General features: G+C 37.1%; 5 protein-coding genes across 20 annotated transcripts in view; 2 read left to right on the plus strand and 3 right to left on the minus strand.

The window, feature by feature from the left end:
* Nucleotides 1–29,779: 29,779 nt before the first annotated feature.
* On the plus strand, nt 29,780–114,042 carry LOC109066159 (potassium voltage-gated channel subfamily D member 3-like). 5 transcript variants are annotated; one of them, XM_042762372.1, is made up of 9 exons: nt 29,780–30,098; nt 30,243–30,306; nt 31,305–32,481; nt 98,268–98,436; nt 108,304–108,402; nt 110,397–110,432; nt 110,543–110,635; nt 112,260–112,498; nt 113,582–114,042. In XM_042762372.1, the coding sequence occupies exons 3-9, from the start codon at nt 31,379–31,381 to the stop codon at nt 113,784–113,786; spliced, it is 1,944 nt and encodes a 647-aa protein (XP_042618306.1). In that variant the 5' UTR covers nt 29,780–30,098; nt 30,243–30,306; nt 31,305–31,378; the 3' UTR covers nt 113,787–114,042. The 5 variants fall into 5 exon arrangements, with proteins under 5 accessions (XP_042618306.1, XP_042618304.1, XP_042618307.1 ...); XM_042762370.1 differs by having other exon boundaries at nt 29,780–30,306; XM_042762373.1 differs by having other exon boundaries at nt 29,780–30,306; nt 110,400–110,432.
* A 4,780-nt stretch (nt 114,043–118,822) lies between these two features.
* LOC109078557 (probable ATP-dependent RNA helicase DDX20) lies at nt 118,823–126,404 on the minus strand. Its single transcript, XM_042762375.1, has 11 exons — nt 126,165–126,404; nt 125,859–125,953; nt 125,510–125,678; nt 124,125–124,248; nt 123,892–124,034; nt 123,642–123,780; nt 123,402–123,460; nt 122,563–122,645; nt 122,359–122,464; nt 121,899–122,000; nt 118,823–120,015 (listed from the first exon to the last, which is right to left on the minus strand). Exons 1-11 carry the CDS (start codon nt 126,355–126,357, stop codon nt 118,913–118,915), a joined length of 2,316 nt encoding a protein of 771 aa, XP_042618309.1. The 5' UTR covers nt 126,358–126,404; the 3' UTR covers nt 118,823–118,912.
* A 434-nt stretch (nt 126,405–126,838) lies between these two features.
* On the plus strand, nt 126,839–130,003 carry LOC122145998 (PAK4-inhibitor INKA2-like). Its single transcript, XM_042763035.1, has 3 exons — nt 126,839–126,845; nt 128,031–128,116; nt 128,217–130,003. The coding sequence occupies exons 1-3, from the start codon at nt 126,839–126,841 to the stop codon at nt 129,126–129,128; spliced, it is 1,005 nt and encodes a 334-aa protein (XP_042618969.1). The 3' UTR covers nt 129,129–130,003.
* Nucleotides 130,004–130,421: 418 nt separating this feature from the next.
* On the minus strand, nt 130,422–137,494 carry LOC109095097 (ras-related protein Rap-1b-like). 2 transcript variants are annotated; one of them, XM_042762386.1, is made up of 8 exons: nt 137,362–137,494; nt 134,081–134,158; nt 133,876–133,944; nt 133,709–133,765; nt 133,476–133,616; nt 132,220–132,363; nt 132,004–132,123; nt 130,422–131,485 (listed from the first exon to the last, which is right to left on the minus strand). In XM_042762386.1, exons 2-7 carry the CDS (start codon nt 134,135–134,137, stop codon nt 132,037–132,039), a joined length of 555 nt encoding a protein of 184 aa, XP_042618320.1. In that variant the 5' UTR covers nt 134,138–134,158; nt 137,362–137,494; the 3' UTR covers nt 130,422–131,485; nt 132,004–132,036. The 2 variants fall into 2 exon arrangements, with proteins under 2 accessions (XP_042618320.1, XP_042618321.1); XM_042762387.1 differs by having other exon boundaries at nt 134,081–134,161; nt 137,362–137,455.
* Nucleotides 137,495–137,648: 154 nt separating this feature from the next.
* The window catches only part of LOC109095098 (leiomodin-1-like), a 12,196-nt gene continuing 5,665 nt past the window's right edge, over nt 137,649–144,179 (minus strand). For 2 of the 11 annotated variants that reach the window (XM_042762385.1, XM_042762379.1), the window contains exons 2-7: nt 143,559–143,891; nt 143,376–143,450; nt 143,155–143,250; nt 142,927–143,031; nt 142,659–142,714; nt 140,947–141,565 (exon numbers count right to left, since the gene is read on the minus strand). In XM_042762385.1, the coding sequence (XP_042618319.1) occupies nt 141,416–141,565; nt 142,659–142,714; nt 142,927–143,031; nt 143,155–143,250; nt 143,376–143,450; nt 143,559–143,874 (798 nt within the window). In that variant the 5' untranslated portion in view covers nt 143,875–143,891 and the 3' untranslated portion in view covers nt 140,947–141,415. Of the gene's footprint in view, nt 138,204–138,406; nt 138,439–138,621; nt 138,833–138,994; nt 139,151–139,268; nt 139,596–140,946; nt 141,566–142,658; nt 142,715–142,926; nt 143,032–143,154; nt 143,251–143,375; nt 143,451–143,558; nt 143,892–144,179 lie in introns of those variants that run through there. The other 9 variants (XM_042762382.1, XM_042762380.1, XM_042762384.1 and 6 more) reach the window with 9 other exon arrangements.

The following is a 144,179-nucleotide window of genomic DNA, read 5'->3' on the forward strand; positions in this document are numbered from 1 at the left end:
AGAGCTGCAAGAAACATAAAACTACAACATCTAGACTGGACCCACCATTCACATGGCCGTCTCCCCAGACACTAAGTATAGTCGAATGTAATGACCCTGTCACTGTACTATACAATTAGCCGTGATTTAAAGGTCTTTTAGGACACCGAAACACTCTCAACATTATGGCCTCAAACTCATCATTGCAGAAGTAAATCAAAATGTAATTTGGTAACTGTGTTCCAGGCATCAGAGTTCAGGGTTGATCATGGATCGTCTAAGCAGAACTGAACAAATGTGGTAATGTTCTTTGAAACAAGACGTGTAACATATGTAACAAGATGTCACGTTTAAGCACACGCATGGGATTTTTTTTTTTTTTTCAATATCTGTATAAATGGCAAATGAGGTACATGTTGTCAGTGTACTGAAATCTCAGCTTACAGCCGACTGTTTCTGTGAATTTATATGAGATCTGTGACCTGAGTTTGGATGTGTTTTGAGAAGGTGTAACAAAACAACAACTTCTCCATTATTCATAACACTCTTATTCCTCTCCTTCTCTCTGTCATTCCATTCGTCCTTCTCCCTCTATCGTTCCATCTCTCTCTCTCTCTCTCTCTCTCTCTCTCTCTCTCTCTCTCTCTCTCTCTCTCTCTCTCCTCTCATCTCTCTCTCTCTCTCTCTCTCTCTCTCTCTCTCTCTCTCTCTCTCGCGCACTAAGGCTGTTCACCTGTATTAATAAATGGTCCAACACCCCTGCACTGCCTGTCAACATGGCCATGTTGTGGAGAGAGAGAGAGGGGAAGAGAGCATGGGAGAGGGAGGTGTCAGAACGGCATGAATAATGGTAATCTGTCTCTGTCTGTCCAGCATGCTGCCACTGCCATGTTTTACTGTCGAACCCTGCACCGGCCAATCAGCATCAACTTAATTCACACCCACAAGCACATAACTTACCGTACACATGTGCACACTGATGCTAACAGAACATCACTTACAAGTATATTGAAAATCTGGGATTTAAAATATTGATAGAGAGATTGACAGAGAGACAGATGAAATGTAGTTAGTTTGACACAAGTCCATATTGAAAATCTGGGATTTAAAATATTGATAGAGAGATTGACAGAGTGACAGATGAAATGTAGTTAGTTTGACACAAATTGATGTATACTTTGATAAACAGTTAGACAGACAGTTAGACAGTTAAAAAGATATGTAGTTTGACAAATGCATAACAGAGACAGACAGACAGACAGCGTTGCATCAGCTACTAGTTCTGCTTATTCACCCCTCGTGTTTCTTATATGCTGCCCCAATAACCCCAGCCCTCGATCAAATTCATCATGTTGACTGAAGTTATTGCTCTTGTTAGCCTATTAGTGCACTAATCTAATCAGAGAGCAGGACCATCACACAGTGAGATGTCCTAATCAGACATTTTCCCACCAATTTCCCACAGCTCGTTAAGTTAATGATCTTTTCACAAAGAGACAAATTGTCATAATTGATTTTCTCAAAGTCAAGGCAAAGACTGCAGGACCTCAGGAGCTCTGCTGCCCATCTCTCTGTTCTTCAACACAGAGATCAAGACCATAAGAATCACCACAAACTCATCTCATGCTGAAGAACAAAAATGTTAAAGTGACTTGTTGGTCCTTGGTGGTTTATGCTGGTCTCCCAGTCTGGAGACCAGTAATCCAGACCAATCTGGCCAGCCTAGGAGGCAAGCTAAGACCAGAAAACCAGCTTAGACTTCCCAGCCAGTGGAGTCACTTGGCCTTAAAACATGTCAGACTGACAACTAAATCAGTGAATCTCTTAAATTGCATGAGGTGCAAACCAGTGTTAAGAGTTGAGGAGTCATTACTGGATCTTCATGTTTTCTGTGAATAAAAGAACAAAGGAAACGCATGAAAGCGTGGAAGTGCTATCAAATTAAAATTATTTTAAGCAGGCAGAGTCCACAGTAGCCATTTAATTTCACTTCTGTGTAGAGAAATGTCAGACAGCAAACGCATTCTTGAGAAAATAATGAGATTAGAAATCAATTGTGGAACATTTTCTTACAAAAATATAAAAATGTGGTAGTTCTTTCTGTTGCCTTATTGTAGAATTAATTTACACAAATAATGTTCAGATTAGACTTTCAGACTTGGTTCAATTAGAAGAACACAGTCTGGAATGTTTATTTTTATACTGATATGAATATTTTAAAACTTTCACTGAAAGCAAGAAAAGGCAAGTATGAACTGTAAAAGGTTTGTTGTCAGACAGCATTCATAAAAGCATGTTCAATGAAACATCGATCCCTTTAAAACTTTCACAGACATTCTTCATCAAAATGTCTAAGAGATTGAAAAACTGATTAAAATAGCGTACCGTTTACAATGCCAAGGTCATGGATTCAATTTGCAAGGAATGCATGATATGATAAAAGATATACCTTGAATGCACTTTAAGTTGCTTTGGACGTAAATGGGAAATTTTGCTGGCTCTGGGCTGATAATAAAAATTGACTAATAAAAACTGACATACTCTACTTTATTTCTTCCATTTCCTTCACTATTCATGCCCGTGTTTCTGCTTTGGCATTTCATTTCAGCAGGTTTAGAGTCACACTGATTATTCAGACTCACAATGGGTGAATTACTGCAAACCACAGCAGATCTGTGACACCTTCTCAATTCGAATAGTACTGTATATACTCTATCTCTTCATTAAACAGAACAATACAGGAACCAGGAAGACGATGTGGTCATACTAGTTTCTGCTGAAAACAACCGCAGACACAATATAGGAGCTAGGAGATGAATATAGCAGGGACGAGAAAGAAAGAGGAAGGGAAACATGAATAATGCAATGGTTAGGACTGTACTGTACATGTGCACATAATTCCAAAGCACACGTATCCATGAGAGGAGTGAGGCAAAGGAAATTCAGAAATGAGCGAGAAAAAGTATAAGTTGGAATGTTATGGGAAGTTCTGCATTATTTCCGATTGGTTCTTGAATACCACTCTCATTATTTATGTTGACATTTTTCAGTTTCTATAAATAAACAACAGTATTTTTACTCATTCCAGCTAGTGTGTTACCTGAAACTTACATTACCAACCTGATCTCATCGACTCATCCATCCATCCAACCCTCTCTTCTTCCTCTGAAAGTTAAACTGAAACAGTTGGTAAAATATTTTAATGGTTTTGAAAGAAGTCTCTTATACGCTCACCATTTTATTTTATATATTTTTTTATGTAATATATTACTGTGATGACAAGGCTGAATTTTCAACTATTCAGTGTCACATGATTCTTCAGAAGACATGTTGATTTCATGCTCAAGAAACATTTCTTATCATTATCAAAGTCGAAAACAGTTGTGCTACTTCATGTGGAAACTGTGATACCATGAGTATGCTTGGATACACAAGCTCAAAAGAATATTTATTTGAAATATAGATTTTTTTTAACATAACATTCCTACATTACATTCAAGATACATATTTTAGTAGCATATAAATTTTGCAGAAAGCAAACCCATGACCTTTGGCATTGCCATCAGAGTGCTTTACATTTGAGCTACATGAATGCAAAATTTTCTGTTTGGGAGTACAAATATTTCATGCAGTAATATAAGTTCATAAAAGGTGCATGCATATCAAAATTCCTTTTAAAGCAGTTTTAGATGGAGTACAGCATGTTACACCACAAGACATTTCAACGCCTCAAAAGTATTTCATGTCAGCTATCTATTTACAGTGACAAATCATACTTGATACGAAGTGAAATACAGCCCCAGTATATGGAGCATAAATCAGTCATGATTTTAAAACGAGAACTGCCTTGAACTGACTTTGTGTCACCAAACCAAAAAGACAAACCTTAACAAAAGAGCCTCTTACTAAATGATAAGCCTATTCTGGACTTCCTCTGCAGAATTCACTTACAAAGATAACATTGTTCCATGTTTAACCATTTACAGAATGTGAATGATTAAGCACGAACGTGAGTGTTCGAGCATGTGTGCGTGAAACTAAAGTGAAGGATGGTGAGCAAGACACAAAGCTTATTCAAGGTCACATCTGAAACTGTGTAATGGCTTAGCGATGTGTTTCCATTGCTCAGTCAGAGAGAACAACACACTGACACACTCTCTCACACACACACACACACACACTCACACGCACACAAAAGGCTGACTACAGGAATGCTTAAGTGTATTAATATTGAATGGGTGTCTTTAATTAGAGAACAGAGCTTCACTGCTGTGGTCCAGGCAGAACTTGATTAGACAAGAACGAAGGTACCAAAGGGGTTTGAATTTGTGTGCGTGCGTATTTGTGTTCACGTGTAATTGCCATGTGAAAATTATGCTGCACATAACCCTAGTTAGCACTCAGCCTATTTTATGGATCATTGGTGCTCTGCCCCTAACAAGACCTCATTGTAAGGCAATAACAACACTTACTCTATTCTTCTTCCTCTACGTCTCTTGCAATCCCTTGGCTTAGTGTTTACTTTGGCATCTAGGGCCAGCTGTCACAGTTATCGGCTGCCATTGTTGTTCTCTCGTGATATCTTGTGCCTCGTTGTTAAAGGAGAGCTGTGTTTCAATCTTGGCCTGTGATCAGATGAATAACAATAAAGTTGATTTGATTTGGCATTAATCTACATTACTTTGGTGACGCATAATTAGACCCTTATGGATCAACAATATGGACACACTCCAGCAACGCTCTCCAAAATTTGTGTAAATAAAATCTTGATTGCCAGATTGAGGGTTAGATTAGACTGGAATTATGCCATGGTCCCAGCATGAGAAATCAATGAACCCAAAGGATCACTTTCATAGCTCAGGAGGCTTAATGGAGTTCCCAGTCTGAAATATAAATTTGGTCTTCAATGTTTCTCCTAAAACTTCATTAGGAGAAATAAACTAGAAACAAATGAGACATAAAATCATAGTAAAAACCCAAATAATTTGGTTTTAAGGGACAACTAAAACTAAAAGGAAAATTATTAAAAATCATTTTCATTATTTGAAATGAAGCCAAAATTAAATAAAATATAAATAATAGATAAAAACCTAAACTTAAAAAATTAGAACTATTGTAAAAATAAAGTGCTAAAATTACTAAAACTCAAATAAAACTGAAATAAAAAATAAATTAAAGCTTAACAGAATAAAAAAAAAAACTATTAACAATGAAGAGCACAAAAGTGAAATACTGAAACATTAAAATGAAAATTGAAAAACAAAAAAGGTAATTTAATAAATAATTAAATAACACTGAGCATAGTTTAAGATCTCTTATAAGAGATGTGTGTAATTACTGAGATCTACTCAGGAGAAAAATCCAAGAAGCAGGAGAGTTCATGCCGTCTAAGAAAAATAGATTACATTTTTTTTTAGATATTATTTGTCATTTTTTTCTTTCCTATATAAAATTACATGTGCCAAAGAATTTCATTGGTCACCAGTAATAAATCAGCACGAAAAGAGAGCAGAATAGTGCAGACACCTTGGATTCTTTCATCCCTCTGCTTTTTTCTGGCTTTTGCATGTGCAGTCACTGCCCTGTGACCATTTTTGTTAGTGATGGATGATATATTTGATATATGTTTAGTTGGTGCATAGGACAGAGACAATGGATAGGTAATTTGGAAATGATTAAACCTTATTAAATCGTCAAAGTTGGTCATCCAGCACTTTGGTGGGGAAGAGTCAACATGCTCTCATTAAGCAGAAAACCAACCAACCTCCCAACAGAATAAAGCACTGAAACACAATATACTGCTGTCAGTTATACATGACCATACATGATGAAACATAACAATGTTTAATCTGTGTATGCTTTTATGTATATCTTTGCCTCAAGCAAAGATGTCTCCAATAGACTGAACTCTCAGGATATGCTAATTAATCCAAGCACCCCAGGTATATGTAAATCCACAGAGAGTATAACTATCTATCTAAACTTTACTGCTAAAATGCATTTACTGTACTGTATGTCAAGCCAGAAAAGCAGGTTTGACCACCTTAAGCTAGTTTTTGCAGGTCAGAGATGGTCTACAGTTTCATGTACCAAAACACAACTTCCAACTTAAGTTGAATTTTCCCCATTTCTGTTTTCTTGACTTTGTAAAGTACTATTAAGCTTCAAGAGGTATTATATAAATTGAAGAGTCACTGCTTTATCACCATTGTGCACCACTGAGACATCTTAACCCTAGGTTGATTTATTGGACTGCACCTGCAGTTAACGTACTGGGAAGGCATTCTGAATGAATAGCACTCTCTAAATGACAAGTAATCAAGCTAATTGTTTGACACTGACTTCTATTCACATTTTATAGAAGACAGTAGAAGCTGTCAGCATGAGGGTACAAAAGGACATTCATTAGTAAGGATAGATAAAAACACAGGGGTGGTTATTATTGATGTCATCAGAAATATTATTATTAAATGATTGATTAACTACATTAGGTTGCTTTTTTAGTGGTAATAAACATGCATTCACATCATCATGTAAATGTGTACCAGAGTATAGCATAGGAGGGATGCTTGAAAGAAAACCTGTATGAATAATTAATGCATGGCTTTTTAGCATCTTATTAAAATATATTTAAAGTATTAAAAGCATATCCCTCAAGAATAGTCTAATTTATTGTTTTATTAAATTATGCTTAGTGTTATCTGTGACATCTCTACATTTGTTTGTTTATATGCAGAATTAAAAAGTTCATTATGGTTCCTTTGGTAAAATATGCTAAACAAACAAAATATTATTATAATAGTAATATTTATATTATAATATATTTATGAAAATATTTTGTTTATTATTTATTTTTATTATTACAACTATGAATCTTTGATTACATTGCCATATTAACAACCAATCAGTAAAAAAAAAATTAATAAAAAAAAATAAAAAAATGGTTTGGCCCCTTCCATACTTTGGGATTTTGTGCATTTTCGTTCTACAATCTCTGTAAGATCTACTAGATTGGATAGTCATCTACTAGTGATTGTGTTGTTCCTTTTCCTCATTCTGTCTTTGGATCATCGTCTTTCTCAGTAAAAGCTATTGTTCATTAGAACACTCTACCAGAAGACATAAGGATGTGCACATCTATTGACATTTTTAAACTAAAAATAAATCTTATTTAAAATCAGCTCAACTCTGTAAATACTGACATGGTTGTGGTCTAACTGGGTGCTATCTTTACTGTTCTTTTTTAGACTCTGATAGGATGTGTATACGTATTACTTTACTGTATGTGTTTGTTGTCTTATGTTTTTATGTTTACCTATGATTATAATTTCCTGCCAAAGGACCGTGGATGAAAACTAGTCATTGGCTAAATTCGTTGCAATGCATGAAATGGAAACATTTATGTTAAAATAAAATAAATAAAAAAACAGGTCAATGTAAGTCTAGTGTACCTAAAGTAAATATATCCCAGTAATGGTGCCCTGTTCAAGATTCAGACCCGATGGGGTTCAGTGAGGGAATCACTCAGCAACTGTTTGAAAAAGTGAGTCTGATTCAAGTGGATAACTCATGAGTGATTACAAAGCTCTGTTGTGGATTTTGATTGACTCATTAAAAAGAATCACTTCATTAGAGTCATTTGTTGACAAATCTGACACTGCGGCTTGTGCTGTGTTCGTTGAAGAGTTGTTATGTGCATGAAACACTCGCACACATGGACAGTATAAAATTTTGAAGGAACTGCATATACTGTAGATTCACACAAACTTTTCCCAAATGTCACCAATTTGTAATAACTGCACCCTGATGCTTTGCCACCTCAAGTAAACTCATTTCTGAGAGGATGAGATTACCTGCTTTGGATGATGGATGAGAGATATATACAATAGATTGTTTTATTTTTTTATTTTTTTATTCCTATCTCCATGCTCACTGGGACTGTTTATGTCTAGGTAGACTGTGCGATTTCAGATGGAATCTGAAGCAAAACAATGGCTCAAGATGTGAAGATGTTAAAGTCAATTTGGAGGACAAACAGCATTAGTTATTTATTTAGTCTGTCACAAGGGGCTCTGATGAATAGTAGTTTGAACCCCAGTACATCTTTATTCCCAAAGCAAACTATAAAAACCACAAGCACTAAGGAACCAAGACTCACCTAAAACATGTACAGCATATTAAAAAAGAAGATCTGACAACACGCTAAAGAAACGAGAGGGTATTTAAACACTTGGACTTGTAAGTAAGCAAGATACATGTGGATACAGCTAAAACAGAGGGAAGAAGAAACAATCAACAAGTCCATGCATGAGCCAGAGAACTTCAAAAATAAAAGCATAAAACCCAAAGGCACATGAAAACGTCAGTTCAGAGCTAAAGATCCCCATTTGTCACTCTAGGGGTATTCCCAGATGGTTACAATTCATGTTTCCATGCATACAAAGAAGAGCTTGACTTCTGGAAAAGTTCTAGAGGTTTCTAACCTCTTACTTTTTACATATTCAGATTTTTAACTTCTTATTTCAGTGAAGCTCAATGGCTATTTCCATAACATTGTTTCTTCTCATGCTCCATCTGACTTATGTCTTTAGTAAATTTTTTGTATTTAAAATTCAGTACACTAAAATTCAGTCCTACGTAGCAGTGGATTTTTTGGTCTTTTCATACAAATACACAGCAAGATTCATTCCCTACTTATCTTTATATTCTTTACCTTTCTTCCACCCTGCATATTTTTATTTTTCATGTCTTTTCTTCTCACAGCTTTCCCAAACTCCTCTATGCAAGGCATGTTCTACCAGTCTGTGTTTTAGTTTTCCAGTCCATCCTAAATACAGTTTCCTTTGTCCACTCTATCTTGGGAATATGGCCAAGGGCAATCATTAATAATTCAAGTGGACTTCAAATGTTTTCAACTCAGCATAAAGGTTGAGTGCTGGAACCAGTAGTGTCTTTCTTGTTGCTATTTCAATCAGGCCACCTGAGATTCAGCACACCTGTGTGAGCCAGCCCTGTTGGTTCAGGTTGAATTTTAGTTTAGATTTGGGTTCTGGTTAGATTTTTTTTTCTCTTTCTCTCTCTCTGTTTGGTTTCTCTTCAAAATATAATATTACAGAAATATTACAGAAAAATCCAATAGCCACCAGCAATTTTCTGATGGAGCTATAATTACAGTTTTACTGCTTAATGAACTGTTAAAATCAACCCCTCACAGCTGTTCAAATATTTTTAGAAAATGCAGTATATTGACAAAACATGAAAAACACCACAGCCTCATATTGCTCCTTGTATCCTAATTTAAAAAATAAATCAAATTTTTGCTGGCACAAGTACTTTGAAAGACCCTGATTCTGTTAAATCTGTGCTCAACGCCACCATGCCAGCTTTCTACACAGCACCTGTGGGGACATGTTTTCAGTAATCACTGGTTCTTAACTACTCTGTATGGTGACTAGCACACATCTCTGAACTGAGACTCACAAAGCCCCATGCAGGGTCGGCCACATTAATGAATGGTTGCTTAGATACAGTCAAGTGCACTGATTCTATACACCAAGCTCAGCAGCCCTGCCGGGGAACACAACTAGACAGGATCCAGTCAAAGTGCTCTCAGCCCCTGACTCTTCCTGCTTAACCCACACATGGCCTACACGCACCGGCCCTGCGCCAAAACCACAGGAGACACCATGAGAGCAAAAGAGACAAAGCGAGGGTGTGCATTGTTTGAGCTTGTGTGCATCTGTACATGTGCTGTGCCTAAATGTTATAAAATAGACCATACCACAAGATATTTTGTTTTCTCTGACTATATAGGGGTCCAAAGGTCTGAGACCGCTCGTGAAAATGCTTTTATTTTGTATTTTTGTTTTTGGATACAAAATATTTCATTAGAAATTATATTAACGGCACAACCCCCTTTGAGTACAAACCATTAAAAAAATTAGAATTACAAAATATATATAACATTTTTATATATATATATATATATATATATATATATATATAAAATTGTAATACTTATAATTTAATTCATATATATGATAACACAATGTGATGAAAAATGCTAAATAATAAAAAAATCTAATAAAAGTGAAAACACTATTATTATTGTTATTAAAAACATTATTGTTATCATTATTATTACTATTAATAATGTTAATAATATTAGTAGTAGGAGTACCGTAAAATTGTGGGTCACTTTGCGGGGAAGTCGTGGGCTAGTGGTTAGAGAGTTTGACTCCTAACCCTAAGGTTGTGGGTTCGAGTCTTGGGCTGGCAATACCACGACTGAGGTGCCCTTGAGCAAGGCACCGAACCCCCAACTGCTCCATGACCACTGCTCTTGTGTGTGTGCACGGTGTGTGTGTGCTCACTGCTGTGTGTGTGCACTTTGGATGGGTTAAATGCAGAGCACGAATTCTGAGCTTGGGTCATCATACTTGGCTGTACGTCACTTTCACTTTCACTATACAACATTGCTCTCTTGTTTACACTCCAATCCAATCTCCTTAATTGTCTTATTTTGTTTTCCACAGAAGAAAGCCATATGTATTTGAAACAACATGAGGGTCCCAAAATTAATTTTTGGTGAACTGTTCCTTTAAGTACATATATAAATATAAAAAAAAATGTCAATCAAACTACTTATCATGCTATCTTTAATATTTAACACTATCAGAGTCTTATCTCATTTTCCTAAGTCTAAGCTTGCACTGACATCTTCTATTGTATCAGCAAATGATACTTGGTGATCCTGGCACAGACTGACTAGCTCGGTGCTAATGAACAACCTGTTTGGCACAATCTTTAACACACTACGACAGCCGTGGAGAAATCAGTCCCACAGCAGACAGGAGCCAAAGCCAGTCAAGAAACTCTGATCTTCCTTGGTAAAAGAAGTGCTTGAAATAAAGCAACCCAATCAATCCTCTGCCTGGGAGAAATGGGCTTGTCCCCTGGGTGGCAGAAAGGACTGGTGGCCTGTTGACATTCTCCGTTTGACTGATTCATCAGCTGTGGGGTGAAATCAGAACAGAACTGACAACGAGTCTGAGTCTCTACTAACGACGGCAGTTTAGGTAGAACGTTTCACCGGCAGCCTACTTCTCACCGTTAATGGGCTCTAATGGGGGAGGGAGAAGCGGTGGGTATTGATTCTGTTACTGAGTAACATCTTACTCTGTAGGATGATAAAGGCTTATAGAGTTACATGAATCTCCAGTCAGACACATGTGATCGATATTTCTTTCGTGGCGTTACATCTCTCTTGCAGGAAGCACTCTGTGTAGTGACAGTTAGTTTGTCTCTGATGACAGGAAGTTCAATTCAGGATGAAGACCCATTACAGATCTTGTGTATATATAGCAAAGATTTTCAAATTATTGAGCATGTGACATCATCCTGCTAGTTGAATTCTTTGATAACTTTTCACAATGTCAGAATTTAAAAATTGAACATAATAATGATCTGTTTTTGCTCAAGGGGTTTGTTTTAGCTGCACAACACGGTAACAAACATGTCTGCAATTTAGTTTTTTGCCTGCTTTAACTGATAATCTGCTTCATTATAGTTTTTCAAAATTGCTAAGACACTAAAAGTGGTACTTGAGGCCCAGTCAGTGAAACCATTTATTCATATACCTAATCTTTAGACCAAGTCTGCAAACCTACAAGCACATTACATGCTTTAAACTATGTTTAGTTTGCTATTGTAAAACAAAGCTTTTGCAAAACTCTAAACAAAGTTCCCTATCTGTTGGTCACCACAAATTATGTTAATACATTAGGGGTCTTACTTGGGAGTCCCTATCATGTCTGAGTTTAAAGGGGTCATATATTTCTACAAAACCCCTCCTTCGAAAAGCACAGTGTGCTCTAATTGGCCAGCTGGCCCAGTGCGTTGTGATTGCCTGAACATCTCAAGCATGTGTCATGTGTCAGACTTACCATAATCGTGAGCTTTAGCTTCCAAAGCAATTATAAGAACAGATAATAATGTCGTCAGTTTTACTATATCACAACAGGGGTGTCCTGCTTCAGCTCTACTTGAACGTCCAGTGTAAAGCAGAAAACATAGTAAATCATGTTTGTCATGTCAATTCCAGTCCTCGCGCCCCCCTGCTCTGCACATTTTGTATGTTTCTCTTATCGCTTCAGACATTTGTTCTATTTGAATATACATAAGTGCCTTGCAAAGTGGACATCACAGGATATTCCGCCATGATTCCAGTTTTGAGCAAACGTATACGTTCCATTCAAAGTGCATTGAAGTGTGCGAGACATAAATTTAAATTTTATTTATTTACAAAGGTATATGATGTCACACTTGTCCGTGTGTGAAGACGTTGCAAAGCACAAATCTGTGAATGAATGTTCCAAAGTGAGGTAAACTGGGCAGATTGTCCTAGCAAAGTTGGAATTGCCCCATTTTTTTTAAATAGGGTTCAGGAAACTTTCCTCCATAAAATGTGCTGCACATACTCGAACGTTTGGGTTGTACTGTTCTGGGACAGTGTCGTAAATAAATGTTAACCACTGACTCCTAATTGTGTCCACTTTCGGAAGGCCAAGAAAAGTGCTTTTGCTTTCACATAGAAACACAAAGCGTCTCCATGACATGGGGGTAACATTATTGCTTTACCTGAAACCACTTCTTCTTTCTTTGCATCCATTTGGGTGGTATTATGCAAGAATTTTCAACTTAGTGACATATGTGAGGGAGAATTCAATCAACGCATTTTCAGCCAGTCTGGATCAGCCTTCTCTTTTAGATAGAAAAATTCCTTTTGTGAGAGACTTTGAGCTTTGTAACTTTGCAGATCTTGTACATGCACAATCAGCTACAAAACACACTAAAGTATAAAGGAAAACATGAAAACCCATCATTTTGACCCCTAAAGAGAAACGTTGACAGACGTTGACAAAGTCCGCTTTCTTGACGCTCCCATATCCCAGGTTGGCCTGTTTGGCGACACTGTCGAGGGTTTTGCCAAGCAGTTCTCAGCAGACCAGAAGCAGACTGAGACCATCAAACACATCTTGCCCCGATGTGAAAGTCCTCCTGCCAGGACAGGACAGGCTGGGGCACTACATGCAAGGACAGGCTGGGGCACTACATGCAATAGGCAGGCAGCCTTGAGGTCCTAGACAGTGCCTCAGCTGCTTTGGCACATCAACTAGCTCCCTCCTTCCAGGCGAGCTTATGTCTTCAAATGGAGTCTGTTCGCTGACTGGTGTTCTTCTCGCCAAGAAGACCCCCGAAGATGCCTGATCAGAGTTGGGCTTTCTTTCCTGCAAGGAATAAGGGTTACACATATAACCAAGACTTTCCCTATCTGTCGGTCATTACGAGTTATGTTGTGACAACATAACACCACAACCCCTGAACCCTGTTACAACTTGTGGCATTGCAAATTCTGACAAGCCGTGGCATGTCCAGGCAAATGTAAATGCAGAAGTCATAACCTTCCCAGTGCCCCAGAGCAAACTCGTTGACCTTGGTGCCGAGAGGGGCCAATGATAAGTACATCGCTGCTGGAGAAGGCCATGCTGCTGTTCTGTCTACAGAATTTTCTTTAACAGAAGGAATGTCAACTTCTGTGAAGTGTGTTCACAAGAGTTCTAACAGTTCAGACATTGCATGAATCAGAGGTAAAGAAACGATATAAATACTGCTCAGTTTCTTGCACAGACCGATTGTTTTATGTCTTTATACATCAATGTATTGTCACAAGCTGCAAGGTTTAATTTGGATGTTTCTGTGCATGTTTTTTTCTCTCTCTTAAGGCTGGGACACACCAAGCCGACTTCAAAGAACTAACGGCGATGAAAGCTGACGGTGTTCTCGCCTTGCGTCGGCAGCGTCGGACCAAAAAGCTGCACTGGAACACACTGCACAGACTACAGCCGACGGCTAACTAACACGTGCGTTCTGCGCATGCGTGAGAGAAATGAGCTGTTCATATCAGCAGCTATTGTTAGTATACGTATATTCGTCATTCAAAAGGAGAAACCGAAACAAAGATATACAAGATAAAAGCAGTTATACGAAATGTAAACAAAGCAGCACTTGCTTACCATTTTGAAAATCAGTAACGTTGATAACTTTAATTATTTTAAGCAGCTCATATTGTTATGAAAACATTTACGTATTAAAATGATTGGGAAAGATCACGTAACATTTAAACAGCCTTCTGTCTGTACCGCTTTCATTCACATGCTTGTTTTCATCACTTTTGCTTTAATTCTCGGGCACTGACTCGTTCGCAGCACTGAACATCCAATCAGAGCTCTCACTCTTGCCGACAGCCCCGATGTCCCCGACGTCCCTGACGCCGATTCAACATGCCGCTGACGTGGAACACACCAAATAAACTAGTCCGACCATCGCTCGCCGTCGGCCCGACAATGGCAAACAGACAATTGTCGGCTTGGTGTGTCCCTGGCTATAGATTCTGCAACCATTGCCAAGCACTGTACTGCTGAGAGACTGCAACGCCTGAAGCTAAAAAATAATTTGTGTTCTACTGAAGAAACAAAGTCACCTACATCTTGGATGCCCTGGGGGTAAGCAGATAAACATCAATTTTCATTTTTGGGTGAACTATCGCATTAAGTATTCCTTTAAAACGTCCCCTTGAGCTTCATGGAAGAAAGTCATACAGGTTTGGAACAGGTGAGTAAATGACAAATACATTTTTTTGAGTGAATTTTCTAATATTTCCCTTTAGCTATTTTAGCTATGCAACTGGGCTTATTAATCAGTTAGTGTGGTGTTGCAGATTCAGGTGTTTGAAAAGTGCCATTGATGCACTTTGTTGAAGCCTGTTCACTCCAAGAATGAAAACTATAAAAATGTCTGCCACTTTAAATGCTTAAGCTCTTTAAAGTTGGGTGGATTCTGACTGGATGATATCAATCCTCTGTGTCATTATCATTATCATGATTGTGGTGTGAACTTCTCTATTCTTATAGAATTAGAATGATTTTTCAAACTTTATAGTTATTATCGTCCTTGGTTTTAACAGGCCTTTAGAACATTAGCGGTAATTGTCATAATATTACATAAACATACCGACAGAAAATTACAAAGACGTGATCAAAACATAATAGTATTCAGGACAAGAAATGATTTTAACAGGTCTAACTTGCTTTGTCAGGTTGCCATGGTGAAGTGTCTGTCTTGGCTGCTCTGAAGAAAAGAATTGTCCCACGGATTCATCAATCAGCAGTTCGAGTGACCGTCCATTGGTCCTGCAGCCCTCAAGAAGTCTCACTGACAGAGAGCAGCTGTTCCCTCAAGCCCTATCATGACACCATCAGTGAAATGCAGTGGAATGGTGTGACATGAAAATAATGAGTCAGGGATGAGCAGTATAAACATCAGTCTGAGGACACACTTTTTACCCTTCATTTTATCTCAATAACACCAGCAATGTGTTATGAATGTCCATCATTAGGAGAGAGTCTGTTTGACCTGACATGACCTGAATGACATTCCTGCCATATTCCTGTCATTTGTTTTTCTTCTTTTTTTTATACGTTATTTTTTTAAAAGTTTTTTTATTCGTTTTTATTTATATTTATATTTATATTTATATTTATATTTATATTTATATTTATATTTATATTTATATTTATATTTATATTATTTTTTTTTTTGCAATGAAATGCAACAAATGTGCAACCGGCAAAGAAAACAATGTCATGTCTGCTACTGCTCATTTTGCTTTAGAGAGGCAGTCATTGGCTACTGCATTTGAATAGATAATAAGTAGCTCTGTGCAAGATGTGGGAGGTGGAATATTAATAAATATTATTTAGAGTTAATATGGGTTATAGTTCTGTTACTTGCTCTGTTTGGTGGTTTTATGTAAAAAATACAGGGTTTCATTTAAAGTTACCCATTTGGAGATTAATGATCCTTTGAAATACCTGTGAGCCCGTTTAGGGCAGCTGCAGTTATAAATGTTACTGCCACATTAAAAGAGTAAATATTATGTGTGCCAGGGAACTTTATATTAATGAGTTTGGAAATCAGAATTATGATGACTATATGCATTAAAGTGATTTTTGTAGTAATAAAGCATTCCTACAAAGTATTTTCAGGTAACTCTTTTCTCTTTTTCACATAGTAAGGCGGGAAACTCGAAAGCAACAATGCAAATTATTCACATTCGCTGTGTAATTGACATTTTATTGAAATATTTTATTATTCCTGAGCTACCATGGGAAATGTAGTTTGGTTGCACAAGTCTGCATCCTCATAACTAAATGAGTATTTTCTGGCACGTTTTTACATTAAAAGTACATCAAATGCACAAAATTAAACTGTACTGTTGACATTAATTACTACTTTTTATATAAACATATTATGATCAGTAGCATTCCGACATGACTTGAATGCACCAATGAGTTTTTTGCACATTTCTTTATTATAAAAAATCTAAATGGTGGACCATTACTTTATTGACATCCTAAATAAGAATAATGTTATTTATTGAAATCATATGAAATATACAATACTATTCAACTGTTCACTATAGATTTTGTTTGTTTGTTTGTTTGTTTGTTTTTTTCAATTTTTTCAAAATTAAAATAAATATATATTACATTTACAATATATTAAATAAATGGAATAGTTTTAATGTATTACATTTTAAAATACATTAAAATAGAAAAACATACAAAACAGTAGTATATTAAAAAACAATATATTATTATAGGAAATAGTTTTAAATAATATTTCACAATATTACTGTTTTTACTGTACTTTTTACTAAATAAATGCAGCCTTTGTGGGCATAAAAGATTTCTTTCAAAAACATTTGAACATTTTCTGACCCATAAGTTTTAAACGGTAGTGTAAGCAGTCTATCTACTTTCGATAAACTTAAAATACTTTCAATGAGCATGTAAGGAGCTACTGGACCAGTGGCGGCTGTAGAGACCAGGCCTCACCTCCCTGTGCCCTGACAGATATGTAACAGCCCCTATACTCACTACACAATGCTCTTACACCTCATCTCTCAGAAAGAAAGAAGCAGACAGACACACACACACACACACACTTTCCTCTCCTCTAGAGAGTATGTAACTAGGTCATTCTATCCCATATGCGAGTACATCCTGAACTCTGTCAGGTAGCACAACTCTCTCTCTCTCTCTCTCTCTCTCTCTCTCTCTCTCTCTCTCTCTCTCTCTCTCTCTCTCTCTCTCTCTCTCTCTCTCTCTCTTTCTCTCTCTCTCTCAAAGCTGAAACAAAAGTCAAATCTAATCAGTCCGACCACAAATCAGTCAACTATAATGCCACTATTTATTCACTGTACATTTTTTGGACAGCAAATCTCACTGGGAACACATTTTTAACAAAAGATAAACACACTTGACACAAACCTAACATCCATTACACAAAAAGTCTACTGTGACGGATTCTCTGATTTATGGATGCTAAAATGCTAAAATGATAGATTTTGTTAAAACAACAAGACCTATGAGCATGAGGGAGTTTGAGACCCATTTATCACAGTGGAATTGTGTTTATTTAGCTAAATGTGAGCTGATTGTCTAAATCATATAGTGGATGTTATTCATCAAAGAATAAACATCAATTTTAAACTAAATCTTCTTCTTTTTTTCTGCTTTTCATGAGCATAGCAATCTAATGCCTACTGTGCGGTTCTGTTGAAAAATAATGCAAACCTTTTAATAGGTATCTTAAAGGAGTCATATGATGCTGCTAAAAAGAACATTATTTTGTGTATTTGGTGTAATGAAATGTCTTTATGCGGTTTAAAGTTAAAAAAAATAAATTTATTTCCACATAGCCTACTGTACATTATTGTTTCTCCTCTATGCCCCGCCTTCTGAAACGCATCGATTTTTACAAGGTTCATCGCTCTCAAAAGTGAGGTGTGCTGTGACTGGCCAGCTAACCAGCGCGTTGTGATTGGCCGAATGCCTCAAGCATGTGACGGAAATGTTACGCCTCTTAACATATTGTGATGCCTTGTCCGGCCGGGGCGATGAGACATAAACATAAAACCCATTATAAATGTGATATAAAAATAATTTCTAGTCGTGTCTTCATTTGGAAGGCAAAAACAAAGTAGTTTCACTTTCTCAATGAAACAGCATCACACACCGCAGCCTTGAGTGAGCAGAGGCCGGAGGCCTAGAGTGAGCCGCAGTCTAGAGTGAACCGCGGCCTTGAGTGAGCAGAGGGCGGAGGCCTAGAGTGAGCCGCAGTCTAGAGTGAGCCGCAGTTGGCTTGAGTGAGCAGAGGCCGGAGGCCTAGAGTGAGCCGCAGTCTAGAGTGAGCCGCGGTTAGCTTGAGTGAGCAGAGGCGGGCAGCTTGAGGCAGATTCTACGAAGGAGCGTACCTTGTGCATGCGGCAACCACATGTGACGACCCTGGGTTGGACTCTGCTTTGTCCACGGTGAAAGCCCATTCTGCAATCCACAGTGCAAAGTTGATGTATTTCCTCAGCGACCAGCACAGATCAGCCCAAGGCATGACAAAGCGGATATCGTCCTCTTTTGGAAGGCCAAACAAAGTAGTTTCGCTTTCACAGTGAAAAACACAGATTATATACGACATGGCAGTGGCAGCAACAACAATACTACAACGAGAAGGTACGCCTTCTTTCTTTGCATGAACATCTGGGCGGCATTATGCAAATCTTCCCACATACTGAGGTAGATATGTGGGGGAGTGTTAGAACAAGCCGTTTCAGGGGGGAGTCTCAACTTTTATAAAGAATATCTCTTTGGATTTGAGACTTTAGTCTTTGCAACTTTACAGCTCTTCTTTATTCACCAAGAGCTTGTAACACTCCAAAGAGAAAGGAACATTTAAAATCGCATCATATGACCCCTTTAAATGTTCCAGTATGTTTCATAGACTATTAGATTCTTTTGATCTATGGCTTACAATTTATTTTAAATGGTCCATAGTTTTACTTTTTATCAGGAAGTTATAGCCATTAGTATACAAACTAAAGAATTCACCACCATCGCTACACGTTGGGTATTTCAGAGGGTCACACAGAACTGCAGAATAACACCTAAATGTCTGTCTTGAATTGCTTGATGTTGATGGTTATTATTTCATTGAGTTAGCGGAATGCTTTGAATCCCAAAAACAAAATTACTGCACTTTGAAACATCGCCACATATACAAAGTTATTAAATGCCACCTGGATCATTCAGACAGCCGTTAGAATAATAATGAGACAAAACAAACTCATCACAACTGCAATGCATTGTGCATGGAGTATCCTGTTATGAAGATGTCTGGGTCTGTCAGTCACTGATGGGAAGTTAATATTGGATGGAGAAATCAGTCCATCCAGTACCTATGACTTTATCCAACTGATCTTAATGTTTTTAGAATTAAACTTTATTTAAAAGATTTTACTTTCTATAAAAGTATGAACTACTTTATCAGTCAGGGGGCATAGGGCAAGTAGAAGAGTGTGTACACCAGGTTTTTTGGCAAAGGGAATTATATGTTGATAATTTAGAGTTTTTTTTCATGCCAAATATGACACAGCAGGCTTTAACAAAAAAACAAAGATCTAGCCTAAACCCAAATGAATTGTTGCTGCAAGACCTAAAGCTAGTAGTTCATGCAAAACGTCTCTAGGTTACCCAGAGGGAACTAGACGCTGCGTCGAAAACACATTGGGAATGCCCCTGTGTGGCCAGGCTCTGAATTACATGTGAAATCAGTCCAAAGGAATGGAGAAACATCACAGGCGGGATGACGTATGACCAGAGAGCTTAAACGCGCATCCAAAACAAGCAGAGTTAGCCTTCAGGAACTCGGAGCCCACCATCCTGCTCGGAGCCCACCAGAGTGGGAAACACCCCTTTGAATAGAGGCAGATGCAACCCAAACTGAATCTTGTAGCCTCTTTCTACAGTGTGCAGGATCCAATGAGACACATTTGACAGAAGCTTCCATGCTGCCAGATGATGTACTAAGGCTAAGTTCACACTACAGGATTTTAAGCCCGATTTAAGCCCGAATTGCAAGTTAATGAGCTCGCTGACAGGTTGGGCTGTGGTGGCGCTGTTGGGTGATCGGCGCTCACCGATCTTTATGTGTGAACTTCTCAGTGATGCATCAAAGAGGCTCGCTGACACGTTACCGATGCCTCGCAGACGCCAAACGAATATCTAGCATGTCACCTGACTCGACATCACGTGGTGTTAAGTGTTTCAACAAGCTACAGTACAGCCATTGAGAGAGTAAAGCATGGGTTTAGGTCAGCTGAAGAAAAACATGGCTTTAAGAAATGTTTGGAAACAAGAAATGGAGCAAATTTTTTTCAGAACAGATCATCACGCAAACAGCTTGCAGCACTAATTTCTTTCCGATGTCCATTTTCAAATAAACAACTCCTGTTTCACTTCTTGATTTGTGTCATTACGGTTCATCTTCTCACTTGTGTTTTCATGACAAAACGTGTTTTGGTGATTGTGTAGAGTTGTTGGGTGACAGAGTTGTTGTCAGCTTTTGCGTAGTGTCGAGTAGTGTGAACACCACAACAACTTCAATAGAGACAATCAAGTCATGTAGCCTGAACAGCACAGCGATCTGCTGACGTTTAAAGTCCTGTAGTGTGAACTTAGCCTAAGGGAACCAGTCTCTCGAGACTGGCCTCCAGTGTATTTAGAGCTGCTGCCTCAATGCCCTGAAGCCTCCCCTATTTCATTGGGTCCTGGCCTGAGCAGGCTCTGGTTGTGTCAGTCTAAGTCTTCCAAGTTGAAGACGGGTCTAAGGACCTCTTTTTCAATAGGAGACTTCAGCCAAAAAGTCCTGATGCCCATGGCTCAGGATGTCTGAGGGCAGGCCCCTCTGGGGAAGAGCGGTGTACACCTCATCACACAGGGGCCCGTCTCTCCTCAGTGCCCTCAGGAGATTGTTCCGTTAACCCTGCCACCCCTGATGCTTCAGGGCACAGCGAGTTTATCTCTCAGCTTCCGTCCGGAAATGTAGAAGTCCTGAAAGGCTCGCTACCTCCAAGGAGGTCTTTAGAGCAGCTATATCGGTATATAGCTGCTCTATAGACCTCCTTGGAGGTCCAAATCCAGAGAGAGAGTGTTAGATTCATATGGATCCCTGCGATCCCAATTGCTGCCGTGGCTCAGCAACAGTGGGACAGGAATCGCAGAGACTGCAAACACAGACACGCTCCTCGAAGTGTACCCGACGGGAGCGAAGCATTCACGGCGGGAGCATGATGCACAATCAGCCCTTTCAAGAAGTGCTCCCCTCCCAAACAACAACACAACGATCGCATGCATTCACACCCGTAATGTTTAGCATGGGCAGAGAAGAACATATTATCTAAAGTGCTGTCTGTTCAGCTCACCATATAGAGGTGATTGTGCACTGTTAATACAAACAACAATAAATAAGACTGACACATTTCACACAGAGTGCTTGCTGAAAACACAGAAGATAACGCTGTTTGTTTCGGATGCGCTTTTAAGCTCTCTGGTCTCTACGTCACCCCGTCCGTGACATTTCTCCATTCCTTTGGACTATTTTCATATGAGATTCAGAGCGTGGGCACACAGGGGCGTTCCCAAAGTATTTTTGATGCAGCTCGAGTTCCTGAAGGGGAACAGTCCAAATATATGAACCTGAAGAAATGCTGTAAAAATGGCCCAAAATATCTTTATGTGGACTTGGAGGACTGAAAATTGAAATATCCCAAAGGTATTCAGTGGAGCTTTGTGAATGAATATGCTTTGTAATGTTTTCCTTTCTGCCTGGTGTGTGCTGATAAATGTTTATTTGCATCTCAGCTTGTTAGGGCAGGTTTTTTTTTTTTTTTAGATGCTATAAATAAATCATTGTGTATGAGTCATGATCATTAATAGTGGCAGGTCAGTGATGACATGTGAATTAATAGGCATTTAGATATGCTGTAAATGTTCTCCAGGGTCAATAACTGCGCAACATGTTTTACAGTGTGCTCCTTGTGTCAGTGAATGTTTAATACTCAATTATGGTCTTCTGGCTCTGCCAATGGAGGCTGTTTTATGATCAGTGACAAAGCTGTGTCCAAGCTTCATTTGAATATGCCCTATAAAGCACATCAAGAGCGTGTGAAGCTACATCATAATGACACAGCATGCAGCTCCTCTTCACTCAGTGAGCAATGACACTTTCAGTTCAAAGAGCCCTCACACTGCTCTTCACTGATGCCTAGAACCATGACACTCCCACTTTGACCAACCACTTCCATGGGCCTCATCACACTTTCACCTCAAATAGCCCCTGCAACAAGACTAAGCACTTTGCTGTCCTCACACCCCAATGGTGGAATCAACTTTCTGTACATGTGTGAACAGCAAAAGTCACCCTTTCAAAACTTGTGACTGGCTAAAAATATTTTAAAAACAGAATTTTGGTATTTTTGCTTGTGAAATATCTAATCCTCCTTTAAACCAGATACACTGACTTGTTTTCAGAAAATATATACCTTAGAATATATCAAGAACAGAATATTTGAAGGAATAGTTAAAATTAGTTGGACATCCAAGGTGTAGATAAATTTGTTTCTTCATCTATGTCACTTGCTCACCAATGGATCCTATGCAGTGAATGGGTGCCATCAGAATAAGAGTCCAAACAACTGATAAAAACATCACAATAATCCACAAGTAAGCAATATGATTCCATTACATCAATTAACATCAAATAACAATTGCATGTTTGTAATGAACAAATTCATCATCAGGATGTTTTAACCGGTCTTCTATAATATTTATTTCTCCACTGAAAAAGCTGTTTTGTCTAAATCAGGGGACAAATGTGTCCAGATCAAGTGAAAGCAGTCCAAAACAGTTCTAAACAAACATGACAATGAATTTTGATGTGAGAGGACAACAGGGGATGGATTTTTTCACTGGAGGAAGAGTTATTATGGATTATAGACATAAAAAGCGACGGTTTAAAATTAAAACATCTTACAAACATGCCGATTTTTGCTTCACAATCTATTATTTGAGTGACTGGAGTTGTGTGGATTACTTGTGGATTGTTGTGATGCTTTTATCAGCTGTTTGAACTCCCATTCTAGTTTGGACTCTAATTGGTGAGCAAGTGATGTAATGCTAAATTTCTCCAAATCTGTTCCAATGTGAAAAAAAATTATTAATTTTTTTATGGTGTGATGAGGACAAAGGTTGTTCAGATTTTTTTGATTATTATTACATTTAATGAAATTTATTTTTAATTTTAAAAATCATTTGTCATTTTATTTAAGAATTACAGAGTCTAATGCCGCGTTCCAGGAAACCCATAACCCGTGTTTTTCCAACCTTCTACCCGTGAAAGTGCACCGGAACTGCAGTCAAACCCGTGACTTCCCACCCGTGAACTCGTACTAGATTGATGTACTCCCAGTTCCGAGCTCTGACGTCACATAGCCCGCAAAACAACTATGGCAGCCCCTATGGATAATATTTCCTATGGATGCGGTGTGTTTATGAAAGTGGTACACAGTGAGAAATAGACTTTAGGACAATATAACGTTGCAATAAAATTAATAATCTAGCTACAATTCCTTGTGCCCAGGCAGTTTGCCGTGACTTGCCTGGAACGCTACAAAGTCGTGAGTCGTGGTTTGAAGTTGTAACTTACGGGCTCAAAAACCTGCCTGGAACGCAGCATAAATTGCATTCCACTGATATTTTGGGTCTGTTTGTGTCATTACCTGATTGCTGTGTTTTTATTACGTTGCTTCAGGAATATATTGCAGCAGTTCAGAATTCATATATCTGGGGACTGTTGCTAAAAGTTAATGCTCTGTCATTTTGGAAATATGCCCTACACCAAACCCAACCCTAAACCTACCCGATAGTGTTAACAAATGCAAAAGTCATATAAAAACACATTTGTTGATGCAACCATGCCATTTGAACTTCCTTATATGCAGATTTGAACTGTTTTGTCAAACCGTAGTTACACAGGATTTGAACCAGAGCTCCTCACATCTTAAGTAATTCTCCGTACTCCGTGAGCTACCGAACAAACCTACCGTCTTTGAAAACCCATAGATATGAAGCTGGATATGTGCGATGCAAACATTTAAAAGCATCAGTTTTCAAATCTCCCAGCATGTTAAAATTGTTTTAAAGTCATAACTTAATATTCTTCAAGTAATTGTGCGAAAATTACACTTTATCATTTGAAACTCTGTAAATCTGTGTGAAAAGGAGTTTTCCTGCCTCTAGTGTTCATTTATTTTGGGAACTGCAGTGATATGTACTTATTGGTACATACTGTGTTTCGTGTCTCACGAAAAAGTGCCCCCCAGGTAAGTTTTTGCCATGAGACCAGCGAAAAAGTGCCCCAGGTATGTTCTTGTCATAAGACCAGGTAGATTTTTTTTGTCATGGATACTTTATATGCTTGTTTCTTATGGCATGCATTTCACTGAATTGCACTGGAATTTCTTATTTGGTCCTGTGCTGAATTCATCTAATGTGATCAGCATAAGATGAATTCATCTTATGTCATCAGCAAATCGGAGTAGTTTACATGTCTGATGTTTTAGGAGAGGTAGGTGTTGTGCCCAATTTTGACCCCCTGCCAAATTATGAGCCCCCTTGTTGAAGACACTACCTGATTGCCTAATCCTAACCTCTCCCCCACACCTAGTCCTTAACCTACCAATACTAGGGGGTAGTAATCTGATGGGGGTAATAATTGGGCACAACACCGGCGGTGCTGCAATGTTTATGGAGCTTTGAGGCTCATGAAGTTGAGGTAATGTCGGGTCAGCTTATTGCCAGTGTGACAGGACAAAATTTTCCATTTCGTATGACAAGAGTAATATGTGTGTTTACAGAGGGCCAGCTCTGCCTTTGCTCTCTCCCCTTATAGAGTAAGATAGCCAGCAAAGGGTCCCAGGCATACTGTTATGCTGTTCAATAGGTTAACGCACCGTATATATGTAAACATGCGCGTGTGTGGTCTGGAAAGGGGGGCGCCACCCACAATGTGCACCTGGGTGCCATAACAGCTCTTTTGCGCTGATGTACCTCAACACGTGTAAGTGGAGAAACACACACACCGTCGATCGCACACTTGGACCTTGAATACAGTAACCTTTAACAGATTCACTTCAGCTGCGGCTCCTATAGTCTTCTTGCAGCTTATTTATTCAGCCTAACGGTGGGGATCATCACTGTACTTCAGTCATCAGAGAGATGCACAGCACATAACGCTTCTATTAATATAGCTGCATATGTTCAAAGGTTTATGTCCCCAGATCTCTGCCGAGAAATACGGATTACAGACTGGAGGTCACACTGAGGTTATTCTGACTTATTCAGTGTGGAAACACATATTAAAAAAAAGATACAATGTGTCACAACAATGTCAAGGCTAACATGACCATTTACATGAATATATGAAATCATTTATCGCCACCAATGGTGTCCATTCAAGAAATGTCACAAAATTCTTATTTTTTATGTTTTTAATGTTTCAAAATAAATCTTTTTCAAATGAATGCTGTTCTTTAGAACTTTCTATTAATCAAAGAATTCTGGGGAAAAAAAATACCAATTATCAATTATTTAAAAATTGATAATAAGAATTTTTTTCTAGAGCACCAAATCAACATACTAGAATGATTTGTGAAGGATCATGCAACACTGAAGACTGGAGTAATGGCTCCTGAAAATTGAGCTTTGCCATCACAGGAATAAATTACATTTTAAAACATATTAAAATAGAAAACAGATATTTAAAATGGTAATGATATTACACAATATTATTGTTTTTATTGTACCTTGTCATCAAATAAGTGCATTATTGGGACTGGAAGCATAAGTGAGTTCTTTCAAAAACATTTAAAAAATCTTACTGACCAAAAACATTTGAACATTGTACATTTGTGTCCCAGGATACAGTGATTCTGACCACAGGGTCATTTCTCTGTTAAGACGTAAAACTAAAACTAAGACTAAAGACAGAAATTACAACTTAATTGTATTTGATTTAAATAAAACTAAAAAGTGTTGATAGTTTTTCTATGCTAGAAAAGTCCGAACTTTGGCAAATAAGCACAGATGTCTCATTAAACAGAAAGGAACATACTTAATGAGCCTGTTTTTCAGTACCCGCAGTATCGACTGTTTTAGTGAATCATTGTAATAATGGCTACTTTAATGATATTAATAATCTTGCTGAAGGATATCCAGTATGATATCAACTGAGAGGAAAATATTTCTGGTTTTCTGTCGATAAAGGCTATGGGGGAACATAAGACAAAAAAAAGCTTGAGAAACACTTCCATAATGCATATCTGTGAGAGGAAAATAAGTTATAATGCCTAAATGTTTTTATTCAACTGAACTAAGCAAGCTTTATGGAAATTTGAGGGTCTAGTGCTTGAAAATTGACATATAAGCCTACTGTAAAAGGCATGGCATTTCAAAACAGATTTAGCCATTTTAATGGATATCTGCTCCACTCCTCACTTTCAGAACACACACACACACACACACACACACACACATTTGTTTTTACCATAGAAGAAAGTTTCAATTGATTTAGACTATTTTTATACTGAGCTAATGATATTTTCTATCCTTTAACTCTACCCCATGCACACATATTTTTAGGTTGTAATTAACACATTATTTAGTACCTTTATTTAAGTTATAGTTCAGCCAAAAATTAAAAAATTCATCATTTAATCACCCTTATGTCATTCCATACCCATGACTTTGATTCATCTTTGAAACACAAACTAAGATATTTTTATTGAAACCTGAAAGGTTTCTGTTCCTCCATTGAAAGTAACCAAAACTTAACAGATCCAAAAAGGTTATAAAGGCATCAAAAAATGAATCCATATGATTTGAGCACTTCAATAAAAGTCTTGTGAAGAGATATGATTGCTTTATACAGTACACACACAGACATATATATACATACAGTACATACATACATAATGTACACATTTTCTATCCTTGTAGAGACATTTGTTTTTTTCACCAAATTATAAGAAAACTTGACCCACACACATGCACTAGTGCACTAATTTATCAGCAATTTCTCACTGCACTTGAAGTTACTATTTGTGTCTTACTTTGGCCACTGGGATGTAAAAATCAGAATTTATGAATTTGTGACTCAGGACTAAATGCACATCAGCATGAATCAGCTGAACTGCACTCCATTGCACTGATGTGTCACTCTCAGCAGAGTACTAAAAGTGACCGATCTGTCTACGACAGGCCCCTGGTGTGTTCACAGCGAGGTTAGAGGAGACAACTGAACCAAGTTTGCTCACTTTACTTCCTTAAAACCTCCTGCTGGAGACTGGACTCTCAGAAAGAGCCTGACCATACATCTTCAGAGAAAGCTAAAACATCAGTCACACCCAAGCAGCACCCATCATCTAACCTTACATTTACTGTTTACATTAAAACGTTAAATTATATTACTGCAGTCATTTACACAGCCTGTAATTATGTGAATTACTGCAGTCTGGTTTTGCTCCCTGTCAGATCGATGAAAAGGCTGTAGTTAAATTGATTAATGGTTTCCTTCTAACCGCAGACAGTGGACATGTTTCCGTGCCTGTGATTGTAAATTTAAGCACATTGTTGGATACTATTGATCAGTCTATTCTCTTTGACAGGATATTTTAGAGAGGCCTTCAGGCAAAACTCTTTCCTGACTCTGACAGTGCCTTCTTGTGTCTGTCCGAAACAAGTTACACTTGACTACGGGCTTTATAATTACTTCAGGAACAAATAAGTGTATGACAAAAGAATTTTGTGGAGTTGAGTTGTATTTCTTAGCCATGCGGTGTTAAAGGTAGGTAAGTGCTCTTATAAAAAGCACCGCTGTTCATTCAACTGAAAAAGTAAGCAGTTAGGGTGTGTTTTTACACTGTCGCCACTGATCTGAGTTTATTGGTATTCTTCAGAACCTTCAGGCCCACTTTGAGAGCTGAGAGTCCCAGCAGAGTTAATTAGGCTTTATATTGCTTACTGAAGCAGCGAATCTGTGGTTACACATATCAGAACCCGCTCCACACTCAACAACACGCTTCCATCACAAGGCACGCCAGCACACTAAATCCATCAAGGATTTCCAAAGCCGATAACTGCTGAGAATTCATCCAATGGACCACTTTTGAAGGACGTTACAGGAGGAAAAAATAGGGATATAAATAATTCACACGTACACAATATGAAGAGAACAGAAATTAAATTCCAGTGGCCTGATTTTGGGACTGGAGAACAGCAGTGCATATGGTTTTGTGTTTGCTCATTAATTTGCAGGACTGGTTAAGATTTTGGTCCAAAAACACAAATTAATTGCTATGAAATGACAGCAGATTCATATTTATAAATGCATGAATGCCCACAGCATTATTCTTCAGGTTGCAAGCAAAATAATCACTGGATTTTCCAAGGTTTGTCAAGACAGTGACATCAAATCTTTGATAATCAGTGTTTTATTTGAGGCACTTAACAGCAATTACACTAGATATAATGGTTTGTTTTATGAATTGCTTCCTTATTTTTGTACTGTTTCATAGTGTAAACACATTTTTTTTTTTTTTGTTTGGGTAGATGGATGATTTATTTAATTTTTTTTTTATTATCATATTATTATTATAGTTGTTATAATAGCCCCGTATCTAACATGTATAAGCAAAATGAACTGTGATTGATTGCTTTACACATCAGTCAAACAGCTCTTTCTGTCTAAGTGGGCGGTTCTTGGCTAAAATAAGCTATCGACCCGACCTTTTGCAGTCTAGTCAAAGGTCTGGCTACGTGAGACCGCCATACTAACTCTTACATGAACATTACCATTATTACATTTAAAGTTGTAGCTCTAACATGATTTGGCCAATTTACGAGCCCTTCAAATGAGTACTTTAAATGTAAGCTGTTTTTTATATTCGGTTTCATTATATTGGAAAATACACATTACTCTCAAATAGCCAAACCTACACACACAGACACACACACACACACACACACACACACACACACACACACACACACACACACACACAGGTATTCCTAACATTATGGGGACATTCCATAGGCATAATGTTTTTTTTGTTGTTGTTGTTATTGTTGTTGTTGTTTTATTTTTTTTATTTTTTTAGTACTGTATTTTCTATCCACTTACCCTAACCCTGCCCATAAACCTACCCCTCACACAAAACTTTCTGCATTTTTAGATTTTCAAAAATACTTAATTCTGTATGATTTATAAGCTTGTTTCCTCATGGGGACCAAAAAATATCCCCACAAGGTCAAGATTTACTGATATTACTGTACTCGTGGGGACATTTGGTTCCCATAACGAGGGAATACCAGGAACACACACACATATCATTTTAAGATTTTGTTGCATCAGTGTCTTGCATCACACAAAATGTTAAAACATATCAACATTGATAAACGTGTGATTCATGACGAAAAACAAACAAACAAAACAAAACAAAAAATAATCCTGATAATGTAGCCTACTTCTGATACATTTGCTTTAATACCTTTTGATTTAAGCTTTATTTAAATTTAGCATTGCGAATCAATGTGAGCATGAGAAGTACAGGACGTTTTGAATGTCATATTTGAATATGAATGGATAAAACCTGCGTTGCGAATGACTTTGCAAATCAATTAACTCGTCCCCTTTTCCATATTGGTTTTAGGTAACAAAGCTGCGGCAAGTAGGGTAAGCCCACTTATAAAGTGAGATGAATTCAGCGCGCTGTCAAACTGGTACTGGCGCGAAAGCGAGTATATACTGCCTCTGTGCGTCTCGCGCTCTCTCTGCTCCACGAACACTGATCGCGCGCGCAGCGCTTAACTAGAGAGCGCGAGACCTGGCAGCGGAGAGACCTCGGGGAGGGAGAAAGGGAGTGTGCTGGTGTATGAAGAGGAGAGAGAGAGAGAAAGAGAACGACAGAGAGAGGTTGGGAAAAGACTACCACCTCTATCCATCAGCTGAGCATCCTGCGGGAAGTCACTTCGAGCGCGCGAGCGGTCGATGCGGCATTTCTGTCCGTCCGAGCAAATGGATCATTAAACGCGCAGGATGTGACTGAGGTACCCAAATAAAACAACTAAACTATTATTTTCCGCGGCTCCAATCACGCTTGTTATTCCTTTATTATTTGATTTTTTTCACTTGGGTTTTTGTTTTCTCTTTTCATCATTAACATGCGGATGTTTCGGCGAACACTTGCGAAGTGATGTCAGGAGGAAATATCATAAATGTTGCTGAATGAATGAAAAGTTCAAAGATTTTTCATAAGTAAGTAACAAAAAAACTCAGCTGTTGAAAACGAGTTTTCTGTGTTTTAATTGGACCATTATTAATAATAACACTTATAATAATAATAAAAATTATTATTATTGTTGTTGTTGTATTCATCCGCTTTGTTCATATTATACAGTATTCATTAAGGCGCAGCTTTGGATAACCGCAGTTGAAGTGTTAACAATGCAGGTCTTGATGTGCGTAAAGTATGAACAACAGCACGGTCAGTGTTTAGCGACCGATATTTCGTGGCGTTTTATTGTTTTGCATTGAGCTCAACAGGTTCGCATCTGTTTCAAACTGCAGTTGGCGAAGGCTTCTGTGTCTCGAGCACACACTGTCTCTGACCCTTTGCAGTTTTTCTTACATGAGCTGAGAATTAATAGTTTTAAAATTAGCTTTCTTTACGAATTGACATGATGTATGTGCTCTACTATGTATATTTGCTGTCACTGTAAAAAAAGATGTGGTAAAAAAAATAGGTCTGGTAAAACAGATGTTATTATTCAATTGTCTTTAAAACTATACCATTAGTGAAGTGGCACAGTATGTATGCAGTATTTTTGTGTCAGAATATATGCATTGTTTTATCTGTACTCTTTAATGCAAAGTATGGGCTATAAATGATGTCTGGTAAAAACTGACAACTTTTTTGTTTTGCTATTTTGTACTTTGCTTTGAGTGAGAAAGAATGATTCTAACTAACAGGCTTAAGGTTTGAGGTCTGATACAGACTACCATTTTTTCCCTGTCCTTGTCTCATGTTTTCCTTTTTCCATACTTCTTTTTACTGTACTCTATGCTGCCCTTTTACCTCTGCCTCTCTAATCTGCTGGCATCCTGTTCGCTCTTGCCGTCTTTTCACTCCCATTTCACATTTGTCTCACTCTCTCCCACTGGAACTCTCTCCTCTTCCTGTCCTCCCACATTTGCCAACCTTTCACTCTCTCCTATCTTCCTATCTTCCCATCTTCCTGTCTCTCTCTATGTAGATGGGGTCTAATCTAATGTCAAGCTGGTTGTGAAGGTGTTTGATCTGGTCCCCTCAACCCCAGCTGGAGTCCCCATGGCTGCTGGAGTGGCAGCCTGGCTCCCCTTTGCTCGGGCGGCGGCCATAGGATGGATGCCCGTGGCCAACCTGCCCATGCCTGTCGCACCGACCAATAAGAACAAGCATCAGGATGAGATTATTATCCTCAATGTCAGCGGCCGACGCTTCCAGACCTGGCGCAACACGCTAGACCGTTACCCTGATACGCTCCTGGGGAGCTCTGAAAAAGAATTCTTCTTCAATGAGGAAACTAGGGAGTATTTCTTTGACCGAGATCCAGATGTGTTCAGAAGTATTCTTAATTTCTATCGTACAGGGAAGCTGCACTACCCACGCTACGAGTGCATCTCTGCCTATGATGAGGAGCTGTCATTCTTTGGAATCATTCCTGAGATCATCAGTGACTGCTGTTATGAAGAGTACAAGGACCGGAAGAGAGAGAACATAGAGCGTCTTATGGATGACCTTGAGGACAAAAAAGACAGCAAACTCCCCAACATGACTTTCCGTGAGACCATGTGGAGGGCCTTCGAGAACCCGCACACTAGCACCATGGCGCTGGTTTTCTACTACGTAACCGGATTCTTCATCGCCATATCTGTCACCACCAATGTGATTGAGACGGTTCCTTGCAGTTCTATGCCGAATCAGAGAGACGTCCCCTGCGGGGAGCGCTACACCGAGGCATTTTTCTGCATGGACACGGCTTGTGTAATGATCTTTACGGTGGAGTATCTGATGCGACTGTTTGCGGCACCCAGTAGGTACCGCTTCATGAGAAGTGTGATGAGCATTATCGATGTGGTGGCCATCTTACCATATTACATTGGGCTCGTCATGACCAACAACGAGGACGTAAGCGGAGCCTTCGTCACGCTACGGGTGTTCCGTGTCTTCCGGATCTTTAAATTTTCCCGCCACTCCCAGGGTCTCCGGATCCTTGGCTATACGCTGAAGAGTTGCGCATCTGAACTTGGGTTCCTCCTCTTCTCCCTCACCATGGCCATCATCATCTTTGCCACAGTCATGTTCTATGCTGAGAAAGGATCCTCGTCCACCAAGTTCACCAGCATCCCGGCCTCCTTCTGGTACACCATTGTAACCATGACAACGCTGGGGTGAGTCATTGTGTCTCAGAATGACTTTCTCTCTGTATATTTTTACACTTTTTAAACCTGAATGCACATCAAGCCACACCCCTCATGCATTTCAAAGGGTAAGTCTTAAAGGGATAGTTCACCCATCACTTTCAGAAAATATGTGCAAAAATGGTACCTTCAGGGGTACTTAAGCTTGTCACTGGGGCAGTACCCTTAAAGGGACAACTTTGTACCTTATGTACCCCTAGAGAGTTCATAGTAGTATATTTGGGTATATATAACTATTCTTAAGGGCACTATATGCAACTTGTAAGGGTAGATAAGGTAAAAAGTTGTCCATTTATAAGGGTGTTGCCAGTGACAAGCTGTTGTGCCCCTAATGGTACAATTCTTGCACAACCTTTTCTGACAACCTTTTCTGACAGTTCTGCCATTAGTTACTCACCCTCATGTCGTTCCAAATCTGTATGACTGTGTAACACAAAATAAGATATTTTTAAGAATGTTTTTGTTCATACAATGAAAATTAATAGGGTCCAGTGCTGACTTTCATTATATGAACAAAAACAGTTCTTCATGTTATGCAGAATAAAGTAAGAACATCATGTGTGTGAGTAAATGATGACAGACGTTTCCTTTCTTGGGTGAACCATCAATTTAAGTAAACCCATGTACAAGGCCTTTTAAACCAAAGACCAACTTAAACAAACAATACTGTTTACAGTATAACATTACACCTCATCGAAAGAGATGCTGTTTCCCTGCAGCTTGTGGATTTTCTTTCTTTTCTGAGTTAACTGCTATTAGCATCTAACCCTAATGACCATGCTTGCTGACTGCAGTCATGCCTGCCTGAAGCAGCAGTAGGTTTGGATTTAACTCACTGCCCCAGGCTAGACTTTATTCATCCCTATTATGCACCAATTAATATTTAAGCGTGTGTGAAGCAAGCAGAGGAACATCCTTCAGCATTTCTCCCACACATTAACAACAGGCAACTGCAGAGCTGTATAGCCCCATTTACTTCAACCTTGCCCCTTATAAAATCATAGGCCATTAATTTGTGTATTCATGACTGATATGTGTAGAAGTTTGACACAATTGCTTTTAAGAGAATGTGGGGGATTAATTTAGGTGATTATTCTGAGTGATTATATGGCGTATGACTTGACTAATCAGCTATATATATATATATATATATATATATATATATATATATATATATATATATATATATATACTGCTACAGCTACTATCATATGTACTGTAGCTGCTGTGTTACTGTGGCTTTGAAACCAGAGCTGAAGTCAAAACGTTCTTTGACTTCCTGTTTAGATGGCTGATTATTGAGTCCTATGACCCCAAAACAATAAGATTAAGGACTTAATTTATTGTGAACGGTAACTCATGAATGTTACATTGTCAGATGGTTTGGTCCTTGATGAATACAGCTGTGTCGGTGTTCAGGTGACTGTCTTAATCTGAGGTAGAATTGCAAATGGTTAGACATGTATTTACTTATTTACGCTTTTGTTTGAGAATGATCTGTGTATATGTGCGTGACCGAATCTCTTAACAGGTCATTGTGGGCATTATGCTGAACTATAACCCTATATATCGTCCTTATTGTTGTGTTAATGTGTTGGCTAATTTTACATGGATTTCTGAGTAGCGCAGATCTCATTACATATTACTACATTCGCACCAGAGATCCAGTCTCCACCCGCATCTGAGACTTGACCCGAGATGAGAGCCAAAGAGACTCTTCTCATCAATAAAACATACTGCAGAAGTGTGTGTCACTATGACTAATGTTCTTAGCTACATGTGCTGAACAATGTAAACCACTATGACATTTCCAACACAGCTGACGTCATGTGTTCTCACCGCATGTGTATGGGACTGTTTTTCATTCAGTTAAAACCAAATATGTGATCTGTGCTGGCAATATGAATCACAATGAGCAAATAAAAAAAAAAAAAAAAAAAAAAAAAAAGTTATTGTTATTTTCACATTCTCTATTAAAAAAACCTTCAAAATTATGTATGACTTGTTGGAATCGGACAAAAACGAGGGTATGGTAACGATTTGAATGTAAAATGATTCTTGATGCATCATTATGAATATTTTCCTCCAATTCTTTTCCTAATAATAATTACTATATTAATAATAATATATTTTTGTTATTTTATCTTTATTATTAAAAATAAGAACAAAAAATGCTATTAAAGTGTAGAACAAAAAGAAACAAATTAAATTAACACATTTAAACAGAATCATTCAAGTAAGATAAACAAAAAGCTCAGTCAAGAGCATTGAGTGATCTCTTTTCTTTTATAGTTTGATTAACATTAATGAGACAGAGGGCCTATATATTAAGACCTAGTGTAATGCACAGGTCTAATATAATGTTACACATCAGATGTTTTTTCCCCAATAGTCAACCAAACGTTCATTTAAGACTTAACAGATTATGTTTGCGTGAATACTCACCAAGACAGATATTCTGAAATACTGTAATTCTGTGTGCACATGTATATCGGGATCACGTGCTGTCAGAGAGGCGTCTTTGTGTGCACGCTTCGGATGTGTCAGTCAGTGCGAGTAAGATCCTTTTCATGGCTTATCCCTCTTAATAACTTTTAACATCAATCAAGTTCGACACATTATTTCATACATTCCTGCATGTTGCCTTTAAAACCGAAACTAAAATGTCAGACGCAAGTGCTTTGCTTCTGACAGACAAATACAACTTTTTAAAACAAAGAAGGCAGACATCTCAGAAAATGTACAAATAAAAAAAAATTCTAGATGTGTATTACATTGTGCTGTATTGGGGTCACTAGATGAGGGATTAATGAACTCACTTCGGTGAAGACCTCAAATTTGACCAAAATTGAAAATTTTCACTTGTTTTGTCTGTAGCTACTAATTAGCCCATGCGCATTCCAGCTCATTTTGCCAGCACGGGTCACATATAAGGGTTCATTTTCACATCCCAGCAGTTTTTCACAGTTGATTGTGCCAGTAGGTTCAGGGTAGTATTGCATCATAACTCACCTGTCAATTCTGAGGCTTCCTGTCTGTGCTCTTGATCGATATAGTGGTGTTTTACACGACTGGCCCTTCTTTTAATAACTGATTCATTTACACTGAAGTGCACGTTACTGGGGTCTCCACCTCACTCAGTCAGAGCGAAATACAGCACTGCAGTTTAGCTTCTCTGGTAAGACTGAGACATTTCATTAACATGTAAAACACAGACCTGCTGCTCTACGAACACTGAGCATGTGAGCTAGGAGAACTAGTCCTCATTAAAGCAATGATAAAATCTGTTAATCAGAAATATCCAGCCTATATTGTGTGTGAATCGTTAACTGTTCTTCTCTGCACTGTCATCTGTCTGAAGTGTTTTCCTACTCTTCTGTATTGTTTACACCAGTAACATTTAATTTAGATCCTCTACTGTTGAATTTCATGGCTCTGTGTTTTGTCTTGGCAAGGCAACTGGCTAAGAATTGAAGTTAAGCAAAAGAGTGCAAGAGGGAAGACCTAGTGAATTAAATTTGTATTGCTTGGATATTGCTCGTCCTTATTTTAGCAATGCATGATATATCTGTACCATATTGGTTATTGGTATATTGGATATTTAATGAATTTTATCTTTTAGATTAACTTGGCTGACATCTAACACTCATGTAATTAATTATAAAAACACTAATAATTTGATAACACTGTTAAATGTAATTTTTAACAAATATCAAAATAAATATACCCTTCTCATACTGAAAATTATAATGTTTTGATGTCTAAATTCATGTTAAACCATTGATTTAATGAATTTAAAAATAATGTAAAATTACATCCCTAGGAAGTTTAGGAGAATCAAAGACAAAGTTGATATTTAGATATAAGCATTACTGAAAACTCAATGAAGACTCCTAAAATTCCTTAGAAAAAATAAAAAATTTACAATAATGTGACATACAATGAAGGTATAGTGCAAAACAAAAAATCATATTTGAAATCTTTTCATTGCAGACATTGAATGCAGCTTTCTAAGTTTTCATTTGAAACTCAAGAAAAGACATTTATTTATCACTCAGAAATCAAAAAATCTGACTCCTGAATCTCCATTTGCTCTTCATATAATCACATTGCTATCTAGGAGAAACAACTGAGATATTAATGCCATCTCTTTTGTGATTTTTCTTTGCTACGGGATTAACCTTTGGCATATGAGTGAATGAGACCGAATGACTGCTGAATGGCCTGCAGTGAAACATCAGATTTTGTGTTGCATAAATTGTCCAAGCACTGATTCAATCGCATCATGGACCATTTGTTAATCTGGCCCTGAACACAGTGCTGGAACAACTACGGCAGATCCAGACAGGGTTTTATCAGCATTTTAATGGAGTTAGAGAAAGAGATAGAGAGAGACTTTGTCCGTATGAGGGCAGAGTCTGTTTTGAAATTACTTTGAGCTTTTACACTTGTGTTTCTGCTGTAAAAACAGAAGGCTGCTGAGAGAGTGGGGATTTACAGAGGCAAATGGGGAGAGAATGGATGTTTGTTTATTGATTTATTTATTTATTTATTTGTGGTAATAAGATGGTTTTGACCTTTAGGTGGAGTAGCATATTCTAAATGACCTTTAAAGAAAAACACAAATCTCTAGTGTGCTTTACAACACAGTGGTTTATAAGAGACATGCCTGAAATATCATTTTCATCCCCCCCCCCTCTCTCTCTCTCTCTTTCTCTCTCTCTCTCTCTCTCTCTCAGCTTCTCTCGCTATAATTCTGTGTTGGTACCTTATTAGCCTCTAGCCTTGCAGTAGTAGTTTTATTGGTTAAGATATGCTCCCTATGTTACAGACCTATGCATTCTGCACACTAATGTTGCCGAGAAGAAAATCACCCAGCTAATGAGGGCTTTCAGTTGTTACCACAAGCATTAATTAACATGACACTCAAAATTCACACCCTCGTTTGAATAGATCCAGACTCGCCAATCTGCCCCAATACATGGCTGACTCTCTCTCTCTCTCTCTCTCTCTCTCTCTCTCTCTCTCTCTCTCTCTCTCTCTCTCTCTCTCTCGCTTCAACACTGCTTCTATTGCTCTGTTAGTGGGTGAACATGCTCTGTCGATACTGATCAGAAGCATTGATTAAAGCAAACAAATTATGAGGGAGAAGAGGATAAGGGATAGAAAGAGGAACGAGGTTGGATCCATTAGCAAGGGTGAATGAAGATAATCACCCACAGCTGTAGGGTGTCAAACTGAAGCATTTCGGATCGGTAAGGCAACATATGTCTGTGTGTGTGCGTGGGGGGTCACTGAGTTCAGAATAGCTGTTTCTCTCATGACGTTTGCTGTCAGGGGTTGTGTAGGAGCAGCACAGTACAAAAATCTGTAAAAATCGACTTCCAGATGCTCAAAGGAGACTTTTGTGTTGCTAATGCACTTGATCTGCTGTGCAGTACATTAAGATGTGATATTCTCAACATCATGAGCTGAAGTAGATACCATGTGAGTGTGTTTAAATGGAAATATACCCTCATGTATGTATGTATTCATAAATAATAAAAAAAACTTTAGGGTCTTATATTTATTTATTATTTATTTATTATTTATATGAGAGAAAATGTGTGAGAGTGTGTGAGTGGGGAATGGTGGGGGGTGGGGTCGGGAAATTGTCATGTTTCCTGTTTTCAACATTTTCACAACTGTTGTCAACATGGATAACAACAACAATATTTCTTGAGCACTAAATCGGCATATTAAAATGATTTCTGAAGGATCTTGTGACACTGAAGGCTGGAGGAATGATGCTGAAAATTCAGCTTTTCTATCACAGGAATAAATTGTAATATATAATAAAATAAAAAATGATATTTTAAATAATATTTCTGTTTTTACTGTATTTTTGATCAAATGAATGCAGCCTTGGTGAGCATAAGAGACTTTAAAAACATTAAAATAGTGATTATTTTTAAGGAAAATATTGAATTAATCATCAAACACTCAATCAATCAATACTTCAGTTCTTTCGGATATCTGTACTTTTTAATTTATCTATGATCATTCATATCAGTTCAATTAATGAAAAAGCAGGTTGCAGCTTCTACAAGATGCAGTACATACCAATGACAAATCAGACCTTAGAAGACTTGCAATATAAGTATGGACCACTTTTATGATACTTTCAAATCAATCTGCAAGTTTTCAGAATGCATTCCACAGAAGAAAGAAACTCATATGGGTTTAAGAAAATAATGACAGAAGTTTCATTTTTGGGATAACTGATCCTTTAAAGCAATAACAAATGTAAAAATTCAAGTATACAATCCAATCAATTCTCTCTAGCTCTTTTTTCCCCACCCACAGTGAATTCTAGCCTTGAGCTCTCTAGATGCCACATTCATATCCCCATATTCATCTCTTAAAAAATTTGAATAAAATTATTTAAATAGCAGCCTCTCTTTATCTGTACAATTTTCATGTGGTGCATTTCATCATACGGCAGAGAGAGACTCTATGAAATTCAAATGAGTAAAAAAAAAAGATAAAGATTTATTTGTTTGTTTGGGCTTTTGCCTCTCTTTATTCAAAGGCTCTGTGTTCTGGGAGGTTTAGAGTTTCTACGATGGCCAAATTGCTGCTGTTTCATCCCATCAGCCCTCCATAAACACACACTTCCCCCATTAGCGATCAGATCTGATGACATATAATGGGAGCATCAATGAAAGAAGGTATTGTTACCCGCCTGCATCCAGTAAAAAGAGCATTAAATCCATTACCATTTATTTCAACAAGCTTTCAACCCAATGCCAATTTCAGTTGATTTAGTGGTCGCCGGTCATAGATGTCTGGATTTCAGAGGATTTTAAACCGATTTGCAGAGCCTTTGTTTGTGTTTTCTGCTGTTTTAAAGATGTCGACAGAAAGTATGAGGAAAGATTAGAGGTGTTAGGTCAAGCTCTTCACTTTAATGAAAGGTCACGGTAGGAAAGTGACAGTCAAAGGAACATCTGACCTTTTGAATCTCAGAAAATACCACTCTGAAAACTTCATGTATGCTATCTACTTTCATGAACAACTCTGAATTTAGAGCTGTGAAACTATAAATGATTATACTGTGCTGTAAATTGTATGCTAAGGTGACACCAAAAAATTAAAACTTTAGTGATTTTAATGTGCTGTAAATTGTATGATATTGTGAAAACAAACACACACACACACACACACACACACACACACACACACACAGAAAAATTTATTAATTCATTAATTCATTAAAATAATAATTCCCCCTTTTTTCAACCCCACAAATGTATTTCTTATAATATTTTTTTTTATTATTTTATTTTATTATTTGTGCCAGCTCCAAGTAAAATTCATAATTCTCTGTCTTGCTTGCTAAATTAATAGGAATAAGATTAACAAATGCAATTAGGAATTTAAAAATTAAGAATCAAAGATAAAGAGTAATGATGCATCTGAAAATAAAACTATAAATACAAAGGATTATCAATAAAGTCATATTGCTGCTTGCTGATACAGTGGTGTGAATGTCACTATAGACTGATAAAGGTTTCAGGTTCAATTCCCTTTTTGTCAGGGAACAATTTTGTGCTAACCTTGATCTGTACTATATGCTGCTTTTATCATCTCTCTTCCATTTTAGCTTCTAGCAGGTAAAGAGGCTTTTTTTCTATAAGCACTTATCCTATTTCTTTGGTGCAAACAAGTGAGGGCAAGTGAGGGGGCAGCGAACTAAAGCCTAGAGTGTTGCTCAGAGAAAGATACTCACTAGGTCACAATTAATTTTCAATCCTGTCAAAATGCCTCCAATATTTATCTCAAAGCTGTGTATCTGCACCCCTCATCGCCCCAGAGAACACTACTGCTATAGGTCACTCTGTATATCACATATGCCAGGATCCAACACTGCTCAAAGCAAACACTTTCACAAATAATTTACTGATGTATTCATTTTATGAAGGAGTTACACACTGTGACTATTAAATGGAGTAAAACAGATGAGAAAGACATAATAGTTTGGTCAAATATGACATTTTGGCTGGTATGGCTGAGGGAGCAATGCCTCTGGAAGCCCTCCTGTAGCGCCAACCCTGATTGTATGCTGTATATAGAGTGCTTATGACCGGTGTAAAAATTGCCATCCCTCTTCTCTGCATAGGGAATGATCATTGTTTCCTGCTGAAATTCCCATAAGCTGATATATCGAGGCTCTAGGAAATCATATATGAGAGTATTCATTAACCCATAATGTTTGTATGGAGAGAATCTGTGTGTTCATTGTCATAAAAAGCTCATTAAAACTACGTAGAGAAGGAATGAATGATGCTGATGATGATGGTTTTTGTGCCACTATGTGCAAATGACCGTGCTTAAGTTACACAGCTGTGTGATCATCTTAAATATGACAATCACAGTATTGTCCCTCTTACAGACACTCGCATTTTCCCCTGAGAGCGTTTCTGTGTGTGCTGTAAATGTATGATTTTGCTCTCCGCTGTGATATTTTTGACTGACACCGTTTTTCGTTGGGGTTTCTATCTCTCTGTTGAGTCTAGCTGATCCACACACTGAATCATAAAGGTTTCAGAAGGTTATTTGTCATTCAAACACATGGAGTAGTTAAGTGGATATGTCTGACAGATTTATCTCATGACATGGAAAGACAGCATAATGAATATATTTCAAGACTTCATTCATTACCGCCAAAGCTCTCCATTTTACAGGTTACAGGTTCTGTTTTTTACTGTATGCAAGTAAAACAAAAACTTAATAAACGTTTGTATATAGCACCTCTTAGAATATTGTTTTAAAGACTTATATGTGCACAAGCAGGTGCTTACATTCATAAGGAATCAATCTCGCCTTATTATGTGTGATGTTTAACACATTTTTCAGACTTTTTGATGCACGGACCAGCAAAATATGATGATCCCTTTGTGAGAGACCTCCTTCCTAAAATATAAAGGCAGCTTTATAATTTAATGTATAAAGACCCGTTTATGCTGTAAAAATAAAAATATTATAAATATGTGTAACATATCGTCTGTAAAGTGTCATAAAGAAAAGGGTAAATCTACAGCTGTCAGTAAAATAAAATAATTGTGTTAGTCTCATGATTTCCAAGCATTATTCAGAATGAAACAAAAATAAATGTCAAATGTGGTAAATTAAATTGATTGTTGAATAATAATAATAACATTATATAACATTTAATGCATTTAGCATATATTATTATTATTATATAACATTAAATTATTTGACATTTTTCTGGTTTCCTGACATTTTTCTGATCTGGTCTGATGGTCCTTGGATCCCAGTTTGAATAGGCCTTGTAAGGTGCTTCAGACCAATGGGATTTAAGTGTGTGTGAGGCAACTTTGCTGGTTAGTGCAAACTTTTTATTAATAAAGAATAAAGGTGATAAAGTAGCTAGGATGGTTTCAATCATGTGCCAATATATTCTATTCTATTTTTTTTCTATTCTATTCTGTTCAAAATTAAAAGAGAGTGAGAAGAAATGCACAGAGGAAGAGGAAGAGTCTGTGACTGACAGAAATAAACGTCTCTTCCTCTCAATGTTTCTGTTTAATGCATTTGGTCATTGACCACTGCCATCTTAACTGCTGGTAATGAATCTGCTACTGTCACACTGAATAATCATTTTACTCCACACCACCACCAGCTGCTGCTGCTCGGGGCTGTGCATATGTTTCTCTCTCTCTCTGTGTGTGTGTGTGTGTGTGTGTGTGTGTGTGTGTGTGTGTGTGTGTGTGTGTGTGTGTGTGTGTGTGTGTGTGTGTGTTTTTGTATGTTGTTTTTTTTTTTTTTTTTTTTTTTGTGTGTGTGTGTGTGTGTGACGGGATCAAAACTTTGCTTGTGCTGCTTTGAATAAACTGGGATAAATGCCTGTTGTTTTTGTCTTTGGGCTTCAATTTAATCATCATTAGTGACTCATTCAGAGACATGAAATGGATGGTTTGACAGTCACATGAATGCAGAAGCAACACTTCACACATACTGATGCACACGCACAAGCCAACACACACTCACAGACACACATGCAAGAGCACACCCGCAGCTATCCTTCTGTCTCCCGTGGATCCTTTTCGGCCCCAGCTGGTTGATGCTGGTGCTAATGTCACTAAACAATCATCACTTCTGCATGGTGTTTATGTTTACTCCTGATATTAGTTGCCCATGGCAACAAATTAATTAATGACTCTGCAGTGATAGCTCCTGCTGCTCTGAAGTAGTGCTCATAAAAACAAATATCCAGCTTTAAACAGATGGACTCTGGAGTGAAAATGCAGTTTGTTGCTCCTACCAGTGTCCAAGATCCAACTTTTGTAAATAAGAGAGGATGTGTGACCGAATGCTGACAGAGCACTGCAAAAATCATATTCTTGATCTGATTTTTTTCTCATTTTCCAGTTAAAGTGATGCATATTTAAACCAAGAAAAATACTGTATCCTAAACAAAATTTATCTTAAAGAAAATGGTAAACAAAATATTGTATTGTATATATATTGAATTAAGTTTATGTTTATTACCCCACTGTCAAGTATAAATCTAACAAACTTTAGTGCTTGCAGCTAAAATTTGTATGCTGGAACATGTAGGTTGCTGCGAGTGTCAGCTAGAGGACATATCTATACTTATCGTCACCTTCATATGAATGTGTGAACAGAGAGAAAGACAGAGAAAGTATGTGTCAATATTTCTGGAATGGAATACTAGCTGACTGTGTACTGAATTTTATTAAAAATGTATTATTTGAAAGTATTTTCAAATTAATGTTCAATAGTTTGGGGTTGGTAAGATTTTTAAATGTTTTTAAACAGCTGAGTTTTGAGGAAAAAAAAAGATCCATCAGAAATCATTCTCATATGCTGATTTGGTGCTCAAGAAATATTTATTCTTATTATTAAACAGTTGTGCTGTTTAATATATTTTTTGAAACTGTGATACTTTCTTCCAGCATTCTTTGATTTTATATAAAATATGTCCTTTGGCAGATGTTAAATATATAGGTTATAGATTGTTTTGTTTAGTCAAACTTAAAATGGAAAGTATTGTTGAGGTTATCCATACAGTCTATGCATACTAAATTCATATTACTTTTTATACTACAGTGTATACTGCAGAAATAGTAAGAATAGTATGCTAGTATGCTGTTCTTTTGAGTTTGAGATTGTAATTTTAAGCATGTGTGTGTGTGGTTTTATTACTACAACTGTGAGCAGTAAACCCCAGTGTCCTTCTCTCTCACCTGGGTTATTTTCCACCGCTTTTATCTTTATTTAAGTGTTACGCAATAACACCACAGGACATCTGCACCCAAACTCCTGTTCTTTTTTAATGCATCTGTACCCCTTGACCATTTTATTCACCTTTATATTCCTCATTTATGATCATCCTGTTCTCTCCATCGGTACAGTATCAGTAGCTAGACTGTGGTGGGTCAAGGTGAATCTAGTCAAACAAACTCAACATCAGTATCCCGGTGGGATCTCGGTCACACTGCTGTCCTCTCAGGTGTCCCTGCTTCACACAAATGTGGTTAAACAGCTTGAGGCAAAATGCACGGGCTGGTCAGAACTCAGCCAATTCCACTGACACCTTCTGCAGAACCGCAACATCATATCTGACGCACACAGAGCTCGATCCAATCAAATGTACTCATGACATATCATCATTTGTGTGATGCTTTTGTTTTAGGTATATGCTCATTTATAAACATTTAGGAAGGTTTTAGCACTCTCTTTCATATCGCACCCCATAAATATATCTACTGTATATAGCTTTAATATTATTTAAAATTTAAATGTATATGTAAAATATAAAACTACTAATAAAAATAAAAAGCACATGATCAAAATCCATAAACTAATATATATATATATATATATATATATATATATATATATATATATATATATATATATATATATATATATATATAATTTACATTATATATATAAAATTTAGGGAAATTTGGGGAAGTCGTGGCCATGGTCACCATACTTGGCTGTATGTCACGTCACTTTCCCTTTTTAAAATAGAAATATTAAATTAGAAGCTCATTCAAAATACTATAATACAATAATAATAAACACTAAACCACAAATTAAAAGCAAACAAATGTGCTACCATTACTGGTAGATCTACTTTTTAATGTTTATATAAAATGTTGCCAGCTGAGCAAGATTCAACCCCTGCACTGAACCCACTGCAAAACAGCACACACACACACACATCCACAGAATGCATATTATAAACACTCTTGCCAAACTACAGATATTCAAATCACTCTCTCAGCCAAGCTGCAGCTTTTTTAGCAGCCAAACTCGTTCACAAACATGCACGTTCACTTATATAAACTTACAAACACACACACACTCCAGGGCACCAAATGCGTTTGTAAACAGGCAGATGGGCCCCTTCTGCTATTGATCTCGTGTCCGTCTCCACAGCCAAAAACTGCTGATCCGGGTCACACACTTAAGGATAAATACTGAACAATCAGAGCAGATGCAGCACATCTGATCTGAGACCAGATTATTCAATAATACATTTAAACACACTGTTAATCGGTATAATAATCTGTCTGTATACATGACACAATGCGTAATTGAATATTTGAAGGATTAAATACACACCACTTGTCACATCTGTCTTTTGAAACACACAGCCGAGACCAGTTGTTAATAGGCAGTCATGCTGGACGAAGATTGGTCTAGTCTTGGACTCTTAGTCCGACTTCACAAAAACCAGAATGGTAAGATTTCAGGCAGACAAATGAAATTGTTTATTATTAGTATTATAATTTTAATTAGTTTGAATGAATTCAAAGTTTTAAAGTGTATGTAAATGTACTTAAAGCTGGACTTGACCAGGATGTTTATTGATGTAATAAAAACTGTGTTATTCTGATTTTAAAATTTATCTCTCCTTAAATCCCGGTAAACTGTTTTTCATTGACTCTTAAACTGATTAGATTTGACTGCCAGAATCAAATGTTGGTCTGCTGGATGATGGTGAAATGCTGAACATATGTTTTTAATTGAGATCAGTAGGAAATATATAATGGAAAACTTTCTGAAGGTAATATACAGACCTTGTTTAGCAACACCCAATAAGGATGTTGAACCAGTAACATGTCCTAGTAGTGTAAATCATGTTAAGCAGATTGCAAACGCACTGAAACATTGCAAATGTAACAACAGACAAATGATGAATTCTAGCCTCATCAAATCCACAGACTATAGATTCTGAATGCAGGTGCCCAAACCACAGACTGCTCTTACTAATTGAGTTCGACTTCTGCTGGATAGTTCAATAGCTGCAAGGTCAGATTTATTGACAAAACTTCAGTTATTTGACGTAGGTGAAACAAATCAGGTGGATTTGAGATGGACTTCAGAAAGACCATGCTGCTGGTTGAATTGTGCTATAGATCAACACAGTCCACCAGCAAGACCAATGCTAAACAATGTCAATTTACGGTGGGATGATATGACAACTTATGCTGTTTTGCTTTGGTATAGTTTTAAGGATGTCTACATTTTCAAACTGGAAATCAAGACAAAAATACTGAGACAAAAATAATGATTTTTTTTTTTAACTGAAATAATGTTGAAATAAAGTAAATTATACATTTTAGATCTCTAAATATTAGAACTTAAAAATAAAGCTACATAGAAATAGAAAAGCAAACTAATAAAAATGAGAAAAGCACATAAAATTACTAAATATATATATATATATATATATATATATATATATATATATGTGTGTGTGTGTGTGTGTGTGTGTGTGTACACACACACATTATATTGTGTGTGTGTGTGTGTGTGTTGTATTGTATGTTTGTATGTATATATTTATACTAAAATGGCACTTCCTCAACATGACAGCTAATGAATAAAGCGGTGAGAGGTAAAGTATAGCTTACTGCCAGTAATGAGTATGCGATGACACAACACTTGCTAATGTTACCTTATGCGACTGTTTGATTTAAAGGGACAGTTCACTCAAAATGTAAAATTCTATCATCATTTACTCATGTCTTTTCAAACATGTACAGCATGACTTAAGAAGATATTTGGAAAATGTCCCAGTTTCATTCAATGAAAGTCAGAGGGGTTTGACTATTGTATGGACAAAATCATTCTTCAGAGCATTTTCTTTTGTGTTCCATACAGGTTTGGAACGACATGAGGATGAGCAAATGATGTCTTAATTTTCCATTTTTGGATCCCTATCCCTAACAAACCCATCATGTACAGCTCTCTCATAATAGATCATATAAACACTGAACACTAATTCCCAACACTTCATAAAATAATTACACTCGTCTAAATGCAGTCACACATCACTCTTACACATTTACTATAATCAGCCTTCTGTGTGTGTGGGTGTGTGTGTGTGTGTGTGTGTGTGTGTGTGTGTGTGTGTGTGTGTGTGTGTGTGTGTGTGTGTGTGTGTGTGTTAGAGAGAGAGAGAGAGAGAGAGAGAGAGAGAGAGCATGAAAGATGCGGCAACACAGAGAAGCAAAGAATAAACTCAATGCACCCAACCCCACTCATCGCTCTGTCTGTCCCTTGCTCTCTCTATTGCTGCCTCTCTCTTTTTTCATCTCTTCCTGCCTTTGTGTATCTAAGAGAGAGAAAGTTCGGGTAATCCAACCCTGGCTGTCAGTATTTAATTAGAAGGGGTCTGTGATAACATTGCAGCAGTCACAGCAAAGAGGACCGTGTGTATGTGTGTGTGTGTGTTGACAGATACTTTCGCTAAGAGGATGGCTGTTTTATACTATCATCTAACTGCTTTCTATTAAACATGGCAAAGTGAGGGCAGCACTGACAGGCTCTAGGACTAAAATACACATACACTCGCATGTATAAACACATACACAAACAGTTTTTTAGTATTTTAAATGGAAGGTTGCTATGAATATGCCATAATTATTTCAGCCCTATTATTTTGGTTTCAATAAATTATCTGACCATGTTTGGTCAAAGTTATTAAGTGATAAGTTACAATTAAGTGTAGTTTCAATAAATGGGGCTTTTAACTGAGGCTTTTAAGCTTCAAAAGGATGTAAAAAGCACCATAAAAGTATCTGAAAGTAGTCCACATGACTTATGGTTTTTTTTTGTGTGTCTTTTATTTTAATTATTTTATTTTTTTAAAGGAAAGTAGAGTTTACTTACTACTTATATGTAAATCTCTAAAGAAAAACACTTTGTTCAAGATATATTTATACATTTGCAATATAAGGTACAATAATGGTGCAATGGGGACTGGAGGCACTGTTGTTGTTTTTTCCTCCCCATTGCTGCCTTGTATTATATTAAATAAATTATAGATAAAAAAAGACCTTGATCAAGGCGGTGGTGAAAAAAATCTCCTGATTTCCTGTGGGGTCTTACTATTCCTAATATTCCTAAGACATAAAACAGTCACCTGCAGCATAAAAATGGTCATCAAATCACCTTTGCATTTTTTTTATCTGTTTTATGTGAGTCTCCAGTGCACGCTTACAATTTAACCTAGTCTTATTAGGTTAATTTCATTATCTTGAATGTATCTTTTTTTTTTTTTTTTAAGTCTTTTATGGACTACTCGCTGCATCACATTCACATTTTTTCTCTTGCCTAAACTCTGTTTCATTCTCATCGCTCAAAGTCACAAACATTAGATGAGATCCAAGTAGGTTGGAGGTCCCTTTTTTGTCTCTATCTCCATCTTGCTGTTTCTCTATCTGTCTTTTTACACACATGCTCACATGCAATCGCTCAGAATGATTTTTCTTCAGATGCCAAAAATAGTGTGGCAACCTCAGGCTTCACACACAGCCGAGGTTAAAGGTCACATGCTGCTTTCATCAGTCCTGAAGATTCTATCTGCTCAACCTTCTGTCCATCACCTTCTCACCCAGCCACCACACACACACATACATATACAGCACACAGAATTCCTGCAAATATATGCAGACTCAGATGAAATACAGAGAATATGAGGGAAATTCTATTTCAGAGGATTTAGCACCTGGTGAAGCAGTATTGCAGGTGCTAAATAGAATAATACCACATTGCATACTGAAAACATATGTAATATTCAATTCATCGTGCTCATTTTCCACTATTTCTACATTATGAAAACTTTTGCTATCATCTAACGCTCACTTAAAGTTAATCTTTAAAAACACAAAATTTAATGACACTGTTAAAATGATGTGAGATTTAAAAATGTATTAATTATACATATATATACTTTACAGTATATCAATACTCAGATTGACTTGTAGCATTTAAATGATTGATCTTAGTTTTTGGTTTTCATTTTTTTTTTTAGACAGTTATTATAATTATTTGCTAATTATTTTTGACAAATTATTATAGAATTTTAATATCAGCCATTTATCAGTTATTGGCCATGAAATGAAAATAATTATTGGCTTATCCATCAGATTTTTAATTTTGAATGTTTATGCCTAAATTCAGTGTAGCAATAAAAATGACTGATTTAATGTTTTTAAGTCTGTCATTTTTTTATTAAAAAATATATATATTTTAATAATGGCCATTTATCAGTTATTGGCCATAACATGAAATGACAATTATTGGCTTATATTGAATGTTGTCATGCCTTAATTCACTCAGAGCATTTAAAATGATTGATTTTCATTTTTAATTCTGAAAATTATTATAGAATTTAATATCTGCCATTTATCAGTTATTGGAAACAACATGAAAATAAATAGCACCTAATATTGAATATTGCAGTGCCTAAATTCACTTGTAGCATTTAAAATGATTTTATTGATTTAGTTTCATTTAAATTTTAAAACATTATTATAGAGTTTTCATATTGGCCATTTATCAGTTATTGGCCATTACATGAAAAAAAAAATGGCTTATTGGTCATAGTTTTAATATCAGTGCATCCCTAGTTTATTCACCTCTATGGAGTATGCCCAGAAATTGAATATAATAGTAGATTTTTATATTGAAGCCATCTGTCCGAGCACTGGCCTGTCCTCCACTCTTGGCTCTTTCCCATTATTGATTTGTCCTGGCCTATTTCTCTTTTCCTCATTTAGACACCTGTATTGTCCTGTTAGGTCTATGTTCTTTTTCTCCCTCACAGTGTCTCTCTCTTTGTCTCTTGATTGTCTTAATTAATGTGTGTTAAAGACTCAGTGCAGACGCAGTGAAAGTACACTGATGTCGGTGCATGTGCGTAACCTCTAATTCATATTTAATTAGAAAGACTACAGAGAACTGTCTGTAGAAGACTACAGAGAACGCTTCGGACTGCTGAAAGGATTATTGGTGCTCCCCTGCCCACCCTTCAAGAACTGTATAAATCCAGATTGAGGAAAAGGGCTCAGAAAATCACTCTGGATCCCTCACATCAAAGTTACCCCCTTTTTGAACTTTTGCCGTCTGGCCGGCGCTTCAGAGCCGTAAATAACAGGACAGCCAGGCACAAGAACAGTTTCTTCCCCCAGGCAATCTACCTCATGAACAGTTAAATGTTCCCCACTTATGCAATAAAAATGTGCAATATCCTTATATGTATTTGTTACCCCTCCATCCAAATACATCTCTGCATCTTACTCTATTCTATTTTATTATCATCTATAGCACAACTGTTCATACAATTTATTTATTTGCATTTTTTTTTCTCTGTGTGTTGTTGTTGTCTCTGTGTACTGGAAGCTTATGCCACTAAAACAAATTCCTTGTATGCACAAGCATACTTGGCAATAAAGCTCTTTCTGACTCTGATTCTGAGAAACATTTTTAACATGAATACTAAATATCACAGTTAGCGGTGTAATTTGTGGTGCTGGAAGTTTCATCGTAACTTTTTAATTACATCAGCTGTACAAACGTCCTGCAAATACAGTGCGAATGTTATATCGCTACATAATCCTCTGCATATTTCATCAGACAGGAGAAACATTCTTACATTCATGACTTTGTCATACTGTCACCAGCACAATAATAATGATGGATTATCCTGTCATTCACTCTCATTTTTCTCTCTCTCCCTCGCTGAGAAAACGGACCGAGGGGACTCGTTTTTCTGCCTTTGCCTCTTTCATTGGAATGGGCAGGGTTTGCATTATTCAGTGCCTGATATACAGTTCACAGAGTGATGTAATACTCCTATCAAGCTCTGGTGAATTGGTCGGGTATCCTGAGGCTCCTGCGCTTTGATTGGTCAAATACCTTCATTTCCCAGTGCTGTGACTGGCTGAACACCCATGGGCCTCATGATCTGATTCGATGCTGCACAGACTTCTCCTATAATATTCAGGGACTCAAACATTTGTAAAGTTTGGAGCAGGTATTCATATGTACAGTCAACCATAATGGAGCACAGCGATCAGCTCAACTGCAGCTGTCTGAGAGTTACTGCTCCACTCTTGTAAGTCTTCTCCAGTTGGAGGAGAAACAAGCAAGTGGCAAAGATGACAGTTATCACACTGCAACACACACACACCGTTCCTGTCAGCTCAGGCCATGACACATTATACAGCACTGATTGAAAACACAAAAACTGAAGTATTTTTCCTATGCATTTCTTAGTTCCCTATTGATACTACACTCGTACTGCGTCTGCTAAGACGCTACAGGGAAAATAACTTTTTCTCCGATTTCTGAAGCCTTTTTCAATCACGCAGCGAAACTGCATGACCATTGAACTAGCAGTCTCACAAACGTTTATTTAAGACACAAACATACTCAAAAAGAGAGCAAATTTTCCTCTTCTATGTGCACTTTTTGGCCTATGCCTTACAGGCACCACCCATTGCCCTTACAGGAAGAGGGGGAGCGTCCTCAGTGCCCTTCCGTCACCCAATCCACACAACCCCTCACCATAGCGGACACAAACATACCTATAGCAGATTTATTTAAGACACAAACATACTCAAAAAGAGAGCAAATTTCCTCTTCCACTATTTACAGGCACCACAATTCCTTACAGCGAGGCCTGGCAGGCCATCCCTGGAGTGTCAGAATGGGTGTTGAAAATGATAAAACGAGATTACATACTGCAATTCGCTCGGAGACCTCCCTTTATTCAACGGCATGGTCCTATCCTCTGTGACAGGCGAGGGTGTGCATGTCCTTCACTCAGAGGTAAAACCTATGCTGGTGAAAAGGGCCATAGAAGTGGTCCCCCCAGTGCAGAGTGAGTCAGGCTTCTACAGCCGGTACTTCTTCGTCCACAAAAAGGATGGCGGTCTCAGACCCATCCTCGATCTAAGACATCTGAACCGTGCCCTTATGAAGCGCTCATTCAGAATGATCTCTTTGAAGCAGATCCTCATCCAAATACGCCCAGGGGACTGTTTATTTCCAGTGGATTTGAAAGATGCTTACTTTCACATCCAGATAGCCCCCATCACAGGCGCTTCTTGAGATTCGCCTTTGAGGGAGTGGCATATCAATACACGGTCCTTCCGTTGGGCTGTCCCTGGCTCCCTGCACTTTTATGAAGTGCATAGATGTGCCTCTCTATCTTGACGACTGGCTCATTTTGGCCCAGTCAAGTTAGTGGCTAACAGATCCCTCCTCCTTACTCAACCAGATTGTTTGTTTGTGAGTATGAATTTTTTTTTAGAGTTAGTTGGTTGTCAGCCAGCGTATCACATTCCTGGGGACAATTATCGATTCAACCCGTATGAGGGACATAGTCTCGCAGGAGCGCACTCTGGACATTAGGCAGCTCATGGAAACCTTTACACCCATGAAAGGCTCTGCCACTCAAGAGGTTTCAAAAGATGCTAGGTCTCATGAGCTCAGCATCGCCAGCTCTGCAGCTGGACATGCTCTACATGCGGCTGTTGCAGTTTTGGCTAAAACCTCAAGTCCCACCCCGTCGCCACATGATCAAGTTGAATCAGGCATGCAGTGCAACCCTGGCCCCTTGGACGAACCCCAGCTGGTACGAGCAGGGGGCAGTGGTGGGGAAAGTTGACAGAAGGAAAGTCATCTTCACAGATGCTTCCAAGACAGACTGGGGAGCCCTGTGCGAAGGCCATCTGACCTTTGGCATCTGGACGAGTGCAGAAAGCGATCTCCATATCAACCGCCTGGAAATGCTGGCTGTATGTCGAGCTCTCTAAGTTTTCTTACCACTCCTGGCAGGGAACCACATCCTAGTCCAGTCGGACAACATGACAATGGTGTCCTACATAAATTGCCATGGCGGGTTCTCCTTGAAACCCTTATTCATTCTAGTGAAAGGCATCCTAGAGTGGGCCCAGCACCACCTGCTCTCATTGAGGGCAGCACATGTGCAGGGCATTCTGAACACAGGGGCGGACATGTTGTCCCGGAGCAACCTCCCCTCAGAGGGATGGAGGCTCCACTTCCAGACTGTTCAAGGGATTTGGGACACCGTTGGGAGGGCAGAGGTCGACCTCTTCACCTCCGAAGACAACTCTCATTGCCCAATCTATTTTTCAAAATTCAAGGATGCCCTGGCCTACGACTGGCCCAGTCACCTCCTTTATGCTTTCCCTTCGATCGCTCTGATCCCCCAGGTCTTCAGACAAATCAGGGAAGATGCCCACAAGGTCCTCCTGGTAGCTCCTTTGTGGAGGAGCCAACCGTGGCTCTCGGACCTGTCGCAGCTGTCGCTAGCGGAGCCATGGCCGATCCCCTTGAGACAGGACCTCCTCTCTCAAGTGAACAGTATGATATGGCACCCCAGACCCAAGCTGTGGGCTCTCCATATATGGCCTCTCGACTGGAGTCGGTAGACCTCCCAGAGATGGTCATGAATAATATATTAAAGGCTAGAGCTCCATCCACAAGGCACCTCTATAGCCTTAAATGGTCGGTTTTCACCACCTGGTGCACAGCCCAGGGTGAAGACCCATTCACTTGTGACATATCTCAGATATTGTCCTTGCCGTACTCCCTCTACCTTTAAAGTCTATGTTGTGGCTATTGCAGCTTCTCATGTTCCTATAGCCAGGCAGTCCGTGGGTAAGAACAACTTGGTTGTTCGTTTTCTTGATGGGTCGGGTATGATGGACTCTCATTGTGCCAAACTTGGTTTTTCATTTTCTGAAGTCCAAGGTTCTTAGGGGCCTCAAAGAGCCGCCCTTCGAATCCATTCAGACTGCCGACTTATGTTCTCTGTCACTGAAAACTGCTCTGCTAGTGGCACTAGTATCTGTTAAGCGAGTAGGAGACTTACAGGTGCTCTCCTTGAGCCCCTCTTGTCTTGAGTTCAGGCCTGGTGACTCCAAGGTCATCCTGAAGCCAAGGCACAGGTATGTCCTGAAGATTCTTTCCACAGATGGAGATTCTTGATCAGGAGTTGAACTTACTCTACCCTGTCAGGGCCCTAAGAGCCTACATTGACCATTCCGCCTCATTTCAACAGTCAGAACAACTCTTTGTGTGCTTCGGAGGCTGCACCAAAGGTCATTCGGTCTCGAAGCCCAGGCTATCCAGATGGATAGTGGATGTGATAGCTTGTTGTCCAGTCTAGGACCTCGACTGCGTCCGGGTCCCTGGTGTTAGCTTCATCCCCTACACGTTCTCAGGCCACTTGGCGCCTAAACAGTAGGAGGTCAACAAGATGACTGATGTAGCTACATCCCTGACTGGTCTGGGATACTTTACGTATTCATTACAAGCCCTTCTAAGTGCTCTGGGCGAACACCCGGTAATCCTTCCTGAAAGCACGGCATGATTGTATTGTCCCCGTAGCATCTTAGCAGACGCAGTACTTATGTAGTATCGATAGGGAACATACTCAGTTACTAATGTAACCTCTGTTCCCTTAGATACAGAACGAGTACTGCGTACTTTGCCGTGGACACAAGGACACCTCATTTCGTCACTTCAGTTGAATTAAATCAGTTTGGTTGAGATGGCCGCTTATATAGCCCGATGCTCTCCACCAACTGAAATAAAAAAGTTGAAGTAATAATAAAATTTTAAAAAACTAATAAAAATAAAAATGCATGACAAATTACTAAAGTTAAAATTAAAATGAAATCTGAAAAATATAAACATAAAAGCTAAATAAAAATAGTAATACTATAATAGTACTAGTACTAATACTAATACTAAAATAACACAGATCCACTGATATCTTAGTGGTCAACCAAAATGAAAGACATTAACTACTAAAGTAAACCACTAAAACTAAAATATGTATCAAGATGAGGAACACTGAAGTTAAAAAAGTAATAATAAAACTGTTACTGTAAGTATGTGCAAGCACAGAGTATGCTTATAAATAATTAAAGCAGAAATCCAGTTAACAAACTTTTTCCTGCTACTATATGTAGACATTAGATCTATAAAATATTCATGTTCTATCATATTACTTCATTCACATGAAAATTAAGCCTGACCTTGATTTGCCTCATCAGAATCATTCAGTGTCTTTGATTGTGAAGATGACTGAATGTAGGAAAGATGTTGAAAATGCACCTCATTGCAGCATTTTGCCTTCTGATAGTCTTGTTCCTTTGTGCTTCTTCACAGCCAAATAATAGAGCCTAAATTTTATGCACTAAAGTCTGACTTTTCAATTTCCCTAAGCATGCATCTTTAATGGCTTCCCATCTACTACAACCTGACAAAAAGGGAGAGAGTCAGAATGATGAGAATCAGCCTGGTGAAGTCAGCTAGCCTCCTCCAACAATGAAGCATATAGTATATGCACAGAGTATATGGCATAGAGTATCTGCAAAGACTTTTACTAACTGCATCAGAAATTGCTGTATTAGAGATTTATCAAGCTCACATTGCGTTGTCCCAGTGAAATAAGTGTTATTCTCAAACCAGGAAAAAACGTGCCTGTGGCGACATTTCTAAAAAATTACATTATGTTGCTTCTTGCGTGTTTCGTGATGCTTTCAAAGTAAAATGTCCAGTGAGTGGTGCTAGAAATGTGTTCAGTTTCACTTGAAGCAGATGAATGGTTGAAACAGACGAATATGACAACTTTTATTGCGTTTGTTGTGATACATGTGCAAAATGTCTCAACTGCAGTGTAGGGAAAGTTTAGTTGAAAACTGTAGCTTGCAAAGCTTCCCTTAAGCCTCAGTGTCTTGGTCATCTAGCCTGGTCTAAACTGATTGTTTCAGGGCATAATTACATCTGACTCAATTCTAATATGGAAAACCCAGTTCTCATGATTCAATCCATTTACACTTGATAAAATCAAACCCTGACATTTTTTCTCCATTTAATATCCTGTTTCACTTGGAAATTCATCACATTACATAAATAAAATGGGATGATAACAATGTTTTATGTCGACTTAAAAGAATCAGCACAGAATTGATCAGATATGAGGATTTTCTAAATTAGGGCTGAACTAATAAAACTGAAAATCATCCAGTTTACATAAAGAGAAAACATAGTGGGGGGAGAAAGCACCATTTAACAAAACATTTATTTGGCATAGTTACTTGTACATCACTTCTGATTTTTGTAGATTTGGGTAGATGCTGATTTACTGACATAATCTAAAACATAAGCATTACATATTTACAGTTCCCTTTCAGTCAGTCACGTTCAACGTTACGTCGGTGACTGACGAACTGGGATCTCGCTAGAGATACGAATCACCTTCGAGTGTTAACAAAACAAGCCAGTGAATGTTGGCGGGCGAGATTTGTGGGAACATGACCATCACGATGTTGCGATCAAGGCTCCTCTTCGTCAAACGAGGAGGAGTCCCCCTCCCCATGCCCCGTTCTAGTTCCTCCTTCAAGACGAGGGCTACTTCGGTTCATGGCCTGGGTGATCTGAGGGTCACAGTGAGGGGTCCCCCGCCGAACAAGTCTCCATGGCCCCTCACTCCTCCAGCGCATCGTGCCCTCCAGTCAGGGCGGGGCCCAGCAATTCATCCGGCCCAACAGCAGATGACCTGATGTCGATCACTGCATCGGGGGACGAGCTAGGCTCTGGAGATGAAGATTCGGCTGCGTTGCTTCCTTCTGGGAGATCGGGGTTGCCCGAGTCAGATCCAGAGCTGACTGCTATGCTCGCCCAGGCCACCTAGAGCGACGGCGCCTCGATAGCAGACACCTTTAGAGCTCCCGGCTGGGCGACACCTAACACGTTTGCAAGATTCTATAGTCTCTGTGTAGAGCCTGTGTCCTCTCGTGTACTCGCCTCAGATGGCCTGTAATGTTGGACCTGCTCGGTGTCAATCACACTTGCTGCGCCTTTCCCCTCTACGGACAGGATACGTGCACTTAAGTGCTTCTCAGTTCAGTTTCCATCTTGGCGAACCGTTAAAGTTCCTCCCGCACCCTCAGCAGTCAGGCGTGGCGGAGCGCCAGACGCCAGGTCCAGCACTCATGTGTATGCCCAAGGTCAGCCCTTGTGCTGGGCTAGGTGCCCGTGTGTAATGATTCCCCCTTCAGGTGATCCCACATGTGTATTCTTCCATGGTACGGCTTCCCTCATGGTAACCCCGTATTTTTTTCCTGGCAGAGATTTCTCTGCCGTTTCTGCCGCATAGTGATCTCACCCCAGGCAGGCTGAGTCTACCGCAGGGACTTCCATATGTAGCACTGCCCTATGGCCAGTCCATATGTGTAATTTCCACATGTTACCTCCTATTCGCAGGATGTGGTTCCGTAGCATTCCCCTACTTGGGTACGCTTTCCCAGTGTTATCTAATCCACTGTACGGAACAGCAGTGGTGGGTTCCTCTGCCTAAGCCCTGTCCTATCTTCCGCCCCAACTGGTGTGGGGGGACTTGCTGGCTTTCGCAGGGCACTGAAGGGGGTCACCAATAGTGGCGCTTTCAATACGGATCCCAATTCGTCAGTCACTGACGTAACGTTGAATGTGACAGACTGAAAGGGAACGACGTTGAATGTGACAGACTGAAAGTAATGGAGACGTTAGGTTCTGTCGCCACAGTTGCTGTACCACGCTGTACGGCTGAGGCACACTGTCTCGGGTCCTCAGCGAAAAACTGAATGTGCGACTGCACACGCTCTCCTTATATATCCGTGCTGTGGGGCGAGGTGGGCAATGCAAATCTCGCATGCCAACATTCATTGGCTTGTTTTGTTAACACTCAAAGGCGATTTGTCTCTCTAGCAAGATCCCAATTCGTCAGTCACTGATGTAACATCTTCCTCAAGGGAATCAGGGAATGAGGGTTACATACGTAACCGAGACGATACTTGTAAATATTGACAAATCTTTTATATCATAAATATATTTATATAGTTAAATTTTTATCATTTTATATATTTTACATCCCTTAACCCTATCCTTAAACCTATATATAGCCATTTTCCAACAACATAAAATTAAATTGGCAGAATTTTTTTTTTTACAATGAACCATTATATAGATATTTTTGAGTCACTAATCGCTCTCCTATCTAAAACCTAAACTTAACCATTTCTTAACAAGTATATACAGTATAACGAAATAAAAAAAACATTAATTACTGGAAAAGTTAAAAAAAACTCGATAAAAAAAAACATTAATTACTGGAAAAGCACAATTTTACTACTGCAGAAGCATCTCTACCTTTAGCTATTTATCATCAGCACTGTTCACTTAATTGTTGATTAACTCAATTAATTTCCAATCGAATCCAAGCTTCTTCTTTTGAAAATTCCTCTTTAAGACTGACCTTCCAAGGGATACTATATTTAGAATCAGTACTTAAGAATCTGGCTACTGTGAGCGCAGGCTGAGTCCAAAGGCCCTAAAGGTTAATACTGACCTAAATGACTGTGTACAGGTTCATACAGCACAGCAAGCGTTTGGCAGGAAAGACTAAGACAGATGGTTCACTGACTTGATCAGAAAAATAAGATTGGTAGGGAGATAGAGAGAATTAGTCAAAGACAGTGAAGTCAACTGCTGTGTGAAACAGCATGAATAGATTTGAATCCCACTGATTGTAATAACAGGCTTGGAATGATCACAGAGTGTCACACAGAACAACACAGTCAAACCGGGAGGAGTTGGGGGTCAGACAGGAACAGATGGAAGGAAACAAGGTTCCGGGGAGCTGATGTCACGAGGTTGATATGTTTAGAGGCTGTGTTTGAGGCACCATGTCATCAAACAGAGGACACTCAGTTGTGATGGAATGTTTAGGTGGCCACATATGTATGTAGCAGCAGCCCATGATGCCTTCTAGGGATGAGACATGTCACTTATTTTCATGCCACCTACTTGCATTACTCTTAAAGAATTTAAACCTTATTTTGAAGTGTTCATTCTCATCCTAAATCAATAAAACAAAACAATGTGATGATATCAGCATTAATACTTAGAAGTCGATCTGTTCATACCTGAGGACAAGTCCTCTGCATCCTTCTTTCTATTCTACTCTTTCTATTTTTTATTCTGGTGATGGTGTAGCGAGTTCCAGAAGACTGCAGATTGTGTTCTGAATTCACTGACTCCCTTCAGAGTTTCAACTTGGAAAGATGTATCGCTTTGTAGGAACTGTACATGTACTGTATATGTTCTGCCATGATGCCATTTGTTATAACGGCGTGAGTTCTGGAGACGTCTGGAGCTGAATGAAGTTTTCTGATGAGAGACCCAAGAGCTTGCTGAGCTTTAGATGTTAGGTGAGGCTTAGAGTTATGAGATGCTGCCAAGTGGAGCTGAACTTCTGTTAAGATAAAGATACGCATTTCAGTCATGACTATTATTTTTCATTAAGCCCACTGGGTCTTTCACAAAGAAAAGCTAGGCTTCCCATCTTCAGTGCATCTATGCAAGTCAGTCCAGTCATTAAACACATGAAGGAAGAGGGTGCCGCTTCAAGCAGTGCTGCAACAGAGGCGTTTCATGTGTTGGACTGATCATCTTTAATTCTCTATTAACAGAGACAAGCTTGCCTCTGCCTTCATTAAAAATAGATAGAGACAAGCTCACCACTCAGGCTAATGACACCTACCCTCTTGCACACACACACACACACACACACACACACATGCACGCACGTCACTGCTGAGGACCACTCTATTCTTTCAGTCTGTTTCTCCCTAAAAGAACATAAATTGATACATCTTCAGCACAGTTCTCTGCTTTTACTGTACAAGCATCGTGGTTAGAATATTTGAGGACACATTTAGAGAAATGCAACAGAAACAAACAAAAAAATCCCATTAGGGCTTCAGAAGCTCAAGCTGACATCACTCGTCACTGGACGCTCTGATTAATTACTAAACAATGCAGGTTAATTACTCAGAAACCCAGCCTGGGGAGAGTGAGGACATGACGAGAGGACAGACAGAAATATGATCAGATTATGTGTGTGTTTGTGTGCAAGTGAATATCTGTAGCTAGTCTTGAGTTTAAAATAATAATAACCACACATGATGACAGTTTTGATCGCATACTTCAGTCTACACTTATAAAAATGGTTCTTTCTTGGCATCTATAGTTCCATGAACCTTTAACATCCATGGAGCTTTTTCTATTGCACAATTATTATTATTATTATTATTATTATTATTATTATAATTATTATTATTTTTTGTTGTTTTTTTTTTTTTTTTTTTGTTGTTGTTTTTGTTGTTGTTGTGGAAAAGGTTCTTTAAAAAAAATTTTAAGAACTGTTCACTAAAAGGTTCTTTGGGTAACCCAAAATGGTTATTTTATGGCATCACTGTGAAAACCCCCTTTTGGAACCTTTATTTGTAAGAGTGTAGCTATTCTAAAGCTTGTTTAGGGGACATCATCTTTTTCAATCCATACAGATCAGAGCTTTCCTACACCTTTAATCCATCTTAAATGGATAGTTTATCCAAAAATGAATATTCTGGAATTGTTTTCACACTCATTTTTTTTTTTTTTTTTAAGAATGTAGAATAATAATGTAAATTTCAGTCTGTTTTGCACAGAAAGCACCATATTCCTCTGCACCACAGCCCCCCAAGGCTAAAATCCTGGAAGCGCCTCTGGTATATTGTGATTCACAAAGCAAATGCCATGATTTTCTCTCTCTCTTGCTATAAAAATGTACAAAGAGTTTAATGTCTTTGAGATGAGCATTAAGTTAATCCATGTTAGTGAAATGAGCTGTTAAGGATAACTATTTATAATATTAAGCACTGATCCTGTCAAATAAGGTCAGTTTGGGGTTTAGGAAATTTTACTTGTAGAAACAAAAATGTCTGATTGGAGGGTGATAAGGTTACTTCCTCTTCTCCATCAAAATGTTCTGTTTTCCTGTTTCTGTAGCAGCAGTTGATCAATAAGTAACCATAATAATCATAAGCATGTAGGTTTGTGTGCATGAATGCAAGGACCAATCTGATGCTTCTGAACTAATTTTAAGTCTACCACTAAAGACAAATGAGTAAGACTGACCCACAGATACTTTATATTTGACATCCACACTCCGTGTCCAGTGCTGGGCAGTAAAGCATTTCTTAGTAATGGTTCCTGTAATTTGATTACTTTTTTAGTAACGGGGTAATTTAACGCATTATAATGCTCAAATATAATTCTCATAGTTACAAGCCAAGGTCTCTATATGTTACTGCCGTGTTACATTGCTGACAGAATGCAGTGTTTTATAATCTAGAGACTGTAAAAAGGATGTAGCACATGCACTGTCCAGTCAAGTGCATTCAGTGGATTAGAGACCTGCTCCCGCGAGACCTGACGCAACAGAGTGCGGCACGGGACAAGATGGGCAAGTGCTGGTTACGGGTGGGTAGACACTGTGTGTGCGGGATGCGGGAGAATAAAATGATTCACGGGACTCCCGCAAAATGAAATATCTAAACATAAAATATCTAAAACAAACAAACTGTTATTCATCTATTGCACAAAAGCAACATGAACTAATATAAAATATAAACGATTAACAGGTGCAATATGCAGAGTTAGAGCTATAGGCTATAATACGTGCATTCAGCGCTGAGAAATGCAGTGCTGAAATTTGCGTGCTCACATATCCTTTCATTATAACACACGAATAGTAGACATTAAAAAAGATTCATTATGAATATTTTTATTGTTATAACAGAGATTTGTGAGATTGCGATGAACTGAGTTGTCTTTTAGAGATTATAAATGCAGCGCTCTTTGCTTGCATGCCATGCCAAACCATGCATGCAGCAGCCGCTTGCTTTAGTTAAAAATAACAGGTTTCTGTGAATGTTGATCTTTTAATAACAGATATTTATCGGGAGCGTGTATGCTGGGATTTCATAAATTTCATGGAGAAAAAAGTAACATAACTAGTAATGTAACTTATTACTAATTACTTTTGAAATAAAGTAATCAGAACAGTAATGTGATTACATTTTAAAAGTAGTAATCAGTAATTTGATTACATTTTCAGAGTAACTTGCCCAACACTGTCTGTGACACAAACAGCAGTGCTGAAGAAGTGTCACCTGTGGATTCGCCAGCTGGCGCACCGTTCACTTGCAATGTATACACCCGACAGACATGACAAGTGACACAACAAAACTAAAACCCTCCCATTATCAACCAGGTGATGAAACAGTGTAAATATGACATTTACTGAGAATTATAGACAGCTTCACCGATTAGAATGGGAGCATTTGAAAGATTAGTGAACTGAGAGATGAACTGCATTAATAAGAGTGGGATGAAGTTCTAAAAATACCATATGAAATATAGTATGTATGTTTTATATAATTTTATTTTATTTTTTGTTGTTGTTGTAATCAATCAGACTTTTTATGTATTATTTATTTTATTATTTCAATTAAATAAACAATTACAATAATAATCATAGTGCTCCAATTATTATCTTTTTAAATTATTAATAATAATACTTATTGTGCAGTCCTACCTCAGAGTTTCAAAGAATGTAGCAAATGATAAATCTGCTTAACTGAACAGTCTGCACCTTTGAGCCACTTTAAATTGAGAGTTCATCAAATTAATATTCTGTCATAATTTTCTCATCCTTATTTTGTACCAGACCTTTATGAGTTTCTGCAGGGCTCAAACAGTCACATAAAATTGCTTTATTTACAATAATTGGATAGAATAATCAAAATAACACATAAAATACATATTTCAATGTATTTTTAATGATTTATTATTAGTTTTTTGTCATAATTGAGCAGCCGTTGATTGATTGATTGATTGATTGATTGATTGATTGATTGATTGATTGATTGATTGATTGATTGATTGATTGATTGATTGATTGAGCGAGCGGTCATTTCTATTCATGTAGTTATTTATTTTATGAATAATAATAATAATAGTTGTAAAGTTGTACTCAGATATGAAAGAATATCTGAAAGTAGCAGATATAATGACCATAACACAAATACACAGGGTAAAATTTGTTGCTTGTGAATGTGCTCATCTGTTTGGGATGTGTAAATGAGGTCAGAAACTGACAGGGTTCCAGAAAAGAATCGTCATCTTTACCTGTGTGTTGATGTCTCTTGTTGTTGTCTTGTGGTCACCACCAAAGGCCCTGCAGGGAGGAGTGCTCTGCCGCTCAGCAGCATGTGTTTGCACAATCTGGACCCTTATGTTCAGACTGACATGTACAACAGCGAAGAAATCTCTCACACTGAGCAGCTTCCGCTGGTGACTGTAAAGCAGCATCACTGTCTGATGCCACAGTGTCTGGCGCCATGCCCAACCACCCGGCAGCCACCCCGGAGTGGACACGACTAATTTATTACTAGATCAGTGAGTCCCGCCCCCTGCATTAGGGAGTAATGAGAAATCAAGAGTGGACTGGAGCACATCCAGCTAATGTGCCATTGGGGTAGCACTTACACGCTAATGCTAGGCCTTCAATGCCCTAAACTACTGAAGTAATGTGCAGACGACAGCCTTTAGTTCTGCTTCTGTTTTCTTCCTATGAAAAGTTATTTTCTGCCTTTCTGACAATGTCAGTGCCGGATCTACAGGTATTTTTAGCAGATGATTGCCATTAATTAGCAACTAATTAGCACTTAAATGTTTTCAGACGCTGAGCTAACACAGTTACAAAGGACTTAACAAAGTTCTAACTATTTTGAATCAAGCTGTTGAAGCTTTGTAGAACAGAACGCTGTTAGAACAAAGGGTCCAGGTGAGGAGAGTGTTGTTGATGCTGGTGTTTATTTGGTCTGAGCAGCCAGTGTGAAATAACACATCAGAAACAGACCCACACAACTGTATCCCAAAATGCCTCGCAAGTCGACAAAAGTTAATGAGGAAGTGCTGACTTTTGACCTCAATCTTGCCTCCACACGTCATATACACTGATACTATCAGATCACACATACGTGGGAGAGTGTGGGGTAAGCTGTGCCACTTTTTACAAGTTTCACAAGTTTATTTGTACTCCATGCATATAGCTGTGTCATGTCAAAGACCAAGAACAAGTTGAATCTTTGGGGGCTAGATGAGTGATTTACATGAAAAAAAAAAAAGATCAATATAAAATAAAAATAATGAACTATTCTGATCCAAAAGTGTTACTTTGTCCTATTATAAATTACATTCCAAAGTGTTACTCAGACAGGAAAAAATAGCTACTTTAAATTATTAAATATAAAATATCATATATATAAAAATTATATATAGAGAAACAAAAAATAATAAATTAAAAAATAAAAATGTTCTTCTTGACAGAAACAGAAGAACAGTCATTATTATTCCACATTCCAGTTGAAGGGAAATATGAAATGATGCTCACTTCCTTACAGTGTTTCCAACTTTATGAGTCTGAAGTAGTTTCAAACATAACTTCACAGGAAATGTCCTTGATCACTGAGTTTCAGGTGAGTTTTTCTTTGCAATTCCTCCCTCTGATTTTTCAAAGAAATCTGGCCCTCAAAATTATATATATATTATATATATATATATATATATATATATATATATATATATATATATATATATATATATATATATATTTTACAGACGGACGGACGGATGGACGGACAGACAGACAGACAGATAGATAGATAGATAGATAAGAGCTGAAAGGGAGTCTTTAAAAAATAAATAAATAACATGGATCCTTGGGTAATTATTTTTGTTGCGTTCACTGACACATCTTCCCCCAGTCTTCCTCTACACAGAGGCACACACATGCACACAGAGCCACATCTTGTTTTATGCATGAGCTTTTGCCCAGGCATGTCCTGTGGTTTGTGTGGTCAGCATTCAAAAGCCTGACCCCTGTGTTGAGATCCCTCACAGCGGGTTGGCATGGGCTTTATGTGCCCTCATTTAAACCACTTCACTTCGGTTTCATGCTGTGAGCATAAACGACTGAACTGCCATTCATTTTATTTTATGTAGGTTCAACAAGACAAACAGAAACATGACATTTTATCCTCTACTGCACATTAGCTCAGACATTTACTGCAGTACCATATGGCTCAAGTCAGAGGTTATAGTTGTTTGTGTTGGTTGTCTCTCTGATTATGGCATCATTCACTGAGTAGAGCTATTAGTTACAAGAGTCACATAATGATTTCTTTGTTTGGACACAAATGGCTGGTGTTATTTCCTGGTGCCAGATTGCATTTTAAGGGATTACACGTGTGCTTAATTAATGTGGCTCAGCCACTGCCACAAATGTATAGCTATATATGCAGCCAAGGATCATACAGCAGTACCAATGTGCATGGACATCATATCCCAACTATGACTAGTCATAGACTTAACACCTACAGACCACCTACAGTCTGTCTGATGCATATTGCTTACAAAACTGGAAAGCACTTTCTTGTTCTGGTAAGATCTAATCTGATTGGATGACTCTGCTTAAATTTAAAGAGTGCACAGGTTTAGCTTTTGTTATTTTAATTATTTAATAAATGTTTTATTCATTAATTAAACAGATTTGTTTAAAAACACAGATTCATTCAAGAACAAAACAAGTAGTGGTCTTTATGATAGAATCATTGAATCATTCATCCAACTGATTAATACAAAATGTAGTCAGGAATGAAAAAAACACACCTTTGGCTGCATCTGAAATTACATAATTCCCTTCTATACAGCAGGTGAAAAACAGTTTGTGAAAAGTGAATGGTGTTCGAAAAAATAGTAGGCGCAAATTTACTTACTACTTCTGGCGGGATTCTAAAGTGCTCATCTGCTGGATATATTTTATTATCCCACGAGCCCATGGGATAAGATTGGTGGGTCACATGACAATGACAACATGATGGATGTTTGATTTACATGATTTATTTATCCGTGTTTTAATATTCCTCCGGTCATAGAGCTTTTTAGATTGATACCGAGGCTTTTAGGTCGGGTAGAATCTGCAATCTCTGACGCAGTTTGTGTGCTGGCTTCCATGGCTGCAATACACTGTGTTTTCCACCAGCTGGCAACCTGGGTGTTGAAATACTATTGGGTAAACTGGCAGTGGCAGGAATCAAACAGACCAAAACAAACAGATATTCTGACACAAAACAACCATTTCAAAGTAGAATAACTAGATGTTAAATTGTTTTTCGGAGAAAGAAGTATGTGAACTTAAAACGTTTCCTAAATATAGTATGGTGTTTTATACTGTAGTAGATTAAACAAAATTGCATACAGCATCTTTTACTGGCAATATTTTGTCTAAAATATAAGTTTCTCAATACTTACTTTTTGTTTATTAAGCTGTTGTTTAAAAGCAACATCATACTCGCAGTTGTTATGTCAAAGAAGTTGTTAGATCCAGTAAACACACCAAGCAGTAGGATTTGTTGCATTTCTACACTATTTGCAGTCCTGTGAGGTCATGTCCTCTTATCATGATTATGAAGAACTCCACAGATTATAGGGGCCTGAAAGATCACGATGACTGCCTGCATACACACTTTTTTTTTTAGGTCTCTGATATTTTGATGTACCCTTCAGATTTAAAGGGCACAGCAAGCTTAGTGCCATCTCGTCATCTCTCTGCTCCCGCCCATCATCTCCCATCTTTCTCTGTTTATCTTGTCCTTCTCTGTCTACTATTGTGTCTGTTTACTCCACATGAACTTTAGAGCCTGTATATGTGTGTGTGTACATGTGTGTACACTTGTTTTGTGTCCCCTTTTGTGTTTAACTGCTTTCAGATTATTTCTCTCCCCCTCATTTTGTATATTGCATGCTCTGCCTTTTGGTTGCCAAGCAACAGATTCAGTGTTTTATCAGACGAGATGCAGTAGGTGTTAAAGCAGGGTGTTGTATTCTACTGTTTTAACACAGTCACACTAGAAAAGCAGTATTGTAAAATACATATTTATAACATGTATAATTCTGGGCTAAGGCACTTTGGGATTTGATCTGCCACACAAGTTTACTAAAAGTCGGACTTGAATTGCGGTTTTTTATTGTATATATTTTTAAGATGATAATTATAATGAAACTAATAATGAAAAAATTCATATATAATAGACATTATTATAATTATATATTAGCATTAAATATATACATAATTATATTAAAATTGTTATTGAAATAGCGGCTTATATAAGGCTAATTGTTATATTATACACATATACACTGAAAAAAATAAACACTTTTCACTCAGAAATTGCTAGTAAATTGGATGAATTCTAAAAAAATATATATAATAAAATTTTAAAAAGCATTTTTGTACCTAAACTATGGCAAGTAAATGCATACACATCTTAAGAAATTGAAGAATGGCTAAAATAAAACAACTTATCTTCAATGTAACATGCCATCAAATACAGAATGTAAAGAAAATGATCTAAATGCGCATGACACATCCTATACTTGACTAAAGCTTAGAGTTGATCCTCTTGATTCATTAGGTTTACTAGAGAATGACTGTTCAGAACTCCACAATTTCAGTCTGAATATATTAAACACATGAACACATGCTTGAACCTGTTTAAAGTACAATCCATTATAACACCGAGTCAGATGCTCTTAGTTCACTGAAGTTCAGTATTTTTTTTATGCTGTATGAGTAACAAGTAAATTTCGTCCTTGATTTAGTGATTTGGAAGACGGCCATTTGTAGTCAGGCCATAGCACTTCTTCCAGTCTGATGATTTAAAATGCTGTTAAATATCACCCCCAGACAGGCACTCTCACAAATGCCTGTTTCTCAAGATTCAACTCTTCTCATATGATTTAGAGCAGGGATTTTCAACCTGTGGGGCTAGCACCTGTTAAGGGGGGCTTGAGAACCTGTTAATTCAGAGGCATCCACTCGAGTAATTATGAATATGAACTAGCAGATCTTTAGCCATTTACTAGGGGGCAGTCTGATTAGTCCCACTGCTGATCAGTCGACTGAACAGAGGTTTAGTGCGTATCGCTCACGCTCATTGACAGTGGAAGATGATTTACGGTTAGCCGTGTGGGGAATCCAACCATGGATTGGCATGTTGTGCTCTGAGAAATATGCTCAGCCATCACACTGAATCAGGTAAGCATGTTATATATTTATGTTTCAGTATAATTACGCACGCTACTCAGCCATCACACTGAATCAGGTAAGCATGTTATATATTTATTGTTTCAGTATAATTACGGCACCCATACCGTAAAAATCATTGCTGGCATAAAATGGGCTGCAAATTAAAAAATCATTACAGATAAGCATGTTATATATTTATGTTTCAGTATAATTACGCACGCTACCGTAGGAATAACATTGGACAAAAATATAAGACAAATTGAATTTATATGAGTGAATGCAGCGTAGTTTACAATATTATACTGGGTTGTTTCATCGGATGGACAGGGAGAGGTATATAGTTTCAGTGGTCAGTGAGATTGACCCAGCCACTAACCCAACAGCTGGGTAACACAAAATCTACCCAGCACTGGGGAAAAAAAAAAACAGCATAGGACTCAACAGGCTTAACCCAGCAGTTGGGTATAGGAAAAATAACCCAGCATGTTTTAGAGTGCAGTAAGCTGTTAACAGCTGTCAACCTTGAGCTGTACTTGAGAGCTGGATCAGCCCGATTTTCAGACCAATTTGTGAATCAAATGATTCATTGAAAATATCTGAATCAAAAGAAATGTGTCTCTCATTGTAAAGGGAAGCTATAGGTGGAAGTACAAATGTTCAGTAAATAACAAATTAAATATAATGCACAAGAGGTATGAATTACTGATATGATGCATTTATGCTTTTTTAAGCTTTCAAGCTCTCATGATAAAGAAGTACATGACAAGTCTTTAAAATGTTTCATACAGGTTTAGAACAACTTGTGGAAATGTAAATAAATTTTCATTTTTGGATGAACCATCCCTTTAATTCTATCCCTCTGATTTAAGCTGGTTTCTTTATGACCTTCTATCTTTATTTTCTATGGCTGCTTTTAGAGCTTGCATTGTCACTCCTGTGTTGGTGTAAGTGTGGCACTGTCCAGCTATCTGGGTTCAGTCAGACTGTTTATGCATGAGGGATTATTTCTTCTGATCCCAAGAAATGAGTAAGAACTGAAGCTCCCTAAAGGGCCTCCGCTGATCCTTTAGTAATCGTGTGGAGGCCTAGAGCTGCTCAGAGGAGCCTAAACTCGTGGCACTGGAGAGGATGTGTGAGGTATGATTGTCATCCTGTGGGTTTACAAGCTCTGATGGAGATCCATCTTACGCATTACAACTTCTCATAATAGCACATCTCCCTCAAGACAGACAAATTGTCGGTTTTTCCTCTCCCTCTCCTGCTCTCTCCGTCTCCTTTTATGTTTTTTCTCTGCCATAAAGCTATTATGTCATTTTGTAAATCTGATTGCTTGGTAATCTCTCATGTCCTAGCAACAGGCGTTCCCAGAGGAGCTTTGGTCGTTTTTCGTGCTCTCCGAGAGGTGAGGTGTGTGTGTGGATAGCGAGCATGTACCTGTCTTTGTAAGCGTCTGTCTGTGGTCTCGTAATGACTGGAGCCCTGCCGAGATCACATAACTCTGAGAAAAGATGTTGATCAAATGCCAAACGCTACTTATTTATAGAGCGCACATTAACCCTGACCGCCAGACAGCTGCGGGGATCATACAGCTGGAGTACGTCTTGAAGCACTGATCCAGGGTCAGCCCCCGTTTTCCTGGCTTTTTGCTCCAGCATTATGAAGAGACATGTCACGCCGCCCGCAGATCCGGAGCAGTAACGCTGTCTCTTTTTGTCCATCTGTTTGCGGGATTCTCTTCCTTCATCCCTTTCTCATCTCTTCTTCTCATTGCCCCGGCTCCGAACTCTTTATCCCTCATTTCTCCGTTCATCTTTCCTACTGTTTTCTCATTACCTTCCACTCTCTCTCAAATATCATCACACATGCATGGCGCACATACATAAACACAAAGGGGACGTGCATTATGCACCCAAACAATGCGAGTTCCGGATGACACTTTTTAGATGGTTACCATGGAAACCTCAGAAACATCACAAGGGCTTTATCACTTTCTTTTATGGATCTCCCAACCTGATGTATATTATTGAAGGTATAATATAATTTTCTGGCTGACTGAGATCTTTGAAAAGAAGCAGGGCTGGGCTAAATTCAGAGGTTAAGAATTGGCTCCCTTTCAGTTTAAAGTTTTGAAGTTAGAATTCAGTTTAAGAGAATTCGAATTGAATGATACAAAGCAGAATTTTCTGAATTGGAATTTAAAGATATTTAACACAATTACACAGAGGAATTTCATTAATAAATACATTATGACTAATCATGACTATTTATTCTTAATGGTATGTGTTATTTTTTTTCTCAACATACGTTTCTGACTAAACTAAACTCAATACTGTCAAAACAATTATTCTGTTAATTAGTTGACTTTTTACTGGGCCATATAGTACCACAAAATGTTTTTTTTTTCATAAAAATATACACACATATATATATATATATTGACTTTTTACTGTTTATTTATATATAAATATATATATATATATATATACACACATGAATTTCATTCCATTTTGCTTCTATAAATGTTTTTAATTTGAACAATTCAGCCATATATATTTGCTGTCTGAATTCAATTCAAATTTGCAAATTGAACTTCAAGTTAAATCAGGCATTCTTGAAGCAGTGGTTCAAGCAAAAATGAAAATTCAGTCATCATTTATTCACCCTTATGTTGTTCCAAACATGTTTGACTTTCTTCTGCGGAACAAAAAATAATATATTTTGGAGAATGTTTTAAACCAAACAGCTGTGGTTAACATTGACTCCTATTTTAAGTCAATTTGAGTCAATGACAATGAGAAATTTCTTAAAATATCTTCGAATGTTATACAGCTTTGGAATGAAATGATGGTAAGTAAATGATGACAGGATTTTCATTTTCTGGTAACTGTGGCTTTAATTCTGTTCTAAACGGTGCACAACCCTGGAAAGGAGGTCGGTTATATTGAAAAAGGTATTTGTATAAGCACAGGTTTCCCACCCCATTGTACCTTTAACAGTGTGTCTTGCTACAGACTGATATCTCTTCTAGGAGCTCAATAAAGTTGTACTCATATTAGTTAATGCTGTTATTAGAAATTAAATCTAAATCTCATTTATTCTTGCTCTGTTGATGTTCCTCAGACAGCGCATGTTAGCACAGTTGTAACATTATGCTGTTTCTTTCTCATTTGTTTAGCTGAGATTCACAGAGGGGCTCACGTTTTCTCCATAGATAATTTCCTCTGATTGTGTGTGTTTGCGGGGATGTTGATACTGCTGTTGCTAACAGTGATTTATGTTGTAAGGAAATGTAATAACTTTCTTATTAGATTATGGTAAATTCATTCTGCTCAAGGCAACTCTGGCTCAACTCCGGCTGTTTCAATGTCAGACGCTGTGCTGTCTGATGGTGCACTTGACAGATTATAACGAATCACATGTCTATACTGCAGGAGGCTTGTTTTTGACATTAACACAGATGTCAAGGCCATAGTTTGCTCATTCCAGATACCCCAGAGAAGAGACTAAATATGATTTCATTTTGGTTATAAGTCTGTAATTGAATTATACAATTTAGATACATTAACCAGTGGCGTTCAGTCATTTCTGACATACTGTCAAACTACATTTTGACCTTTGGCACAACAAAACAGGTACAAAAGGAAAAAAGTAGAAACATAAACAAGAGTCAATAGTAATAGAAATATGGACATTTCAAACTGACTTTGAAAAATAGTACTACCAGAGGGGGAAACAAACAGCAAAAAGGTGTTTTATTTTCAGTCAATGTGTTATTCTGTTCTACTAAGGTGTGCAGCTCACGTATAAGACATGAAAAATGGATTGCCCTGCAAACAAATTTCTGAATTTTGCCAGATTTAGTGGAACAAATGTTAAAAATATTTTGAAATGTCATATTTTATGCCTACACCTTCAAAAGTTAGGTTATAAGGACAAAAACAAAAGTTTAATTTAAACGTTAAATATTAAATATAAAGGTTCAATCTAAATGCAAAACTACATATTTAGCAACATACTGTGCAAATTGATGGTGCATGAAGTTGAATCAATGAGTTTAAGCAGCCATTCAGGACACATTAGCATCAGTAAAAGCTGCTTAACATGGATTCAGCTACAGACTGTCAAATTATTCCTGTGTCCTGTAGCACCTGGACCATTCACTACTTTTCAAAGGTGTGGGGTCAGTAAGACTACTTTTAAAGAAACAATTTAATACTTTTACATGGCAGGGATGCCATCAATTGATCAAAAGTGACAATAAAGACATTTACAGTGTTACAAAAGATTTTTATTTCAAATAAACGCTGGTCATTTGAACCTTCTATTCATGAAAGAATCTTGAAAAAAATGTATCAATTTGTTCTGCTTTATATTTTTTAAACATTGATAATAAGAAATATTTTTGAGCAACAAATGAGCATATTAGAATGATTTCTGAGGGATCATGTGACACTGAAGACTGGAGTGATGGTTGTGGAAAATTCAGCTTTGCCATCACAGGAATACATTTTAAAATACATTAGAATAGAAATCTCTTCAATTGTAATCATATTTGACAGATCTACAGTTTATACTGTATTTTTGATTAAATAAATGCAGCCTTGGTCAATATAAAATACTTATAAAAAAAATTAAATCTTCAAGACTGAGTATTTATATTTTAATATTTTAGATATATTAATTAAATTATTTAAATACAGTTCATGGATCAGGAAATTTATATCAACTCTAAATTTAGAAACATAGATTTGATTTTTTATGATTATGTATTTACCTCTAAAGTATAAAAGTAGTGTTAACTGAAAGCTGCAACATAATTTTAAATGATTTAAATGATTTTTACATTCAGTTCCCTATATAGTACCGCAGGTTGCAAGCCATCAGCTCAAAAATTCAGCACATTTAATCCTCTAAAGCACTCATCCCTTCATCAGTCTCCGGGTTTGTTTGGTGTTTGGCCCATTAAACAGCTCAGAGTAAACATACAGCATCTCTGTTCTCAGCGTTGCAATAATCACTGACTCCTCTGAACTTCCAAACTTCAAACCTCTCACCGTAACACTCACTTGATCTGCAACAGCACCTGTCTTACTTTATCACTGCAGAAGAACTGATGTAAGATGATTGTTAATGAAAAGCATAATGCACATTAAAATTATTTTATTGACAGGCAGTAGCTAAAATGCAGATGAGCATTTAACTGAACAGGCTGCACAAAAAATTAATAACATGAGAAGAGATATGTTATACTAACTCGTCCATCCTACATGCATCTTCCAGTGCTTTCACATATTGATCATGTTTTCCAAATGTCCTTGAGTTAAGTCAGAAAGATCAGCAGACCATAAACATCCTCTTTGGACCAGAAACTGACTTTTTGTTTTCTTTTTAAAGCAAAACATTAGAGCCAAGGCTTGCTTGGATTCGCATGGTACCATTTCAATTTCATGTGTAAATTAGCCTGTCTGCTACGTGACACAATTGATCGCCCAGCTAACGGTGTCAATCGTGACCAAGGCCCTGAGATGTATATCGTACAGTCCGACACAAAAGAGCGTTGATGTGTAATAGTCTACCTTGGCTTTTACCCGCGATCTCACTCAGGTCATATCATACAATCTGACAAGCGACAATCAGAAAAAGAGGAGAGGGGGGAAAAAAAATCACAATGTGCAGTGGACTTTAACCGAGATCTTTTTTCTTTTTCTGTGAAGTATATGATCTCCAGAGGGAGCTGGTAAGGTTTTGAGGATATTTATTTCAGAATCATGCTCTTTGAGAGTTAAGAACATGCGAATGATAGGGGAAGCTAAAAATAGCACACAGCTAGCCCACTTTCCATTTATATACCTCTCTCTTTCTGCTCAGGAAAAAGGGAGGAGTGCTTTGCTAATATTTCTGACCTATTGTATATGTACCTCCAAGCATCATTACTAGATATTCATCTTTAAAATGATAGACGGACAGATTCAAGACTATTATCACAGGCTGACAGATATCAGCACATACAATGCTTCATATTCACTAGCAGCAGGCCCATGGGAGAAGATGGGTTCAGGAAATGGTACAGGCTGGAATTGTATTGCCCTCATGCTCAATACAAAGATAACTGTATCTCATCCTATTTCCACTTCAAATATAGTTCTGTCTGGCAAGGCTGTTAACATTAACATGGGTGGGATCAGACGCATTCAGTCGCTGCATTGTATTGGAGACGTGGCATTCTGTGTTCCTGTTTATTATGAACACATATAGAGATGCACTGCATTCTAGTTTTTGTGTCATAATTGTGTCAAAACAGAAAACTCACACACATTCTGATTCATTAACACCATGTAAACATCTGCTTAACGCCATTCTCACATCAACTGGGAGTGTCGTGGTGACGTATTGCAGATGAGCACATGTTCTAAAAATAACATCTTTCAGATGAAAACACACACATCAGATAGACGTCTCTGTGATGTATGAGTGCTATCGGCACTGTTGACGTTCGTAACAGAGGTCGTTCAAGATGCGGGGTGTCTCAATCAACTCCCTAGTTCAGTGGTAAGTGCACTGCCCAGGGAGTCAGCCACTTCTAAGGTCAAAAAGCTTTCTAGAAACTCCCAGAATGCACTATAAAAGCCAGTGAGTATCAGCTGCTCCCTGAATTCACTTAATGGAAATGTTGTCGTGCCCTCTTAAGTCTCTCAAGTGCCCCAGAGGACAATCTCAAGTGTGAATACATAAAGACCAAGCCTTATTTTCTTTCATGAAACGTTATTCGGATTTTAATGGTCCTTCCTAATGTGCATAAAAGAGAAGCAATACTAATACTAGCTTCTAATTATTACAGAGATATGTATTATAGAAATGGATAATATAATATAATATCAGTAAAAATTATATTGTAGGCAGTGTCTTGCTTAATATTTGTTTACTATCTGAATCCCATTATGTATGCAAGCATAATCCTGCAAATATATTTAAGAATTGGTTAATTTGCAAATAAAACATATTAATGTATATTAATAATATAATTAAATATAATATAATATAATATATGTTAAAAAATATGTTACAATAATTATACTATCTGAAGATGTTGCCTTGCTTAATTATACTGTATGTCAGTGTCTCGAATTTTAGTAGTTCTGCATGTAGCATTCTGTTTTGGGTGGGTCTGACAATAATCTTTGCATGACATGGCTGAATACTTTCATTTTATTACTGAAATGGACAGCTTATGGTTTGTGTAATCTGCAAGTTAGTATACACTGCTTGCAACTGATCCCAGATTTGATTTTGAAACAAAACACATGGATTTTAAAGGGTCAAACAGGGTAAAACTCTTAAGTCTTACGCAAAATCCATTCTGGCGCGTTAGAGGCTTTCCAGTTCTGATAAAAGCTTAGAAGAGACAAGAAGTCATATAGCTGAATTTTATCTTTCACTTCTTGCCAGGCTATTACAAATATTCACAGAATTGGTGATATAATGGGTACGTAGAATTAGGGGAAAGTTTGTGTTCATTTATCTTTCATTAGAAAAAGTCAAGACAGTTATGCTGAAGTGATTTCTCTGGAGTTTAGTCAACCAGACCGCAAACTGCCATAATCACATACTCAGACTTTCTGAACCTCTCTGCTTTTTGTCCCAGTCTTTTTCTGAGGAGGTTTTAAAAATCAGCTTGTGCTTGCATTGCTATTACTAACTTCTGTCTATGCGTGTGTGCGTGTGCGTGTGTGTGTGTGTGTGTGTGTGTGTGTGTGTGTGTGTGTGTGTGTGTGTGTGTAGTGCTGTAATGTGAGATAAGTCCATTGTAAGTTATGTAACAGTGGGGATCAGAGGAATGTGTGAGATGAACACATACTTTCTAGATTTAAAGGAATTTTGCAGGCTATGTACAAGTTAAGCTCTATAATTCAATTTGTAAAATAATTTTGACTTCATCAGTCCATAAAAAAAGAACAATTCTTCTGTACCGTAACTGCACTTAAAACAAACGTCCATGGGGCGAATAAACTAAAGACCACCTGAAAGACCTTATTTGAACACATTTTGTTAAACACACTTTCAGTTTTAAAGGGGTCATGAACTGAGAAAAATTCCCTTGATCTTTTGACATATAAAAGGTCATTGTACTATAAAAACATCTTGTAAGTTTCAGAACTCAAACGTTCTTGTTAGAACAAAATCAGCTTATATTGAAGCCAATCTGCCAAAAAAAGACAGGTTGTGGAATGTGCCACTTAATGATGTAATAATGTGGCAAAACCCCACCTCCACAGAAGATCAACGCCTGCTTCTACATCACTGCCTGTTTAGCCCCACCCACCGATTTACGCATGTAGTGTTAATAAAGAGAGAGGCAAATGCTGTACAGTGCCAAGCTGTAGAAAAACACATTGAATTGACTTCCTTCTGATCCCAACATTAGGAAAAAGTGGATGAGCCGCGTCAGTAAGAACTTAGTCCTTTGTTCACTTCATTTTACCACACAAACAGCACAAAATAAAAAGGACAGTTCATGACCCCTTTAAAATGTTTTTACTTGTAAATAATGAATAAAAAAAAATATTGATGACTCATCCTGCACTACTATCCAATCAAATGCTTCTAAAATGATAATGTCCCTCAAACCACCTGCAACTGACTAGAAACAGACTGTTAATGGCTGTGATGTAACTAAAACCTAAAAAAGCCTTTGCGTCCCAATTCGCATGCTATCCGCCCTAAATAGAATCTGAGATTAGAATTACTGTGTCCCAAATGATAGTATGTTGAAATGAGTATCCTAAAGATACTCAGATGGTCTTCTATTTCTGGTGGAGTTTCGAAGTGCAGATCCATGCTCTAATAATACATGTAATAATTCATATTGTTAGGGCAAAGTATAAATAGATGAATTGGGAAGCATCATGGGACAAGCCCTGCCCAAACTTCCTGTTTTAAAACGAAAGGCATCAACAGAGGGCCGAAATAATATTAAACTGTCAAAAAATATATAAGGCATGTCAGCATAAATGGTGTGATTGCCATATGTCAAAAACAAGTAAACCAAAAACTAGCAAAGCAGTTTTAAGAGAAACGCATAACCAGACGTTCATCAACCTAGAAAAGTGGTTCCTCCTGAAAAGAATGAGTTCTAAAACTTTACCGAGCACTTACTTTCATTCACAGGATGAAACCTCACTGTCTCTGTATTCTTTCTATGCTGTGTGTCATCTGAACCTCCATCCAGGTAAGTGGCACTCATACATTGAGCTAACAGCGGTGGTTTCATTCAGGACAAGAAGCAACCCTTCTCTCTAAACAGAGAGAAAATGTTTGAACCCATCATTTCATGTTCTTTTCCAGAGCTGAACCTAAAAGTATAAAGATCCTTGACAGTGTGGGTTTTGTTCACATAATCTTTCGTGCTGAATCATCCTCTGGCCAGAGAGTCATACTTGAGGCTAGAACTGAACAGATGTCTGTAAAATGAATCCATCAGCCATTTACTGCCATCAGAAGAGTCATCATCATCTCCACTCTGTTCTTTCCCAGACCCTTTTTAATATTTTCGGCAAACTTCTCATGGGTGCTGTTTAGTTATAACTCGATTTTGAAGTCTGGAATATTAACCAAAGATTCAATAGGTTATTGCACTGCACATCTTCTTTGTTGGAGAGTAGTGGTACTATCATACCCCAGGGCCATTGATGTGATTTCCAGTAGCCTCAAAAATTACTTGGACACTTTCAGGCACTCAAGTCAAATTTAAAATGTATGAATTTCATTACACTACATAACAAAATACCAAGTGGCATCTGCAAACAAGTAATTCTACACCTTTTCTCAGAACTAACTTTCTTAGCCACTTTTTTAAACCACCTGGTGGAAGTCTACATAACAAAATGTAACACAACATAACAACATATAATGCACTGATTTTAAAGGGTGCAATGACATTACTACTTTCTGATTGCCTTAAGTGGCCAGTTACTTTCTGGTGCTACTACATGACTCAGTGTTCTTGGAAGCTGTTTCCATTTGTATGTTGGTATGCAAGTCATGTTGTACAAGACTAACAACACTCACTAATGAAGACTACAACTCTGTGTGAACCAGCATATATAAATATTAACCAGCTCTAGGAAAATGATTGCAGTAAACCTTTGAGAACAGTAAAGCAGGAAGTGTACACTGAAAAGTAAATCTATGCATCCTCAATAATGCATGCGGTAAGAACAAAAGATTGTCAGGGTCTCTCTTTTCCCCTGTCTGAACACACACAAAAACACACAGTCACTCATATGTTTCAAAACTGAGAATAATGAAGTCATCTGTGCTGGAACAAATCTTGCTGATATTTCAGGCTGATCTCGCACCCCTTCAAAGCTCAGATCACACACACACCTGTTTTACACATCTCTAACAAACGTGTTCTTCTCACACGTACACAGCTCTCTCACGCTCCATGTATCTCTAATTTAAGTAATGTCTTGAGGAAAGGTGTGTTTTACTGTAATCTTCTGATCTGACAGGAAGTGAAAACCTTTTGATACCACAAATAAGAATAAAAATCCAACAGAAACGCACTAACAGGCTAGAAACCGAAACTGTGAAATTCTCTCTCCCCTAGTGATTATCCTGACTTAAACCCTCCACCATAAACGCACATGTGCGCATGTGAGCTCACATTCACAATTATGTGTTTTTGGCAGCTGTAAGCAGTGTGTGATTGATTTCAGTTCAGATTCTGTGCTTTGGTCTCACACACACTCCATTCATACAGCTAAAACAGGAAAATGCAGGGTCGTTCGAATGTTTTTATCTATTGGATTAATATTGAGCCATAGGCCACTATGATTTGCAACACAGCCACACACATTACTGGAGTGGTACGGCACTAAAAATAAAAAATAATCATACATGCCACAGAACAGCTCCGAGTTAAAGCCAAATTGAGAGAGAGATAGATATGGATTAATAAAAAGGGTCAGTATGGATTAATAAAAAGGGTAGTAAGTGGGGTATTATTTGGGTTATAGTTGTGATTGATGAGTTTGGTGCTCAATTTGGGGTTAATATAATTTTTTGTATAATTTATTGCAAAATGCATGGCAAATAAGGAAACAGAGACAGACAGTCGGCTGTACATTAGACAGAGAGAGCAGAGGTAATAGTGGCGATACTATTTAAAAGAAACTGGAGACAGTTCAGAATCTCTATTAGCCTTATATTGCTCTCTATTACACTATTTACTTCTCCGTAAGAGAAACGTGATCTCATTTGTGTGCATAGGTATTTGAATGTTAAGTGTTTTATTAGCTCTCCGTAAGAACACTAAAACTTACAACATCAAGGTATTTAAAGTATCTAAAACAAATGTAAATGTATAAATGCTGTCCTTTTGAAGATCACAGAATATTGAATTCACAGAACTGATTTTGTTGTATTTATAAAACAATGACATTGTGTGTATTTGTTAAGTGTTTTATTAGCATTGATTCAATGCTGTTTGAATACACATTTGTCTAATTTGACTCTTTCTGTGTTATTGCTAAAGAAAAGTTGAAACCACTGTGACAACACACAGAAATCAGTGAAAGAGGGTGTGTTTACACTTGGTTTATTTGGTCCATAAATTTTGTAAATGATACATTTAGTCCAGTGTTCACATTGTTATTTTTAACAACAACCCTAAAGATGTAGAACAAAAGGCATAAAGATAAAGTAGCAACCAGATTGGACAGCTTTCATGATGTATTTTTTTGCAAAAAGCTCCTATGGTATCCTAGATATTCTACCCTTTCTAGGGTCGCATCTTGTGACATCACGTCCTGTCACATCAAACCTGAGTGAAACATGCTAAGTTCAACCCTACAAAAAATGCAAATGACTTCACTTTTATTAGTCCCATTTGGATTTCATTTCGAAATAAATTTGCTCCCTAAAAAACTCTCTTTCTCTGGCAAGGTTTCTCTGTCACTGATAAATGAGAATCCTGCTATGGGACTGTGTGTGAGTACTGAACTTACCTGCAGCATTACAGTCACAAACATGCATCAATTTTAATAAAGATTTACATACCAGTATTCATAAATGTACTAAATGGATGCAACTTTTCTAAAACTTACCAGTTCTAAAGTTCTAAACTGTGCAAAACAGAAAAATTCCCTTTGTGACGATTTATGCTACAGCCAAACTGCATACATAATCTCAAAGAGTGCATTCACAGTTTGTTCTCTAAACATATTATTTTTTTCTTCCTTTAATGTTATTTATTTTCATGCTTGCAAATACATTTATATGTACATTATTTATTGAATTACTTCTGCTGTTAAATTCAAAGATTACAGTGCTTTGCAGTGCTGTGATTGACAGTCATACAAATAAGGCAACGTTGGACTTGAAAAAGACTTAACCTAACAGCTAGTAAGAGAAAGAGAGCATTCTCTGAATGTGAATGTGTTTGTGTGTGTACCATCAGAGCAGGCCTGTTGCTAGTTGGAAAAAAGGTGGTGATGATTATAGGGGCCCACGGCTGTGGGGGACCCCCAGCGGGTTGTGTTGGCTGGCCCAAGGCCAGCATAAAAGAAGGGTTCCTGCCAAAGTCTTAGCTCCAACTTGCCTCCAGAACCTACCTGGACACCCCTGAAGTTAATGTGAATCTAGTAAGACCTTGATCAGCTGGTTCAGGTGTGTTTTATTGGGAATAAGCCAAAACTAACAGGACAGTTAATCTCCAGGAGCATCCAGTTGGACACCCCTGCTATTTAATATCCAGTTGAAGACTACCCAATGCTATTTTATAGTTGCTTGTTCAGTTTCCGTACCAGAACACCTACAAACTTGAAAAAAAACTTAAATCATTGTTTAATTTGTATCTTTGTTCTATTTAAGGGCCCACAGATACAACCTGCACAGGGGCCCCCAAACCCCAGCTACGGCCCTGCATCAGAGTAACATTTTTTGAAAACAGAGTTGCAGATAAACAGGTCTGCAGAATGCCCATGACTTGTAAAAATTTCTACATGTTTGTTTACTAACATTTTGACTGATTTAACTATGTTCAGCTGGCAATAAATGTGCAATTTCAGGATCCATCTGGGCCTACTGACATTAAGCTGAACTGAAATTAAGCTTTAAAAAAGTAATATTTGTCAAAAAGACTGAAAAAAATCATTTAACTATTAAAATTTTTATTATAAATTATTATTCAAATTTGTATATAAAATTATACTATATGAAATTAAATATTATATACTGTACATTAATTACATACATTATATTTTTTGAGCACTATTTATTAACTACTTAATTTAAAATGCCATACACAGATTATATCTCTGAGGATTACAGAATCAGAGCACAACAACAAACCCTAACCCAACAAAAACAAAAAGCAGCAGCAAAGAGCTAAAATACAGGAGCAGATCATGAAAAATAAAAAAGCAAAATAACAAACAGCAAGATTGATGAATGGTTCAGAAGTGTGAGTCTGCTCACAGAAAGAGAGAAAGAGACAGAGAGAGACTGGGGACTGAAAGGTCATGGCTTCCAACAGAGAGACAGAGAGAAAGACTGGAACCTGTTGGACTGTGCTGTCTTACATTCTGCAGACAGACAGTTGTTCTGGTTTAGGTTTTCTGTTTCATTCTGAACTTATTCACGTGGACTCTGGGCTTCTGTTAGATCTGTCATCTCTTCCTGTTAGGATTCTTGTCCATGTCCCAGTCTGTTATCCAAGCATCTCTCCCTCACCCTCTGTCTCTCTATCTCTCACATATTCTTTTTTAATGCACAGGACATGTTTTATTTCTCACATTTCTTCTTGTTTTTGTTGGATATTTTATTTAATGCCTCACTGTCTATCTAGTACACAGAGTAATAAATCATTTTCCTTACACCTTGTCTTTACATACTTTTCCTTACATAAACGGCAATCAGCATTTATGACAGTTTTGCACAATAAACTGTAACCACAAAAATGAAGATGATTGAATTTAGGCCACGCATATCTGCATTAAAACTTTTCAACTATTTTCAGATTCAGAGCATTCATGCCCTATGCAGATAACCTCCAATGGCTAAACCACTTCAGCACCGGTCAGATTTATCAAAGTGAATCCACTCTCAGACTGTTAATCTCCAGTGTAATCAGAAGATCACTGTGAAAGCTTTTACCCATAATTCATCAGTGCTCGGCAAACAGATTTTTTCATAAAAATCCTGGAAAACAGCTTCCACTGCTCCTTTTCAGCTGCTGGGTTAATAAGGACAGGTTCTATCAGATTCTCTTAATGTCCCCACGCGTCTAAGCTCTGCAGTCCTTTGCAAATCTGGTCCTCTGCCAGGCCCGTCTGGGCTCTCTAAACCCCTTGACTGAATTAGCCAACACATTTCGGTTAAATGTCAGCAGTAATCTATTCTGAGCTCACTGAAATCGCTTCATAGAAATATCACCTGGATGCAGCTGCTCACAAAATATAAAAAAGGATTAAAACAGATTAAAAACCTGAGAGGGAGTAAAATTGTTTATCTACTTATTTATTTTTTTAAGACAATGGAAATGGCTAGTACTTTGAGTTTCCAGCTGATGATAATGTGGTTAGCTTTCAGACCTTTTTCTTCATGAATTTTCAAAAAGGAAACATTAAATGTCCTCTGCTTCAAACACATCAGTAAAAGATGAGCAAGATGTGGAGTTTTGACACACATTTGTCTCATTTTCTCTGTAAAGTGCCAAATCTGAACAGTGTTTTAGTTCCCACCTGGGCCTCGTGAACCTTAAGAGCTGCTAGTTTTAGCTTCAGACTCTCTCTTCAATGTCATTACATTCCACAGGAACATTCTGCTCTTTGTCCCACATGTTAATGGATCTCTCAAAAGAAGGTTGAGCGGAGAGAGGGCAAGAGAGATGGAGGAAGAAAGAGATAGGTAGAAAGAGGAAATGGCAAAGTTATTTACAGCTGGTGGTATTGACTCCCTGTCACTGGATTTCCAACCTCTTGACATAAAGCGAATGTGCTGGAAGTGTTGCTGGACTCTTCTTTTTTCCTCTTCCTCTCACCTTTCACCATCAAATAAGCTTTGTTTTTCCAGGACTGCTCTCTAGTACTATAGGAGGACACAAGTGGGGGGAATTCTATGAATGAACTGCACCCACTGATAGCGTTGTTCATTTGCACACACTAACTGTAATGTTTTAGATCATGATTCACATATAAAGGAATTATATGAAAATGACTTAATTTGGTGCAGCAACATGTACAGATAGCACTAGTTTAACTGGATTCTGGGTTATGGTTGGTTAGATCTAAGAACAATATACACTTTGTTGGGGCACAAAAGAACAAACAAATATTATTATTATTATTATTTCTTGGGGGGACATAGCCAGTGGATCAGTTTTGATAAGTACCAATATAATTCCTAATATTTCTAAATTTATATTTAAAAAATACTCAAAAGTGACACACCCCAGCATGTTACAATTTCAGGATGACCCTGGTATATCTTTGTTAAAATGTAGGGGGAAAACACTTGAAACACATTGTTAGTAAATTTCACAAATAATTATAAAGAAATGGTAAGTAACACACTGAATTAAATGTGTAATTTTCAGTAGAAAGACTGAAATAGGATTTTTTTCTTCAAAAAAATAAACTTTTTACAGTGACAAGTTGAGCTTGAGTTTTATTTAGATGCTAGTGAACAACATAACAGAAAAAGTGAGTTAACTATAGTAGAAAGCTGGCTTTAAAAATTGCTGTCTCACTCTCATCTTTTGATTTTTGCTGTTTGTATGCCCTGATTCTCAGAAAAGACAGTGGCTAAACTATTTACTGCTCACTGCACTTTCCAAAGACGGTCAATATCCAGACAGAAAGAAAGCGAGAAAGAGAGGACACACTTGACACCTGTCTGAATACACCACTCCAGGACAGACAGAGACAGGACAAACACACTCACACATTCAGTCTCTTGGGTTTCAAGCTGTGATGCTGAAATGTTTTGACATGTTGCTGTTTAATTACAGACCTGTCCTCTCAATACCTGTATACAGTTAGGTTGTGTATATTTTTGTGTTTTCCATCTATATAATTTATAGTTTGTCTACATTGTGGGCACCTCCTAATGAAATAAAACCTTGTTTACTTTACTAATACACATTACTGGTCTTAAACAATTCATCATTGTACATTATTCCAAGTATAAATCATCAAAATGTAATAACGTGCTCCACCACAAGTTTAGTCTTTGGCAGAAATCACAAAACCATATGCTCCCTTCCAATAACCATAATATAGAGACTTTACAAGACAAAATAAAGTCATGTCCAAGATTTATTCTCACTACATTTCACTCTGAATGCCATTGTCACATTACAAAAACAAAAATGTTTGCTAATGCCATGTCTTGTTGGCTTTAATAAAGGGACTAAATAATGGCTTATTTTTTTAAAAAAATAATAATAATAATGTTTACGTAGGGCTACTGTTTGTAAGGTTAAGCAAATATAGTTAGCTTAAAATGGAAAAAAAAAATCAATGGAAGTCCTCACCATGATATAACAAATATATTTGTGACTTTTTTTCTTCAACACTCACACTGTTGAACTAGAACACTGTAGTGTGAAGAGCTGTAATGACAGAGGACTGATGGAATGCTAATGGCACTAGACATTTTACATTTTTTCACATTACACTTAACCCAAAACACAAATCTGTCTGGGTCACATCCTACCCAGTCATCAGAATTTACTGTTTTTGTCCATTTCATTATAGATGTAGTATAATTTCTGAGCAGTGTCATCAAATGAAACTGTGGAAATAATGTTTTAAACAGCTTTGCTCAGGATTTTTGCAGTGCTAAAATACCAGTGGTAGACATCACAAAAATTATATGCATTGTCTTGTATACATTACCATTCAAAAAAAAAAAAAAATTATATTCACAGAGGCTGCATTTATTTGATCAAAAACACAGAAATACAGTAGTATTGTAATATATTATTACAATTATTGTTAAGATATAATTTAAAATGCAGTTTACTCCAGTGATGTTGTCTTGGACTGCAATATTTCCAATCAATATCAGTTTTGTGCTGCTTAATATTTTTGTAGAAACCCCGATACATTTTTTTACAGAATAAATAAAAAAGTTCAAAAGAACAGCATTTACTTGAAATAGAGGATTTTTGTAATGTTATAAATGTCTCTTTCATCACTTTTTAACCAATTCAATGCATTCCTGCTTAATAAGAGTATTAATAAAAAAGATCTTACTGACCTGAATGTGTTACATTAGTAAATGCACTGGAAACTAACATGAAAAAAAAAAATATATATATATATGTATATGTATTTTTATTAACGTTACCAAAGATTTATGCTGAAAAATAAATCATTCATTGTAAGTTTGTTAGTTTAATACTAATGCATTAAGTAATGTTAATGAATGAGACCTTACTGTAACATGTTACTTATGTTTTTATGTTTATTCACGAATATGTTTTATTTGACCTGAAGGTCAGTTTTATGAGGGAGGATTTTTATTTATTTATTTTACACACAGGAGAGTGGCTCCTCGCCGGACTCTGATCCTGCTGTCGCCTCTACGCCACAGGTGTGGCTGCTCTTTGTTGTATTATTAAAAGCCACATTCATCCTTCCTCTTTCTCTTTCTTTCTTCCTGTCTCTCTCTATCAGTCGAGATCACGGACAGGGACATCAATGAATAGAGGGCACAGAGGGGAAAAAGTGGAGGTGTTTGTGTGTTCAAGAGACTCCTTGTCCCATTGATTAGCTTTCAGTCACGTACAAGCCTGGAAGAAGAATTGGAACAGAAAAAAATTACATCATGAATGATCTTGAAAGGGTGAACACAGACGGATTTTCTCTCACTTCATCACAGTCTCACAGGGTCTCATAGTTAATGGAATGAGAAGCTTTCTGATCATAAATTTTCACTTAGTGCCCTTTTTGCAGTATTAATGCTGTTGACTTCAAAGTTAAATACAGTATGTAAAACTATCAATAGCAGCAAATAGCCTTTCAATTCTGACTGAAAGGTGCATTATTGAAGCATTCTTGCACTAAAATGCAGACAGCAGTAAAAGTCGGCTGCATGGACATTCTCAAGTCAAGTTTGTTTTAAATAAATTCTAACATGTACGTCGGAAATAGCTTATACACCCTTGGCAGCCCTTTTTTATGTGTCCTCAATGTTACTTCATGAAAGCCCCATGATTCATCTAGATCAACACCTTCCGCTTAATGTAGTCAATACAGAAGCAGAGAAACAAAACACACATGTACATAAACAGACAAACTCAAGCACATTCTTCCCTCGTGAGGGAATCCAGCAAGTAGGCTCACTAGAAGTGAGCTGAAAGAGAGGGAGACAGAGTTGGATAAGAACGAGGGGAAAGACAGACACAGATAAAGGACATCAGGAGCCAGCGTGCTGTGAAGTTGGAACGTTTTCCATTCCGATCGATGAGAATCCATTAACGGGGCATCTGCTCTAGCTTTGACTACTTTAAACACACACCACACACAAGTGCAGACGAACGCCTGTGGACAGAGACACATCAAAGCAAGAATGAGTGAATGATACAGGCCATCATTCATTACGGATGATGGTTGGCGTAATAAGACGAATGAGGAGGTTTCAGCTGAGGTCCCTACTGTTTAAATTACCATGGAGACACGTATTGATTGGCCCCGGTGCTTGAGACCTTGGGTATTGGAGTCATGGTAATAATTCCACATGTCAAGAGAAATTGTCTTTAAGGAAATCGGGAGACGGAGAGCGTTCCCCTGCCCCCGTTTCCTTCACGGTTAATGTCTCAAGCAGAGGTAGAAGATCAAAGAGAGAGACAAATGTTTCTAATATACTGCTGCTTCTGAGAGCATAACACAGCAGTCTTCCTTCAGTCTTATTCTGTCACCTTGGCAACTAATTGCATTGTTAAAAATTTGCATATTCAAATTCAAAAATGTATCATGCCACATTGAGAGGCTGCGACACTATGTAAGTGGGATATGTATCTTGCAGTACACCACAAAAAGGCACCTCTCCTCTCCAAACTCCCTTTATGGAGCACATGAAAGGCAATTCCTCAAACATTCTGGTTTGAGGTTTGAAATTAAAGGTGCTCCAAGTACGTTTTTCCTCATTAAGACAGTCTGATACAAAAAGAAATGAATAGCACTTTTGAAAACTTTAAAATTATGCAAACTTGCCCACAATAACATATAAAACTTTCAAGATAGATCTACTGTGAACTCTACGGTTTAGCAATAATAAAGTTCATGCTTCTGTAGAAGCAGGGTTATTATCATTAACTAAAAGTATTAAAACATTTTTGTTAATTGAAATTAAAGCAGAAGTACAATAAAATATAAATATTAGATGAAAAACTTTTAAACAAAAATTGGAAATGGTTGTATTGTACCATTTGATTCGATTGATCTTTATATATGTGTGTGTGTGTGTGTGTGTGTGTGTGTGTGTGTGTGTGTGTGTGTGTGTGTGTGTGTGTGTGTGTGTGTGTGTGTGTGTGTTTATTTATTTTAATGAATATTTAAGAAATAAATTTGAAATAATTTGAAAAATAATTAAAAAACATTGGTATCTGCAGGATTTTTAAAAACAAATTTAAGACTTTTGAAAAACTTTTTAAGACATGCACAAATAAAATTACTACCATATGAGCGGGTTAGGGCAGTGTCTATGGTAACATATTAAACTGTAAAATGACAGTAAAAGCATGATTTACAGATAAGATACAGATTTTCACAAAACAAAAAGTTTTATAAAATAATAAACAACATTTCAGCCTTTCAACAATTTTTAAGTCAAAAGTATGAATTATTAGATTCATTTAAACAATTATTATCAATCAATTATTTGATTTGCACATTAGTCTGAACAAAAACAGCAGACAGGCTTATTGAAAATGTAAATTCATTCTCTGCAAGCAGGTGGCGCTTTCGGAATAGCAGAAATAATGTGGTTTCGGCAGTACACAAAGCAGTGCAACATTTGACTTTGAAATGTGCAGCACTCATATTTCTTCAATAAAATCGCCTTTTGAAGTTTAATCATCATATTAAACTATATTGCAGTTCTTGTCTTTCCATCCCCATATTTAAGACCTCTTGAAATCATAATTAATACTTTCTTGTACCATTTAAGACTTTTTATGGCCTTAAATTTGATACAACTAAATTTAAGACTTTTTAAGGACCTGCATCAACCCTGAAAAATAAATGTGTTAAATAAACATGCTTATACTTTAGATGACTTTTTCTCAAATAAAGCCAAGGCAACATTCATTTTACATACAGCACACAGTGAAAATGACATGAATATGACAGTGGGCAAATGGATAAAGCGCAGCATAGTTTAGGTTATTTTTTAAATCACAAGTTTAAAATTTGTCAACAGTGCATCTCCAGTGAAGCTGAACTCTCCTCCTGTACGCATTCAGTTCGCACAGACCGATCGTCATTTGCTGTATGCTGACAGTAAAAGAGAAAGTATTATAATGTTTGAAAAATCCCAAATATCGGCTGATATATCAGTCGACCACTAGAGAAACCGATGGAAAATACTTCCTGAACCGAGTATTGGTCTGTGTTCTGTCCCAGCCTTGCAAACAGTATTTTCTTCAGGAAACACAAATCTAGTTTATTCATGGTCTTGGGTCGTTTTGATTTCTGTTCTTGGAGTTCGGCATAGGAACAGGAAAAGTACTAAAAGTACTAAAACCTTCCACCATGACATCATCAGCCTCGGACACGTTTAATTCTGTGAACCAATTTTGGATCGTGTTATTGAGACCCGGTGTTAGTTCCATTGAGCCTGCCAGTTTTTCAAATATGCATGAAGGTGCACAATGTCATAAAATGGCCAACCCAGCTGTGAATAAGTGCAATCTGACTGACTGCTGATAAGACACTGGCAGATGACAGGTGGCTGTCATCACAGATTACATGCCAGTTTAAGAGCGCTGAAATCTTCTGCGGAACAAAGCATCAGGTGTGCGCCAGTGCGCTAACTGCATATCTGTAGCAGTAACTGAAGCTGTTTTGATTAGGATCGATGACTGTCTGTGGTTTCATTAAAAGCCAATCAGTAAATTTGATCACTGTCTAAGGGCCGGGTGATGCTGCGCTCCTGCCTGGGTCAAAGATCAATTAGCGCTGCACATCGCTCTGGTGATTCCTGCGTTAACCCACATCTTCATTCTGACTGGCCTGAAAATGTGTGTCCTTGGATATTAGCTTCCTTCCCAGCGTTAGCTGGACCATGTATCACTTTACTGAGACCTGAGTGTGTAACCGATCCCTCTCCTCAAAGAAACAGCACAGGTTCAGAGGGCAGCATTATTTAGCTGAGTGAAAGAAGATGGATGAATTAGTCATGATACTGCAGATCGGGACAGTGACGCAGCTGCATTTGATAAGACACAGGTGATGCTTCCAGGAGAGGGTGTGGTAGCCCTGATTGGATTGATCATTGGAGATGAGTATTGATGGTATCTTTATTTAAAACTCAGAAAAATCTAGTGTTTTGTCTTGTTTTTTTTTTTATTAAAAAGATCTCTGCACATCCTCATTTTTTACCTTTTTTCATGAATAAATATTGCCAAATTAACAGAGATTTATGCTTAAGTTTAGGGTTAAATTAGACGAGAACAACACTTTAAATAGAGCTGGATAATAACAATTGTCTTCTGCTTTATAAATGAATTGAATTAGTTTCAAATTAATGAACTCTGCATCGACACTTATGAATTGAATTGTCATTGAACTAACTTCAGCTGAATAACCACACTATTGATTTCTGTAGAGCTGCTTATACCTGAATTAAGCTTGTTTTTTGATAAACTATTATTGAACTAAACTGAATCAACACTAAACTGACTTGAGCTGAAAATCGTCAATATTATATTCTGTAGAGCTGCTTTATAGTTGAACTGAGTTTGCTTCTTAACTAATGAACTTATGAACTTAAATATTTACAACGTGATTGAACAAAAATGAACTAATACTGAACTAAATTGAGCACTGAGCTAAATGACACTTTTGTCTTTTAGAGCTGCTTTACAGCTGAAATTGTATTAGTTTCAGCATTAATAATGTATTTTTGTTGTTTATTACTGTGAAGCTTTTTCAAAACAACCTGCATTATATAAAGCACTATATAAATTAATGTGATTTGACTTAAAATGGGAGAAAAACATTTTATTATAAAATGATATAAAAATAATATTTTTACTAGAAAATAATGCAGAAATACTACTAAAGAAGATATAGGGTTGAGTAACAGGTTAAAGTCTCATGTGGAATGTGTGTTCAGCTGTGTACAGGTGTTTTCTCTCTCTCTCTCTCTCTTTTTCTCATCCTGTATTGCAGACGTTTTCCATCTTCCAGGATGTCACATCTGGAGTAGATGGAGAGTGTTTATGTGTGTATTTGTGTAATGGGGTGAATAAAAACTGGGGTGGTGGGTCTCCTCGACTGAGGACAGAGAAAGAAGAAAAATCGCGTCTGGAGCATGGTGGTGGAGGAGGAGTGGCCTAGTTTCTTCAGCAACCTACTTACAAACTTCAAAACTTAAGCAGGCGGTGGAATTCAGATGAGCTGATGAATCCTTTAGGAATGTTTGTGGCTGAATCTATGCCAAAAGTTAGAGTGTGTGTATATGTGTGTACGTCCAAAATGAAGCCCCAGAAACTGACACTTAACTGGATCTGAGCAGGTGGCAAGTGTAAATTCTGGTGTGTGAACTACCTTAGAGTTTAGATCCCTTTAGCCAGAGTATCTACGTGATGAGTTTGTCAGACCTGAACCCAAACTTTTAGTTAATACTGAGTATTGACAGAATTCAGTATCTGTGCAGGGATTTTCAAACTTTCTGACACCCAGGATCCCCAAACATAGTCATTGTAAATATGGAAATATTCTCAAATTCTCAAATTGTTTGTCATTGTTTAACATCTCAGGACAACTTTAGTGGAGTTATATTCAAAGCAGAATATAACTTTCTGTTGTGAGACATTCATCAATTTTATACATGTCCACTGAAGTGGACACCAGGACATACTTCATGCTTATCAGGTATTTTAGGGACACATAATAAGTGAATGGGGAAAGAAATTATATATCAATATTTCTATGAAATATGAGATTTTATATAAAAATGCTGCTACTATTATTATACCTCTTTTTTTCATTACATGTTGCAAAATATGAATATTCTCTAAATATCGTTTTCCAAAATTATTCTCATATCCATTTTACAGAGGACAAGTTATAGAAAAAAAATAGCTTGGAAATTGGCTGGTATACTGAATATATAATATAATATTTAAAAAAAAACTTTGTTTTTATAATAGATTCTTGTTTTCATTTTCATATTAACTGATTCTTGGTGTCCTCTCCATAGGACATATCATAAAATATTAATTAAAAAAAACCCTTGACAGTCTGAGAGGCTTTCAATTGCCTACAAGCGCACTGAAGTGAATGCAAACAGGTGAAACACAAAAATCCAATATGTGTCAAAATATTGGATCTATGCAACGAGCCTTGCGTGTAAATGCAACTTAATGACCTGCTACTGGCCCTTATGTTGTTTACATTAATCAAGAACAATATTGATGAGAAAAAGAGAAAAACACACACGTTAAGTCCAGAACACAAAATGTGGACCTAAAGACAATAAAAGCAACCTCTGAAAACAATGAGAAACATGAAATTTACTGCTTTTGGTATCAACTGCTGAAATATTGGTATCACGACAACAGCCCTACTACAGGCTCTTGCTCAAAAGCTCAATAATGCATGTGAAGCCCCGCAGCTGGTCCAATTCCTCACAAAAGCGGAGGTTGTTTACGTAGAGGCGATTGGTGGTATAAATTCTGTTTATTCAGTGGAATCCTTCTGTGCTCATACAGCAGATTTTCTGGTGAATGAACTGAGCTAATCTGCTGTCGAACTGTTGTTTCAGACATCACTGGGGCTCTTAAATTTCGGAGGGAATCGTGGCTCCAAGCGGGTCACACTGACTCACCATGGGAAGTGGATATGAAAGTGTGAGGGGGTGGGAAGAGGGAAAGAAAGGATTGAGGAGGATGGGGCAGAGGCAGAGCTTGAGACGAGAGTGGGATGAGAGTTAGGCTTTGGGAGTTAGCGTGTTGTGTAAGAGCAGCCAGGCTGTAACGTACTGCTTGCAAAGTGTGAGTCTGTGGTCTGCACCGCTAAAAGGCTAATGACACGCTCTCCTCATTACTACGCCAGTGGAGTCGCAGCGGCAATAAAAGCAGTCAAATCAAGCAGTCGTCAAGCATGACAGAAACTGCATGTGACTGTGTGTGTTAAAAAAGACACTAACGCCATGTGACATTCAGTTTCTGTCCTTTACGACAGCTTCAACAGATCTTTGGAGGTTTTGCAAAGCTTAACGACTCATGAGACTCTGAAACAGAGAGTTTGGCATCAGATTTGTTCCACAATCCTCTGATTTCTCCTTTGATATGCTGTGCAGTTTCATGGACAAACTGTTTCAGTACTGTTCAGTTCTCTCTCGCTCTCTCTCTCTCTCTGTGTGTTTGTTTGTCCTTTTTGCTGCACTATTATTGGTTTCAGTTCAAATCTTTTTCACAATTGTTCATGAATAATGTGGCTGCTGTAATTTTGTTATAAAGATACTCTCCTTCACCTGGGTGTTTAAATGCTGGTTCCTGCATCTTAAACACTGTAATACACACAGAGAGACCAAGGAGGTCTGTAATAGCTGGAGGGAGTTGTCCATTGCTGTTACTAAGCGAGAAATATAGAGTTAACAGTTTTTAGGGTACAGGTGTTTTTTTATGTTCAATTACCTGAGCCAGTAAATAAATGCCATTTGACTAATCACCCTGGAGACGACAGTCACTAATAAGATAAAGATCAATAAATACCAAACCCAATATTGTTCAAAAGTTTGAGGTCAGTAAAAATTACAAAAAAAAATTATATTTCAGATAAATGCTATTCTTTCTGTTCATCAAAGATGTATAATTTTTTTTTTTACTTAGAAATGTTACTTAAAGTGTCATGAAACCGCCTGGTTTAGCACTAGTCTTTCACACCTTAGATTTGAAAAAGACTCCAGAAATGGCCATGTGAAGCTGTGGAAAATTGGCACTGAAGAGGGGAGAAAACAACCAATAAAACACAGTGGCCAAAGTTACAACACAATCATTATACAGACAAATATATATATATATATATATATATATATATATATATATATATATATATATATAATATATATATATATATATATATATATAAGCAGAAAAAGAGAGAGAGACAAATAAACAACAATGGAGCTAGGGGCCAACTTGATATATTTTCAAGAAAATTGGCACTGAAGAGGGGAGAAAACAACCAATAAAACACAGAATATAATAATATTGATAATATTTTTAAAAATATTTAAAATTGCAAATATTTTTTTCATTTTTACCAGCACTACAGTCTCTGAAAAATCAATACCTTTGTGATCAGACGTACCGCTGTATCAGAGTCCTAATTTAAGCATATTCCATTTGAAGAAGACATGATATGTGTGCATACGGTGTTCACTTGAACAAGTAACATCATTTTGAGTGTTGTTTAAATTGATTGCATCCTGCACTGTATCATTTTTGGAGATAGAATTGTGGCATAATTCCATATACATAGATTATGATCCACAAATAAATGTAAAGAGATTAAACATACTGACAAATAAACGGAATGAGATCCACAGATAAATCTTAGAGTTTTACAAACATGAATTAAATTCTCAAATAAATAAAATGAGATTTGCAAATAAAAAAACATATTCACAAATATATTTTTGTCAAAAATACAGCTTTGCCTGGCGTTTATTGGTAGATCACTGCATGCATTTGTGGATTGCTTCCCGTGCATTTGTGAATGGCTTTCTGTGCATTTGTGGATCGCTGCACACATTTGTGGATTTTGAAACATTTCTAGCAGCAAGACGCTGACAATCCATAAATGCGTGTACTCCACTCACCGTCTAATCAAGCCAATCAGATAACAGCCACACTTTGCTAAGTCATAGCACGTCCAGGCAAAGTTGTGTTTGTGACATAAAAATATATTTGTAAATGTTTTTAATTTATATTTTTCATATCCAGAGGCAGAACAGTCTAGAACAGTGGCGGCAATGTGATTGAATGTGATTTGAATTCTCCACTGTAATACGACCTAATGCATAATACAGCACAGAGATTGGATCATGAGTACATTCTCATGAATAATACTGAGAAAAGCTCAGAAAACTGATGACATAGATTCGTACTCTGCCATGGCAGCCAATCACCAGTCCAAATTAACGCATATACGTCACTTTTTATGACGCTGGTTCAACTTTGCTTTTTGAACCAGAAGAACGAAACGGCTCCAAAAAATTATTCCATTAATTATAGACATAATGAGTGCTATTGTTTTCACTGATGTGCAACCTGTACATATATGCTAATATCTCAAAAAATGTGTTTCAGTGTTTCATGACCCTTTAAACACCAAATCAGCATATTAGAATTATTTCTGAAGGATCATGTGGCACTGAAAACTGGAGTAATGGCTGCGAAAAAATTCCGCTTTGCCATCACTGGAATAAATATATAAATTATGTGAAATATATTATAATATTAGATTGAAAACATATCATTTTTAATAATATTTCATAACACTATATTATTCATCAAATAAATGCAGCCTTGGTGAGCATTAAAGAGAAAAAGAAGCTTGCCGACAGTAGTGTTTGTATATATGGCACAACGTGTACTACAAGATAATATTTACAATTTCTATACTGCCTGCAAATATTATATATATATATTATATATATATTTTATATATATATATATATTCCATCAGTGTACACTGTTACCTTGGTGCCCCTATAATGGTGTAGTTATGGCATCTACCAGCTGGAGTCTGAAGCTAACCCCATTATTGTGTTCATACAGACATAATAAGCCATCAGAATCAATCAGTGTACACTGTTACCTTGGTGCCCCTATAATGGTGTAGTTATTGAAAGAAAACTTCAGTGAAATCTCTGAGCAAACATCTAGCTGAATGTAGCATGTGGACACCTTTCCGCTGACAGTCAAAACTACCAGCACTCATATGTTTTTCTCTTTTGTTTTCACTCTTCCATTAATATTCCACTTTCAGTCAGATCCAAATCAGATAGGAAGTTGTGGAATAGAGTAGGCTGATACACTTCTGGATCAGATAGGAATGTAGAGAAAGCAGGAGAATAAAGAAGATTACATGTGCAGTGCTTTGAGAGTTTTAAAGTGAGTTCTATGTGTGAGATAGTATTCTACATACTGCACTTTGATTACAATCAATAAATGGCTGAGGCTCTTATCGTCTAATTTATCCATTTAAGATTCAGCTGAATGAAAAAAGGTCAAAACCTTGATTACAAACAACATTAAATCTCTTGCATTAAGCGAGAGATTGGATGGAAGTGGAACAGCATACAAACACAAAGCCTGCATGTCTCTTATTAACATCAAAGCACATTTGTTTTGAGCATATGCACACATATACAATGCCTTGCAAAAGTATTCAAACCCTTAACCAATTTTCTAATTTAGTTGCCTCTTTGAAATGCAGTTCTCTGTGATATTATTTCTGAGCAATGAAATTCAAAATTAAATACTTTAATATGACATTTATATATGTTAGAAAATATGCTGCTGAAATAGAAACTGAATTTTGCTGTCTGTGTAAGCGTATCCAATCGTAGTTTTTGAACATTTCATTCAGACACCATTTCAAGCAATTACAGCTTTTGTCTTTTGGGGTAAACAAACCGTTTAGGCGCAATTCTTCTCCCAAACAGTGATTCGCTCCAGGTTGTTCAGGTTTGATAGTCCAAAATAACCTTCCTGATCATTTGGATAAGTACTAGACACACAGACACACAAATTTCTGTTTATAGATCAAAGCAGAATGAGAATGCAGAATATACTCATGAATACATGGGGCCATTTAGAAGTAAGCCGTAATCCTTAGTTCAGTCCAGAGGGAGCTTTTGTTTGGCCTCTAGTTTGTGTAGTCAGAGCTGTTAAGCCCTCTATCCTGCTGGGTGTTTAGTTGTGTCTTTTTTGTGTTTCATCTCTGTGTCCCAGATTGTATAGTGCATGTGTAAAGTGTAAATTAGTTTAGATTATATAACACACTGTGAGAGCTCTCGCTCAGAAATATTCCCATGTGGGCACAATCCAGTCCTCTTAGAATGACACTCTAATCGACTCTTGAAATGAGTTTCAGAAAGTGTTAAATGAGCCTCCAAAAATAAGGCAAATATTAGCTTCGACACAGATTTGTGAATAAGCCCTTTCTTTGTCCTAGTGTTGACAAAGAGTTATTTGAATCATCTCTCATCGGCCTACAGTGATTAACCTGTTCAGCTGTCAGACTGCAGGGCTTTTATGTGAACGTGTACAGTAGCACCCTTATTTAAAGGGATATTACAGGTTCAATACAAGTTAACCATATTCAACATCACTTGTGGCATAATGTTGATTACCACAAAAATGTATTTGTCTTGTTGAGATTTTTTTGCATAAAAGTTATACATATAACATCTGTGTAAATTTACAACTTTGATGCCATGAAAGCATAACTCAAGGTCAAGAAGGTCTTTAGAGCTCAAATAGTATACAGAAGGATAATTTATATAGAGGAATTCTTCTGTTAAATAATTGAAAAGAAGAATTAATGTTAGTTTTTACCAAATTGTAAGCTTCACATTTCTGCTTTTAAAATCCTCCAAAAATGTTCTAAATTTACTCCCATTTCACCATAACCTTGATTTTGTGTCATTTAAGCTTAACTTTTACTGAACTCTGAATATTTATTTTACTACTTTCACGACTCACAGCAGCAGTGCCTCCTAATGAGCTTTTTTGATTAATTAAGACATTTAAATTCCAACTTTAGTGTCTCTTTACAAATTCTCGGCTGGCTGCATGTTTTCTGATTGTGTTTGTTTGAATTGTGCCTCACTTGCACCAAATTAATTTAATGAAGGAAGATGATTATCCATTGTTAATTAGATCCTCACTGGCAGGAACTGACTTGGATTAGCTGAAATGAAAACCATTTTAGTTCTGAACATCTGTACATATGTTTTTTAAACAATGCATTTATGTCTATATAAATTATGGTTATACTTACATTGTTTCTGTTCCACCAGGTGTGTCTGTCTTATTTTCTGATTCACTTTGCGGCTGTATTCCATCAGTATCCAATTACTTTAGTCTGAAGCTTTTTGAACTAATGTTTTCTATTTTACTAAAGCCATCTTGAACCATCCAATTTGTTTGAATAGCTATTTGGTCAGCCACTTTCTTATCTTAAAAAAAAACGTCCTTTCACTCCTCACTGCTGAATTCAGATGGCGTGCTTTTCACGCTGGCTGAGGAAGATTTACAGTGGTGCGTGTAATTGTATTTTCATTTTAAATAACTGTATCGAATTGTATTTGATGTCCTTGAAGTAGCCAGGGCATTGGACTGAGGAATTTAAATGCTCTAATTTAAACATATTAAATGACTTTCTCGTTCTCTGCTGGCTTTTGCTCCTGTTCTGTTCAGTTCATGGACGTTATCCATCTATACTCCACTCACTAGACACAGATATTATTTGTAAACAGATTTTATGAACATATCAGCTGACAAACAAAAAAAAAAACAAAGAGTTTTCAAATTAAATAACTTTCTAAACAGCTTTTGAAAAAAACACCAAACAAACTGATCTCTAAATAAAAAACAAACTTTCTCCAAACAAAACGCTTTCAATATTTTCCAAACAAATTGCTTAGTAAAAAACAGACGCTTAGTAAATAATTTTTTTCCCAAACAAACAGCTTTGCAGACTAATGGTTTTTTAAGCAAATGGATCTTCCAATAAAAGTGTCATCCCACTCATGCCTCTGTCACCTCCTGTTTCAATAATAATTCATTTCATTTCAAATCTGGCACCTCTAATGTCAGTATCACACTAATTTTCCTGCTTTGTCTTAGGTGGCATGTGGAAGTGCCAGTCTGCAGTAAAACAAATTGAATATTTTTAGTAAGAGTTTGTGATTATACACTACATTTGGAACATAATAATAAAAACAGATGGAATATAATTATTATAAGCAGCTACAGTTGTGTAGGTGTGATTGCATGTATCTGTCTGTTTTTTTATTGCTACGAGGCTGTTAAACATGAAAGAACAGGTGTAGAAGCAGCTTGTGCAAATTTCAGTGACTAATGTCTCTATTTCTTGCTCTTTCTCTGCAGGTATGGAGACATGGTCCCTAAGACTATAGCAGGAAAGATCTTTGGCTCCATCTGTTCTCTCAGTGGGGTGCTGGTCATTGCTCTGCCTGTTCCCGTCATCGTTTCCAACTTCAGCCGCATCTACCATCAGAACCAGAGAGCTGACAAGCGTCGGGCTCAGAAAGTTCAGGTCAGTGGGGCTCAAAACTCCCTGAAGGGCATTGTCACCTCTGACCGGAACTGCTTTGGCTGAGAAGCAGGTCACTAATGTTTACCTCTGAGTAATGCTCCTGTTAAATTACATCATATCCTTTTCCATCTTATGATTTAATAAAGATAAGTGATTGTCTTAGGGACCCAAGAGCAGTTTTGAAGGCTACTAGTCAAGGGTGGAGAAATGACGGGGGTTTGTGGGTAAAATCAGGTGACAGATGTCATTCCCCTGTGGCAGTACCATGGTACCATTGGGTGATTGTATCAGACGGTAATGCTATGGCACTCTAAAATACACTAGTTTTCAAAAGTTTGGGGTCACTAAGGACGGATATATTAAACTGATCAAAAGTGACATAAAACTCATTTTAAAGTTTCTACTCATCAAAGAATCCTAAAAAAAGTGTCACCGTTTCCACAAAAATATTAAGCTGGAACCACACTGAAAACAATAAGAAATGTTTCTTGAGCAAATCAGCATATTAGAATGATTTCTGAAGGATCATGTGGCACTGAAGACCGGAGTAATTGCTGCTGAATTAACACTTTATAATAACGTCCCATTATAAGTAATTTATAAATTATTAGTTAATATTGAACTAATCATTTACAAAACATGACTATATGTTCATAAGTGATTAATGAGTGGTATGCTAATGATTTACAAATGTGTTGTAAGAAAGCTTTGTAAATGATTTATTCATGTGTTTACACATCATCTATAACAGGTGTTGAACACTTTGTAGTGTGTAATAAGTGCTGACTGGTGAGGGTATAGACAGCTGTCTTCTCTGACACACATGGAGTCTTTAACTCTGCACCTGATGTGAGCGTCAGTGGAAGGTAAAACCGGTTGAGAGGTTCACTTTATCACTAGATCCCACACACTCCACACAGAACACAAGTCTGTACTGATGTGTGAAAGGATTTAACACAACCCACTGGAATCACCTGACTAAGGCATTTATAAATGTTTATCCACTTCAAAACAAATGAATTACTCTTCTTAAAAATAGTGGTTTAGCATACCTGCATGTTTGTGCTTTTGAACACAGACCAGCTTACAACTTCGTCAATAAATCATATATTGATCATTTACTAATGGTTTGTTCATCATTTGTTCATGATTAACATTTTTTTATTGAGATAATTATTCAAAACAATTTTGACATAAATACTTCAGTGATTTATAAGTGATAAATAATGTATCAACTAATAACCATCTACTAATGACCTGTTTGATTAATTTCATGATTTAAACTTTTTTTGATAACTTACAACACATTTGTAAATCGTTAGCATACCACTCATTAATCATGTATGAACGCATAGTCATGTTTTGTAAATGATTCGTTCATAATTAACTAATAACTTATAGTGACTTATAACTGAATTAATAAAACATTACTAAAATGTTAACTTATTACTTATTAATCATTTATGAATGGATAGTCATGTTTTGTAAATGATTAGTTCATCATTAACTAATAATTTATAAATGACTTATAACTGAACATTATTATAAAGTGTTACCGCTGTGGAAAATTCAGCTTTGTCATCACAGGAATAATTTCTTTATAAAAGATATTTAAATAGAAAACAATTTATTTTAAATTGTAATAATGTTTCACAATATTACTGTTTTTACTGTATTTTAACCAAATCAATGTAGCTTTGGTGAGCATAGGACACTTCTTCCAAAAACATTAAAAAAATCTTACCAACCCAAACATTTTGAATGGCTTATCCCACGGTACTGAATGATTACCGCATTTATTTACCATGGTATTTACAAAGGTAGTTAAAAAAATATAATGGTATTACCATGGCCATTTTTTTATTGTTGCCAGGGTACTGATGTTCCAGTCCCAGCTTCACTGTAAAATACATAATCCCTCTCCAACAATCCCAGATCTACTTTTATAGCTTTGATAGTTTGAGCAGCTGGGGCGGGTTGTAGGGGAATGTCTTCGCCTGTTGTCTTACCACCGGTATTTTATAGTTTATGTCTTTCCTCAGTTGATATTCACTCCATATTGCTGCTCTTTTCCCTTGTCTGATGAATAAGGTTATTAAATGTGTTTGTTTCTGGGTGCATCAAGGATAATAGTACTACTCCGCCATCCCTTTCCATCCTCGTACGAAATAACACCTCAAACAAACAGCCTTAATGTTGAATTAAGCTTTTCTCTTCTCCCCGGGGGAATGAAGGGATGACCTGTCACTCGTTTAATGGCAGCATGGCGTCAAAAGATTGAGTCTAGACTCTGAATGAGATCCCAGCAGGGTTACATGCCCTGCATCTATCCATCTATCACTCCGTACCTCCCTGTCCTCCTCTGAAACCTCTCTATATCTCTCTCTGAAGGTTATTTAGTTTGGGTGTAATTATCTGTTAAATCACCACGGCCTCTCAGCTTGATTTTGCTATGCTAATAATTGCAAATATGACTGGAGATTAGCTTGATCACAGAAAAACAATGCCAAGGCAACTCATATGACATCCCATGTGTGCAGAGAGAGAAAGGGAGACGTCAAGCTCCTCCACTCAGCGGTATGTTATGCTTGCAGTCATGGATTTAATATATGCTAATGAGGAATCAACGTATGCTAAGGTTTTGGGTGGGCTTACAGAGCTGCATTTTCGACCGCAGTCCAAACTAAAGCTGCCAGATGCGACCAAATCTCGTAGGGCCATCTTAAAAAATGTGTTCTGTGTGTATGGGTGGGTGTTTAAACACACCCTGCGGTTTAACTAAGAAGAGAGTGGCCTAAGAGCACAAACCTGCCTCAAGCCCCGAGTTAACCTCCACCGCAGGAACAGATGTGCTTACTGTCCAAAGGACATGTGAGAGAGACAGAGAAAGGCACAGAGACAGGAAGAGAGCCAGAAAGGATGTTCATCCTAATGACAGTCCTTCCACAAATAGCCTGCCCAGACGAGACCTGTGGGGAGGGGTTTGTTTATTTCAGCAGTCACTTTTGGGAGGTGACCTTCCTCCTTCTCACCTGTTGCCCAGTAGCCAAAATACAGCACTTGTTCTGCACCAAAACCATGTATTCATAATCCAAATCACTAGGCCATTATTACTGAAGTAGCCTAAAATTTTTATATTACAGATCTGATATTAGTGGATGTACTCTAGATTCATACCAATCTGCATGTGATGAACTGAAGAACTGAATTAGCACTCCTAATCATGTACAGTTAAACAAAATGTGTATGTGGGTGTGTTAGAAGTGCATTTCTATGTATATGTGGGTGTGTTTAAACTACTAATTGTTGTTATGGCAGCACCATGAAGTCTTTGCAAATATTTACTGACCTATAATATCATCATAATAATAACAACATCAACAGTTACATTTTTGGGTCACAATCTGGGCCAGATTTAAGCTCATAAGCACTGCAGTGCATGTGCTTAGACTCCAAAATAGCAGCAGTCCATTTAAAAATTCTAAATTCAAAAGATGTGAACTATGCATGTGTACAAAAGAAAGTAAATTATATAGGTTTGGAATGACTTGAAGGTGAGTAAATGATGACAAAAAAAAAAAATTGGGGGAAAAAAGGGATAAAAAAGCTGTCACTGGGCCGGTACCTTTTCCAAAGTCACACTCGCATACCTAAAAGGTACATATTAATACCTGTTGAAAGGGTACTGCCCCAGTGACAGCATTTGTACCTTTTTTTCAGAGAGTTTGTCATTTACTCCTCATGTTTTTCCAAAGCTATATGACTTTTTTCTGAGTGTGCAGAATGTCATTTTTTGGTGACTTACCGCTTTAACTATTGTTCCAGCATTGCACAGACACCTGTTAGAGCATAACATCATTGGTTTCTACCGCATCTGTACTAGCCTGATGAGATTTATTCAGTTCGAGGGCTTTAGCTTACTTCTAGAGCACTCCAGGGCTTTTCAGAAGACTCTGAATTAAGAACATTGCAGATATGACAGCTGGGTTTGATTCAAAACCATCGAAGTGAGCATCAGCTTAATGAAACTCTGATCAAAGTGTGGAAAGTCTAAGATTTTATACGCTGACTTCATCTTCCTGTAGCGGATTGTGTCTCACCTCATGAACATGCTGGATTCTTTATTTTTTTTTAGGGACTACAGAAAACTACACACACCAGGGCAGCTTATTAATAACTAATGCAAATCTGCACAGCCAGAAAGCTAAAAAGAACAGACCGTTTCCTAGACATCACACAATTCTTTCATGACTGATCACTCAATGATCTCATTATGCTCAAACTCTCATGGTTGATCCAAAGGACTGAGTTGTGTTCAAAGTTAGTTCAGGAAACATAGTTTTGATCAAAGTTGGTCCAGTAATTGGGGTTGATTTATTCGTCCTGAGAACAGAGTGTTAGCTATGCTACTTTACTGCATGTTAATGACTTATTCATTATTAATTCAGCACTTGCTTTACATACAGACACAAAACAAATATGAACATGATCTGTGATGTTGTATTAACAGCATTACATAGTGGTCAATGTTAAGGCAAGGTTTTTCCACTCCTAATATTAAGCTTAGATTTGCAGTACATGTAACTTCTCACGCTACATTTATGCTATGGACATGACCGATACCTCAAATCATGCAGCTTGTTAAGGAGAAGTGCTCTTGCTTCTAAGCCATCATAAAACAGATAAAACAATTAAAAAAAATAAAAATCACTGACTTACACTGAAAAAGGAACACAAGCCATATCTGGAGCCAACATCCTAGCAACCACTTAACAGCAGTTTACAAAATAATCTAAGCACCTTAACAAGCACACAGCAACCATCTCACAATACAATTTTCTTCAAAAATTTTTTTTTTTTTCAATGTTGTATTCACAGCACTGACATATAACTTTTCTGCTTTTTGTTGTGGGCTGACCTGCACTGAGCAAACACTGAAAGTGCATAGAGGGAGTTTGTTTAATTGACATAAAAAAAATCTACTTAAGTTTCCTGAGCTTTGTTTTCTTTTCATTTCCATGTTCTTGTTTCACGGCTGTAAACTACAGTAAAGCAAAAGGAAGTAGGTACTAGTATGTACATCATTGAACTGACTCACATATTCACAGATTTGTTCAGGCACTGCAGTAATTATATTGTAGTTCCAGGTATCATTTTGGATATTTTAAAATTAAACTAAAGAGATATACCATGTTTCATATACACTGTGAAGTTACCTTTTAGAGCTCATCAGACGTGTTTATAAAAAACAGTGGTTATCAACCAGGCTACAAGGCCCCACTATGGCACTCCAAAAGGCCCTTAAAGGGGTCATTTTTTCCTTTCTCTTTGGAGTTTTACAAGCTCTTGGTGCATAAAGAAGATCTGTAAAGTTGAAAAGACTGAAGTCTCAAATCCAAAGAGATATTCTTTATGAAAGTTAAGACTTGTACACGCCCCCCTGAAACGGCTCGTTCTAACACGCCCCCACATGTCTAAGTCACGATATGGGAAAATTTGCATAACGCCACCCAAATGTTCAGTCAAAGAAAGAAGGCGTAACTTCTATTCTCACTGTTGCCACCAGCTCCATGTTGTGGAGATGTTGTGTTTTGTTGTGAAAGCAAAGCTTCTTTGTTTTGACTTCCAAAAGAGGACACAACTAGAATCAGTGGTTAAGATGTATTTACAACACTGTTCCAGAACAGTTCAACTCAAATATTCAGATGTGTGCAGCGCATTTTATGGAGGATGAGGACTGTTTCCTGTGAGAGTAGCCTACAATGCCGGTGTCTGTTTCTATAAAGTGGGGCAGTTACAACTATGCAAGGACAGTCTGGCACTTCTAATTCACAGCATGTAAGTATGAAGTACAGTATGTTTACATATTTAAAGAATTTGCCACTGAAGATTCAAAGCACTTGTTTGCCATTTCTCAGATCACAAATGCATACATGGTTTTATGTTTACGTGGCGCGATACGCAACACGATGCGTAAAAACACAGTATAAGTCATTATAATCAATACAATCTTTTCCGTAACAATCTTGAGGCATTCAGCCAGTCACAACACACTGGATAGCTGGCCAATCAGTGTACACCTCGCTTTTTTTATTTAATTTTATTAATTAATATATTTTAAGTTGAAATGTTTTTGAGACTATTGCATGTTGATGTATAGGGTACAGTAAATGTACAATTCGACAAGCACTGACTTCTCACTCACTGTGGATATTTTCTCCGCACTGCTGCCTGTCTTTTCATTGAACAGTGCAATGAAGAAAGCGTCTCTTAGCACCTCTCCGCAAAATTCTTTGGTGGTTTGCACTAGAGCCAATGCTTCAGGCATAAACAACTTGTGCACGTCGCATGCTAGACAGCATCCCTAGTAACAATTTCATTTATAAAGGGAATTGAATACTTTGATTGATTGACACATGATCAAACCATCCAATCACAATCCGCAGTGTGTGATTTTGGAATCTCCCCTTTCACAGTGACGTCTACATGGTTCATTCGTGGAGGTCTCACTTTTCCACTCCACAGGAATCTGATCCTGTGGGACTAAACAGCAACACTTTAGCACAAACTTTAATGAAAAACTCAGCCGATTCTGCTGGAGGGTAGAGATTGAAGGTATGCAGCCAAGGCAACCCTTGTGAAAAAGAAGTGCACTTAAAAGGATAGATAACCAAGGGATGGATCACTCACCCACCAGGCTGTTCCAAACAATGAGTTTCTTTCTTCTGCTGAACACACACACAAAAAAATACAAATAAAAATACTGGTCCCCATTGACTTCCATAATTTTTTTTCAATACTAAAGTCATAGGAAACCAGCAACTTTTTAAAACTATAATACATTTTCATTCAATTTCAATTAACATGGAATTCAATGTGTGAAAACATTATTTTCATTTAGCACACAAGTATATTCTTTTAAAGCATATTATAAGTAATTTAAAATATGCTAAACTGCCCTTATTCTTTCAAAAGGGGAAGAACACCATCTACCTGGACTAATGTCTTGTCCACTCAGTCAAGTCAACCAGAATAACAATAACTTGGAAATAAAATGAAACTGCATTTTATGGCACATTATCATATTTCTATTGAATACATAGTGTAAAAAATGTACTATTATTTCAAATAGGAACACTTTGATATGATTACAGTGAATTGAAATTGGTCATGGACCACAAATTTGCCTCATAAAGCAGTTTGCTTCCTAATATTCCTGATAAAATTAAAAGGCAGACTTCTGGCCTCACCACGGCACAGTGGACTTTGAAAAACTGTATGTGTATAACTGAAATGTAATCTGTGAATTTGCTGCTTTGTTTGGTCTGTCTGATCTCAGCATAGTGTGGTTAGCTTCCGTCTAGTCCTGAACAACTGTTCTCAGCAGCGATATTCTGTGTCAGATTGATAAAGGACCTCAGCATTACTGCGGCTGTTCCCCATCTCACGTTCTGCAGGGGCAGATCCCCAAGAAAAATGTTCCTCATTTTTTTCACGATAGCTGAAAATTGTTGCAGCATTTGTTGGAAACACAAACGGTCTCAAAGGCCCAAACTGATTCCATTATGTGATGGCAATCTCCTGTGAAAAGAGCAGAGTTAGCACTCCACTCACCCACAGGGACTCGCGTGTGTGTTTGTGTGTGAGGGTTTTAATGATGGTGTATGTTCTTTCAATCTGTGTTTAAGTGTGTGTGTGAGAAATTAATGAACATCAGAATACTGGTTTGATCTCGGTGAGGTCTCTGATGCAATTGAGACACAATTTGTTCCTCTTCAATAATTTAAAAACACACACACATGCATACAAACATTCATTGGGGTGAAATGCATTTGTGAATCCGTATCTGTATCCGCAGCCTATTGGCGTAGATCAATTGTGGTGGGTGAGCTGATGACCCCTAACGGTGGACAGGAGGTTGTGTTATATACAAAGTACTGTGACTATAGGCATGCAAAACACTGGTCATCTGATGTTTTTCTGTTATACACGGAACTGATATCCAGCATTTAGCTGAGCTATTAACAGTCCTGGCTATGAACACTTACCACCTGCGTGTGAAGTTGACAAGCTCCATGAACAAGAAAATCAAGCTACATGGTCCTATTACACACCTGACAGGGGGCCACACAAAAGCCTCTTTGTGTATGAGAGAATGAAAACACAGCTAAACGAGATTATTAAAACATTATTATTAATCTTTATTATTTAAGAAAATACATTTTGACAAGTATAAACACAGATTGTTGTGATTGTTTTAACGAGAGTGTTGTGTTGCAGGTGATGTGGGAGTATATTTTGGTATGTCGAGAACCAAGTTTTGTTTACAGCAAAGGAAAGCCAGTCTCCTCTTGGCTTATATCAAAATCCTCCTACATTTTTCTTTACAAATCCTCATTTTGTACTTCTAATTTGTGACCGGTGTTTTGTTTTGCTCTCTCCTCTGCACTTCAGCCTTCGTCACTTCTCACCAGAGATTACGCTACGCTTACGTCCTATCATCCGCTGGAATTCAAATCTCTTGTGAACGTGCATATGACAGTTAGAAGAAGCAAGAGATGGTTTGTAAAGTTTACGGTTTATAAAGTTTTAAATATGGATATTTTTCTTACACAAACACATCGCTTCACTTCAGAAGGCCTTTATTAAACCCCCCATAGCCATGTGAAGCACTTTTTATGATGGATGGATGCACTTTATTTTGCTTTAAAATCTCAACCACCATTCACTGCCATTGTAAAGCTTGAAAGAGCCAGGACATTTATATAACTCCGATTGTATTCGTCTGAAAGGAGAAAGTCATATACACCTAAGATGGCTTGAGGGTGAGTAAATTATGGGGTAATTTTCATTTTTTTAAAAAGATATATTAAAGCTATATTAATCAAATTAATTACATAATATATATTATACTTTATATTATCCTGCATAATTTGGCTTGGAATATTTCAAATATTACAATGGCAAAAAAACATAAAACATTGGGACAGGAACAAATTAGAGACTTATATGGGCTCTTTCAACTTAACCTAAAAACACTCAAGAAACCAACTACATATAGCAACTGCAAAGCAATATACTGAAAACCTCTCAAAACACCTTTGTGACCGCATAGCAACACCCTGACAACCACCCACGACACCCTAAAACGTTCACAAAAATACATAAATCTAGTGTATACATAATGTTTATTAATGCTTTGCCAACGTAAACCCTTTTTATCATGTCAATAAAGCTTCTTACATCTTAAGGGAACTGAAACGAGAGAGAGGATCAGTTTTCTATGAGATGACGAGAGAATGAGAGTGCAAATCGGATCATTTGATGCCTCTGGATCTGAGAAGATTAAAATACTCTCATTCATTGTAAATATTAAAATTTGATGTTCCACAGAGGATTTGACTGCTGGTTTCCACCCATCATCCATGCTGTGCCTATGAAATGGCACAGACTGAGGGAATGCGAACCGCTGCTCTATCATTTATCGTTACACAGCTGCGCTAACCGTAATTCAGCATTACACAAGACGTTTACTGTAATTAACCATTACACAGCTGCGTTTCTCTAAATTACCATTCTTTTATTCTTTGTCGAGCAAGCGAGCAATTGCTTTCTTCTCCCCTGATCTTTGCACATTTTCACTGCATGGCTGGTAGTTCAGACTGGTTCAGTAGTTTTTTGAAGCCACTTGCATTTTTCATCATCTCATGACGGACAGCAATCTATGTGAAAATCCATTTTGTTTCTCAAAGTACTTTGATCTGAATTGCTCTTTCAACAGGGATCATATTGAAACGTAGACCTTTGTGATGGAAAAGCACTGGTAGACGGAGTTGTAACTTCCTTTGTGTATGTATGTGTTGACAGAAAGCCAGACTGGCCCGAATGAGAATTTCCAAGAGTGGCAGCTCTAGCGCCGTCCTGCATAGCAAACGAAATGGACTCAACCAATCACTGGAGCTAACGGTAAGAAACACACAGACTCTCACACACACACATGTTGTTTCACAAATATAAACACACACAAACACACACATTGATACACATTATTTCCATATTTTGTTTCAGTTTGACTTCTGGTGGATTGTTTTTTATTTGCCATACATTATGCATGGTTTTCAACAAGAACTCCTGCAGAGTAAAAAAAAAGAAAAGATAAGTGTCAGGTTGTTTTGGTTTAAAAGTGTTTAAGGCTAGAGATTCACATGGGGTGATCTAATTCTCAGCACTTAAGAGCGATTATAAGATTTTTGTGTTTGCATATTTGCACAAACATCAGCTCAATTAACTCAATGACATCTAACTCATCAGGACAGAGTGATGAACTGATGTGAAAATGTCTTAATGTGTTGCTAAACACCCTCATCAGGGAGTAGGCTGTGAGCATATGTGTGTGAAAGGGAGATCTGGTCTTTATTATGGCGGTTGTTTAAAGCTGTCCAACTCCTATAAAATGCCTTCCTGGAAAAAAGAAACTGCGATTCTCTGAATGCGTCAAATGCGTTTGAGGAACGAGGAACATGCTGAGAGTGAACAGAGAGTACAGAGACAGATTGAAGGTCACTCCAAAGACAGCTAACCAGTTTCACAGAATGTCCTCAGAGAGGTCCAGAGAGTGAAGCAGACAGGAACCTGACAAAATTGAGCTTCATTATAGAGCCTAAGAGGCCTTCAGCCTGTCATTCAGTGTGAAAATATGTAATTAATACTGAATAATAATTCAAATATATAAAAAATACACTTAATATTGGATATAATACTTTAAAAAACATAACTCCAAACTCTTAAATGGTAATGTATATTTTAATACTAAATAATAATTCATTTCTTTTTACATTTACATTTGCATTCAGCCAATTTATCCAACAACAAATGAGACTCCTGGTATAAAAAAATAATAATAATAATTCAAATAATATTAATGCTAAAAAATAGATACAGATCACAATTATTTCTGTGGTCTACTGAGGCTGACTCAGATCAAGGGAACTAAAAGAATTTGGGAAGTGGTTAATTTCAAAATTACTACTTTTTTTACACATATCCATCATTGGGTTGTCCGAGACTCCAAATATAAAAACTTTAAAGTCAATCTCAACAGAAAAAAAATGAGGGTTAAAAATACACATTAGGTTTTTTCCTCTCCAAAAATCAGGTCTTTGAACGTGAATCACACAAGAACACTTAAAATAGTGGAAAATGTTCAACTGCTTAAAACATTTAACTGTTAAATGCTTAACTGTCATGAAAATAATGTCACAATAGAAAAATTTGTAACGGTCCTAAAAAAAAGGCTTAATTTTCTTTATGAAATGTTTTCTTATAATAAGCAGTCCTTTAATTTTGGAGTTAATTTGAGGTTTCTTAATGCAATTCACCAAGAATGGTCTGACTTAGCATCAAACTGAAGAAGTTGCTTCTAGGTTAGCCTGTCTGAATAGCTCATAAATACCTTGCAGATCACATGCAGTCTGCTCAGAATAAGAGTACTCAGGGTATGTTACTGTAAGACGCCTAATTTTGCTCTCTCTTCATTTCTGTCAATATCTTTATTTTTCCTTCTGTCTCTATCTCATCCCACACATCACTCACTGACTCACTCGTGTTATTTTGGTGCTTGCGTCGTGTTAAGACATTGTGGAAATGGTGAAAATGTGGAGCAGTGTATGTGTGTTTAGCCAGAGGGCCACGTTTGCGAGCACAAGCTCCCAGGCAAAAGCTTTACAATAAAAGAAACAGATATGTGGAGTTTTAGAAACTGTACCAATGGATCTGTGAAACAGAAAAGTGGAATCACTCTGATTCGCCCAATCCTCTGAGGCCCCTCGTCCTTCCTTTCTCCCAAGCTATGTTTATTCAAAGTTATGGATGATATATTGTGCTGCTCTGTTATGGATGAAGTTCCTTCCAAAAGCAGTAAACCATTCTCCATGTCTCTCCCTCCCACTCTTACACAACAGCAGCTCCCCTATTACAAGATGAAACTTTCACCACAGGTACTGAGCCAAACAACACACACTCTATGCCTTTCTCCACTTCATTATTCCTCCATGAAATGTGGTGATTCCTTAAAAATGATGTGAATGTTTTGTGTGTGTTTCTGCAGGGCTCCTTAGAGGAGGACCAGCAACTGAAGAAGACCACATCTCTGCTGGAGAGTCAACATCACCATCTTCTGCACTGCCTGGAGAAGACCACGGTCAGTCAGAAGTAGTGGTGGCTTCTTTTGAAACAATACAAAATGAAACTTTACGAATCTTTTGTTTCGAACGAGTGGCTCAGAATGTGTCTCAAACTCGGAACAAACGAGGCTTCGTAAAACTGTTTCGATCCTTGGTTTCAAAACATTTCAAAATTCTGAGGCTTCGTGCTATATGGTGTTGATTTAGCAAACCCATAAACTAGTGTCTAACTGATCTCGGGTCAGTTTTATGATGTAGGTATTTTTTATTTTTATTATTTTAATGAATTTTAATATTTGCATATGTGTAATACAAAAAGAAGAAAGATAGTTCATTGATTCGTATTGCTGTAGTTTGCCAAGCCCTGCCTAATGACAAGCAAAACAAGCACTACACTTAAATAAAAGAACACAAATTTTACAGAACCTTCATATTTAATGGTATTTAATTATTTGGAGATTACATTAATAGATTACACTTTCATGAAAACATTTGCTATTGGCTTGTAAAATGTGTAATTATACATGTTTGGGCTGAGTTTTCATTGCATTTACACAGTTTCTCTACCGCTGTGAATCTTCCATTGCTGTCAATCATTCATGCTTCAAAAAGTGAATCATCGCTCTCAAGCTGAAGTCAGCGTAAAATACAACCTACTTTAATGAACTTGTTTATGGCTTCCAGTCACGTGACGCATCAAAACACAGAGTAAAGCACATACCTTGTATTTTCATGACATCCGCGATGCTTCTCCAGACGCCATCAAGGGATTTGTCTCCTCCATGTTTTGGTTATTCTATAGTCTTTGTTTAAAGTACACGAGTAACGTTAGCGTTATTTCGGTCCAATTATATTTCGGTGTGGGCGGGGCTATGCGACGCCGCAGAAGTGACGTACAATCTGCATACAAATAAATAAATAAGTAAATAACTTTATTAAACCTTTTCGATTATTGTTATGATAATCAAATAATAATTAATCCAAGCATCATACATTGAAAAAGAAACAACAAAAATACATTTACAAATAATATATATATTTTTTTTTTAAATGAAACATCTAAACGCAAACTATAACAAATTGACTAGGGATTGAGTGTTTTAGAGATTACTCCTTTTTAGTTGCTTTAAGGTTTAAAATAAAATGTTCACATTTTAAAAGCTACAAAACTTAGAGTAACTTTAACAAATGTAAATTCATGTAAATTAAAAAAATGTAATTATTAAATATTTTTACACAAACTTCACAACTGATATTTAAAAGCATGACATACAAAATGTAAATGTTGCTCTATGCTTTATCACATCAAGTCTAAAAAAGTTTGAGGAAATTTAAGGAAAAGTCCCACCCTACAATAACCACTGAATATTCTCTTTAGAGTGCATTTAATACAGCCAAAAACCCATCTTGTGTAACACACAACTGACATAAAAATGAACTGATTTGATTCTGATTTGTTCTCATTTGTTATACATTACTGAAGTAAAAATGCATCAATGATGTTTCATATTCTCTTTTATATTTAAAGGTTAACATGCATGCAAAGGCTTTGAAGTAAAGGGAATTAAAAGAAAAGGGCTTATAACAGTAAATAAAACATCAGAAACCAATAATCTCAAGGAAAGAATCGTTGTGTTTCAGAATCATGAGTTTGTGGACGAGCGACTGTATGAACAGGGGTACCTGCAGACAGCACTACAGAACTTCCCATCGCAGAGTCCATCTCTCTCCAGTGAAGAGGGCATAACGGGCACCTGCTGCTCTCGGAGAACCAAGAAGAACATCCAGGCTCTCAGTGCCACACACTCACACACGCACAACCTGCAGGAGCTCAGCGCCTTACACATCCAGTGTGGGGAACAGCATCCACTAAATACCAGGTTAGCACTCGTTTTCCATACACAGCATTGTTCTAAGGGTTGATTTTTATTAGAGCTAAAAGACTTTAACTTTTTCATATTATCCACCTGATTTTATTTTATTATTATTATTTTTGTATTTTTTTTAACATTAGATCAGGTGCAGCCATTTGTAACTTTAACGTGCAAAGCTTCCGGTGTCATCAGCTTCCAGCTGATTTAGCTGTTCAAAAACACTGTTATGCTGCTTGTTGCAAACTGGTATTTGTTATCATATAATTTTAATGTATTATCATAATCATAAACACACTGGTTGGTAGCACAAATCGTTTTACAACTGTTATTCTTATTCTCCGTAGTGGCTAATAAACAGAAGTCTCACTCATTCACAGAAAATAGCTTACTTCTGTAATGCAACATAAGGTGAATGTGAAGGTCACATGACAGCTGTTATAAAATAAAAAATTAATAACCATGCCTTCCTCATTTTGCTACTTCTTAAATTCTGTTTAATGTATAGTTTTAATTGTTTACCCTTGTCACAGACCCAGACTTTCAATCTTAAACTATGAAAATCCATCATAAGAAATATTAATTACTAAATTAAAAAAAAAACTCTGACAATCTAAACAAAGTGTAAAATAGACATAAGCCATTTTACCATAAACCATTTTAATATCTTTATTAGGGCCCCAAACGTAAAAAGTAGAGTCAGTCTCAACAGAAGGTGTCTCAACATGTAAACTGCATATTTGGTCCATCATTTCCAATCAAGCTCTAATTTCTGTCAAATAAGGCAAAAATTTGTATCTATTAGTATGTTTATATGAAATGCTATATTTGAAATTAACCATAGCAAATCAAAGGAATCTGCTTTTTATTAACATTTTAAAATGTGTAACTTCCACCCACATATATTTTTAAACAAAATACATTAAAAAAAAAAAATACAAATGTGACATTTGTTTGTTTAGTACAAAATAAGTGATACATGCATGTCCACTGTTAGTCCACTGGACATTTAATGAACAGTTAATAGACAAATGAAACAAGTGAGAGTATGAAAAGTGTTTTAAGACCTCTGTCTCTTTCTCTCTGTCTCAGTCGTTCCAGTCTCAATCTGATGTCGGATGAATCAGGGAGTCTGAACTGCAAGAGCAGTGGACTGGTTACCACGGCAATCATCAGCATCCCAACCCCTCCCTCGAACAACTCTCGAGCCAGTCCCGACGCTCCGCCCCCTCCCAACCCAGACGCTCCGCCTCTTCCGAACCCTGGCACTGATGTGGTGAAGATCTCTGCACTGTAGGAGAAAACAGAACTCAGGAAGAGAAACTGATGAGTAGCCTGCCCCCTAGTGGGAGAAGAAGTGCACTGAATCAGACTCTATGAAAGAAATAGAAGATCAACAACGATGTGTCTGTGTAAATGAGAGAGAAGGCAAAAGCAACAACAGGGCAACCATGAGTATTCGATCACTCTCCATCAGGACGGATAAAGATGAGGGTGTCACTGCAGTGTCACTGTGCATTAAACATTTCATCTTCTTTTTCCTTTTAGTTTTTTTTTGGTTTTTGCTTTTTTTTTTGGTCATAAGATTTTTTTATTTTTTGGATAGAGGATTTGTATTTTGGATGTTGATGGTTTCAAGAGGTTAAGCATTTGTTTTCATCCGCGAGTCTTGTTTGTTTAATATCAGTCCATTAATCTGTTCCAACATCGCAGACAACCTCGGCTTTCTTTATCCCAATTAAGTTGTATTTTGATCTAGAATAATTCCTAAAGTATAAGAGAAAATCTGCTTTAGGTCAGAGAGAGACTGTATGAGTGACACACTGTTTCTTAGACTGTGCTAAGTTTTTATTTTTGGAATATGTATGATTGGTCAGAATTAGGTCTAACTTGAATGTTTTTGCCCCGTTTGTATGTGTATGTGTATGTGTGTGTAAGAATTACTGAATCATCCCTCAAACTCTCAGCCTCTCACACAGTTCGTGCCTCTCAGGGGGAGGAGAGTTTCCTTCTTCTTTAAGCCACTGTCTCTCCAAGTCCAAACATTGAGCCGACTTTATAACGTTAGTCATGAGCTATCAGACATTACTATGTAATATAGAAAAAAGAAAAAAAAAAGAGAGAGAGAGAGAGAAACATGAAAGTGTTTTTAAAAATTCTGTGACTACAAGCACAAGGCGTCGCTGAGATTTTGTGATTACAATGTGTATCAAGCCTTGGTTTAACTGTGAATATTGTTGATAGAATATTTTGTAATATTTAGCCATTGTTTGGCAAAACCAGAGCAGCTGCCTACCCTGCCCCGTTTTCGTCTGCCCTGCCGTTTTCTGTCTGCCCCGCCCCTTTCCTCTGTCTACTGCTGGCCTGCTTCCTGTAGTTGTTCTGATCGAAGTGTTATTGTCATTATCGCTCAATTGGTATTTAAAACTGTCTAGTTTGCGTAAAACTACATGGGTAGGAAACTTTTGATGTTTGTGTTTTTCATTAACAGTGAATGTTTTTGTTAACTAGATTTCCAGTCATACATTGCTGTTAGAGGAGAAACTGTCAACCGTACAAATCAATTAGAGATATTCGCCATCTCTTTTCTCTCCCTCTAAACTCCCTCCTTTTCGGTCTTTGCCTTTATTTGTCAGCCATGTTCATGAGAACGGCATTGCCAATGAAAGAATTTGTGCTAGTTAGTGGAAAGTCTGTTTCGTCCGTGTCGTTTACAATTCAGTGTCCCCAAAACTGCCAGCAATCAACCGCATGATCCACTGAGCTCCCCCTTTTATACCATAACCCCCATCCCAGGACTCTAAACCCCACCCATCTCCAAAACCCCTATCACTTGTGCCTCTTACACCAGCATTCATAGGAAGTGACCCCCACCCCAACCCCCACCTCCCCTCAGGATGTTATTGCTCCAGGGCAAGATTTTTAGTGTTCAGTGCAATGATACACACAATAGACCTCTTAATCTTGTTTTGGACCTTTTTTTTTTTAAGATAGAATAAGCCATATTTTCCAGAAAGAAAAATATTAAATAATTAGCTACATAACAGATACATAATCTATACTTGAACTTTAAAGCCGAAGGTCCATGTCCGGTTACACAAAAATGAGTTAGAATTTTCTGGACATGACCTCTGGGACGCCAGTATTACAGGGAAAAGCACATTGTGACATTTAGGAATATCAGGGTATCCAGCCCACATCATTCTTACCAAAATGTTATTTGATGGCCCTTGAGCTCATATGATGATTATCTTCCTGTTTGTTGTACATACAATCCATAGCAAACATCTAATGATCCGATTTTATGGTCCAAATAATGTTTGGTCCCTTTGTGATTTATTGATTTTCATGTGTACATACTAAATGGGAAATATGGAAATTATGTAATGTCTAATTAATAAGAGGCAAAGGTGTGGCCAATATATTCTAAATTTTAAGGTAATAAGTGGTCATTGGTGAGCAGTAATGTGTTGGGAGTTTTTCCTCCGCTTCGTCTTTACATCCAGCCCAGCAGGGGACACTACAGAACAATCAATGTAATAGAAGTGACTCTAGAAACCTAACAGCTTTGTAATAATTCATTTGTGCAGTCCCTTCAGATGACAGAACAGGTTGTTTTGAATATATAACCAAGTGGAGATCTGTATGTGCGCATCTACATACCTGTCGAGGGTCTTCTTTCTGTGTGTCTGTGCTTGTTTAACTCTTTTACTCTCTTCTTCTCTTTATTTTATTTTTCTTCTGAGATAGTCATGTTGTTCTATTCAGCAGATTCCTGTTCACTGTCAGATGTTAAATATTATTTATGATCTTGTCTTGTGTCACAGTTGTGAAACGCCTGATAAATGAATTGTATCTGCCACAAATACATCTGCTGTTTATTCAGTTCCTTTGACAATGCTGAACCACAATCTCATAACAATACTCTAGAGATGAAATAAAGTACAGATATGACATCAAGACAAATAGATAAGTCAGGCAGGATGCAAAAACAAGCTGCAGCTGAAAAAGAAATCGGGGCCTGGGCCTTTCAGACTCCATTATCAACTTGAATTTATCTGAGCGCCTCAAACAGAAAATTTGCTTCTCACATCCCATATAAATCATTCAATATGAAAGCATACCTTCCATCATTTAAAAACAAAATGTTTTGCCACAATACCATTTTGTTTTGTGGATTTTGTATTATTATTATTATTATTATTATTATTATTATTATTATTATTATTAACAATAGTGACATGCAGCTCTGGTCACATTAATTTGAGAGTTTTAAGTTGGATTTTAGGTTATTTAGGGAAAATTAAAATAAATAAAGTAAAAAAAAAAAAATTACCCTCCATTCTGAACCTACATAAAAAATAAAAAAAATAAAAACATTACGAAAAACTTTGTAGACTTTATCCAACTGATATTTTCATCTAAATCTGTTTATATTTACTTCATATCCTGACTAACATTTTGCAATGCAGTTTAAAGTCTGTTTTATAGATTCATAGCAGATTAACTGTGATATTGGTTCACCTAAGATTTACATGGTCGTGTTTTTAAAGTTATCAAGCCTTGTAAACCAGAAACCACAAATGGGATATATATATATATATTTAAAGTTATCAAGCCTTATATATATATATATATATATATATAGATATATATATATATAGTTAACCCAAAAATTACAATTCTGTCATCATTTACTCACCCTCATGTTGTTACAAAACTGTATGACTTTCTTTCTTCTTTGAAAAAATATATTTGAAGATTATGTTGGTAACCATACAATTTTGAAGAAGAAAAAAAAACCAGTGAGACATCTCTCAAAATATCTGTTGTCCAGTTAATGACGACAATTTTCATTTTCGGGTCAACTATCCATTTAAGAGCTACATCTTTCATTTATCTTGCCTTCATGTAAAACTTTAAAATAAATATTTACAAAGTTGATAAAGAATTCAGTGCTTAACATATCAGTAGTATGTACATTCAGTTAATATATTAGTTTCACTACACATCTCACTACTTGAATGTAGGCTACATTAACTAATGACTGGGCTACTTAATATCACAAATGAATCACCTGTACATTGAAAAAAAATAACATAGCAGGTCTTTGAATTTACAAAAATGAAACATGTACTACACAATTAATTTATGTTTCTGTCGTGAACATGCTTTAATCAAGTAGATTTCAGTTGTTCATAAAGAGTGTTACATGTACACATTTCTCTCACGTTAATTAAAAGTGACTGAATCTGAGTTCTGGCACAACCGGTGCACTCCGGAGCAGATGGTGGCGGTATTGCATCGAGAGGGATGACAAACTGCCGTAAAAGGATAAATTGAATCGAGCGCCAAAAACTGTGAAGATTCAGCAGCTGAGGCAGTAGTCGCCTCATCTCAGAAGACAACGATTTACTTAAAAGTAAGTTCAGCAAATGGTTTTATTCTTCTGTGTAATCAGTTAATGGCAACTTTGCCCAGTCCTCCATTTGTAAAGTTGACAACTCAATACAAAAAAAATGTAAGTGCCAACTTTAGCATTTATTGTCAATGCCAGATGCAATTTTAGAATTTAGATTTTGTATTCCCACATTTGAACATGTCTACTGTACACGTAGAATTTAACTAAGCAAGTTAGGTTTACACACTCTGGTACCAGAGACATGATGAAATTGCTTTAGAGTTGTATAATACCTTTGATTAATATTAGCATTAAGAAATAAAGTTGGTACCTTTGACACAATGAAATCACTTTAACAGTACACAATGCATTTGTGTAATGACCACCAGGAATTACAAATAATATATTTAATCAACATGATTATTTTAAGTAGTCTTAACTTGAATTAAATATTTTGGTTTGGCAAGCAGTAAGTCATTGAGAAAAAGAGGACAACTGTGTCAGTTGAACACATTCTGATCATGTGGGACCGATGTACACATTTGTCTGCCGTACTTGACCGAACAGAATCAAGTATTCCACCGAGCCGCATACTAAGGCTGCATGAAATAGCTCAAATGATCCTTGTCTTTTCATGGATTGGTCTAGAAATGTCACCTATCCGATTATTCTTGTATTATTAATTACTCTTTCGCTTATGTTGGAGGTCTGCAGTTGATCTGGAGAGCGCTGGTTTATTGCTGTTAGTGCCATTATCCTGCAGGATGTTAAGATTAGTGGGCGTGGTTTCTCCGATTGTGGCTAAAACACTAAACGTTTTGTTTCCATATGCGATGTTAACGTAAAATGTTTGTTATGTTCCATAATGATAGTTTAAGATATTTTAATAAAACCGCAGTAGACTGTAACAAAATATTTCAAATGATTGCACATATCTTAAGAATGATTTTTATTAGAGAACTACATGAATGTACACAATGCAAATGAGAACATTACAAGGCTCAAAGTCAATCCCAACAACTTCAGTGCTTCATCATTTCTTTTATGTAGACAGAATTCATATAAAATGCAGTTATCCAGTTATAGGGGGAACGGTGATAATAGGAATTGTAATATTCAACCCAGGCTCTGTATGAACTCCAGTAATCCTGCCTGGCCACTTCCTCTTCCAGGTCATCAGTCTCTCTCTTTTTCCGACTCTGTCCTGCTGATGCAGCCTTCCTCCCGGATTTAGAGGCCGGCTTATGTATCTGGGGAAGGTTGTGGTGGTTAGCAGGATTCTGGGATTGAGGTTTACTAGGCCTTTGCTCATTTCTGCTGGTCTGTTGTAATACTCTAGCCGAAGGTAAAGGGAATTCATTCAATTCTGAGACTCGATTGTCTGGATGAGCAGGTGTGCAATGTGAAGACTGACTGGGGACAGAAGAGCTTGACTCACTCTCAACCACCATCTCAGACTCTGAAGAAGAATCATCAGATGACACGGAAAGAGTCTTCTGCTCAGAGGACAACTCTGAAACCTCCTGTGGTGGAGGAAGATCTTGATGGGAGTATGATTCTTCTAGAACATATGATTTACAAGCCTTATCATTATCATCACCATCATCATCATCATGGCTGTAATGCAGTCCATTAACTGCATCTCGACTCCTGTTGAATCCGTCATACTCGTGAATGAATTCGACAGATCTTCCCGGACCTTCTGTTATGAAGTTCTCATAATCTGCCACAGCCTCACTGAAAGTCATAACTTTTTGTGCATGCAACTTAAATGACGATAGTGGAGGAATTCTAGGAAGGGTGTCATTCTGTTCACTCTGAGTAGGAGTCGAGTCATGCTGGAGATTTGTAGCAGACTGTAATGGTTTTTGCCTCCCAGGTTTGGTTGAGTGATTTTTAACATTGATTTCAGCTCCACTATAGGATTTATTACTTGTTGCCCTTTCAGGGATGACCTTCGAGATGTGAGGCTCTCTTGAGGGTTTCAACATCGGCTTCTCAGATTTAGCTTGTTTCTTCTTCCCTGGTTTGGAAACGTCAGGAGTTTTTTGAGTGGGTTTTAAAGGAGGTTCAATGATCACGTCCCAGTCACAAGCCTCTTCCATGATCCCTGGAGGGATTGGATCTGTAACACAAGGTAGGGAAACATGCTTAACAGCCTCCACGCCAAGTTAAAGGGAGATTCCAGGTTCAATAAAAGTTCAACCGGCACTTTATTCATTTTTACAGTCATTTTAGGGTTCATAGTATTGTGTTACCATGGCAACTTTGGAGGAAAAGTCCCCTTAAGGCCCAGATACAGTATACTACTTTTTCTGGATGTCCGGGGATAAAAATTAAATTACAAGGACAGTGTGCAGACCGTCACAGAACACAAGCACCCAAAGTATACTTTGAGACTTAAAAAATGGGTCGCGCAGGATAATTTAAGGAAAATCTACATATAAAGTTCAAGACACAGAAGAAGGACGTGGGAACCAGCAAATGTAATTTTAGTAACAAGATAAACAATAAAACGAAAGTTGATAATGGCAGATTCCAATGCATATTTGTTCTTAAACTTTGGAGACTGGCTTCAAAGATTTCTTATTTACGTGTTTTTACAGCATTGAGCAATGTGGCCAATCACAGACATGTCTGTTGATTTCATGAACACAATTACCAATCAGAGGTGTTTAAGTTAGAATATCCACTGACCACTCAAAACGCATGAGTTTTTGTTCAGAGCTGAGTTATGTGTAGACACAATATAAATAAAAGATTCATTGTGCAATTTAGAAAGCTTAACTAAACGGAACTTTGTGAGATCGCGATAAACTGAAATGAGGGACAGCTTTTTTTTAGTGATTATAAAGCGAGTGCTCTGTGCACACTTTCTTGGATAATTCATTCACAATCTGAAAAATGTTTTCATGCTGCTAATAGACGTAAGAGGGAGTCTTGGGAGTGACATCCGCATATAAATGCAGGATTTCCTCTTGAAATCGCAAATAATAACAACAATGAACAGGACTATACACACACACACACTCACTGGCCACTTTATTAGGTACACCTACATCACATGGCAGCAACTCAATGCATTTAGGCATCTAGATGTGGTGAAGAGGACTTGCTGAAGTTCAAACCGAGCATCAGAATGGGGAAGAAAGGGGATTTAAGTGACTTTGAACGTGGAATGGTGGTTGGTGCCAGACGGGCTGGTCTGAGTGTTTCAAAAACTGCTGATCTACTGGGATTTCCACGCATAACCATCTCTAGGATTTACAGAGAATGGTGTGAAAAAGAGGAAATATCCAGTGAGCGGCAGTTGTGTGGACGAAAATGCCTTGTTGATGTCAGGGGTCAGAGGAGAATGGGCAGACTGGTTAGAGATGATAGAAAGGCAACATTAACTCCAATAACCACTCGTTACAACCAAGGTATGCAGAATACCATCTCTGAACACACAACATGTCGAACCCTGAAGCAGATGGGCTACAGCAGCAGAAGACCCAAATATCACAAAATATCACAAAAGTTTTGCTAATGCACAAAGTTTCTTGGGGGATGCAAAAGTTTTGCAAGTGAACACAAATGTTTTCGGAGAGACCGCAAAAGCATTAAAATATAATTTTTCCTCCCATCTCATTTTAATTACCATCACCATATCTCTTTAGTGGGATCAGTAAGCAAGCTGTTTTTTAACACTAAAATCAAGTTTAATCAAGGCATATTATGTTACTATGTGACATTGTGACTGTTTAATTAGTATTTTATTGGATATTTTTATATAACTATATTTACGCTTTCTATAAATTTTTATATATTTATACTTCTATTATACTAAAGTGACTTTACAGAATGGCCGGACTCACTTCCACTGTGAGTGCATCACGGTTACCCAAAGTGGAAATTATTTTTTGTGAAAATCAACATTATGCCACAAATGCTATCAATTAAGCTTAACTTGCACAGAACCTGGAATATTTCTTTAAAAATGACTAATTAGTCTGTCTTTCTCCATACCTGGTAAATGAGTGAGATTCAGAGAACATTTCTGAGCGATGGCCATCATCTTGTTCTCCTCCTCTCCATGGCAACAGTAGGTTACAGCAACCCCCAGAGTACCTGAAACACAACAGACAAAGGTCACCATCAGAGGAAAGACACGGTTGATCGTATCCATTTCTAAATTCTAATGAGAATGAAGATTAAATTCGTCCACAACAACATCACGTTCAGGTTCCAATTATGAATTCTGATTTTGGAGTGCTGCAGTCATTAAAAAGCTCTTGATGTGTTTGTGTCTAGCAGCTAATTATGAAACTGATTGCCATAGTTGCCCTTTCAGACTCTGACCCGGTCTCAGAGCAGATGATTTCTGATCAAGCACTCTCATGTAAATGTCCAAAACACACATTAATTAAAACCACAGAGTAGAGGCTTCACATATATTGGTGCTTAATTGTTTTATAATTAGACACACCAAATCGTCCAGCACGACCAATACGGTGCATGTAGGTCTCCCAGTCCTGAGGAACATCCAGATTAATCACCAAGTTCACCTTCTCGGCATCAATACCACGTGAGGTCTGTGGAAGAGAGAGATTTATAAGAAATAAAATGTTGCCTGGGTATTAAACATTGGGTATTTTCCAGTGTAGGTGTCATAATAGGTTCAGAGCCTCACCAGATCAGTGGATATTAAAACTCGACACTGATACTGTTTCAGCTTCCACATCGCCTCTAACCTCTGATCCTGACTTAAACCACCTACATGCAAAACACACACATCAAGGGGTTTAAACATAATAACCATTAATAATGACTTACATACATTTTTGGGCCTTCATTCACATGCCCACGTTCTAAATTATATCATTCTGATCCAAAACCTAGTAAGCTGCTTACAGAGGCACTGTGCTGCTTTTCCATTGCTTATATATATATATATATATATATATATATATGTGACTGTTAAAAAAAAAAAACGGAGCTTAAGTTAAAAGTTCATCTTTTTAAAAACAGAGACCTTGCAGTCTTATACTTTTTAACAAAAAAACATGTTCTGTGTGAAAGGCCCTTATATTGTCTGTTATTAACTTGTAGTACTTATTTTGTGTACCAAAAAAGTATTTTTAGTAGTGTCAGAATTTTAAGAATTTTTTTGTAATCGTATTTTTAAAGAAAATTTTTTTTTATAAAAAAAATTCTATTGACTTTTTAAGAACTTAGATTATATAACTGACTTGAGATCAGTTGCAACCATACATTTAATACTTTTAAGTCACTTGAAATAAAACCCACAGAATCAAACCACTGACATTTCAAAAAGTTTTAAAGAATGATATAAAGCACTAAATGGAAACAAAGGATTTGTAAAGGTTTCGGAGTGACAGAGCAGTATTTTAACATGCTCATTTCAAATCATTTACTTAGCATTAGTAAGCTGTCCTAGAAGTAAAAGCCTCTTCAATATACAGTAAGACCTTTCACTAGGTATTAAAAGAGACCCCAGGTGAAGCTCACCTGAGATGCAGACCGCAGGCAAACCTTTAGAGGAGAGGATATCAGCCAGGTGCTGAGCTCTGCAGAACAACAGCTCAAGTCAGTCTTTCATTACTTTCAATAAAGATCACAATTCTGTTGTTAATAAAAGTCTTTGAATAATAATAATGGCCAGTGCTGTAACAGAATCTGTTACTCTCATCACACACATCAGCATATTTCCAGAATAATGGAAGAAATTGGAGTTGTGGCAGCTCTTGCCTTGTATGGAGGTTTGAGAATACCAATGCTTGGTTAAATGGGATTTTGCTGAAAAGTTCAAGAAGACTCTGAACCTTCTCCTCAAACACTTTATGAGGTAATGAATGAGATGGCACGATTTTATAGTACTGCTTTAGTCCTGGAGGAGAAAATATAACACAAGAACAACAAAAACTGTTTCAATTCAGATTTGAAAGCGTATTCACATGAAAGAAATGCATCAACAAATCAGACAGGACTGCAGACTGACCAAGGAGTCCGGGGTCTGTTTGGTTTAGTCGCACAAACGTCGGCTCTCTCATGTATCTTGACAGATGCTGTGCTAAAGATTCTGGGTAAGTGGCAGAAAGGGCCAACATTTGTTTGTTTGCAGGTAAAGAGGAGAAAATCCAGCTAAGAAAGACAGAAAGATCAGTTAACTCAAACCTGATGAATAACAATACAGAAAAGTCTCTGAATCAGAACCACCTATTCAACTCTTACTTGATCTGCTCCTGAAAGCTGCTGCTGCTGTTGTCCTCCAGCAACTTATCAGCCTCGTCCAAAACAAACAAGCGAATGGAGGACGTAGTCAGGGCTCCCATCTCAATTAGCTGCTTAATACGTCCTATAAATACAACAAAACTTCATCAACACTGCCTTATAAAATAAAAACAAGAAAACTCTATATTAGAGAAACCTCTAGTTACTAAAAACAATTCCAGACAATTCCCTAATTAGATAGTGACAAATAACTCACTTTACCTAACTATTTAATAAAGAACATATTTAAATAGCATATTACAAACATTTTTTAAATGCAACAGATATTTTCATCCACATACAAAGGTCCAAATGAACTGGCCCATTAAAAAGGCAAAAAAATAAATTAATTAAAATCAGGCCAGTACTTGGTTCAATCCATTAGGTGTTGATTGGATAGTGACAGATCTGAATGTGAGCTTGCAGTTGATTGTAAGAAAGACAAGGAGTTTAAGTCGATTAAATTATTGGAGAGTCCAGCTAAATGTCACCAGACAGAAGTCTGTCATTTTGGAAGACTGTATCAAGACGCTGTGATTAAAAAAAGAAAAATAAAAGAAAGAAAAATGAATAAATTGTTCATAGTAAGATAAATAATACACATTTGTATACACAATACACTAACTTCATGCCAACTTTTAGATGCCATAAAAGTTACTGATAGCTATAAGATGTTGTGGCCTAATGGCTAGAGAGTCGGTTGTAACCCGGTTGTGGGTTCGAGTTTCAGGTCCAGCAGGAATTGTCGGTAAGGGGAGTGAATAACCAGCGCTCTCTTCCACCCTCGATACCATGACTGAGGTGAGACCCTTGAGAAGGGCACCGAACCCCCAACTGCTCCCCGGGCGCCACAGCAATATGGCTGACCACTGCTCCGGGTGTGTGTTCACTACTCTGTGTGTGAACTTGGATGGGTTAAATGCAGAGCACAATTTCTGAGTATGTCACCATACTTGGCCACACATCACTTCACTCTCTCCACTTATTTTCACAAAAAGTGTGAAAACTACAGCTCAGTGAAACTATAGAACTTAGTTGTTTATTTGAGTGGTCTGACCAGAGCAAATCATCAACCAATGGTTCAGTTTGGTGTGGGACTATCTAACAGGCCAACCAATTGCAGAGCAGAGAAGGGTTCAGTGAAAAAAAGTTGGTGATGTTAGTGGCACAATAAACACTTTAAATAACTAAGTAATGAAGCCACAAGGTTATCAAGACTAAACATGAACAAAGACATCTAAATATGCAGTATTAGCTCATCCAAACTTAAACTTAAGTAAAGTTAGCTACAGTTATAATAATCCATCCAACATATCTGTCCAATAAGAATTTCAACTAGCTCATACCTGGTGAACCAATGGCAATGTGGCATTTCTTCAGGTGGAATCTGTCTTGACTGACAGGTCGCCCACCGATGAATACATGACACTCCAAGCCCTCCATAGCGTTGCCTATCGCCATGACAACAGCATGAATCTGCACCGCAATCTCCCGAGTGGGGGCCAAAACCAGCACCTGATGGGACAAGAAAGGGCACATGTCAGCCAGGCACACATTCGTGTTTTGAGTGCAAATAGACGAGACTTTCAAATCTCCATAGTTCCTTTATTCCGTTTTATATAAAAACAATTCTTAGAGGATATAATATTATTTAGTAACACATTACATTCCGCTGCATATTGGAAAAAGTAATACCTGTGTGGTTGTGTTTTCCAATATAAGTGAGTCCAAAGCGATGGTGGTGAACACACAGGTCTTTCCTGTGCCAGACTTGGCCTGAACTATAAGATCTGGACAGAAGAAAACGTCAATTAACAACATTATTTCCCGGTGCATGAAATACAGGCACAACGTTTTCATTGATGCACTATATTTTTGATCGTCACATTACACTCCTGTCATGAAAGAGCAGTCAGTTTTTGGTATGTGAATTACAGCAAGGCTGTTGGTTTAGGCTTGTTTTGGTACGTTACTGTTTTCTAGTATCATCGGGTCTCATACCGAGTCCACATCTTCCCAGCGGGATTGCCTTCAGCTGGATGGGGGACGGTCTGTGAAAGCCAGAGGCAGATAACCCCTCAAGCACAGGTTTTGAGAGGAGTAAAGAGCTGAACTCGACACCCCCGGTCATCAGAACATCTTCTGTCCGGGTTCTGGACTGCAGCTCATGCGCTGCGTTCTTGGATGCCGCCATACTTTTATCGCACGTGTTCAGTTCTTCGATGCTGAATAAATAAGTTGAGAAGTGAATCACTTCGCCCTCTTGCGCACAGAAACAGAAACGCCGCTTAAAGTATCAGCAACATCCTGCAGAGGGCGACAAACACACTGGGTTGAGTTGTATCTATTATTAAACAATTATGGAGACGTTTGAATTGAGTTGAAATTAAAACAAACTTTGAATACCACATCAAATACATTCCCTGCCACAAACTAATTACACGTCGTCTGAAATTTTGACCCAGCAAGTTTAAAGACGATTCAACATTTGCTGCTTTGGATGGAAGGCATCAAGGAATTAAATTCTATATTGTTATTAATATTTCAGTTCTATTATATATTTTAAAGTTATTAATGGTCTAAGGTTCGGAATTCCTCCTTCTAATATCCAATCAGAGTGAATCTTAAAATCTGAGTTAAAGCGTGAACCCTCCATTCATCGCTGGTGTGAAAGCATGACCCGTTTTGTTGACGATCAACTTATCTCATTTATTTATCCTAGATAGCAATTAAATTATTTATTTATTTAGGTTATATTAACTTAAATAACCTTTATTTGTATGATTGAGACTGAAAATGAATGAGTGAGAGAATGAGTGCTTGCCAAAGGAGGAAACAGGGCCACAAGGATGTTACTCACAACATCAATCATTTGTTGGTGGGGTCAGTGGTGTCTGATTAATACAATACTCTTTGTTAATACTGCTGTCTGTCTGGGCACATCAGTAACCCCTCACTGCAGAACACAAGATCCAGGGGACGTGGTTGGCACAGTGGTTAACCAGAAAAATTAAAAATGGCACGTCATGCCGAAAAGGTTGCCGACCCCTGGTCTAGTCATTTCACCCACATAAACTCCTACATCTCCCATCATGCCTTGAGACACACCACTACTGTAGAAAAGCATCAGTGGTGTGCTGCTGTGCTCAGACTGGCTGGTGATCAATCACCAGAGAGAGAAGAACAGAAAACAGGGAGTGAGACGAGAAGGAAAGACTGAAGGAAAGAAATACAGGGACTGCAGGGTGAAAGAAGGTAGGATCACAGTGGTTTTATTCTATAACAGAAGAAAAGGGCATTTTTTTAGTGTATAGAGATAGAATAAATAAATAAAAAATAGCTTAAATACAATGAAACAAAGACTCGTTATGGGATATCAAACATGTATATAAATATTTTGGCTCATAACTTTGCTTAAAGACATACATTTTGCTTTTCCGTATAAATCACATGAACATTTAACAAAACTATGTTGTTACAACCTCTTTTACAATGTTTACAACTTTATATGTTCATAATTGTCAAAAAATAACATTAATAAACATAATAAACATGTAATTAAACATGATCCTAATTCTAATATGCTGATTTGGTGCTCAATAAAATTATTTTATTAATTTTAATGCTGAAAATAGTTGTGCTGCTTAATATCGTGTAAACCCGTGATAGATTTTTTTAGGATTCTTTGGTAATTAGAAAGATCTAAAGAACAGCATTTATTACATTTTTTTATACTTATATAAATGTCTTGACTGTCATTTTTGATCAATCAGTAGTGTAGTTTCAGCTTTAATGGAAATCATGCTTTAATTAATTGGAGGCTGTGACAAGGAAAAAGAAAACAAACATCTGCATTCTTGTCAGCAGATGCTGAGCCAGGTATCTGTGATGGCACACTGGGCAGAAACTGCAGACTGTTTGGTGTAATACTGATTTTTAATAATTACTGTGAAGTGAGTGTGAGATAAGCATTATTCCTCGGTCACAACATATTTCATTGTTAATTGCTTTATTATGTCTATATAGTACTTGCTCTCTTGCCTTTCCCATTAGGATTGTTTGCGGCAGTCAGATGAGGGTCTCCAAGCTCAGATGAATTCTGTGATCGGTGCTCTCCAGGAGCTCAAACTCTTGCAGGTCCAGACTGCACTGAAGGAGCTGGAGTTCTCCAGTAACACGAGCCAGGCCTCTTCATACACTCACACAATGCTCGATCAGATAAACCACAGCTCAAGAATAACCCACCTGAACCAAACACAGAATCCAGAAGAAATTCTTTCAAAAGAATGTTTCAAGACTGAGCTTATCATGGAACCGTCTTTGTTCCTCACTAGTTATCCAGCAGAGAACCGCCGTACTCACACGGTACATGAACGCAGGAGGGTTTACAGAGGAAGTCTGAGCACTTCTTCCTCTTTTTCCTCTCAGGAAGACACAACCGGTAATTTCTCCTCATACGATATTGATGACTCCACCGATTGGACAGCCTCATTGATGAACCACAGTAGAAACAGACAGCCATTGGTACTGGGCGACAATGTTTTTGCTGATTTGGTCGGGAACTGGCTGGACCTGCCTGATGTTGGAGGCCAGACAGCAGGTAAGGAGCAGAATGACTTGATTCTTAAAGACACATTTTCGGAGTCATCATCTAGCAGTCACTCTCAAGATCTCTCCAGGAAACTCTCACTAACAGCAGGCATCTTCAAACGGGTCCTACGCCGCGTTCGGCCACTGCACCACCAAGAAAGCAAAACAACAGATGTCTGTAAACAACCGAAGATCACATGCAGAAAGTCAAAATCAGATGTCAGCAAGCCATTCTGGGCAAGAACAAGAGGAATTAAGAAGAAAAACACACCCATCCAACAAGAGGGCTCAGAGGGTTTGATAGACAGAGGATGGGCGGAGATTGTAGAGAAGCATCCATCTGTGTTTGATTACAGCTCAGCTGTGTGGGTCTGATATAATTCTACATGGAAGATACTGTTACATATATTATTATCAATTGTTAGACATAATAAGTGGACTTTATGATCAAAATTGTCTTAAAAGTGATTTTCAAATCACGATGCTGCCTTTCAATGCACCTAGGAAAGTCAGCCATTTGTTATTGTGTCATATTCAAGTCGAACGTAGTCTAAACAAAACTATATTTTGAACACCAAACCCAAATAACTACATCTGAAAAAAAAGAAGAAAAAAAAAATTTCATGGTAAACATGTAAACTAAATGTGAAGCAACCTGTAAAAGTTGAGAGATAAACACCATTCACAACAGACTGGCTTGCCACTTGCCGATGTAGAGGTAATATTGTCCTTCTCCCTCAAGTGAGAGGAGTAGCACTCCTGAAACTATTGATTCCAAAGATATGTTAGGTAAACATTTCTGGAACGCATTTGTATGTTTTTTGTTTGTTTTTTGGTGATGTAAGCATGGCAGAGCAAAGTATTAATGCTGTATTAATACAGGCACATTGTGTTGCCCTACTGTGTTTCTGTGAGATCCCTTGAGAGCCAAATGCTGTTTCTGCTGATGTATCTATGTTTAGGTTTAGGCCTAACTGTCAGTCATTCTATGAAAAAGTCCTGATTGGTGCTTTTTCACAAATGTCTTACTCATGTGTTAGCTTTGCAAGCATAAACCTGCTTTGTATTGGACAGAAAAACTATGCAATGATGCTAAACTGCTATGCAAAAAAATGAAAACTGAGCAAATTCAAATACCTGCCTGTTTTCTCAGCACCTTCATGTTATCTGTAATAGATATAAATATATGGCTGTTGGTCCTGCAATAGTCTCTATACCTGTTTTCAGAGCCTATTTAATACATGAAGTGATGTGGGATACTGTTTTTTTTTTTAAATAAAAGAATAAATAAATAAATAAAATTTCACAGTTCCTGTAGGCCTATAAGAGTAAATTTTAAAAAGGGACAGGATATTCCATTCAAGTCTTATGAATCAGGAATATTTGCTTTTGTCACACCTGATCATGAATCTTTATAAATCTTTTTTTTTAATTTTTTTTATGCAGTATGAAGTCTGGTGTGCAGCAAGTATGAATCACCTATATTTGTTGCATTCCAAATCTGCAAGGAGCTTTGTAGAAAAATGTAAGATAAGTGGAATTATTAAGATGGCTTTGTGTTATATCTGTATCTACAGTACACAACGTGAGCCACACTGAAAAACTGTTTCTCTATAATGGTCTATGTTGGTAAGGAATGGTAATATAAAAATACACATAAAACACCACATCAATATGAAATACATTTATTTAAATCTATGTAAAAAAAAAAGAAAAAATCATAAAGCACACATTACTTTAAAAACAAATCAAAAGCTAGCCAGACACTTTGTTTAAAATGCTCAAGAAAACCATGGAGCAGAACAATGAAAGCTAAAATAAAACATCTGACACATCAACTTTAACTTGGCAAATGAAGTGTCAAGAACTGACTATTGATTATTGGTTTAACGGTTATCGGAGGAGAAGTCATCTCTGCAATAGAGATCTGAATTCATCCTTCTCCTGCTCAGGCACAAAACGGCTGATATTTATCCCAGGCTGAGCTACAGCCTACCACAAAATACAACCAAGGGAAAAAAGGAAGAAAATATACTAAAAGTTCATTTGCTGGAAACATTAATGTAATTTTGATTGTGAAAAAAACAAATGCATTGGCTTCAGCACAAAATATCTTTATCTTGAAGACAGACAGATCCATATGTCTCATATTAACCTTACCACCAAAAGAAAAAAGGACATATGTAATTTTTCAGTTTGTTTAGATAAAAGGAAATAAGGATCTAAGCATATTAAAGGGAATATAAAGCAGTGAGTGTTCAAAGTCACTCAGGAAAATGTTTTGATGAATGAAGGACACAGCTTCTTCTCTATACAAATGATTAGTGATAGTCCAAACATTATAAGAAAAAAAAAACATTTCTGATCATTTTACAAACATAAGCATGTTTTTGAAATGTCCCCATTCTCTCTGTAGGCATTAAGAAAGTCCTGAACCCTCTCCCAGAGTGTCTAACCCCACTTTACCATGTCGCAGACGGAGCTTCTGCTCTGACACAGATCCTTATTGTGGAATCTCCTTTAGAAAAAAAAAACAGTAGTCCAGGAGCGGGTGGAAGAACATTTTCAAGACTATTCTGGAAGAAAAGGCAGAGGCTGTATCTCTCTTTTTCTGTCAAGTCTGTGTTTTAGTTGAGGAGTCCGGTGTTCTGCCTTAATAATTGTTTGGCCAATAACTATAGAGAGGAACCAGAATGTTGGTCAGCTGGGCAACAGTTCTTCATTTTGGCAATCTAAAAAGAATGAGAGGGGAAAAAACCATGTCATCCATCTCAAGTAACCCCTCTGCAGAGCCAAAAAGTTGGTTTAGAATCACAGGACATACAAGTCTTGCACTAAATGCAACAATGCTGAAGCTCCAGCAAGTGGTGCTGTTTTTTAATGGTGCAGCAAGATGCAAATAATGCCAATAAGATGAATGGGAATGCTTATTGATAGCTTTCTCCAGGTATCTCCACAGATATTAAAGATCCACTGATATTAAATGGGTCATGACATCAGAAATAAAATTTTCACTGATCTTTTAACACACGTGGCCTCTATCACATTAAAACATCCTACAATATTCATAGCTTAAAACATCCTCCTAATTACAAAAAAAAGCTTTAACCATTTAATCAAGCATTTATCATTCAATAACCAGTATTTTGTGCATCCCTAGTAGACATCACGGAGCTTTATCATTGATCATGGATGAAAGGAGTTCTTAATAGCGCATGTACTGATTCCTAATGAACTTCTGATTGACTACCTGGCTCAGAGCTGCTGCAGTGATGCAGTTGTGTTACAGCAGGATGCAGTTTGACTTCTTTTTCGCTCTCTTCTCCACCGGCGTCTTTCTGTTTATCTGTCTTACCAGGTCATAAAAGATCTGATATACACAGACAAAAACACACAAAGGACTTTTATTAGAGGACTGTACGTATTTGACCTGGTGCATGTGCTTTTTTTTTTAACTGTGACTCACCTCATTGACGTTGATCTTTGATTTGGCAGAAGATTCTAGAAAGGCACAATTACTCCACTGACGAGCAAGATTCTGACCCTGCTCCTTCCCAACCACCCTCTCATCCTCTAAATCACACTTATTTCCAACCAAGATCATTGGCACCTATACAGCAGAGAGAGAGACATCAGATGAGTGTGTGTACTGTGTTTGCATCTGGTTTAAATGGGAAACCACACTCACTGACAGTTCAAAGAAACATTGAAACATTTGATTTTAGCTTGATTGATTTGAAAAGATCTTATTTAGAGGCACAAAACACATGCTCATGTAACATGGATTCATAAACACAGTACTGTTCAAATGTTTGGGGTCAATGCAATTAAAAAAAAAAAAATTAATGATTTTATTTAGCAAGGATGCTTTTAATTGTTCAGAGGTGGCAGTAAAGATACATGATGTTAGATGTTAAAGATGCTACAAAAGATTTGCATTTCTAATAAAAGCTGTTCTTTGAAACTTTCTATTCAAAGGATCTTGAAAAAAAAATAGTAACAATTTTCACAATAAAAATTAAGTAGCACAACTGTTTCAACACTGATATTAACAAAAAATGTTTCTTGATCACCAACATATTAGACTGATTTCTGAAGGATCACGTGACACTGAAGAGTGGTGTAATGACTGCTGAAAATTCAGCTTTGCTATCATAGGACTAAATTACATTTTTAAGTATAGTACAACAGAAAACAGTTCTTTTAACTTGAAATAACATTTCTCAATATTAGTGTTTTACTGTAGTTTTGATAAAATAAATGCAGTCTTGTTGAGCATAAGAGACTTCCTTCAATTTTTTTTTTATCTTACCTACCCCAAACATTTCAACAGTATGATCTGCTGAATATCAATATGCATACTTAATGTTTAGAGAACAGAAATTGCCATCCCTGATGAGCAAGAGCTGTAAATACAAAATGTGGGTGCTCTGATAAGGTAGTGTGGTGTACCAAAGTGTGAATACAGCTTCTGCAAATTTCATGCATGTCTCAAAGCTCTTATCTCAGTAAAAATAAATCCCTTTTGTGCTTTATTAGTTTTGCCTTTGCTGGTTAGAACTTGCTAGCTATGGCTGACATCAGTTCACGGTTTTCTTTTTTTTTTCTTTTTTTTTATACAATGATTTTTATAATGATTTGTCATTTGCCAAAGCTAGCACCACTTATAATAATAATAATAATAATAATACTAATAATGAATTATTATTAAAAGTGACTCACATCCTCTGTGTCCTTCACTCTCAGAATCTGCTCTCGTAGGTCCTGCAGGTCATTGAAGGTGGACTGTGCTGTGATGGAGTAAACCAGAGCGAAACCCTGCCCATTCTTCATGTACAGGTCCCTCATCGCTGTGAACTGCTCCTGTAGGCAAACAATCAATAATCTATTGAGTTCACATGGAAGACTAATTAACTAATTGCCAAAAGGGAGTTCATGCATCATTTTAAACCCACTGTGCCTGCAGTGTCCAGGATCTCGAGCATACATTGCTGCCCATCAACCTCAACTTGCTGAAAAAAAAAAAAAAAAAAAAAAAAAACAGAGAGAGGGAGTCAGTACTGCATTAGCGTATAATCCTATATGGAGTATTAATACAGCTATACCAAAATGGTTTACTTACCTTTCTATACGAGTCTTCTATTGTGGGATCATATTTTTCAACAAATATTCCCTGTACAAACTGAACTGTCTGTAAAAGACCAGAATCTCAATCAAACCAAATAAATACAGACTAGAGAGAAAAACACTACAGATACCTTCAGATACTGTATATAATGCCCATTTATAATACAGTAATGTGTAGACTTTAATAATGCTGAAGTTACCAGTGCAGACTTCCCCACGCCTCCAGAGCCCAGGACCACAAGCTTATATTCACGCATGGTGGGTCTCTCTGTTGAGGCCTGCTAGATTCAATCACAGCATGCACACACACTTATTATTCATCAGTGCAAGGTTTGAAGCTCTCAACAGGCTTTTGGTTTTCTTCTGTGGTTAGCACACTTAGGTTTTCAGAACCATAAATGTTAACAATATTTATACCACTATTTTATAAAGATTTTCATGGCTTACTAGGTATGAAGTCATACAGCGCCCTGTTGCCTACATTATTTAAATCTAGATTTTTTTTAATGCTGCTCTGAAGTCACCATGAAACCACAATTATTTTCTCTGATAACATGAGTGTTTTACAGGGCTATTTGAGATCATTCAGAGTGCACTTTAAATTCCACTGTGATCAAGGATACAAATGCATCCAAATGACCAAACAAAAGCTTATCTACTGCCTGCAGATCCAACTGATGCTATGCTAATGCACCAGTTCATTCAGCCTGAAGCAATTAAATCAGATAAAAAACGGCTTCTTGAATGAGGAAAATTTAAGAAGTTAGGCCTCGTTGATTTTGTCCATCAGGAATTGTTTTCTACTGTAATTGCGGAGATCGCATGTGAGTGACATGTCACTGGAGGAGAGGAATGAATGTCCCATCCAGCATCAGAGAAGAAATGTTGTTGAGTGCATAATCCATGCAATTATCATTTATGAAAAACAAATATTCCCCAAAAATCATTGTGATTTCTTGGTGACTTTAAACTACATTTCCATACACATCAAAAACTTCCACTAGTCAACTACCTTGTCATCCTGTCCTATGGAATTACTTTTGTGAATGTAACTTTTCAATAAACTTACATGAAAATATAAAGTGAAACCGAATAAAATGTCTTTGAAACTTAAAAATAAATAAATAAATTGCAGGCAAAATCTGTGACTTCTTTTTTTAATACACTGCACGTTTTGCTGTTTTCTCCTCTTTATTTCACTCATCTGTACTTACAAATGCACTTCCGGAGTTTTCATGTACACTTCTGAAGTTTTCATTTACGCTACATATAATGCTTATCTAGATATAATTACAGTCTTCAATTAGATCATATTTGCTTCGATTAGATCATATTTCCCCCCAGTATCTGACAATGACTGATGCCATTTTACAAGAGTGCTGTCAATCACTGCCTGATCCCCAGAGCGCTGTCAACTTTGGAAATGTAAACCCTTTTTTATCATGCTTTTTCATTGGCAGCAAGAACATTCTTTGAGTGGAATATGTAATGAAATGAATTTTCAGATTCATATGTAAAGTTTGAATTTTTCAGAATTAAGTGATCATTAATTGTGATGGTCTAAGTGCAAATGCTAAGTGGGTTTCACTTAGGATTCAGCAGGGTTTTCAACCTTGATTGCATGGTTGGAGTGAGATTTTCTTGACGTCTGAATATATCACACACATGTACATGATACTAGTAGTCTCTTTAAATTGTAACAGAATAACCTAATTAGACCCTAGAATGCAAAAGAATCATCAGGAATAAAAAAATATCCTCAGAAAAAAATGGACATTATACAATATTTTCAGTATTATATGTAATAATTAAACCTCAATAGACCTTCATTTTCTCTGGCGCTCCTAAAAGCTTATTTCGACATAGTAGCAGCAGATAAATACAGATAAAATTTAAAAACCAAACTCCTATCTTTATATCACTAAAATGAAAAAGCCGCTAACACACCACTGCTAGCCCCTAATAAACATACTTTGTTTTCTTTTTTAGAGTAAACCTCATATTATGAGTATGCATTACTTTACAGAGAGCTTACAAACTACTAGCTACATCCTGCCTGATGTACAACTGGTGCAACCAAATTGATTTAGTTACAAACTAGCTAGTATTTACTGAGCCTTTAGTGTGGACTTAACATTCTAATTTAAGTCAGAACTTACAAATGGCTGGTGCAACCCTACCCTGAAGCGTAAATGAAAACCCTGGAAGTGCATTTGTAAGTACAGATCAGTGAAAGAAAGAGGAAAAAAACAACACAACATGCAGTGTATTAAAAACGAAGTCAAAGATTTTGCCTGCGATTTATTTATTTTTTCAGTTTCAAAGACATTTTTGTCAGTTTCAATTTATATTTTCATAAGTTACATTCATTTTTACTGACACAAAATTAATTCCATACTGTCTTAGCCTCCTAAAATCTCATCTTGTTCAGTAAATAAGCAATTTTTATTTATATTTTTTTGTTTTTTTCAGTGTGTGAGATTAACTTTATATTTTGATATACATGATATGTATATTTTTTTGAGATATACATTTCTAGAAAAGTCCTGCGTAAATTCAGACAGGTCCAAATGAAGGTATAAATGTCAATCACAATCCACTTTGAGTTATTAATTATGTTTATTCTTCGGGAAGAGTTTGTTTGAGTTGGCCCAACGAAACAAATTATAGTTTAGATTCAGATCATCAGCTCATTAGGAGAGAGATCCGTGAACTGAACTGAGTGTGTCAGATTCAGAAACATTCAAAATGTGCAGAGCAGTGGGTCCCGAGGCCTGGAGTTGAGAACCACTGCACTAGACCAAAGGTTCCCAATCCTGGTCCCGGAGAACCCCCAACACTGCACGCTTTTGGTGTCTCTCTTACCTGACACACATTTGAGGTCTTAAGAGTCTTAGGTAACGAGCTGATGAGCTGAATCAGGTGTGTTTGAATAGGGAGACATCTAAAATGTGCAGTGTTGGGGGTTCTCCAGGACCATGACTGGGAACCACTGCTCTACACTAACAGCTGTAATGTCATTTTGGTCACTTGTCGAGTGAGACTGTATGCTAGTGTGGATACTGAAAGTTCATATGTGCATCAAAAAGCAGTTTAAATATAAACACACAGAGTTTAACGTTTCAACCGGTACTAAGTAATCCCATTTAACGCGCACAGGTCAAATATTTCACCGTTAACATGCGGACAGGTGTTTGTTTTCGTCTGCTCACAGCAGAGACCATGGCCTGTAAACGCACCGGTGTTTCGTGTGAGCTCCTAAGAGCAGCAGCGCTGCTGTGCGGGTTAATTCTGCTCAGTCACCCGGCCTGCGCTGCATTAGCTCGCGTTAGCACCTTAGCATGTTCGTTACGCGAGGTTTTGTTGAGCGGCCTTCCTCCCAAACCCAGCACTCGCTGTATAGTACCCGAGCTTGTGAATGTAACTGTGAATGACCGTGCCGGGCCGCGGAGGTTCGGGAATTCGTTAACAGTTCACTCACCGTGTCCCGCCGCTCCGCCGCGCGTTCAGACTCCGGTCACTCTCGCTGATGCAAACGTCACTGCAGGGCGCGGAAGGCTAGCCTGACACACTTTACACTCACGAACGGGTAAAAGGGACAACTTCAATGTAAATTACTTTCATTTATTTATGAAAAATAATTCTAAAATAGGTAATCTTCTATAATTTGTTTGCTGAGTGCAATAGATATAAAGTCTTTAAAAAAAAATCATTATTTATTAATTTTGAACAAGTGGAAAAGTGATGACATATGGTTAAACGGTTTGAGGGCCCTTCAGCTATTAGATAAAATTTTACTTTGTTCTGCCAAGTAAATTAAAAGCTTTATAGATTTATCACCAAACTGTAAATTTAGTGCTCATAAATATTCAACATATAGGCTATAATATTTGACCACAGTAAAATAGGCTATGAGCACACAGATAATTATATAGGGCACAGTTCCTTAGTTTGTTTGCAACTGACAAGACACTATAATTTGCTAAATGTTCTATTCTTTGACCACATACACCACAAATGCTCTGCAACAGAGTTAAATTTGAATGCAGCAGAGCAACCAATCTGCCACCCAGGAAATGGTGAACTGACTTTCATTTGGCCATCAGACTGATGGATGGCTAAAGTTACTCTGCAAACCATTTGCTTTTTTTATTGACTTGTTACAGAAACTGTATATTTTCCAGAATGACTTTGTTTCTGAGTCATGCGATCACAGTAATATACAGTTGAATGGATTAGAGAAAAACTGTCTTCTTTAGGTGGATCATCCAAACAATACACTACTATTGTTTCTTCACAGAGGTAACAGCCATCTTCCACAGCCTGCAGACAGAGACAAAAAGGAGTTCATACACAGTAAAGATTCAACACTGAGTGCATTTTCAAGAAATTTAACTTCACAGCATTCAAAGCTAAAAACTCAAATGTACATGCATGCAGTGATGATCTTTTTTTTCTTCTTCTTTTTTCTTTTGATACATTCATCAGATAAATTTGTTTGGTGCCACACAGAGAGGTTTTCACACCTGGTTGAAGTCTGGTGGATCTTGAGCTGTATCTTCGGTGGTGTGAGGTTTCATAACATCAACATGTGAATAATATATCAGTTATCATTAAAATGTCAGAATGAACTATATAAAGACCTAAGAAATATGAGAAATTTTTAAAGAATGACATTTGGAGGCATCATGACAACATGGTATAAAAATGCTTGAGTTTTTTTAAATCACTTTTTTTTTTCTTTGATAGGTTTTAAACAAGTATTTAATTAATATCAACTCTGTTTTGGGGTCGTGAAACCAATATATTGATGCAGTTAAAGTCTTAATGTGTATTTGTAATCTTACATCTGGACTTTGCATCTGATCTTCTCCTGTAAATAACCACTAAAGCCACAAGGATCCAGAAAACCAGGAATGACAATACACCTGTACAAACCACAGTGACATCAACTGAAATAAAAAGAACAAGATTATATAATTACAGTATTTCAGTTGCTGCAATGTGAGTACAGTGATAAAATAAGCGATTGTACAATAAATAAAAATAAATAAATGACCAATTACTGTTATTGTAAGAATTCAGTACATAAACTTACAAAAAAGAAGAGTTACCAGTGCTGTTGACGGGAGGAGTGGAACCTGGCGAATGGACTGTTGATGGTAATTGCTGAATGGATGAACTTGTACCTGTAGAGGTTAGTGTTGTTGTCCATATATATGTTATGTGTGGGTTTTCAGGGTTGTGTGTAGATCTGTTCACAGGAGCTGCTGAGAATAAAACAGAAAAAGAGGAATTTAAGTATTCTAAACATTTTTGTGAAATATTTAAATGGGAAGATAAATGTGTATGCTATGTTATTCACAAACTGTTTGCATAAATACCCACCTGGACGGACAGACAGATTAACTTTATTCAGTGTATCACTGAACCATTGATCAATTCCACAGTAATAAACACCAGAGTCAGTGAGTCTGAGATGTTTGATGGTTACAGAAAAGAACAGTCCATTCACAATATTAATTAAAGAGTATCTTCCATCTGAGATGACCTGATCAGGCTTTGCACTTTTAATCAAAACATATTTACAGGGATCACGACAAAAGTACTTGGGTGTAAATTTATAGTCATCTAGATATGGACATCTGATCTCCACCGTTCCACCCACTGTTCCCTCATAAACATTTCCAGACTTCATCAACACACCGGTCAAAACTAGAGAAAACACAGTCAGTTTTTCAGTTAAACAGACACTTACAGAAAATTCATATTATACATTTTGACCCATTAAAATTTCAAAAATAGAAACAATCATCAGACAACAAAATGCAAAAAAGTTCTCAAAAAAATCTTTAAATCTATGTGTTTTATATTGATGGATCGGATGCTCATCTGTACATTTCTAAATATAACTTATTGATCATATTGTTATGCAAAATAAATCTAATATAATCAATATTTGGTATGTCTATCAAACAAAATATTATGGAAAGGAATGGAAAACGTAAAGAAAATAAAAAATGTTACCCATAAAAAGCCACAGAATCGTCATAAGAGTTTTCATTCTCCCTGATATCATCTCCACCTTAAAACATCCGTATAGTATTTATAAAGAATTTATAACATTAAAACAAACAATAAACTGTGACGCTCAGTAAAGGTTTTCAACTTACTGTTTCTCACACTGCAGCTGGCAGATGAACTGAAAGAGAGAGAGACAGAGAGAGAGAGAGAGAGAGAAACTTCTGTACGATGTTAGAGGCAAGAGAGAGACACTAAGTAAAATAAGAAAATTCTTAATATATGCAAAAACCAGATGCAGTCAAATATAATATTGCACAGTATACAATTTTGAAATCAACACAAAACAAATACTTAAAACAGCAGTGTGTTCTGAGATTAATTGCAGCTTCTTCCAGAGATGTGGTTAATAAAACCCTGTGAAGAGGAACAGCCTCAGTACTGCAACACCTAAGCTGTTTCAGTGTGTTCAAGAACACAACACACTAAATCAAATCAGACTAGCCCCACTAACACCCAACACTTCTTTTACTCTGTTGATATCAGCATTGTTTGGCTAAAATATTTTTATTGATGTTGGCTGCATACTGCATTTTTAACTTAAATTACATTTTTGTGTCTTCCTAAAAACCTTCCTGTGTCAACGCAACAAATGTGACACTGGACCACAAAACCAGTCTTAAGTGTCAATATTTGGCGGAGATACAACTTTTGAAAATATGGAATCTGAGGGTGCAAACAAATCAAAATACTGAGAAAATCGCCTTTAAAGTTGTCCAAGTGAAGTTCTTAGTAATGCATATTACCAATCAAAAATGAAGTTTTGATATATTTATGGTAGGACATTTACAAAATATCTTCATGGAACATGATCTTTACTTAATATCCTAATGATTTTTGGCATAAAAGAAAAATCGATATCATTTTGACCCTTACAATGTATTTTTGGCTATTGCTACAAGTATGCCCCAGTGACTTAAGACTGGTTTTGTGGTCCAGGGTCACAAATGACATTGTGATTTTTCACACTGATTTTGCACACAGCTTTTGGTTTGAACAGATTTTTTATTGTAAACTGAATTATTAGCATGAAGCCATTCTTTCATTCTTTTCAAATCTGTGGTTGACTAGTTCATCTCTGAAGAAAATGAGACAGATTTTTTTTTTTTTTTTAAGTCTTAATATAAGAGATGCTTGGACAAAAGGAAGTCTTATAATATTAATACACACCATCTGGCTAAAATGAGAAAAAGTTATAAGAAAAATGTGGATTTACTAATTTAATCAAGTCAGATAAAAGAAAAACAGTCACAAACTATATATACATATATAGCCTTTTTTTGGCAGCTTTGCAGTTTAATTTCACAGCCTGGCCCATGTGTTAACAACAGGATGTTTGCAGGAGGGTTTTAGCATGCTGATCACATGCACCATCTCATGTCAGCAGGGTTTTCAGAGTGACATCTTTGATGAGAGAATGACACTGATAGTCATTTATGCTCAATGTTGTGTAATTAAGCGTTCACATCATTCTGGGGTGCAGGATCACAATGCTGCACGGTGGAATATATTATAGAAGAATCGCCATCTCTAGCTGGACCAGCCAGACTGTATACAGCAATTTCATCATAGAGGTGATGAACATCCTCTACAGTCTGAGAGACCTGATGAAAGAGAAAGAGACATAAGTGTTTATATTAGTGCTGGGGATTTGTAGTTTCATCATAGAGGTGATGAACATCCTCTAATATATATAATATATATATATATAGATATATATATATATATATATATATATATTTAAATCGTGATTTATCGCATTATTGTCTGTCATTAATCGCAATTAATCGCATTGTTATGCATAAAACTAATAATACATAGCCTAGTATATTGTGCACTTTTTTCATTTAAAAGTAGGCCTACTGCTATATGAACAAAAGTGTAATAACATTTGGTTTGCAAACACTTTTAACAAATAAGCTGCTTTGTACAGCAGTGTAGATATAGATGTAGATATAGATAGATATACCCACTGATATAGATCAGTGGGTGTGAGCGCTAACGGCGCCGGAGTGCAGATCTTCTGAGACCTGCTGCATGATTGCGTCAATACAGTATTTCTGAGCGGCAAAAGCGATAGATCTGTAGACCAATATACTGTGAGAGGGACGTGTGTTACCGCGTCCCATTCGGCTCAAAATAATAAACCACAAAGATAACAAAACGATTCACTCCACTGTGTTGAGAGAGAGAGTGTCTCTGCTGTCTTCACGTGCTATCGGAAACTTACTATTTCCAACTTATAAAGTCATGATTACGAGCTCGTTGCATTCTTTTCTGTTAAAAATAACAGTGGTCAGTGGTTTGTGAATGTTGATGCTTAGCCCAAATAATTTGATCGGGAGCATGCCCTCCTGTGACCCATGATTTGTCTGTATGTGTATTCAGAGCCAGTGAGCAACGGACTTTCATAATAATAAAAAACCGCGTTAACGCGCGATAAATCGGCGTTAATCTGTTAATGCGTTAACGCGATAATAACGCTTTAACTTGCCCAGTCCTAGTGGACATACCAAAAACATATTTAGTAGGCTAAATTCATAGTTCATCCAACATGTCTACCATAATCACATTAAACAACTAGCTTTACTACAAAGGAAATTTATTCATGTAATGTTGATCAGTTCATACAGTTTGTAGTCATATATGCTGATACTTTAAGGTAAAATGATGTATCAATAGCAGATGTTTTTATACCTGGTTGAGATCTGGTGAATCTTGAACTGGATTTTCAGGGACAGGTGGTTTCAGACCTGAAAAATGGCCATAAACATGTTGATACAACCCAGTCACAGTGTCTTAAACTGCAATAGTGATCCGAAGAAAATAAGACATGATCTCATGACATGCTCTCTATTGATTTTTAAAACTGATGCAATTGGGCTTTTTTGATCACTTATTATTTGTAATATTTGATAGTCTTTCATGAAACTATCAACTCATTATTGTTTGTGTGCGGTCTTACATCTGGACTTTGATTCTGATCTTTTCCTGCAGAGAGACACTAACGCCACAAAAACCCCGAACACCAGCAGCACCAGAACACCTGCACAAACCACAGGTATGCTAACTGAGATAAAAAGAGAAAAGAATAATCATTAAATATTCTGTTTACAATGTTATACAATGTTGCAAATAAATTATAACTGTCATCTTAAAATACATGCATAAAAAATACAAAAATAACTGCTACCAGAGTTTTTATCCAGTGGTGTAGATCCCTTTGACTGGACTGTTGGTGATGTTGGTGAGAACTGCTCATATGAACTAGATTTATCTGAAAGAGAGACTGAGAAAAAAAAGAGAGAATCACATATGATTATAAATACAAAATTTCCTTACTAAATTGAATACATTTTCCTAAATTATAAGTACTGTTGTAAAACTGATCATTAATTTGCTGACTGGATGTACCTGTAGAGGTGAGTGTTGCTGTCCGTGTTATATGTGTGTTTTCCGGGTTGTGTGTAGATCTGTTCACAGGAGCTGCTTAGAATAAAACAGAAAAAGGGGAAATTAACATTTTTGTGAAATATTTAAATGGGAAGATAAATGTATATGCTATGTTATTCACAAACTGTTTGTATAAATACCCACCTGGATGGACAGACAGATGAACTTTATTCAGTATATCACTGAACCATTTATCAATTCCACAGTAATAAACACCAGAGTCTGTGAGTCTGAGATGTTTGATGGTTACAGTAAAGATCCGTCCACTGACAATATCAATCAAAGAGTATCTTCCACCTGAGATGACCTGATCAGTCTTTGCACTTTTAATCAAAACATGAGCATATTTACAGGGATCACGACAAAAGTACTTGGGTGTATAATTATAGTCATCAAGATATGGACATCTGATCTCCACCTTTCCGCCCACTGTTCCCTCATAAACATTTCCAGACTTCATCAACACACCGGTCAAAACTAGAGAAAACACAATTAAAAATGTCATTACTTCATACAGACAGACAGTATACAGACGGTCGACAGACAAATACAACTGAAACAGTTTAGATGCGCTCACATTTACACTGATAGCCTGTAATGAGATTAGTTTAAAACAATCTCTAATAACCAAAGAGACGGTCTTAAATTCTTTCTGAAGTGTTCACATAATTCAGGCAAGATAATTTTACACTGAAAAAAAGTGGATTTATTACAGAAGTTTGTTTGTAAAACACTTATTTAACATAATATTTATCATTACGATAT

The sequence above is a fragment of the Cyprinus carpio genome, chromosome A8, assembly GCF_018340385.1.
Source record: "Cyprinus carpio isolate SPL01 chromosome A8, ASM1834038v1, whole genome shotgun sequence".
NCBI lineage: Eukaryota > Metazoa > Chordata > Actinopteri > Cypriniformes > Cyprinidae > Cyprinus > Cyprinus carpio.

Excerpts from the sequence above, each read along its gene's own strand:
- LOC109066159 (XM_042762370.1), top strand. The coding sequence starts at position 31,379 with ATGGCTGCTGGAGTGGCAGCCTGGCTCCCCTTTGCTCGGGCGGCGGCC. Across the intron at positions 98,437-108,303 it reads GTCGGGCTCAGAAAGTTCAG|AAAGCCAGACTGGCCCGAAT; the intron begins GTCAGTGGGGCT and ends ATGTGTTGACAG. Across the intron at positions 110,636-112,259 it reads ACTGCCTGGAGAAGACCACG|AATCATGAGTTTGTGGACGA; the intron begins GTCAGTCAGAAG and ends GTTGTGTTTCAG.
- LOC109078557 (XM_042762375.1), bottom strand. The coding sequence starts at position 126,357 with ATGGCGGCATCCAAGAACGCAGCGCATGAGCTGCAGTCCAGAACCCGG. Across the intron at positions 125,954-126,164 it reads GCTGGGAAGATGTGGACTCG|ATCTTATAGTTCAGGCCAAG; the intron begins GTATGAGACCCG and ends TCTTCTGTCCAG. Across the intron at positions 123,781-123,891 it reads AACAGACCCCGGACTCCTTG|GACTAAAGCAGTACTATAAA; the intron begins GTCAGTCTGCAG and ends TTTCTCCTCCAG.
- LOC122145998 (XM_042763035.1), top strand. Across the intron at positions 128,117-128,216 it reads TTTTTAATAATTACTGTGAA|GATTGTTTGCGGCAGTCAGA; the intron begins GTGAGTGTGAGA and ends CTTTCCCATTAG.
- LOC109095097 (XM_042762386.1), bottom strand. The coding sequence starts at position 134,137 with ATGCGTGAATATAAGCTTGTGGTCCTGGGCTCTGGAGGCGTGGGGAAG. Across the intron at positions 133,766-133,875 it reads TAGAAGACTCGTATAGAAAG|CAAGTTGAGGTTGATGGGCA; the intron begins GTAAGTAAACCA and ends TTTTTTTTTCAG. Across the intron at positions 132,364-133,475 it reads GAGTGAAGGACACAGAGGAT|GTGCCAATGATCTTGGTTGG; the intron begins GTGAGTCACTTT and ends TCTGCTGTATAG.